The 144,179-nt window shown below is 38.1% G+C and overlaps 3 protein-coding genes across 7 annotated transcripts in view; all 3 read left to right on the top strand.

Moving 5' to 3' along the window:
• exoc4 (exocyst complex component 4) overlaps positions 1-22,013 on the top strand; it is a 129,091-nt gene extending 107,078 nt beyond the window's left edge. The window contains exons 17-20 of the mRNA XM_030150321.1: positions 3,845-3,989; positions 6,373-6,551; positions 6,697-6,856; positions 19,927-22,013. Coding sequence (XP_030006181.1) covers positions 3,845-3,989; positions 6,373-6,551; positions 6,697-6,856; positions 19,927-20,164 — 722 coding nt within the window. The 3' untranslated portion in view covers positions 20,165-22,013. The remainder of the gene's footprint in view (positions 1-3,844; positions 3,990-6,372; positions 6,552-6,696; positions 6,857-19,926) is intronic.
• A 4,994-nt stretch (positions 22,014-27,007) lies between these two features.
• Positions 27,008-41,538, top strand: lrguk (leucine-rich repeats and guanylate kinase domain containing). Its single transcript, XM_030150329.1, has 20 exons — positions 27,008-27,014; positions 27,480-27,578; positions 28,565-28,646; positions 28,834-28,934; positions 29,229-29,310; positions 29,408-29,532; positions 30,542-30,685; positions 30,905-30,985; positions 31,210-31,296; positions 31,522-31,628; positions 32,195-32,314; positions 32,827-32,923; positions 34,819-34,932; positions 35,143-35,344; positions 36,492-36,608; positions 37,857-38,017; positions 38,321-38,409; positions 38,833-38,901; positions 40,407-40,525; positions 41,245-41,538. Exons 1-20 carry the CDS (start codon positions 27,009-27,011, stop codon positions 41,466-41,468), a joined length of 2,226 nt encoding a protein of 741 aa, XP_030006189.1. The 5' UTR covers position 27,008; the 3' UTR covers positions 41,469-41,538.
• A 22,354-nt stretch (positions 41,539-63,892) lies between these two features.
• Positions 63,893-142,538, top strand: col7a1l (collagen type VII alpha 1-like). Of its 5 annotated transcripts, XM_030150310.1 has the most exons (108): positions 63,893-64,091; positions 68,777-68,967; positions 75,652-75,832; positions 76,531-76,690; positions 77,884-77,977; positions 79,122-79,295; positions 79,396-79,559; positions 80,403-80,532; positions 80,613-80,729; positions 81,084-81,239; positions 81,604-81,720; positions 81,851-81,997; positions 82,151-82,270; positions 83,466-83,624; positions 84,611-84,724; positions 86,630-86,779; positions 87,227-87,364; positions 87,882-88,028; positions 89,360-89,479; positions 89,998-90,144; positions 90,387-90,659; positions 90,837-90,976; positions 91,495-91,618; positions 92,282-92,425; positions 92,505-92,692; positions 93,465-93,545; positions 93,797-93,814; positions 93,905-93,931; positions 94,028-94,093; positions 94,888-94,968; positions 95,068-95,094; positions 96,467-96,511; positions 96,678-96,752; positions 96,845-96,940; positions 97,204-97,230; positions 97,496-97,549; positions 97,702-97,773; positions 97,887-97,946; positions 99,439-99,474; positions 99,568-99,612; positions 99,795-99,830; positions 100,228-100,272; positions 101,778-101,849; positions 101,937-101,969; positions 102,472-102,543; positions 102,660-102,719; positions 102,811-102,846; positions 102,944-103,024; positions 103,303-103,338; positions 103,450-103,494; positions 105,502-105,573; positions 105,729-105,764; positions 106,047-106,073; positions 106,309-106,347; positions 106,497-106,550; positions 107,368-107,406; positions 107,514-107,564; positions 107,662-107,694; positions 108,219-108,284; positions 108,477-108,521; positions 108,657-108,692; positions 108,781-108,807; positions 108,889-108,960; positions 109,065-109,127; positions 109,384-109,401; positions 109,501-109,536; positions 109,627-109,665; positions 109,742-109,777; positions 109,870-110,004; positions 110,143-110,241; positions 110,431-110,631; positions 110,923-111,024; positions 113,689-113,733; positions 114,177-114,254; positions 114,611-114,667; positions 115,011-115,103; positions 115,510-115,560; positions 116,984-117,037; positions 117,118-117,171; positions 117,290-117,328; positions 119,070-119,612; positions 119,728-119,763; positions 124,626-124,652; positions 124,753-124,812; positions 125,181-125,306; positions 125,466-125,537; positions 126,250-126,285; positions 126,485-126,544; positions 127,029-127,073; positions 127,163-127,198; positions 128,268-128,303; positions 128,518-128,574; positions 128,672-128,743; positions 128,961-129,032; positions 129,140-129,175; positions 129,261-129,341; positions 129,429-129,482; positions 129,617-129,670; positions 129,793-129,855; positions 129,933-129,995; positions 130,109-130,225; positions 131,491-131,568; positions 132,943-132,996; positions 133,104-133,152; positions 136,007-136,243; positions 139,163-139,231; positions 142,087-142,266; positions 142,385-142,538. In XM_030150310.1, the coding sequence occupies exons 2-108, from the start codon at positions 68,892-68,894 to the stop codon at positions 142,402-142,404; spliced, it is 9,036 nt and encodes a 3,011-aa protein (XP_030006170.1). In that variant the 5' UTR covers positions 63,893-64,091; positions 68,777-68,891; the 3' UTR covers positions 142,405-142,538. The 5 variants fall into 5 exon arrangements, with proteins under 5 accessions (XP_030006170.1, XP_030006171.1, XP_030006172.1 ...); XM_030150311.1 differs by lacking the exon at positions 109,384-109,401; XM_030150312.1 differs by lacking the exon at positions 113,689-113,733.
• The last annotated feature ends 1,641 nt before the right edge of the window (positions 142,539-144,179 follow it).

Below are 144,179 nucleotides of genomic sequence, written 5' to 3'. Positions count from 1 at the left end.
AATCTATGAAACCTTTCCAACCTCCTGTCACAGAGTACATTTTCTACAACCATAGAAGAAGGTGGATTCCTTGTTTCCTGTCAGACCACTTGATTTACAATATGCTGAAAGGAAATTAGGGAATTTTTGCCAAATGGCCTCAAAAAACTGATAAGCACGGCAACATTAAGGAAGGCTTACATTTTTACCATCACATATCTATCAGCATTTCGCCATTGGAGCCAAACACTTGTAGATGTTACTTTCGTTTGCCAGTAGACTTCGATAAATGTCACAGATTACCTACTGCCGCTTTCAAATTACTCAGCCGTATAGCAAATATCCAGGCTGTCCTGTGTTTTACTGTTGCCCTACCCTATCTATTAACGATGTGACCATGGGAAATAACAAGCATCAGCTAAATACAATCAAATAAAGTCAATTAATGTCATTATGCTCTGCTCCCTTGAGAAATCACAGTGGATTTTTTCTGTTAAGACCAATCTTCTTTGTTGTTCCCAGTGTTCATTTAGCTGCATTAATATTGATATTGTCCAGCAAAAGATTTAATCCATGACAAACTCTTTTCTACCAGTAAGAGAAACAATATCTTGTCCTTCCAAGCAGTCACTAGTGCAGATTTGGTTTTATTATTATTCAGTAGCACAGATATCGGTTGATATTCTCATAAAAACACAGTCAGCTCCAGGCCTGTGCAGTGTTAGGTTAGTCTGTTGATGTAAGTCAGACTTTATCTCAGTCTAGTCCAATGTGAAATAAAAATGTAGATAAAAATAAACTCTAATTAGAGGCTAAAAATGCTAGCCACTGCACAGCTTAATTGTCTGTGAAGTACCAGTAACGTCTTCTTGCATTAGTAACAGTGAACCTGATTAAAATGAGTAAAATACAGCCAGGTGGTTTACTAGCAGATTTTTGGAATAAGGAAAAACAAAGACAATGTTGTGTGACATTGCAGAAAACCTTGAATTTTTTGGTGTATTATTGATAATTGATGAGTGTTCTACTTAAAAGAACATGCAATAGAAGCAGCAGCACAGATTTTTACTTACCTGGAAAACCCAGCAACTTTATTCAGCTTCAAAAGTAATTCACTGATGTCCTTTCATACAAACTTCTATCATAAGTCTAACTATTGTCAAGTCACTTTGAGTTTTTCAATGAAGTCTTTGCTGTGATGTGCATTGTTGTAAAATAGCTTCAGCTGCTGAAAATGTTACATGACTCTACACCTGTTTCCATCCCACACATACACACACACACACACACACACACACACACACGAAATGTCAACAAGAGAATTACTCATAAAGACAGTTAATCCATAAGTAACTTCATAGGTGCAGTATATACATCTAACATTAATGCAAGTGCACAGACCACATACCACATGCATATCTTTAATAAGAATTGGTATGTGTCAGGTGCACAGATTAGCTGTCACTGATGTCAAATCACAACCCTTGTTATGTTTGCTTTGTTGATTGAAATGCCGTGACATATTCCTCAATGTTTGCCTGAGCTAATAGTCTCTCATGTTATCAGTGTTTAATACAAAGGAACTATAATGGGAAAAGTAGCACTTATTCACTGTCACATACAAAATGTGCTTTGACATTAGCAAACAAAGGGACTCACCCTGCTTTGCAGCTTAGAATTACTGTACATTAACATCATGAGTAGGAAAATAAATACTTATACATAGATATTCCATTTTAAAGTAAATGCCCTTACTCTACCAGGTGATAAGGGTGCTTTGCAAAGCTCTGAAAATTCTGAAGCCTCACAGATATAGTAGCTCCAAAACAAAACCAAATTTCCACACTAAAAACACTCAGAGTGCAACCCTCCGCCAAGATAACTCCCCACAGCAACATCTCATCTCCAGCATGATTATGCAAATTTATTCAAATGTCCTCAAGATTTTATTTTACATTCCAGAAGACAATGGTCCAAAGATACAGCGACTCAGTAAAAATTTAAATTAAATCTGTGAACAGATTTTTGATACATTGTGACTTTTAGAAAGTAATCTACTTTGACCTTTCAAGGTCAAACATTATCTGCCAGTTGATCTGGACACCATACATATATGTGATAAATTACAACCAAATCAGATGCTTTTTGAGATATGGTGACTGATGAAAATTTGGGAATTTTTCCTGCCCTTGACCTTTGACCTAGAAAGTCTATAGTTTAGTCATCTGTGGTGGCTGCCATGTGGAACTTAAACAAAAAAGAAAAAAAATACAATTTCATACAAAATGTTTTTTTTTTTTCTTGTTTATTGGTCTAAAACTGTGGATTCTAACAGACAAATGACAAAAAAAAAAAAAAACATAGTCCCCGGCTTCCTCCCAGCATCCAAAGACATGCACTGATTGGTTAATCGGTTAATCTAAATTGCCCATAGGTGTGAATGTGAGAGTGATTGTCTGTATATGTCAGCCCTGTGATGAACTGGCGGCATGTCCAGGGTGTACCCTGCCTTCGCCCCTAAGTAGCTGGGATAGGCTCTAGCCTGCGACCCCAGTGAGGATAAAGTGGATTCTGATAATGAATGAATGAATATATATCATAATACTGGAAGGTCTCAGAGCATCTGTGTGTGTATCTGCACAGTTCTGAGAAATTAGGATGTTTTTAACTGGCCATTTTGGCACATATAGTTGAGGAATAGTCCCATCTTCACTTTAAGTATCTCAGCAAGTTGATAGGACCAATAGTTTGGGAGATATTAGTCATTTTGGAAAGCATTAGCCTTATAATCACGTTGACTGGACATGCAAGACCACGCTGCATGACAGGAAATGACGTTAAAAACAGAAACGACGCATTTATTAACTTCAGTCCCTAGATACCAGTATTAATATAACCCGTTCCCCACGGGTCAACACGTTAGTTTATTATGTACTACAGATGTCCTTTTAGAGCAGAACATTCTGTCTGTTCATAGTTTACCTGCATATCAACAGGTTTGCATCAGACTGGTAGTTAGTGTCACACGTCCTGTTTTGGTAGATATCAGCCAGAAGTCTAAGTTGTAGTGGTGGAAGACAAATGAACAATTTATTTTAACCTTTAGACCTTCTGCAACTGACTGTTGTTGTGTACGTACATGCACGTGTGACCTTCGGAAGGGCAGGAAGTCTAACTGGGGAGCTGGGTTTGACTGCGGCACATCGATCGTGGACCCCTGCATTCTTCTGCCTCAACAGTCACTCTTTGCGTGTGCGCACACACACACATACATACACACACATACACACACTCGCCTCATTGACCAAATAGACTTACATATGAGTGACGGGGCCAATTTCTCTCCCTTTCCTCCCCTTGTTAATTTATGGCCATTGATCTACACCGGCCTGAATTTATATACACTCATCATGCTCTCCTGCTCTGTAGTTCTCACTCTTTCACACACACACACACACACACACACACACACACACACACACACACACACACACACACACACAGGGCTTTTGTGTGGTTTACAATGCAGTGCACTGACACATGCTCCTGCTGTGTCAGCACAAGTGGTGAGAAGATAGTACAAGAACATGTTGAAGGACTCAAGAATGATGTGAAACTGCACTAATGGGATTTTTTTTGGCTTGTAGAGTTTTCACTAATGTCCTGATTTTGTCAGTATGAAATTGCATACAAGACCTTGACAGTACATGTAGTGCCAGTACAGTACCATGCAATACGGTGCAATGTCATGTGCACAAACAGGTTATAGTAGATCCTCTAGGATGGTTTTCCTACTTATTAATACTACACCTATTTCAGTAATATTTATGGTAATAGAATTTTTGTGTGTATTCTGATCATTCAGGTGCATCGCCTTGCGCAGCAGACAGCCAGGTGGGTGGCGAGAGTGAGCGGAGCAGGGAACAGATTCTTCAGACCTTGAGTGACCTGTCAAAGGGTTTCCAAGACATCGCTGATCGCTGTCTCCTGGTTCTACACCTGGAAGTCAGGTAGACAGAACCAACCCATACACCACAAGGATTCTAGCTGTGATAACAGGACCTGTGATTGAAACCAAAGAAAAAATTGGCCTCACATTTGTTCTTACTTATTTATTGAATAAATAAGAAAGAAATTCAAGAATTTTTACCACCATTATAACACCCAAGGGTTTTTTCACACAACACCTAAGATGAAAAAAATGAGAGGTTTTTGCCACATTTTGCTGTCATTTATGGTCGGGGCAGCACAGTGGTGCTGTGGTTATCACTGTCACTTCATAATAAGAAGGTCCTGGGTTCAAACTGAAGAGCGCAGTGCATAATATTATATTATCTCATCCATGTGCATGTTTGTTTCACCTTTTCCTCACTAATGGGATTTTAGTGTAAATATGCCCAACCTGGCTTTAAAAATAACCTCATGTGGTGTTTTTTTGAAATAATGTCTAGCTGCACTTAGAGTGTCCAAGCCTCCCAGAAATCTTAGGAATATCCTTATTACATTATGCTTAATGTTCCAGGCCAGAATACACTTGCGTCGTCACCGTGTGGTTTATTTCATTTTATTTTTGGCTCCTAAAACGGGCCACAGCATGGTACAGTGAACCATGCCCGAACATGGTACACAACGATCACACTAGTCTAACGAAATGGAGTTTTAGGGGTCAAACATCCTCAGGCATGGTATGGATGGCAGAGTGTGTGCACACCCTCATGCTGCACGTCCAATATGTGTTTTGAATGTCAATATCCAAGTTAATTTACCACACCATGTACTTTTCCCCCACGATCACTAATAGTCTTCCATCATCCCTCTCCCCTTCTTTTCCTCCTTGTACCGCTATTTCCCTGCAGACTATTGTGTAGCTTATGCAATATTGTTTATGATTTCAGTAGAAAACCCTCCCTCAGGCTGATGTCTAGCTATATGCTACACTCCATTGACTCTCTCCATCTAGCGAATTTCCCCTGATAGTGGTACCAGCTAAATGAAGCCATGAGGAAAAGAGCAAGTGGGGAGGGAGAAGGAGATGGGAGAGAGATGAGAGTGGAAGTTCAAGTGGTGGGGGATGTTAAAGAAGAGAGATACAGTAGCTAAGTGGGAGAAATGATTGAAATGAAACAGATGAAAGTAAGATTGAGGCATTGATGATGTGGTGTAGTTGTTGGCATTGACTTGAGGAGAGAAGGCATTCACCCATATCCTTTTATACCTTTCTGCTCAGGGCACTGTGATTACAGAATTATGACAGTATTGAGTCCTTAAGTCTAGACAGAAATTAGGCTTTTATGGACCTGAAGAAAAGACAGATGTACAACATTATTAAAGGAAAGGTTAAAGTTCACCTCCTCTATACTGCTGAAGTAGTAGGTAAAATTCTATGTAACATAGGCGGTATGTACCCACAAAAAATGTTTAGACTACACTCAACTATCTGTGTTACCAGGAAGATCAGGAAAAATATAGAGATTTTTTGATATTGACTAAAGTGAGTTAAGCTACATCAAACTTGCTGATAGCTAAAGAATCTGACTCTCATTTTATCAGCAAATTTAAGATTTAACTAGGTCGAGGGACTAAAGATCAGTGTTTTGTACAGTTACTCCACGGTAGCTGTTTCCTGGCCCAAAGCTGCTGGTTTTGTTCCACATCCTCAACCTTGAAACCCAGATAAAAAGAGCTTAGACATTTAGATATTAAGACACCTGAAGGGTTCATTTTGCTTTGAATTTTAGTGTGTAATTAAATTGTAAAAGCACTCTTACCATTGGGTTGGACTTGAAGGACGTGAACTGTGAATGAGGCTCGCAGAAGTCCTTCAAACAATTCTCTCTTACAAGTTAAATGTTTTTTAGATGTCGAGGTTTTTCATGCTCGCAAGCTGTACAACATATTCAGCCTTTTGCGCTACAGGTGGCCTCAGCTAATCACATCTCTTGGCTCAATAATATCCAGTAGAGCTGTAATGGCAGCAATAGAACTACGTATACAGCATTACGAGTGCTATAAATGTAATGATTTCTGTGAAATTATAGCTGTTAGAGTAGATGTGCACATTATAGTATGAAGTAAGAGAAGTAGCTACTTGTGTGTGTTATTCTGTGTGAAAGGTGGATATAATACCTCATACTTAATCACCTTGTTATATGACTCTTTACACTGTCGTTGCACTGTACATCTTGTGTAATGCTCATATTGTATCTCCCATGTCCTAATTATTCTCACATTTCCCTGGAATATTTTGGTGCTCATCATTGGCTATGTGGGGCAAAATCAGCACATCAACCTCAAATCACTTTGTGTAAAATGACTGGAAAACAAAGCCAGTCATTGTGAAAATTTTTTAAGGTTCTAATTTACTCATTTCATTTTTCTTTTTTCCTTCTCCAGGGTACATTGTTTTCATTACCTTATTCCACTGACTAAGCAAGGAAATTATGCCATCGTGGCTAATGTGGAGAGCATGGACTATGACCCACTGGTAGTCAAACTGAACAAAGACATCTCAGCCATAGAGGAGGCCATGGGGGCAGCCCTACAGCAGCACAAGTTCCAGTACATATTTGAAGGTAGGCAAGGCACCAGGGGATGTGAGTGGGACTCACTGACTCACTTTTATGTCAATGAATTTATAATGCGCACCTCCCTTTCTACTTTATACCCTTTTATGCTTTGTTTTCTATGATCTCACCTAACAGCTGTTATCTTTTGTAGGCTTGGGTCATCTCATCTCCTGTATCCTTATCAATGGAGCCCAGTATTTTAAGAGGATCAGTGAGTCTGGAATCAAGAAGATGTGCAGGAACATATTTGTTCTCCAGCAGAACCTTACCAACATCACCATGTCAAGGGAGGCTGACCTCGACTTTGCCAGGTCAGAATCATGTCTCATTCAAGGGCTTAATACGGTGCAGCTCACTTTCCCCAAAGTTTTGTGAGTATTTTATTTTTCTCAGCTGGAGTAAACATGCCTATCTGCAGTGGATCAAATCAGAACCCTTTGAGTTATATATGCACTAGTTTTCCAGCAAAATGAGTTTGTAAAGGCAAATAGACTTGGAATGAAGTAGCTGTCAGCCAGCGTTTTATGCGGATAGTCATGTTTCCAAATGGTCATGCCACTTTCTCACCATTTGATAAGTACTTGATGTTTTACCTTGACTTTTTTTTTTATTGTTGTTGTCATGGTGATAAAACCTCCAGCACCATTGTGCTCTCCTTCACTGCCGTAGATAAAACTAAGAGACATATGTTAGAAACCTGCAGGGGATAATTGGTGTCATATTTCTTAGGATGCAGCATCCGCTTTATTGTCAGATAAAATCGTCAAATCAGAAATGGGCAGGCTAGTGTTCAGGTTTTTTTTTTTGTTTGTTTATTTTCACTAATAAATGGTGTAGTTCTAGTGCACACATGCACAGACACACAAAGACATGCACTGTGTCCTCAAGTTCAGACTGCAGTTATGTCAATGCACAAGGCAGACAGATGGTCAAACAGATTGTCAACCACACTGTGTGTCAGTGTGTGTATGCAGTGGCTGGTGTTTATTTCTTATTCATACATTTATATTTTGTGAGCTTACCTGCTGTTGCCCAGTGCTGTCCAGCCCTCACAGGCATGGAGGAATCAGTTCCTCAGATATCTTTGTGTACAAAATGGAAAGCGGGAGGGGGAGAGCAGGAGGGTGGAGAGAGAGAAGAGGGCAGAAAGAGAAGGGTGATTCACAGTACTCATGATTTTTCTCCTCTTTCAGAAGCTTTTGTCCTTGGCAAGACAGACTATACAAGAAGAGGGGTGACGGAAAAGATGGAGTAAAAAGGGAGGGAGGGCCTGGGGGAGGAAAACTGAAAAAACTAAGTGAAAGAAAGTTATAGAAAAAATGTCTTTAACAGAAAAGGACTTTAAAGAGAAGGCATGCTGTATATAGACAGTAGAGTGCAGCCCTTTAACATTAAAAATGTTGTCACATTAGATGAACAGTTGCATTGTTTTGCATTTGTATGATGAAGAAATTTGGCTATAAATGCCTGATGAACTTTCAGTTAAAGGATTTTAGTAAGGAGTAATAAGTTTGGAAATGTCATGGACTGGTTTCATTTTTATTCTTGCTTTATATGCAAAGATGTATGTGTACAAAACAGCATTTCCACAGTTTTTTCTGAATCAATTCAGTTCCAGTTCATTTTGATTTCAATCAATTGTAATTTCATCAGGGATATTTCAGTTACACTACTGTACAATACAGTATTGCAACTAGATATGAAAAATAATCTCAGTGAAATAATTATGTAAATTAAAGCCTTCAGTAAATTACTGAAAATACATCCAAGATCAAAACTCAAATTTACTTTACTAATCCACAGTAAAAGGCATATATTAAAAATCACTCTCTGAGTTAGTTTATTGATATTTGATTGTTCAGATGATGAACTTGAATCAGAAAATTATTTTGCGTATCTTAGTCAAATAGTACTTTTCTTAAAATCTCTCTCCAAAGCTGATGGTTGCGTAGATGAGGATACTTCTTGTGCATGTGTTTATCAGTGTTTTCTATGTTGTCATGGTAGTTTGTGGGGTTAATTTACTTCTTTCCAACAGTTCCCTGTATCTTCCTGCATATATCAGTCTGTGCAACATGAGTCAACAGATATGAGTTTGCTGTGGTGTTTTGACATTATTATTATTGGTAACATGCCATCATTCCAAACCAAGTTCCCCCAGAGGAACACAACCCAAACAAAAGAACTAAACTAAAATTACCTGAACTGTAGTGGATGTGGAGGACCATTGATTAGTATGTTATTTCTCCCCTCTGTCAACTTTGATTATGGAGAAATGCCAGTGATGGCTTTTCTGTCTTTTCTCTCTTTCTCCCTCTCTCTCTGATTACGAGGCGTGGGTGGTGTGGAGGTGTTGATTGGGAATTGCAGAGCACATTGTTTACACATTCATAGCTTTTTGGATTGGCCAGCATAAGTCTGCAAGACACACCAGCTTGCACACACACACACACACGCACGCACGCACGCACGCACACACACACACACACACACACACACACAAAAACACACACACACACAAAAACACACACAGCAGCACAAATCTGCACACAGAAACATGCACATGCACAGCCTCAGGTAAAGTATCTCCATTGCACAGACATTCACAGACACTCAGCCATCATTGTTTGAAATCATTATTAGGACCTGAATATTCATAACATATGTAAAATAGTTCACACCTGCTAATGAATCTGACACTCTGAAGCTCTATAAATGTTAGATTTGCGTTGAATAGAATAATGAAAAGATGTTTTTGAGAATGTCACAGAAAAGGATATTACAAAGGCAGATAATATCTTGAGGCTAGTCATTGTTCACTGTAATATGCAATAACTTTTAACCTTATGTGACTTACTTACCATGCACTCTTATACATACTGCTCTTACTTAGTTTGTTTCAGTTGTACAGTTTTAATATACCCAAGGAGTTTTCTTGTATTGTAATGGTTATGACAAATTAATCTGATGTTAATGTTTTACATTTTGTGCTGTGTGTACGTAGCATTTTGATACTGACAAAACTAACATTGGGCAGATTTAATAGCTAAAAAGCAGCTGGAGGAAGAGGGACCTAAAGCAGAATATTCATGAGTATTTTATCGCCACCTTTGGAGAAACAAGAACAAACTGAGGAAAGGAAGTATCACAGTAGGAGGCCTGCATTTGACAAAGACAGAAAATGCTTACTTGTGTACCCCCTTTTATGTGTGTATGTGTGTGAGGGTGCGTACGTGCATTCAGAATGTTTTTCTGCATCTGTGCGCTTGTACGGGAAGAGAGAAAACGAGAGAGAGACCTGGACAAGGGCACAGTAATAACCATTGATCTGAGTTAAAACTAAAGAGAGGCCAGGTAACCAGCACTGCAGAACCCAAGACACACACACGCACACACACTTACTCCATCTCTCACACAAACACAGATTATGAAGAAGGATAGGGAAACAGTGCCACCTGGTGGTCAAGTGCTGGTGTATCTACAGTACTGAATGTCTAACGTACATTCTCAAAGTGTTAAAACATGTGTGAGAGTGTTTTTTTTTCCAACCAGGTCCTACTGTGGCCACTTGTCACTCAGTCATACGTTTGGCATTGGGATCGGCATGGTAGTCAAGGTCAAACACACACACACACTCGTGCTCACAAATGAATGCACACAGACCATCTGCTCAGATACAGTTCAAGGGCTCTGTGCTGTTCAACAAACCTGTGTCACTGCAGTGTCAGCGTCACATCTGTGAGTTGTATGTGTATGTATGCATTCTCAATCTCATCAATCATTGATGTCCTCTCATCATCCGAGTCTGTCTCTGTGTTTATGCTGATTTCTGGTTTCTTCACAGAGGTAGAGATGAAATAAACAGGTGATGTCGATGAGTCTTTCATCCTTAAAAAAAGGCAGTTCTCAACAAAACTCTTAAAAACTCATTGCCTGCCAAAAGACCACTGTAGCGTGAGAGATTTTTTTTTTTCGTTATTTTGCACAATCAAAGCTTTAAATAGACACATAGTCATTAGTCATTTAGAAGTCTTAATATTGTTTAGCAAACCAATTACCTTTGTTGTTGAAGCTCCGAGTTTCATTAAATTTCTCTCCCTGTACTGCTACTATGTACTTTACTCCACACGTCATAACTAATTATTGCTAATTATGTTATTAATCAATCAGTTGCGTGACTCCTTTATTTCCTTAAGGATGAAATAAATGACTGAAGGAATACGTTTTTAGATGCAGAATGTGGGAATTGGTTGCCATAGCCAATAATCAAGTAGTAAGAAAAAGGGCATGTGGATGTGTTCAAATGGAGGTGAAGGTGGACAAAATGATGATTTTGTCAAAACAAACTACTTTACTTCACTACATCTGAAAAGGCCAGGCTTTTAAAATCACATTTGTGTTACATATGCTGTATACAGCAAAGGTAAATGTAATGAATTGTGTAGATTTGTTTGCAGATACTAATTTGGAAATGATATATGTACTTGCAGACATACACACACACACACACACACACACGCACACACACACACACACACACGCAGACATACATAACATGGTATACACTCATAATGTGCACAGTGGAGCTCTTTGCTGCCCGGTGACCTCTGTAGGCAGGTTGTCATAACATTCTAAACTAACTTGCTGGTATCTAGGCTAAACAGTCTGACAGGCTCACTGTGGAGTTCAGCACATAGCACCCACCTGTCTGCTACTGGAAATTACTGTCTGCATGTATGTATTGTACAAGAGCCCTGTGTGCTGTGTATTGTCCCACAGTGAGCTAACCCACTGCACATTTCAAGCACTGGATGTGCAAGCATGGGCAAATAAACCGTCTTTGGTTCTGTGTGTGTGTGTCTAAACCCTAGTGCGTGTTGAGGTGACAGGCTGGTGTGTCTACAGAGAATGTGGTAATAAGTACAGTTGACGGCTGTGTCAGGAGGTAGTGGGTGTCAACAGATAAAACTGTTTGTATTTAGGCCTGGCTTCGGTACACTGTCACTTCGTTCGGCTTCTGTCTCCCTTGCTGTCACCTTGTGTCTCTCTTTTTATCTCTCTCTTCCTCCTGTCTCAGTCCCTTTTTCTTCATTTTTCTCCCCCTGTCCAACCACCTGCAATGCCTCTGCTGAACTGTTACTGTCTTTTCCCTGCTTGTGCCTGCCCCTCCCTCTCTCTGCTCCTGTTTTCTATACATGCATGCGCAAGATGCAGCTTGATGAGACTGGTCTTTGCTGATGAATCCTGTCTATGTGTGTTTATGCACATGTACCTCACAGCATGATGCTGCTGGTCTTTGCTGATCAAGCCAGTACGAGTGTGTAGATGTGGGTTTGTGTGTGTCAGTCTTGTTGTGCATGGCACAGCATGATGGGACTGGTCTTTGCTGATGAAGCTTCAGTGTCTGTGTCTCTGCAGACCTTTCCTCATTACCAGTGGAGAGACAAATGCTCTGCTCTGGAAGGAAAGGGAGGCGTGAAGAGGTGGGGTTGGTTAGAAAGAGATTGAAAAGCTAGAAGAGATAGAAGGATGTAAGTGAGACTGGGAGCTTGAAAGTGCATTGAGGCAGCTACTTTGGGAACATTATATGTGACAATAAATACCCACACAGCAGTTTAGTAATGTTTTGATGCAGATATTCATCCAGGTTAACATACTTGGACAGTAGATAAAACCAATAAATCTCTCCTGCTTTGTCCTATTTCAGTCAGCAAAATGAGAAGTGTATATCACATCACAGCACAGCAACATCAGGACAAACACCACCTATTATTCTGCCAGTCTCTGTCTGCAGTGTTACTGTAGCTAGTAAATGAACAAATAATTTCTATAACGGGGAGAAAAATAAAAATGACAGATTTTAAAAAAAAAAAAGTGTCAAACTAAATGAAAAAACTTTTAAAAGATGCAACACAAACTAAAATGAAATGGTTACAAATAAAAGCTACTTCTTTGCACTGCAGTTTCTCTACTTCTAACCTAAAATAGTATAAACATTGGTTTTGTGAGTGATGCTTTCTTTGTTCACAGTGCAGAGCAAAAGTGGTGCAACTCTGATTACTCATGTGTAAGTGGGATCTGTTTTTCCATGACAGTGTGAACAGTACATAGATTTAGGTCTTTTCAAGACTGATCTGGGCATCTCAATGTGGTCCTGCACGAGACGAAGATTTAATCTTTGTGACATCAGTCTGAACAGTCATGCAACTTTTATTTCACTTTAAGCAAAGTTTCGTCAAAACTGTACACCGCTCCTTCCCTGTATCACATAATTTACCACCTGAGCCATGGCCGCCCATGGCTCAGATGGTAGAGTGGGTCATCCAATAACCGAAGGGTTGGCGGTTCAAATCCCGCTCTGTCCATGTGCTGTTATGTCCTTGTGGGCAAGACACTTCACCCCACTTGCCTCCAGTGCTGCTACTCACACTGGTGTATGAATGTGTGTGAATGTTTGGTGGTGGTCGGAGGGGCCGTAGGCGCAGATTGGCAGCCACGCTTCTGTCAGTCTGCCCCAGGGCAGCTGTGGATACAAATGTAGTTTACCACCACCAGAGGGAGAATGTGAGAGCGAATGAATAATGGATCCTCTGTACACGCTTTGAGTATGCATTCATAGAAAAGTGCTATATAAATCTAATCCATTATTATTATTATTATTATTATTATTATAGATGTTATTTACTTATTTTTGATTTCCGGTAGTCCTATAACTAAATGAATGTAAAACAGTGATTTGATTGTGATTCATAGATGCTACTAGACACCGCTGGCAGCACTGCTACTCTGAGGTGTGAAGTGAATCATAATTTCATCATCTATAGTGAGGACAGAGTTTGAGATTCATCCACTCTGGTGAAAAAACTACTGTTATTAGATGTTACAAAAGATGCACTCCTTTAATTTAAACCTTTCTGTGTGCAAATATATTTTAACAGGCAAAAAAAATGGAGAGGGTCAAATGCTCTATTGTTCGTTCAGTAGCCCTGGTATTTGTTACTGCAGCAACAAGCCTTGGTCCCAACTGATAGAGAGGATCATCCACAGAGCTCCTACCCCCCCCTTCCCCTCCTCCTCTCTCTTCCACTAACTAATGTGTTGTTCCAAAGGCGCTGACAGAGGCAGCCTGTAATGGCCTTAATATTGTGCATGCTGGAAATGAGGGGAAATGAATTGTGCTGATTCTTGTCTTTCTCTTGCTTTTCTTCTCTCCCTGTCTGTCTGTCTCTTTTCTTCCAGTCTCTCTCTCTTCCTCCATCTTTTTCCTCACTCTAGTGCCATTGACATACATATCTGTCCTATGCTGCATTCATGCATCATAAGTTTGCTTAATATTCTTTGTATACAAGAAAAGCGAGGGGGGCAGCTAATTAAAATTTAATTGGAAGCACACCACGGAGGCACGTTTAGAATCACACACATACACAAACATGCACACACAAAGCTACTAAAGCGCCGTTCTTGTCGACAGGACTTTGTGTGGATGCAGGTGGAAATTAGTAAAGTGTGTACATATGAGAGATAGGGAGGGAGACACAGAGGGAGCCTGGGAGCTACAAACAGAGAGATTTTTAGAAAGAGCAATCAAAACAACAATTCATTTTGTTACTGTGGAAGGAAATAATACTTGTTTCATTACTAGCCGTATCTCTAATGAAGAAATGGAGGTGTGTAGTCATGTTTGTGTGTCACTGGGGGTTCTTTCTTGATGGTGGGGTGCCAAGAGATTTTAATCTTATTAACAGCCCTTACCCTGTTTGGCAAATGGCTTTCCAACTGCTTGGGTAATGAACTGTTTGAAAGTGTTTTCACCACACACCTACATTCATCACTCAGACACATAGATAGATGGACACACACTCATACAGTTGCACACATGCACACCTCACACCTCCTTTTTACTGAATAGGAGCCAGATTGCCAGATGTCCTTACAACTTTTCACATCACATACACAAAAACACATGATTACAACCAAGCAGCACACATCGCCGGAAAGCAACTTTTCTGTTTTGATATGAGATTTTATGGAGGGACAACAAAGTCACTCCATTAAAAATGAGCATAGTATATCCATTTTTAACAAATCCTGTGTGGTTTTTTTTTTTCCCGAAAGCATCACTGCCAAGTGAATTATAGTTTCTATTAAACTGTAGTTAAGCTGTGTTTTATAGCATTGATGAGGTAATTTTTCAGCTGCTGTATCAACAGATTGAATGTATTCCAGCTACTTTTAGTGGTTCAGCAGCCAAGTCATCTTTTACGTCTACGAAGAGTCCAAGAGAGCACAAATTATTTGTGTAAGTGTCCAATGAGACATTTTCACTTTGCAGCAGGCAGGCTTGTTGGTGGTGTCTAAATATGTGCATTAGTTAATAGTTCACTACCTGGAGCTAAGCCAAACAACTCACTAGACGTTTAGACACAGATACAACAGCAGCTTATATTTTTGGTTACTAATACCATCCCTTTTTAATGGGCTCACAAATTTGCAAGGTTTTAATCTCAATGAGGCTTTTAAGTTGTTAAATAAAAGATGAAATGTAAGTCCATCAGAGCTGACACTTAAACAGGGTATTTACAGTTTCCAATTAAACACATTACCATATCTTGGTACTGTGGGAGGAAATTCACCCTGAGGAAACGCGCATATTTACGCACCAACTGGAGAGCTAAAATAAACAATTAGGCATCTACGGCACAGAGGTTCACAGTATTTAAAGCTTTTTAGAAAGTAAGACTGAAATAGTGTCTGGGTGTCAGGTGCAGTCTGCTCCAAATCATCGTTTTTGTTCCTCTGATAATCTACTGCCCGTTGAGACCTGAGGATGGAAATTTGAGAGCAGGAAAGCTGCTTCTCAAAGCTATCAGCAGATCTCACGCAACAAAAGAAATATAGTTTTGTTTTTGGCTTGTGTTTTTTCCTATTGGATCATGTATTAAGGTGATTTTCATCAATTGCGCAGTAAGTCACACAATGGAGTCAATGTGAATGCTTTTGAGCGGGTGGTTTCTATTTTTGAGGGAAATGCAGCAACACTTCAATGCTCACCTTGCGCATACTAATAGATTCAAAAGACACATTCATAAGCAGTAACATTTCAGGCATGAATGAAGTACAAAGACAAGCAGACAAATACAACAATCATTTCATGATGAGATAAAACCCCAAGTGGGACTCATCTATTTTTCCTGGTATTTTTCTTTCCTTTTTTTTTGCATTCTTTCTGTCATGCCCCCGGTTAAGAAGTGAACCCGCCTGACCTCTCATCAATATTGACAAGCTTTTTCATGAAATGAGCTCCAGGATGAAAAAAATGAACGAGACCTTGGAGAAAAATTGAGAGCAGGCTTAAGAGTGAGACAGAATGCAAATGCCTTGATGACCAAGGGCATGTCTTGTCAAGAGAAGGCCGAAAAACAGATATTATGCACCTCTGTTCCTCACTCATCTATTCAGTCATCACTCTTGGTCTCCTCCTTTTTTTCAGTCTCTCCATCTTTATCTCAGTCCCTCTGCTCCTCTTACTCTTTCCAGCTCTTTTCCACTGCTGAATCTCCAAAAATGACAGCATATAAAACACCTTAGAGCACAAGGTCCCAAGTGCTCATTAACAGCTCGTTAGCATTGAAAATGATCATCTCAAGAAGGGAATGGGTCTTGGATGGGCGATAGTGCTAAACAAATGAGATAAAGTATCTTTTCTTTTCAAAGTGTCTTTTTACTGCACTGTATCAGAAATCTGTAAAGCTGTGAATCCATATATTTTTACTTTATTTTCTCTCAAAATAGTGAGCTTTTCTAGGCTCAACCCTCTTTTAGAAATGATTTGGTGGTCGCGTTTCTTTTCTTTGCTACGGCACAAAGAAAGATGTGAAAACAGGTGGCGATTGTGGTTTTTTTTGTCAGCTACTTCGCCTCTTACTGTTTGCCAAAATGAACTCTAATATTCATAATTATGTCCTCATTAGCAAGAAGTGTAAAAGTTGTGGTCTCCTTAGGTTAGAAGTAGTTTTTGTATCTACAAAGGTATCAGGTCTGCCATGTTGCACTGCAATGTTTCTACAGTGGTCCAAAAATTCACAAAGCAAAGGATCACTCCAGCAGAGTTCTCCTACACATTTGGGAGTGGAAGGTGAGGTCATTAGTAATCATTTGGTTATATTCTGCAGCCTCACTCACAGATACCAGCAAATCGTTCAAAATGCACCTTTCTAAAAGATTTATTTTAAGGTATATTACCTTTATTTGATAGGATAAGTGGGGAGAGACAGGAAATGAGTGGAGAGAGTAAGAGAATAACATCCAGGTTGGAATCAGCCCCAGGCTACTGTGATAAGGCCTTGGTATATGTGGGGTGTATTCCACCAGGTGAGCCACCATGCCAACACATTGCACCTTTAAGCGTGACTGCAGTTGGAAAAGAAAAGGTCGCGAGAAATAAAATGTGAAGCGTGTTGTCACGAATTGGTTTGAAGCTAAATAATTAGGCTGTGTGGTGTCGTCAGAAGGTGGCGGTACAGGCTACTGTTAACCCCACAAACGTAACTCCCACAAATGTAATAAGCCGCAAACGTAATAAACATTTGCAGCTTTTAATGTAAAAATCCCACAAATGTTAGAACTTTCCCACAAATGTAATAATAGTCGCCTACCACAAACATAGTACCTCATTTTCCCACAGTTTGCTCCTACCCTCTCCATTGCTATCATAATAATTTCCAGACATTTTATTTACATGGTTCAAACATAGGCTTCTATTAAACTTAATGAGAATAAATAATATCCAGTTCATACTGAAGCCTTTATAATAAAACCTTTACAACATTTTTGTCCATTCTGTTTAGTTCCTCCACTTGTATTTGTAATTTAACACCTATTTATCTGGAATTAGTACCATGTGGTGTAACTGCAACATTTGAAAAAAGAAAGATGAATGAATATGCATGCATTACTTAAATGTATGTGATGCACTAATTTATTACATTTGTGGGAAGTTATTACAATTTTGGAAACTGAAGATTTTTACCATCCCACAAAAGTAATAATTATTACAGGGTGGGGAAGCAAAATTTACAATATTTTGAGGCAGGGATTGAAAGACAGTGTATGACCAATTAGTTTATTGAAAGTCATGAGAATTTAAATCTTTAAATCATATTTTACTGCATTTCTAATGGTCTTGTTGTCTACCTCAAGTTCAATTGCCATTTTTCTCATGGATTTGGTTGGATCCTTTAGGATTTTGGATTTGAGAGCTTTAATAAAAGCTTTGGTACGTTTTTTGTTGCTTCCTCCACTTCCAGACTTTCTCGTAATAGTTTTGCTTATAGTCATTCTCTTCTTTCCATTATAAACAGTCTTTATGGACACTCCAACTATTTTTGAAATCTCCTTTGGTGTGACGAGTGCATTCAGCAAATCACACACTCTTTGACGTTTGCTTTCTTGATTACTCATATGGGCAAAAGTTTCTGAAAAGGTATGGATAATAGTGTTAGGTATGACTATGACATCAATATATGTTTGGTTTCAAAACAATTGACGTCGTGCCTGCTGAGAAAAAACAACTAAATGTTCATTGTAAATTTTGCTTCCCTACTCTGTATGTTTGTGGCAGGCAACTATTATTACATTTGTGGGAAAGTTATTACATTTGTGGGATTATTACATTAAAAGTTGCACATTTTTATTGCGTTTGTGGTTTGTTACATTCGATGGGAGTTATTACATTTGTGGGGTTAACAGGCTACATCACATGCAACTACTGCAGTTCTAAAGAAACTGCAACTGCATATAACTGGTGTCAGCCACATTGGCCAGTCAAACTAAATAGTAGAAGTAACACAAGAGCTGAAAGTGGTACAGGTCAAACCAGTTACTCAGTGTCAGGTGGACCATCAAGATCATTAAAATACTACATGTTGTGTGACTTAAAGAGATAGTTTCAGTTCATGTTAAGTTTAACTCAGGAGTAAAAGAAAAAGAGAGTCTTTCTCAACTGATGCACATATTTAAACAATGACTCTTGTTACTGAAAATAATTATTTCTTTTTTACTGGACCAGCCCCTTTTTGTTTTTAGTGTGCAGTATATGTAGACAAAGAGGATCATAATTTTCAGGCCAAAAACCCACTTTGTGCCTAGCTTAGTAGGGATTGAAAGGAAATGCTTAAAAAATTGTGCTTCTTTAATAATAATGAGCTAAAATGCAAATCATACACAACTTAAAGTTAAGTAAGGACGAGGTGAAGGACTTTAGAATGATTTTTCTCGTGTTTGCCCAGTATCACAATTTTGTGTGGAAATTTACAATTTGTATGTGCCTCACCTGCTGCCCTCCTGCTCCGACTGTATCAACAGCTACTGTGTAGAAGCATAACAATTAGTGTATCTGTGTAAATGGGATTTCTCCAATAGCCAGCGGCCAGAAAGTGTGAAATCTGTTTTAGGGTGTGTGGTTGAGAGCATGGTAATTTGACCAACAACACCGCTCTCACACACACATACACACACGCACTTTTCTCCAAGATATTTGACCTATTTTGGCCCCAAGCAAAGACAAATAGTGTGTCCTGCATCCCAACACTCTCCCGTGCATTACCTTGCCTCCAGCTTCTCACCAAGAACAGTTTTCTGCACAAGAATTCATAAACTGTGTTCATGACAAGTTAACTTTTTCCCCCAAAATCAAGATGTAATGCCAAATCTAAGAATCCCCGCTACTTAAATACACAACCTACACTCACATACTCTGGATATGGAGACACCCACTAAAATTCAGCTGGAAGATGCAGACAGAATATATGAAAACAGATACAGTCTCTACTCTCTCCTCACTGTTGTCTGGCATAGCTGACCTTTATGTCAGATGTTTTAGTCAGCAGTTGGAAGTGTGTTTTAATCAACCGTATGCACTCCCTTTGGGCCTTGTCTTTATCAGCATGTACTTCAGCCTTTTTTGAGTGGCCCACTGTGGCATTAGGTGCCGGTTAAAGACCTATTAATTCTATACACAGCCCCTTTCCTCTTTTGGCTCCTGTCAACAGCGTTTCATTAAAATGGTCTCAGTAGTTTGTAGCTGGTGAATGTTTTCCTTCTACCTTCGTCTCCTTAAGGCAACAGGGTGGGTCCTTGAAGTCCCTTTTAAGGAAACTGGGCTTGTCAACCACTGCAGTTATTTTAGCTTTTGTGTTTTCCACTTTGGTGTTGTTGTTCCTTTTGATTCAGCATTGGAATAATGCAAAACAGGGACATATGAAGAGAAATTCACTTGTCCTTTTTGCTCTTTGCTTCTTCAGTCCTTTGTCTCTTCCTTTTTTGTTTTGCTCTTTTTCATGAACTCATTATTTCTTATCCTTTCTCTTGTTTCTCCATGTAGGCAGTACTATGAGATGCTGTACAACACTGCAGATGAGCTGCTGAACCTGGTGGTGGACCAAGGCGTTCGCTACACAGAGCTGGAGTACATCAACGCGCTGTCCTTACTCCATCGCAGTCAGACCGGCGTGGGAGACCTGAGCACCCAAAACATCCGGCTGCAGAGGCTGAAGGAGATCATCTGCGAGCAGGCTGCCATCAAACAGGCCACCAAGGACAAGAAGATCACTACAGTGTAATAACAATAAAACACCACAGGGTTTAGCTGGGTACAGTTTTATTGTTAGCGTTTTTTTTTCCCAGAGAGACGGCCAATTAAAAGTAAACATCTTCCCTCAGTATCAAACACCTTCTGTCCTACATGAGTTTAATTTTTGCAGCGGCTAATGTGAGTCATGTGAAAGTTAAAATGATTGAGCACAAACTTACAAGACAAGAGATGTTTGAGGCTTAGGTTAGAAAACACTGAAATAGAGACTTGCTTGAGACTGAATTTATATAATCCATCAATGGAAAATGTGTCTTCTCCATTTCATCTTCTTGCCTGTGTGATGAAACACATTGTAGTCAAGGGCTGACACAGATATCCTTTCATCTAGAGCTCAGCAAGTAGATTATATATATATATGTGCAGGATATCGGTCTACCTACTAAGTGCTGACTTTAATTGGGAAGTGAGATGACACCAAACACAACTGCAAACTTTTCCTGTCTGCCTGCATATGTATCTAAGAAATAAGGTTAATTATATTGTCAGTTTGTACTTCTTAAGACACCACAGATGCAGTATAAATGCAGCAGTTTCTAGCATTCCCTCACTCACCATGATTTCAGCTTCAGATACAAGACGATTGTCTTGGACACTCACCCAAACTTAGGCCCCTCTCATCTCATTTTCCTATTAGATCTAAACTGCTGCTCTCAATTACACCTCTATCTCTCCTCTTCTGGCGGCCCCGTGGGCCCACTGATTCTGTCTGCAATAACAGATGCCAGATTAGACTGTCTGAATGAGGCCACATCTTCCGCCTGTTGCCAATTTGGGTTGGTCCCCAAAGATTTACCGTGCTGAGAATTGTATCATATCTATAGCTGTTAAAAATCTGTTTGTCTTTTTTCTTATGCAGAAAACTTGTGTGAAAAGTTGTCAGCCAATTAATGGTTTTTGCACATCGAAAAAAGAAAGGGAAGGTTGTTTTTGTATTGATTTCTTTTTAAGTTAGCTGAATTTTTTTCCTACACTCTCCAAAACCAGGACTAGACCTCTTTCAGAAGTTGCATTTCATGTTCATCAAACTACAGTGAACATGTGTGAGTAAGTTCATCAGTCAAACTAGTTGTAATGCTTTGTAATCTCCACCCCCTGCATTAAAATCTTACATGTTACAAACTACACATATAAACTCAAGAGACAAGCAAATCATGCCCCCTCTGTTTTTAGTTCATTAACTTTGGAGAGAAGTACTTAACAAGACTAGGAGAGGGGAATAGGAGCCTTGTCAATACAGCAGGCCCAGTACTGGTCTCCCTAAAGCCCACAGAGCAATCCATCATAATGACACATCGGGTGGGATCGATGGGAAAACAACCATGGAGCTGCTGAAGGGTTCTCCTACCACTCTGAAATGTACACTGGGTGTAAAATCTGAAATCTGCTCATTCAGCTGTTCACTTCAGAGCTACTTTTGTAATGTTATACATCGTCAACTTTAATACAAAGTTAACTGGCTATGTCATGTGACACACACATACGCTTATACTGGTATCAAAGTGTACACACATAAAATCTTTTTAAGTCAGGAGGGCAGGTGTTTGACTACATATAAATAAATGGGAACCACTCTGCTGCCATGCCTGTTATTTTATTTAAAAAAAAAAAAAAGAGGTTTGTCAAGTCTAATAAAAGTCCATTTGTCCTTGGAGGAAAATTCTTTGTTTTTGCTGTGTGCATTTATTTTTCACCTTCGCATTGTTTTATTTGTTCACTGTCCTTTAAATTGCTCTGAGTATTCTGTCTACCAGAGGTTTGACAGATTTGCTATTGCATACACTAATACACGACGTAACAAATAAAAAATTCCAATTATGTTTTGTGTGTCCCGTGCAGTGTTTTCCCTTCATGTGGTTGCAAACTAGTTACAAAGTAGTCATATTTTCCATTGGGGGAAGTACAGCTGTTCATGGACACCGTAAAAACTCCTCCACACATGACAGCAAAATCCTTCACTGTTTTGAAGCATCAGAGATGTTATTGGCTCATATCCTCTGAACTAGACTGATCCAAAACCAACAGTAGGTGTTGTACTTTGCTTGACAGCTGTGACGGTTAGAATCATGTGGTGCTTAAGTGCATCATATTGGCTGAAGATAAACAGTCAACATATGTACCATTTGGAGGTTTGGGGCATGAATCTGTGTAATGCATGTTTTTTGGTTCAGTGGATTGTCAGAGGATGAAGTGACATGTCAGGTCTCACTTTTGTCAAAATGCCTCAACGTGTGTAGGTATATTAGCAGTAATGCTGTAGTTATAAGCTTTTGTGTTCGTTCCAAATCTATCAAGGTGTTAATGTTTTGATATGACTCCCAACTATGGCAAAGTAATACTTGCACTTCTCACCCCAGACAGTGGGAGAATGTAAGTAAATACTTTTACTCAATGAACTTGCGTACAAATTTGAGGTACATAAATTGACTTAAATACGTCCATTTCACTTACTTCCATTACTGGTTTATAGCTGTTCCACCACATCTCAGAGGCAAATATTAAACTTTTTCACTCTACTTGACTGTCTGACATGTCTAACATTTGTTTATGATAAATTGAAACATTAAATTACAGTATGAAGTGAGAACATTCTTTTAAGTTAAATAAACCCCAACTAGCTGAAAACTCGACTGTCACAAAGCTTACAACTTCGTAATAAGTGATTCACGTGAAACAAACCCTTCAAACCTATGATATTCTCATTGAATATTATACACTGCTGCAGATTAAAATAGTCAGTGGTATATAAAGTAGCTAAAATGAGTTTAACCTGAAATATCCACAGCAGTTAATGTAATAAGCACAGCACTAATACAAATCCAAAACATCACACATTATACACCGTAAAGTTGGAATAACTTTGTTTTCAGAAACAGTCCTCTTTTTCTTCCTATTTATACACATCAGTAATCTACGGAAGAGGATTCGGGCCACTGGAAAAAAAATAAATCATTAAGGTCCAAAATTTTTTTATTATTATTGTTCTGAGAAAAAGTCAGAATTCTGAGAAAAAAGTCAGAATTCCAAGATTAAAGTCTGAATTCTGTGGAACAAAAGTCTGAATTCTGAGGTCAAAGTCAGAATTCTGAGGAAAAAGTCAGAATTCTGAGTTTTTTTTCCTCAGAATTCTGACTTTAATCTCAGAACTCTGACTTTTTCTCAGAATGATAATAATAATAATAATTGGACTTTATTTATTTATTTTCCAGTGGCCCTAATCCTCCTCCTTCGTAATCACCTTTGATCAGGTGAAATAATTACATACACACTTTATATACACATTGTCACAATCATTTCATGAAAAGAGGTAAAAAAAAAAACAAACAAAAAAAAAAACTACTGATTCCGACTTTTGGTCAACAGTATAATAAAACATTGACCACTTACTTTATGCTTTAAATAGCTTACATTACAGTCCCTGCAGGATTTCGTGGGGATTTTTTTTGATTGTTGTGGCCTAAAATACCTGATTTTGCGGCAGCTTTTCCAAAAAATTGTGGTGAAAGTTGCGATGATTTGGGGCTTCTTTTATTAAAGTCACAGGAACATGGGCATTTGCAAATTACCTAGAACAGTCTTTTTTGAGGTTTTAGCCTTAAAAAGCACAAGAAGCCATGATTTTAAACAAAACAGGCTTTTTTTCTTTCATTCATTAATTTGTTTTGAGCAGCCAATGAGAGCGGAGCGTCACAGAACGTCAACCAATCAGAGCAAAGCGTCACAGAACGTCATCCAATCAGAGTGCAGCGTCACAGAACGTCAGCCAGTGAGAGTGCAGTGTAACTGACCACCAGCCAATGAGAGCGCAGCATCAAGGAACACCGGCCAATGAGAACGTAGCGTCACAGAACGTCAGCCAATGAGAGTGCAGCGTCACAGAATGTCAGCCAACCAGAGCGCAGCGTCATGGAACGCTAGCTAATTAGAGCGCAGCGCTACAGAAGACCAGCCAGTGAGAATGCAGCGTCACAGAACGTCAACCAATCACTGTGCAGCATCACAGAACATCAGCCAATGAGAACGTAGCATCACAGAACGTCAGCCAATGAGAGTGTAGCGTCACAGAATGCTAGCCAATCAGAGCAGAGCGTCACAGAACGCCAGCCAATGGTAGCACAGCATCACAGAACGCCAGCCAATCAGAGAGTAACGTCACAGAACGTCAGCCAATGAGAGCGCAGCATCACAGAACATCAACCAATCAGAGCACAGGGTCACAGAACGCCAGCCAATGAGAGCGCAGCGTCACAGAACGCCAGCCAATCAGAGTGCAGCGTCACAGAACATCAACCAATCAGAACGCAGCATCACAGAACGTCAGCCAATGAGAGCGCAACGTCAAAGAACGCCAGCCAATCAGAGTGCAGCGTCACAGAACATCAACCAATCAGAACACAGCATCACAGAACATCAGCCAATGAGAGCGCAACGTCACAGAACGCCAGCCAATCAGAGTGAATCGTCACAGAACGCCAGCCAATCAGAGCCCAGTTTCACAGAACGACAGCCAATGACAGCGCAGCATCACAGAACGTCATCCAATCAGAGTGCAGCGTTACAGAACATCAGCCAATGAGAATGTAGCATCCCAGAATGCCAGCCAATGAGAGCGCAGCATCACAGAACGTCAGCCAATGAGAACATAGCGTCACAGAACATCAGCCAATGAGAGCGCAGCGTCACAGAACGTCAGCCAATCAGAGCGCAACGTCACAGAACGCCAGCCAATCAGAGCCCAGTGTCACAGAACGACAGCCTATGACAGCGCAGCATCACAGAACGTCAACCAATCAGAGTGACGCGTCACAGAACGTCATCCAATCAGAGTGCAGCGTTACAGAACATCAGCCATTGAGAGTGCAGCATCACAGAACGTCAGCCAATGAAAGCGCAGCGTCACAGATAGCCAGCCAATCCCAGCGCAGTGTCACAGAACGCCAGCCAATCAGAGCAGAGCGTCACTGAACGCCAGCCAATGAGAGCGCAGCGTCACAGAACGCCAGCCAATCAGAGCGAAGCGTCACAGAACATCAACCAATCAGAACACAGCATCACAGAACATCAGCCAATGAGAGCGCAACGTCACAGAACGCCAGCCAATCAGAGTGAATCGTCACAGAACGCCAGCCAATCAGAGCCCAGTTTCACAGAACGACAGCCAATGACAGCGCAGCATCACAGAACGTCATCCAATCAGAGTGCAGCGTTACAGAACATCAGCCAATGAGAATGTAGCATCCCAGAATGCCAGCCAATGAGAGCGCAGCATCACAGAACGTCAGCCAATGAGAACATAGCGTCACAGAACATCAGCCAATGAGAGCGCAGCGTCACAGAACGTCAGCCAATCAGAGCGCAACGTCACAGAACGCCAGCCAATCAGAGCCCAGTGTCACAGAACGACAGCCTATGACAGCGCAGCATCACAGAACGTCAACCAATCAGAGTGACGCGTCACAGAACGTCATCCAATCAGAGTGCAGCGTTACAGAACATCAGCCATTGAGAGTGCAGCATCACAGAACGTCAGCCAATGAAAGCGCAGCGTCACAGATAGCCAGCCAATCCCAGCGCAGTGTCACAGAACGCCAGCCAATCAGAGCAGAGCGTCACTGAACGCCAGCCAATGAGAGCGCAGCGTCACAGAACGCCAGCCAATCAGAGCGAAGCGTCACAGAACATCAACCAATCAGAATGCAGCGTCACAGAACGTCAGCCAATGAGAGCGCAGCGTCACAGATAGCCAGCCAATCAGAGCGGAGCATCACAGAACGCCAGCCAATCAGAGCGGAGCGTCACAGAACGCCAGCCAATGAGAGCGCAGCATCACAGAACATCAAACAATCAGAGCGCAGTGTCACAGAACATCAACCAATCAGTGTGCAGCTTCATAGAATGACAGCCAATGACAGCGCAGTGTCACAGAATGTCAGCCAGTCAGAGCGAAGCGTCACAGAACGTCAACCAATCAGAGTGCAGCATTACAGAACGCCAGCCAATCAGAGCGTAGCATCACAAAACGCCAGCCAATGAGACTGCAGCGTCACAGAACACCAGCCAATGAGAGTGCAGTGTCACAGAACATCAACCAATCAGAGCGTAGCATCACAGAACGCCAGCCAATGAGACTGCAGCGTCACAGAACACCAGCCAATGAGAGTGCAGTGTCACAGAACACCAGCCAATCAGAGTGCAGCATCACAGAACGCCAGCCAATAAGAGCATAGGGTCACACAACCTGAGAGCCTGATCCTTAGTTTTTCTCTTTCCTGTTGTGCTGTTACACAGTTATAACAAACATTTTTTGTAATAAATAACCTATATATACAAATGCAATGTAGAACAACATCACTTTCATCCAAATACATGCTGTACGTTATTAACTTGAAAACCTTTGCAGACAGTGACTGCAGACATTTTACTTGTGTGTAATGTTGGTGTAGACCGATACAGCATATTATTTTTTCCACTGCTGACATCATGATTTTAGTTTTCTATTTTTTCACCGCCCCGTTGCAAACAAACTACACCACCCATAATTCCTTTCACGCAACTCTTCCTCGTGCGTTGCCATGCGACGACAGAAGCAATTACTCCACAACTAGTGGGCGAATAAAGCTAATTTTAACTCACTTTTTAGTCCTCATAGAATTTCCACGTCGCTGTTTTCAGTCAGTCATGTTCTCCGCTGCTGAATAATGAAAGAACAGAGTGAGGGGTTTTTGTGTTCGTCGCCTAGCTGCGGTCCCCCAGGGTCCACTGTGGGCAGTCCTTCACCAGGGGCCACCGGCTATGAGCTTCAAGGAAACCGAGAAATGGAGGTAAGGACTATAAGGAAATATTAGCAAATAAAAGCCCACTCACAGTTTGATACCATGTATTACAGTGCTGTGTTTTGTCTGCTATGCTAGTATAATATATTATTGCTCCAAAACGTTATATATTGTTGTCAATGCACTTTAATGGAAATGTCCGAATAAACCTACATGTTTGTTTATGCAACAGGTAAAGCAGGTAACTTTGCACAAGAGATCTGGGGAAGTGAAACAATACTCCAAGGTTACACCCTCTATCATTTTTGATATTTTCTAGGAGCATTACAAAGTGTTGTGCATCCTTCTTTGCATGCTTCTATGTGCAGTAGGTGCATGAATATGTGGATGTGGAAGTTTGCCTGTAGGAGCTGAAAGCTGCCTCATGTTTCTAGTGCCTTCCTTCTGCTTTAAGGACTCATATTGTATTAAATATGAATCTAACTGTGTCAAATATGTTTTCTGCGTTAACAGAAAGACGTTGTTTTAACTCCTGAGCTTGTCTCCAGCTGTATAATTCAACCTGGATGCTTTAGCAGTGGGATGAATCTGTACCCCCACCTGTCAATGCCAGTAAGACACACACAAATAAAGAATATTTGTGCGTGAAATAATACTGCTTCAAAGTATGTTTCTTCATTTATAAGACAAAGTCACCCTGTCAAATTCCTTTCCTTTCATTTTGGGTGATAAGCTCAGAAATGACATCACAGTAAAAAAAAAAAAAAAAAAAAAAGTCACCTCATGGACAAAGTATGTTATATCTGTAATTGATGTGAATTGAATACATTGGTCATGTGATAACATTTATTTGATGTACTATTTTGTTTAGATTAATGCAAACATACACACCTTATTGTGTTTTAATATGTTGATGAAAAAGTGGAGTAAGTCCTCTCCTCCTTCCCACTTTTAAATTTTTTTTTACAGTTTTATTTCTTCTATATTCTACTAAAAGTCTTGGATTAGCATCGTCATTCAATTCAATGTGTGGCTACTGAAATGTACCTGAAAGGGAAGTTTTGTATGACCTGCTTTTCCAAACAAAGAAAGAATGGAAAAAAAAATTCACCTCAGCAGATTTCAGTAGTTGTCATATAAATGTCAAATCATCAGTTCTTAAAGTTTAAAGGTGATTTTGGTAAAAGTTGCAGAGACTGCTGTTTTAGTTGGTGTTTAGTTAGTTTTAATGGCCAGAGCATTTCAGAAATCTAGATGTAGAGCAATTAAAATGATAAAATGTCTGTTAAACATCAAGAACATGCTTGAGTAAAATTAAGTAAAACAGCAAAACATCGAAGTATTTTCTCTTTTATCTGGCAATATAAGCATAATAAACCCTAAAGATAAATGAATTATGATACTTATAACATAAAAATAAATGGGAATAACTATGGTTGCTGATCTCTAAGAAAATGTACATAATTTATTTTAAAAATGGCAACACACTGTTCAGTATATATAATATTATAATTTTATTGCCCAGCATTAATCTATATTATCTTTTTTTTTTTTTTCTTTTTTTTTTTAAACAACATTTGCACTTTTCTTTGCCATAGAGTCACAATCTGATGGATGTCTCCCTGTTATCTAATTATATCCATCTCCAAAAGCTGGAACTACCCAACAACAAAATTAAAGGTAAACTGTTTCTAAAAGTATATTCAGATACTGAATGTGCAAGTGATTGTAAGCTATTGCAAGCTTCTTATCTTTGTAGTCTTTCATCAGGATGATTTGACAGAATAAGCCTGTATGTTGGTAGTGAAGATATTGCTGGTTTTATGTCACTGTTCTTTAAATCACTTTAACTTTTCCCAACTGTTAGACTTATCATGTGTGAGCCACATGCCCTACCTCGTCATCCTGGATGCGTCTCACAATGAAATCTCTGACTTCTTTGGATTTGAGCCACTTAAGAACCTAAAGGTAATGCAGGACCTTGAACTGACAGGATAAGACAACATTTGATTGGTGGCTTGGGCTTCCTCTCTCATGCTATTCCCTCATGATAGGCCAGGATTTCCATAGCCCATCTGTAGTCACTTTGAATATGCTTACAAGGCATTAACTGCCCTTGAATGACACTGAACTTTACTAATGTAAAAATTCTTTTCCATTCTCTATGGATTTAGTTGAATAATTCCTTCAGCGAGATATATGATAATGTAGCTTTCATGACTTTTGTTAAACATGTCCTGCTTTTTTGTTTGTTTGTTTCAGGAGGTCGACTTCTCCCACAACCACATGACGAAAATGAAGGATTTATCAGCCTTTTCATCTCTTGCTAAACTGAATTTGGACCGTATCCTCACTGAAGAATATGTACACAAATCTGCATCTAGCAACTGATGTTCAGGATAATAATTCTGCTGCATATTATTCTTAACAACTATGCTTAGACAATGGCTTCAGTGAGATAAGTGGTCTAGAGCAATGCTGTGGGCTTACCCATCTGAGCCTGGCCCACAACAAAATCTCAAGAATCAGCAGTCTGGACAGACTACATATCACATACCTCAGTCTTGTAGGTCCTCCTCTATTACAATGGGAAACATAATTGGCAGGGCACACATTCACACACAGGCAGACATACAATGACAAACAGGCATTTAAATATAGTGTGTTTCTTCCTCTATCCTCTCCCCTCTTTCTCCTCTTAAGTGTCTTTCTCTTTATGTCTCTGTTTTTGGCTTCATTTCTACATTCAGTAAAACCTTGGCTCCCTGTTCAAGAATCCCATATGGTCCAACAGCAGGCCCTTTCTCTCTCACTTTCGTTCTGCTGGTGCATGTGTGTGCATGCACTGTCCTTTATCAGTGTTTCCTCATTGTCAGCAGCCATTGGTCTGGCTGTGCCTGCCCCTCTTTCTGCTGTAGCTTTGCTTTGGGAGCAGCTGGTGGTGTTTGAGTGAGCTTGGACTAAGTTCAACACACACCCACACACACCTTGTCCATCCAACATCCATCCAATCCCATCTCTGACCCCTCTTCCTCACACGAGGCCTCCCTAAGCAGCATGGCCCTGTCAGCTAGCCTGCTTCCCAGCCCATCACAGCACCGACCCAGAGCTTCAAGGGACCAGTGCAGTCACCCACCCCCACTGACAGCAGCCCTCTGCCAGGCAACATGTTTGGCAAGAGCAGGGCATGGTGCGGCCAGACGCTAGATAACTTTAGTCAGTGGAATAGAGTGAGAAATAGACTGATGTCCCTGGCAGGGGAGGGGTACCCGGGTCTGGTTTTTTAGTTGGTTATCGTGCTGTGCTAGCACCTCGCCAGCTGTTTCCCTGTCAGTCGTCACCTGTCAGGATTTAGCAGTGAGCGGCAGGGCTGCCACTCAGCTCTGTACTGAGGGGATAGAGGGTTCAGCCACCCTGCAGAGCAACTAGGGCACGTCCTTAACATTGATTAGTGTGAATCACTGTCTGTATGTAAAGCAGAAGTGGTGTTTGGAAGCCAGTTAAGTGTGTGTGCATGTGCATTAATATAATGCACTTACCTCTTTTTAATTGTCCTCTCTCATGTCTGATTCCAGAGAGGGAACAAGCTGGAGAGAATTGAAGGGTTGGAAAATCTGAAGAGTCTACAGGTTCTTGACTTATCTCTAAATCAAATCAACAGTCTTTGTGGCCTGGAGAACCTCCATCTGCTGGGGTTGATCAACATGGAGAAAAACATGGTACTGACTAAGCAGGATAGATAGATAGATAGATAGATAGATAGATAGATAGATAGATAGATAGATAGATAGATAGATAGATAGATAGATAGATAGATAGATAGATAGATAGATAGATAGATAGATAGATAGATAGATAGATACATAGATAGATAGATAGATAGAGTTGCTCAAACACCTTCCTAATTTGGTACATCATGTATTTCTTTTCTTTGTCAGATTAATGAAATTGAGGAGTGCAAGCACATTCATGACCTTTTACTTTTAAGGGATCTCAATTTACTCGGCAACCCTGTGCAGGTAACTTCAACCCTTACTGATCAGGCCCTACAGTCATGTGAACATGGATTTGATAGTTTTACACTTGATAGCAGATTTCTATTTTTCTGTAGCTATACCTCATCTGCTCTGCACCTCACTGCCTATAACCTTCTGTGAAGTCTTCTACCTGTATAAAGTCTTCAGAAGATGAGCGTAGGACCTCTACTGATTTATTTTTTTGTATTTCTTGTGACTGGACCCAGGAGCAACCAGATTACAGGCTATCAATTGTCTTTCTCCTTCAACATCTAACTGTACTGGATCAAGAAAAGGTCACTGCTGAAGAGAAGGTACAAATACATTCAACATTTTCAGAATTTCACAATCAAAGGTCATATTGTAATACAACAGCAGGCACAATATCGCTGCAACACACCTGACCTATAGGTTTAAATTGGATCCTACAATAGTATGCTTTGTTATCCCTTTGCATTGTTATTTCTTCTTTGAGTATGAGATTGTTAAAAAGTGGTTTGCTGTTTTGTATCTGCTTGGTTACAAACATCATTTTCTAGGTGTCATCCATAAACAAGTATGACCCTCCTTTGGATGTCGTTGCAGCCAGAGATCACATGATGCACCTTGTGTACGAGATGATGCAGCCTCATGTCCTGTATGATAGGTTGGTGTTAATATGAGGTTTGTTATATTTAGTTCTCTCTGGTGTTGCTGTGTCTATTACTTGACTACAAGTTGATATAATGAGTTAGATTTGTAAACAATCCTATGTGATCATTACAATCCATATATCAAGTCATCTAGAAAAAAAAAAAATCATACATGAGCAGCATTTTGTCTGCAGTGTTTCTCTATTACTCAGAGTATCTACTACCTAAAAGAAAAAAAAAATCAGTTTGGTGTGGATCAGCACTTTTTTGGAAACATCCATCATCAGCAAATAAAATGCTGTAGCTACAGTCAATTTACCATTCTCCACTGTGCTTCCTAGAAAGAGCACATCCATATTGCCCACAAGGCTCCAGTTTATATTGAGTGTAGGCGAGGCTTTGAAGAAAGCAGCAGTTTGTTCCCGTCCTCATGCTTTATTTACTTAACTGTATAATAAACCATGAAGATGTAGTGGACTTAAATTAAACTACATACCTGTAAAATAAAAGGTTGTCAAAAACTGATGTATGTCTATATATGAATGTGTGTGTGTGGATATGTGTGTTTGTCTCCAAGTAGTACTTTGCCCAGTGCAGACTCTCCGTATCCTATGCTGGTGCTGACGGGTCCTCAGTGCTGTGGGAAGAGAGAGCTAGCACACAGACTGTGCCAGGAGTTCTGTGAATACTTCGCTTATGGGTCAGTCTCAAAATGTCTTTCCTTTCTGTTAGTCACATGTCGAGTCTTCAGAGGTGATTTGTATTGATACTTCATCACTGGCAGGACTCCTGAAATAAATTTAGAATGATGAAATTATAATGAAGAGAATTAAACATAATGTGATCTGAGGGTGGAGTAAATAGTGGTACTAATTGTATGACAGACATTGATACGAGTGTGTCCTAAGGACAATATTTCCTTGTTATATCATCTATAAATAAATTAGTGTGTAAACATTCAGAGCAGTATCCTCTATATGTATTTATTATAGCAATTTTAAGTAGTAATCATCTGGGTTTGATGTCAGTTAAGGTGAGATACTGTCTCTCAGCTAATGGTTGGTTTTAGAGCCTTTCTCTCCTCAGTATCAGGCCTTTTGATGGCTGCAGGTTTGGGATTCTTCACATGCTTAGACCTCATAAATTATATAGCTGGATATGAAACATGAAACGTCTTTTTTACATTCTTGGTGTTTCTGTTTACTGTCACAGAATCTGTCACACCACAAGAGGACCCTACTTTGGAGAGGAGAATGGAACCGATTACCATTTTGTCACTGAGGAAGACTTTCAAAACATGATTCACATGGTGCGTTGGCGTCACTTTTTTTTTTTTTTTTTTTTTTTAACAATGCACACCCTTGCAACACTGCCTGCCTGTCTCAAAGTTTTACCTTCATGCCTTAGATAATACAAATGCAATCTTTATACCCACAAGTTATACACTGCATTTTGGAACAGGCTTCTATGAGTCACATAAGTCCTTCTGTGAGTTTTCAAACAGAATTCAATTACTGGCCATAATGACTTAAGTATTTCAGATAATTAGTTTTAGCTGGGGTGGATTGATTTTTGTCGAAGTGGCTGATACAATTTTATAAAGATACATTAATGCATTTATGTAAAACTGAACTCTATTCAAAAAGCATAATCACTATGGTAATTGAATTTTACATGATGACTTAACACAACAATTCTCACAATGTTTTTCTATGAAGTTGCAATTATGAGTTTGAAACTGAAAAGACCACCAAGCAAGAGCTAATAGGTTTTGACACCATTGACTCTAAAACTCATCGGTCTGTGTAAATAGTATGTCACTGTTAATTAATGGAAACACATCTGAACTGAACTGCATGCTTATATATTTTGAAGACAAGAAAAGCATCAAGCCTCACAGCTTTCTTAGAGTATGTAAAGTAGAGTATGGGTCTCGGGGCCTCAGGTCTGGGACACATTAGTTTTCCTTCTTGTCTTTCCAGTCAAGCAGCCTGTTATGTAAGAGTGGTGTGGAATGATGGATAGAGGTCAAGGTCGCCTCATGATTTACACACTTTGCTTTGATGCTGTTATTGATGCTTTTTGTCTTCTCCCACAAAGGAAGCAGATCAGGTTAACATTACAGACTGTCCCTCCCTTTACCCATTTTGTTCAGTTTTCTTTCCCTCCTCTGCCAGATTCCTTCTTTATTGATGTCCTCTCATCTCTTTCCTACTCACAGTTTATGTTCTCACCTTTCATGTGTCAGCTATCCTTTTCCCCACCACTGCCTCCACCCTCAGATGTCCTTTTCAGTATCTATTCAATCATAACCTCTTCAACCCACTTCATGTGGCCGCTCTCATACAAATTAAATCAGTCAGCAGTCCTTAGTCCTCATTATTGTCTTTACTGTGCTCTAAACATAAGGAAAGGCTGCAGTGTAATTCTATTTAAAGAGCTACAAGGTCTAATAATATGGAAACACAAAAATGATTAAACGATTTTCATCTATTAAGAAAGCAGAGGCCCAAGCATATCTTGTACATTCTTTCCAATAAAAAAAATGTACTAAATGTAGGGACTCAGATTATAATCCTTGTATAATATGGTCTTTTAGATGCAGTTTATACTTAATACTTGTATTTATTTTTTCACTGAGGAAAAACAAACAAAAGAACTGATTTAAAGTGCAATAAATCATAATCAGTATACCTCATCGTAATGCAAAACAACATTCAAAAACAATATTTAGAAAATAATACACAAAAACATTAAATGCAGTAATGCAGTTTATACAAGGTAGCTTTTTTTTACTGAAACCCAGTGTGTGTCTGAATTCTTTTGTTACCACAGGCTAAAGGACAAGAACAGATTGTTTTAGAGATGTTGTCAGTCTACTGAATTGGGGTGTAATGTTGATGAGAGTTATAAATTACACTGTTCTAATAAAAGTGCCCTAAAGGAAGGCAGACTGAAGTCAGAGGTCATGTTTAAGAAGTAACAAAGAAAGAGATTTTTGCCCTGACCACCAGGTTAAAAGTTCAGTTCACAGGTGGGTTGTTAATCCTGACAGAACATGCTGGGGTTGTGTACGTACGTCAAGTATTATGTCCACTTTTAGTGATAAATGTAACCCATAACATGATAAACATTAGAGTAATAACATGGTTCACCAAAATGACCTTTCCTTCTGTCTTCTGATGACTGGAAATTTCCTTTTAGGGTAAGTTTATCCAGACAGTGCAGTATGGGGGTCACAGCTATGGTCTTACTAGGGATGCAATTGAGGATGTGGCCAAAGAAGGACTCGCCTGCTGTGTACATATGGAGCTGGAGGTATGTATGGAAAAATATGTGTGACAGTTGAGAAAATATACCTGTAGTGGATTTAAGCTGCTCATTTTCCATCTTATTACAGCACAGCATGGGTCTGAATTTTATGCGCCTCTGAAACACACACAGCAAATTTCCATAAATATTGGAGTTTCAATAAACAAAATATGCATGTCTGTTACTGAAACACCATCTGTTTGTCCATCCTCACAGGGCGTGTTAAGCCTGAAGAACAGCTACTTCGAGCCCAGATACATCCTGCTCATTCCCACCCAGGTGGAGCAGTACATTGGTCACCTGAGCAGTCGTGGCTTTTACACACCTGCACAGATCGACATAGCAGTGTCACGTATAGAGCTCTACGCTAACACCAACAGGGGTCGGCCGGGATTCTTCGATAATATCATCCCCTGTGGTACAAAATCTAAACCCTTTGTCAGTCAGTGTTTTACTATGGTGTGGAATTATTTATTTGATATTGCTTGATGTAATTGTTGTTCATTTAAAGGCATTACAAACCATAATAATGAATGTTTAATGTCTTCCAGTGGCTAATCAAATCAAACTGGCAATGACCTAGTTAGTGCATGATTTTATTGTATAGCAAAGCTTAGGAATAAATATTTATGCTTAATCAAAACAAACATTTTTTTTCACAATATTTTTATTCGTATTCAAGTTTTATAATGAAAGGTAAACGAAGTAAATAATAATATATGTAAAGAACATGAATCCAAACAACACAAACACACATATACACACCTATTCACATCGGGTAAACTTGCATCAAATGATATATATTCTTATGAACATGTATACATATACATAGTAAAAAAAATTAAAATACAGCATTCATAATAAAAAATAAAACATTAATAATTTGGTGGAAGTTCCCATAATTGTACAAATTCCTTCATTTTTCCTTTGGTAATATAAGTCAGTCTTTCCAGTCCGATTCACTCTGATAGTTTTTTTTATCCATTGCTATCATACTCTTCCAGTGCAAATCCATACAAACATTTAACCTGAAATCTGAAAACCCGTCATGTAATTTACAGGGTAGATATCGATGTTGTCTATTTTGATTTCAATTATAAAAAGGACGTTGTGTTTTGTGTTTTTGTGCTGCTTGTCATTCTAGTGTCGTATAAAGCCACCCTTCTCCTACCTCACCCTTTTGTAACAGTCCAAGTGACATTGCTAGCTGTAGCTTTAGATAAATTCACACACTTCAGTGAAACCTATACACTACACTTTCAATCCAATTACCACATGTACTGTATTAAAGGCACGTAGCAGCAGAATAGCTGTGTTTATCATTCCCTCATGAAAGCACTCAGACGTGTTAGCTGTTTTCTTAATGAGATGAACATACAGGGAGCGTAAGACACTCATCACTTTTATGCACTGCTAGCTAGCACCTCATTACACTAAGGTCATCATCCCCATATCTTTGATTCATTACTGTTTGATGGGAGATGTATTTGCTCTGTTCAAGACAAGATTTTTTTATGCTGTGATTTATGTGTGTTTTCTCTGTCTGCTCTTGGATATGTGTATAGATGACTGGGAAGAAGCTTACCGGACACTAAGGCAAGTGGTAAAGGAGTACCTGTTGTTAGATGAACAGGGGAAAGGCGAGAACAACAGCAGAGCATCCCCAGACACACAACACAGAGGTGTGCATTGTTTTTTTTTATAATTATTATTTGTTCAGAGCTCCATGAACAGACTCAAAGTCTGAAGGTAGTAATTTTTACATCAAGGCACTGGGTACAAAATGCAGTCAAACGTGCCTTAGGTCTTTTTTGAACATAAACACTCATTCATCCCACTGTTTGTTGGCTGCCCATTGTAACTTTACAGCAGCATTCAATTAAATGTAGTGGTGCTAAAGAGAACCATAAAATGTAACGTTTTATATTAAGGACTTTGCACTAAGTATTACTTAAGAGGTAACTGGAAAACACTCAGAGGACATATGTCCACCAGCTAAAATCCCTACAACAATATACTGTCCCCAGCAATGTCACTGGCATAATTAATCAGAAATCAATCATTAATCATCATAATTAATCCAAATTCACTCAAACTACAATGACCCAAGGACACCTGAGATAGAGGGTGAAAGAAGTTTTTTATCTTTGACCTTTCAAGGAAAGCTTCTTGTGGCTCTTGACCTTGACACTATGTATGTGTATATATGTATGTATATATGTATGTTATTAATTAGAATCAAATCAGATTGGTATTGACCTAGATATGATTTTTAAGTATTTTTGTAGCCACTGTCGTCACACAAGAAAATCAGTACAGCTTATCCAAAACATTTTCAAAGCATCTTCTTGAAGGAGGTGATAAAACCTGTATAAGTGCCTCTAAGATTAAGACGTTATGTTAAAAATAGCATCATAAACACATTTAGAATTAGGTTGTAAGAGATGTAAGTACATATTTTAGAAAAACAGGTCAACAGTGTATAGATTGCTTAAAAGATAAATCAAAACATGTAGATTTGTGTCATTTCTGTCATTGCTAAACCTGTACTATAGCTGTTTTGTTGCTTTATTACAGTATTTTAAACTGTTTTTTTATTAAAGTTTTTGCAGCACAATGCAAGACCAATACCTTGGCACAGTTAATAAATCTATAAGAATTATGCAATACATGATGTTAATAAGCATAAGGACTCATGAGGTTGTTCTTACCCATTAACCAGTACCTTGAGTTGAATATACACCATTCCCCAGTAAAATTAAGTGTGGTTTATAAAATGTAAGGAGTATTTTTGTGTTGACAACTACAATATATTCACTATAATACTATTTAGTGTTTATTTTGTTATTGTACATTCAGGGTTATGCTGAACTGTCTGCTGTGAACATTACAGTGTATTTCCCTTGTATTACTATACTTCTCTCTTTCAGCCTCGAGTCCCAAACCAGAAGAGAAGCCACCCACAGACCCACTCAGGGTGGGGTCAGGCCCCAGTTCCCACTCAGTCACAGCCTTGTACCCCTCAGATCTGTCCTACAGACACTACTGGACCCAGATTCAGGCACAGCTCAGCCCTGAGAAGACCCCTGCAGTGAGTTACAAGACCACTGATAAAACATTTAGAGCTAAAGAAACCTACCTAAATATTAAATAGATATTGAGACCGTATTTCATTTGGAAAAAAAAAAATTCTTCTAACAGAATTCTGCTTTCTTGCTCTGTTCTTTATCTCATTGGCAAAATTCGGTTCATCCTCCTTTGGCTCTTCTCGTCTCTGATTTAATCACCATCCGTATCATCTTTGTTCTCCTCCTCTTCACCTGCATTTCCTTTCCTCCTCTTCCTCTCACCTTTCCATTTCATCATTCCTTCCTCCTCCTCCTCCTCTCTGCAGGAGCTCACCTCCATCAGGAGACGTGAGCAGCTGGTGAGAGAGGCTCTAGTGGGGAAGAGTCCAGGGGTCTACAGCCAGCTCTTTAAAAGGTTCATTATAAGTAGCACGCACTTGACTGCACACCGGTGTTTAATTTCAAGTGGCCACTCTCAGTTGGGCCAAATTGCTTTAATTGAACCACTTGTTTTAAATGCGTTTTGATGGGGTTTTTTTGGGGCTATTGTTTGACCTTGGTTGAAGTGGCAGGTGTCCAAGTCATTTTAATCCAACTGTTTGCAAATATGATGGGCTCCTGTAGTGGTGCTCTTCTGTCATTTGTTCCTAAAGCACCACTCACAACCTAATTACATGTGCACCAAATCACAATTTCTAAAAAAAAATTAATGAACGACCTCACATTTAATCTTTCTATAGTGCTCTGTGTTTTATTTGTGTGTGAAATTGCTTTTCCTTATGATTTACACTCGTCAAGGAGAATGATTGAACTTGGCTCCATTTTTTGTTTACCTCAGCTTTGCCCAGACAGCACCATCATCACTGCAGAATCACAATCCTCGTATGCAGTTTAGTGAGGATAGCAGGTACTCACACACACACACACACACACACACCTACACACCCTCACACACACACACACACACACACACACACACACACACACACACACACACACAAACGCAACGCTAACCCATGTTTATGCATTATCAAGGCAGTATGAAGGTATGAAAAAATGTTATTATGTGAAAATTACCTCACCAATATCAAATTTCATCCTGGGTATAGTTTGTAAATTCATAATAATAGTTTCTGATTTAAGATTAGGTGAGATACAGAGGGTTTTCCTTTTACACTCACTGTTGTTTCACAAAGCATCAGTCTGAAGATTTAAGAGCAGCAAACTTTTGTAGAGCTGTTCTTTATTCCCTAGCCCTGTTTTTTACAACAGATGCTCACTTTTATTGCTAATTTTACTGCTACAAGCCATGCGGAGACACATCCAAACTCACATCTCACACAAATACACTGATTCATAAATTCCTCTTTTCCTTTCCAGGCTCTCCAGTGTGTATTGTTGCATTGGATTTGCATACACAGATTGCCTGCAAATATGAATTTAATCAGTCGTTTACTGTTAAAGTAAATGTGATTAAGTGTGTGTCTTGTGTCATACATCTTCTGCTTTGCTTACCTTTTTCTGACCAAATTTGCATTGATTCCTTTCATTAACTTTTCTCAGGTGGTGACTTTTAAAATGCATTTGTGCTCAGTTCAAATTAATTTGTTCCCTTTGGGTTCGTGTTCTGAGAGGCCAAACTTGTTGCAAATCCACAAGTTCTGTCAAAGTCTGAGACATACAATACATGCCCTCAGTATTTAGTGTTAGCATTACTCAGCCCTCCAGTATTTCTATAAAGGATTCCAGACATCTGTCTACCTGTCTGCCGCTTCTCTCTGGGATGTGCCTTATCTTGTGTGTGTCGCCCTCTCATGTAACAGGATCCTATTGTATTTTACTGATAGGATATTTTGAATTCTTTTGTTTTTTTTTTTGTAGGATGGTGTTTATGTGTATCCAGGCTCATATACATGAGTAAACAGGAGCGATGATGGCCATAAGGCAGAGAAGCACACTTAGGACCACAAGGTTCAGATCATTTAATCCCTTCACCCTCTGTGCTCTAGTGGAGCTGCTCGGTGAACAGCAGATCATTCTGTGGTTGTAGAGGGCAGGTGTGAAAATATGTCTTTAAACAACTACCATTAGAAAGAGTCCTTTAAAAAGAGCACTCCTCTCAGTAAACTCTTTCTCGTTTAAAAAAAGGCTTAATTATCACTTTACTTATATAATGGTATATCAGTATGAACACATAATCCCCTGCTCAGTGTTTGTGCTATCATGCTAACAGCAGTCTCCTTTTAATGTTCCTATCATGCCACTTTCCACTGTTCCATTCTAACTCATTCTTATTCTGCAGCCCACATTACACCCACTGCACAACTGTTTTCTTCACATTGTCTGTCTTTTCTATCTTCCCCCACACCTTTTACCACATCGTTTATGCCGTCATGCTCCTATTTAAAGCAGCTCGGTTGAGTCTTGTGCCAGTTCAGCACTCTCTGTGGCCAGTTCAGCCGGGGCCTTGTCTGGCTTTGTGGAACCACTTGATATCTCGGCCCTGGGACAAACCTTGGAAGCAGAGAAAGGTTCAAGTACATCCTTCTTGTTTTTTTTTATTTGATATAGATCATGTCTGTTATCTGTAGGATGTAGTATGGAACATACAAGAGAGACAGATTATACACATACCGTAATTTAAACAGTCTAGGAAAACAAATACCATCAGACTACATTCAAAGGGTATTAGATCAAACTGGGAAAAATGAGGAAAAAAATTAACAAAAAAGAAAAATGTAAAGAAAAAGTGACTTTTTCAACAGAATATTTCATTAACTGAACATAAAAACAAGTGTCTACAACCACTGTGATTTGTGAAAGTACATGGGTTTTACTGGTGAATCCATGTTGTAGAAGACGACAGTGTTTCTATGTTCACTGCAGAGCATCTGAACATCTAAATAGATCATATCTGATGACCATAAAAAGCTGAGAAATTGCATTTCACCTGGATTATTCACGTGTTGATAGAATTAGTGGATCAACAGTTATTAAACATTGTAGATCAGTAGATGCTTTTGGTGGATGTCTTTATGGGTTTAGTAAATTTACTCCAACTGTACACACGTTGTTTATTTTATACATAAATATTACATATATAAATGTTTTTTTTTACTATAAAATCATGTCTTTTACTGTTAGTAAAGTCACTATCTTTGATTATTGGTGAGCCAAATCCTCTGTTTTATGGTGTGACTGCCATGTAAGTGTGAATGTGTACTCACAAGGTAACATGTTCATATTCTAGACAACATGGCATCAGGCCAATCACCTGACCCACCATGTCCAGGCTCAGATCAGCTACCTGCTGTTAGGACGCCTTCATCTGAAAGACGCCCAGGATCCAACATCAAGCCCATCCTTCCACCAATCCCCACCGGGCGCAAGACCCCTGCAGCACAAAGCCCTGTTCCTTCTAAAGAAAGCCTAAATCCAGAAGTCAGAGAGGGAGGAGACAACACGGAAGCATAGCTTTTAACAACATGCTTATACAACATTTGACAAAGTATATCTATTACATGCAATAAAGATCTGTTAACAATAGTAAATCTGGTAGTGTGTCAGTCAGTGAATCTCAACTTAATGTGATGTGGTTGTTTGATCTAATAAATTACATAGATGTATATCAAAAAACTAACTTTAAATGTTTACAAGCAATCACAAAACCACAAGTTTCTTTTATCTTATCACAAACCTAAACACACACACAGAGACGGCGGTACGATACACACATGCCAAACACTCGAGGTTAGATTTCACTGTCAGCACTTGCCACTGCAGTGATGTGCTGCTCATGCCACAACCTGTCAGGATCTTTTGCACTTACTATATTGTGTATACATGATAAGTGATGACATTAAATACCATACTGTGTGATGACTACAGTATAATTATAGGCAAAAGTTTCCTCTTTAGTAACTGTTTCTGGCCTAAAGGTGTTCAGTGCTGAAGTGGCCATCTGTGTTCATGTAGACATTAGACATACTGACAAATATGTCCTCAAGTCATGCTATAGTGGAGACTATAGTAGTGATAATAGTGAAAAGAACTTCTTGTTAAATACAACTGATATGTAAAGAATGTGCGTTAAAGGCTCATCTGTACATAGTGAAACAAGTTTTTGTCTGCAAAGTTCATGAGGCGTCATGTTTTATAAATGTAGCCTCCATTGTCCTGACAGTGAAGTGGTATTATATTTCCTACTCCTCACTAATCTCATCATTTTGGATTTGCCATTGACATTTACATGTTAGTCTTTAATGTGTACCATAGAGCTCTTGTCATTGGATGATAAATACATCATTAATCTTAATCACTTCTGAAAGGACAATTTATTCAACTGAAAACGTATTCATATGAATGTTAACAGCTATTAAACAACTCACAAGTTCAAGCTACTGTCTTTTTCTCTGTGTGTTGTCCATTGTGTCTACATGTTTATGGATTTTGTACAATGTTCATAGGTGGCTCAGAGTAAATTGTAGTTGTCATCTGTCACAGATGTATGCATTGCTTATTTAAGCAGTCTGCTTAATGTGCACATACAGTTTGCATGTTTTGTTTCCTGGACTGGATGTGTGTATGCAGAGCTTCTGCACACACCAAACACACCTGGCCATTCATCACTGTCTGTCTTCCTCTCAGGCAGCAGATGTTGCAACCCTGTCATAATTCTTTGGCAGCTCCAAACCAGACAGTGACTTTAGGGCCCCTGGGGTCTAACCTACTTACGCTGCTGTGTAAATCTCTTACTATTGCTTAGTGTGAACTAACATGGTAACTTTCTGTGCATTAAAATGATGCTCGATGCAATTATCCATCATGAAGATGTGAAAAAAGCTATGCAACCCATTAAGAAAATACAGATTTACTAAAGATTTCTATAAAGGCTTATGGGCAGAGAATGAGTTGGCAGACCACAATTTTCTCTCAGTTTATCTATTCATTATGCATCTGTTGCTGTCTGTCTTTATCTTATTGTATGGGATGGGATTGAGATGAATGTAGTATTATAGAGAACACTGTTTGTTTGAAAATATAACTGAATTTTGAAAAATACTATATGTTGTAAATTTCATGTTCCAGCTACAGCTTTCTATGAATAATATAGTGTTATATCTGTGATCTCAGAAGCTGTATTTCTCTCTCTCTGACGGCTCCTGTGCTGTTCAACCCTTTGAACAGTTGTCTGTGCCAGGGGAGGTTTATTTAAACAATGTACAGTATGTGTTTTCTCTGCACCAACCATTCTCATGAACCTCTCATCCCTCATTTTACCAGCTGCTGAAAAATAAACATGTCACACACTTTCATCTAGACATAACTCCTAAAGACAGCAACACTTCTCAGCAAAGGAAGGAGAACACTTTTTTTCAGGGAGAAACAACGACTAGTTTGCACTTGAGATTTATATCTGCAGGAAAGAGATGTTAGGTGAGAGATATGCAGAGGCATGTTATCAATTTTCATGAATCTGGCATACTCAACATCATGTATAAAATTTTTATGATATTTATAAGACTGTGAAAGAAGCCTTAATATATATATATTTTCCCCATCGTGGCTTGTTGGAAGAAATAACAGAAAATGTGAGAAATATTGGAGAATGGAAAGTACATTACAACCATTTGACTGACGGGGAGGACATCACCTTTGCCTTTAATATTACATTATGGCCTTTGAGTCTGTGTGAATCAATAAAAGACTGAAATAAGGAGAGTGATAACATGGCGAGGTTTGATAAAATGATATGTCTAACAATGTCTGTGCCTCTTTGAAAGTAATGTGCGGTTGTGATACTACAGGATATTCTAACTTTATTTTTTTGAGGAAGAATGTTTTTGGGAGTCTGTGAGCAACTCAATTTTTCTTCTTCTTTTCAGCTGCAAGTTTATAATAAGATCACAATGAAGCAGTGCCTTATCAGAGAGCCACTGAGTAGTGGCTGATCCAAACACCGGTTAAAGCAAAATTACAGCTTACAAGTAAATATACTAGTTCTCACGTTTTTAAGCAGACGGTGAAAGATCTGGATGTTTGTTTTCTGTTGTCTTTCAAGTTTCACGATTATCCACCTGAAGTGTTTTATATTTGCACCATCTTCACACAGCTTAGACATTCATCTGTGTTCACGAGTCATTTTCAGTTTAGCGTAATGACACTCTTGCGTTGCCAGAGATATTTCCACACTCCATTTCACTGAGCCAACACAATATGAAACTCTGGCTGAACCTGCTGTCATTCTGAGACTGTTGAAAAAATGTCAGGGTTGTTAGATTTTTAAAAAAACGATTGCGATTGTCAGTGTTGGATATAAACTGTGCCAAACCCACAGGTATTTTTGTTTAAATATAGTGCTGCATGTGGAAGTCAGCCTGACATCTTCTATTTCCTCATGACTTTTGATAGGCTTCTTCAAGGTATCTTGCTTTCTGACCAGGTGGACACGGCAGTAACTGAACCTTATGAACTGCCACAGTATTTTAACAGAGCTTTCAATTATATCTGAGCTTTTACAGTGACAGGGGTGTGTTGCTAGATACAGCAGCAGTAGTTACCACTAGTATCCTCAGTGCAAGTTATCCTTTTAAATGCCTTGTTAAAAGACAGGAAGCGAAAGGGAGGGTTATGAGGCTGTGAATAGAGTTGGAAAATAGTCTGTGAAACAACAATAACATGTTACAAGAGCAGCTGTAAACCTTGTAACTAACCCTGACACATATGATGTGTGCAGAGTGAGGGAGGAGCAGGGACACACCTACTCATTTCTGGCCTAAACATACACATCCTACCTGATGAAACGGCATTCTCAGACTCAGTGCTGCATCTAAAGTCTGTTTCATTCTGTGAGGAGAGTACAGACCGCTGAGCAGAACTTGATTCAGTGACTTGTGTTTGTCTCATGTGCTGGACTCTCCATCATATGCTTTAGTCTACACACACATCATACACAAAACAGTTTCTCCTGTAGATTACACTACTGTATAAAGAACCAAAAAACGTAATTTAGATGCTGTTGATGCTGCCTGTAGTTGCATTTTCACAACATAAGTATAAAATATGCTCCCATTCACTGGTATGTAAATGTAAATGTCGGAAGTTGTTACCAATTGCGAGGATTCAGGTATTTCAATGAGTGCACTCTGGATTTATCTCTGCAACATTTCCCTCCGTGCGCTTGTGTAGAGGATGTTGGAATAGGTCAGGGTGGTGATATAATGAAGCACACACACCTCTGCATTAACTCTGCAGCATGATGTGGCGCCACGCTCTGTAACTATGGCAACAGCACTCTGTACTGCACCTCCCCATTTGTGTGTATATGTGTGTGTAGATCCGTGTATATGTGTGTAGAACTCCTCACTGTGTTCCCTGCGGACAGATTAATTCCCTGCCAGATTCATTCCCTGTCAACTTGCTGAAACAAAAAGTTTCTGTTTTAATTAGTTCGGTGCGGTGTCTCGCTTCATCTATCTATCTGTATAGTGCCTCTCTCTCTCCTCCTTCACTCTTCTTCTTGCTCTCTAGTGTAATTAAAGACAGTCAGTGCGGATAATAGAACCTTAATACTGTGTAATTGCAATAATCAATATGCAGTGCATACTAAACTGCTCACCATTCATCAATAAACACATACACAGAGACGAGTCAGAAAGTGTCACAGAGTAGATGTATACTTGACCCTGGTTTTTTCACTCATAGTTGGTGCTATAATGAATTCATATTGTGTTTTGTTATGGAGTGAATTAAATAACAGACCAACCGAGCATTACTATCCCCAAATACATGATACGTAGAGGTGATGAGTCTAGTAATTAAAGCAGTGCAGTATTCTTCTTTATTGCTATTTCTAACGTGTTGCTCATCTCTTTGGGCTTTCAGTCTGTTTGACTTTAATGGCAAGTCAAATAATGATTTTTATATATGTGGGTGTATGTTTGTTCAGGCATACACACATCCTTAAGTCAATCAGTTCACTCTGGTTTGGATTGGGCTGCTGCCATTGTTGCTGCCCAGTAGAGAATAATTCGTTTTTTTCATTAGTTAATCAATAAATATAGAGCTTCCTGTCATTTGCAAATTTTAATAGAAGGACTAATTACCATTGCTTCCAGGGTACAGTTTTGAACCCTCATTTGTCAATTTATCTTACATGGGAATACTTTAAAATGTGGTTATCCATGTGTGATATGTTTACTTTTAGATCCATTCTCTCTCTGGGTCATTGATTGAGCTATTTCTGTCACTTCAAGTGACTTCTAATAACCCACTATCACAAGATATGTCTCAAAGAGCTGTACATGGAATAAAACAATTAGTACAAACATGTACAAAATGTCAATATGTCACACATGAAATAGACCAGATTGACCCAGATACAGCAAAATAAAATCTGCATGTACAAGCCTATCCTGGCTACCAAAGGGCAAAACCCATGTGGTTTGACAGATGACAATGGTCATAGATGCTCGTTTTTCTGTACAGTTAATGATATGCATTTTTCTTCAGTTTTCTTTGAGATAATAAACTTTGAATTTACTTTGATTATGAACACTTACATCAGGGGTGGCCAACCCTGGTCCTGGAAAGCCACTATCCTGCAGGTTTTAGATGTTTCCCTCTTCCAGCACACCTGATGGTCATTATCAGGCTTCTGCAGAGCTTGATGATAGGCTTATCATTTGAATCAGGTGTGTTGGAAGAGGGATACATCTAAAATAGTGGCTCTCCAGGACCAGGGTTGGCCACCCTTGACTTACATAGTCAGAAAATTAAATATAGGAAAATTGCAAAGTGCTGAGGATGATATTATTATTATTATTATTATTATTATTATTATTATTATTATTATTATTATTATTCACTTAAATGTAGAGCAATATTGATATTAAAGTCACCACAAAAATAATTCTAGGTTTCTAAGGGTTAAATCAACTGACATGTAAGTTGGCTTCTCAGATATCAGTGGGAGGATGATTGTATAGCACAGGGGCTTTATGGGAGAGTGATGATTATAATGATTTATTCTGGATAGTTTGGAGACTACCATATGTACAGAGCCTGGCAAGAAAAAGTCACCACCTGGATTTAATGATGCAAATAGTTCAGATCCTGCCATTGGATAATTAATGCAGTGATTAATATGCTTCAGCTGCAACAAGTTCTTTATTAGTTTGGTATAGAGCATGCAGATTGGACTGTTTCAGTGGAAAAAGGACATGTGGTCTAATGAGTGATAGTTTAGTTTATTCAACACGGACCATGTACAAAAAAAAAAATTATCTCGGAGAGAAACGATGTGTTGCACTAGATTGAGCCACAAGCCAAATTCCATCGGTGGTCCAAGGGAAGATGAGGGCAAATACAAAACATAAACATATCCAAGTTAGTAGCTACAATTTAGTAGGTTAAACATGTATGGATGTCTGACCACTGTGTGCCCCCCCAACCCCCATGTGCAATCACATAAACCCACTCAGACAATTTAAATGTGTTCTACTAACACTCCTATCCCTTCAGAATAACTTATGTTGCGGGGTGATATGGTAATAACATAGTTCGTCCATCTAATATTGGCAACACTGGTGACCTAAAATGAATTTATAACCTCGTGAGAAAACACAAAAGTTTATACATGTTTTCAGAATATCTCGGAGTTGATTCCATTCAAGGCAGAGCGTCATTTAGGAACTCTAGAGTCCGATCGAGCTGTTAACCTCAACACCCTGGTCATTTGGTCTGAGCACAGTTATCTATATCCTTTCAGTGGAGGAGGTTCAGTATTGTGAATTATTTTAAACATCAGCTGGACGTTGGAGTATAAAATTGGAACATTTTGTATTTACGAAGTTTGTGATGATGATACAATTGTATGTGTGCCTGGTTATAAAGCACAACTGGTTTTAGGGTTGTCTCACCTGCTTGGGACAAGATAGTTCCACTGCATTCATGTACACCCTGAATGCTTCATCATTGAGTATGTTTGTAAGGCTATGTTTATATGTAGCTGAGTATTTTTGAAAACAGACATTTTCCCCTCTCTCCGTTTAAAAAAAAACCTTTGTGCAGACGGGATAGTTTTTGGAAAACTCTGTGTTTGTGTATGTGTGTGTGTGTGTGTGTGTGTGTGTGTGTGTATATATATATATATATATATATATGTGTGTGTGTGTGTGTGTGTATATATCTTTATATATATATATATATATATATATATATATATATATATATATATATATATATATATATATATATATATATATGTATATGTGTGTGTGTGTGTATATATCTTTATATATATGTATATATATATATATGTATATATATACCAGGCCTGTAGATGGCAGTGTAGTGGGACGATCAAGTCCTATTAACCAATCAGAATCCTGAAAAGAAATCACAACGAAACGTCATTTCCACTATGAGCCTATGGAGATGTAGTTTAAAAATGTAGCATAAAAGCCTTATTTTATATCAAGTAAATACACCAACATTCTATTACGCAGATGTAACGCTAATTAGCTAAGATGCTAACATTCGCTACCAAACTTCCTTATTTTCTCATTTAATACTTGTAACTTAACTTATGAGCTCCATCCTCTTCCTCTAAACTGTATGATCAGATGTGAACTTGGTAGAATATTTCCTTTTAAAACTGTAACGTCCGTCCGAGAATCTCCGTTTTCGCATTTCCCTCTGTTTATATGCAAATGCAAAAATGGAGATTTGCAGAAATCTTCACTTTGGCCGGAGTATTTTAAAACCTTTGTTTTTGATGCACATGCCCATTGTTGTCGTGTAGATGATAGGCACAAACACAGAGAAAAATCTCTGTTTTCAAAAATCCCCAGCTATGTGTAAAGGGCCTCTAATATGTGTGAAGATATCGAGAGGCGAATGAAGTGATTACCCATCATGCCTAGTTCCTACAGTACAAGCCTGTGGGGGCAGTGTTATGATCTGGGGTTGATTCAGCTGGTCAGGCCTAGACCATCAGGTCATTTCCCCCAAAAATGAGGTTAGCTGACTACCTGAATATACCCAGTGACCAGGTTTGAACATCAGTGGATTTTTTTTTTTTTTTTAGTTGACAGCATGAACCTATTCCAAGATAACAATGCCAGGATTCATCAGACTTGTGAAAGAGTGGATCAGGGAGCATGAGACTTCATTTTCACACATGGATTGGCCACCACAGTGTCTAGACCTGAACCCCACTGAGAATCTTTGGGATGTGTTGAGAAGGCTTTATACAGCAGCCAGGCTTTCCTATCATCAATACAAGTTTTTGGTGAGAAATTAAGGCAACTCAGGATAGAGGTAAATGTGTCATAAACAATGTCACAGCAAATGCCTTGATCAAAGCTAGAGGCGGTCCAACAAAATATTCTGTGTGTGATGCTTTGGCCAGGTAGGTTTATGTAGTGTGAGTAGAGATGATAGTAGTGTCAAATGCAAATCCATTCTAGTTATTTAATGCTATTTATCTGAAAGTACTGATATTCATGCACCTGTGGCACCACATTGTTTTTTGGGACCTAGACCAAATCATAGGTGTTTCTTATGTCTTAGTGTTACAAAATAAACTGTCATATGTTGTTCTGTCAAATTACATAATACAAGTTGTGTTTACACCAATAACATTCAGTTGGTGTTACATTATCAGGAAAAGCCCAGCATAGAGAAATGATTTAGTTTTTACTTGTCATGTCTACTGATAAGTGGAAGTTCTGGCCTTTCTGCTGTGACCCATGGGACCTTACTGTGGAAAATATGAGCATGATCAGTGGTGTCACAAGTAATTTTTTTATCTCATTTGAACTGATGTTTGACAATTTAGAAGATAATTTCACAACTCACAAAATTTACACGTTCAAGGTGAAAAAGGTATTAAAAAAGATTAAAATCACTGTAGTCCTGTCATGTTGAAGCTGCAGAAGCATCTGATCAGAGTGACTGAACAGATCATGAAGAGAGACAGTTACAATAACACCACCTATTTGACTTTCTGGTATCTAATCTGCACTATATTGCCAAAAGTATTCGCTCACCCATCCAAATCATCAGAATCAGGTGTTCCAACCACTTCCATGGTCACAGGTGTATAAAATCAAGCACCTAGGCATGCAGACTGCTTTTACAAACATTTGAGAAAGAATGGGTCGCTCTCAGGAGCTCAGTGAATTCCAGCGTGGAACTGTGATAGGATGCCACCTGTGCAACAAATCCAGTCGTGAAATTTCCTCGCTCCTAAATATTCCACAGTCAATTGTCAGCTGTATTATAAGAAAGTGGAAGTGTTTGGGAACGACAGTAACTCAGCCACGAAGTGGTAGGCCTCGTAAACTGACAGAGCGGGGTCAGCGGATGCTGAGGCGCATAGTGCGAAGAGGTCGCCAACTTTCTGCAGAGTCGATCGCTACAGACCTCCAAACTTCATGTGGCCTTCAGATTAGCTCCAGAACAGTGTGCAGAGAGCTTCATGGAATGGGTTTCCATGGCCGAGCAGCTGCATCCAAGCCATACATCACCAAGTGCAATGCAAAGCGCCGGATGCAGTGGTGTAAAGCACAACGCCATTGGACTCTAGAGCAGTGGAGGCATGTTCTCTGGAGTGACCAATCGTGCTTCTCCATCTGGCAATCTGATGGACGGGTCTGGGTTTGGCGGTTGCCAGGAGAACGATACTTGTCGGACCGCATCGTGCCAAGTGTAAAGTTTGGTGGAGAGGGGATGATGGCGTGGGGTTGTTTTTCAGGAGCTGGGCTTGGCCCCTTAGTTCCAGTGAAAGGAACTGTGAATGCTTCAGCATACCAAGACATTTTGGACAATTCCATGCTCCCAACTTTGTGGGAACAGTTTGGAGCTGGCCCCTTCCTCTTCCAACATGACTGTGCACCAGTGCACAAAGCAAGGTCCATAAAGACATGGATGACAGAGTCTGGTGTGGATGAACTGGACTGGCCTGCACAGAGTCCTGACCTCAACCCCATAGAACACCTTTGGGATGAATTAGAGCGGAGACTGAGAGCCAGGCCTTCTGTCCAACATCAGTGTGTGACCTCACAAATGCGCCTCTGGAAGAATGGTCAAAAATTCCCATGAACACACTCCTAAACCTTGTGGACAGCCTTCCCAGAAGAGTTGAAGCTGTTATAGCTGCAAAGGGTGGACCCACGTCATATTGAACCCCATAGACTAGGAATGGGATGGCACTGAAATTCATATGTGAGTCAAGGCAGGTGAGCAAATACTTTTGGCAATATAGTGTACTTACATGGACGGCCATGGCTCAGGAGATAGAGCGGGTCATCCAATAACCGAAGGGTTGGCCGTTTGAATCCTGTTCTGGACTAGTCATGTTCCTTTGTGTCCTTGGGCAAGACACTTCACCCACCTGGCCTCCAGTGTCACTCACACTGGTGTATGAATGCGTATGAATGTTTGGTGGTGGTGGTGGGAGGGGCTGTTTGGCATACTTTTGCCACACTTCTGTCGGCCTGCCCCGAGGCAGCTGTGGCTACAGGTGTAGTTTGCCACCACCAGAGTATGAATGCAAGTGAATAATGGATTAATAATGTAAAGCGCTTCAGGTGCTTTCAAAAGCGCTATAGAAATCTAATTCATTATTAAATTTCCACAAACTGTGCCTTTCTTGACTTCCAATCCAATCCATTCCAACTTTATTTATAAAGCACTTTAAAACAACTGCAGTGGACCAAAGTGCTGTTCAAAAGAAATAATTAAAACCAAAATAGAAGGATAAAATACAGAATAGATTTAAAGACATAGAAACTGTACAAAAAGGAAAAAGTGCTATACAGAAGAGTAAATTAAACCCAAATAAAAGAATAAAATACAAGATAGATTCAAAAGCCATACAATTAAAAACAACAAAATAAATAAATAAAATAAATAAATAAGAACAATAAACCACTACCAAAATAAAAACAATAGAATAAAGATAGTACCTTCAAACATCTCACATGGTTTCAAAAGCCAAGGAGAAAAAATTGTAAAATTACTTGTAAACTTGTAAAATTATCTCTGAAATTAACAAACATATGTGTCTGTGATCTTTCCACAGCTGTTCATTTTTTTCTGAAGTTACACTCCATGGGGCACAACAAGAAGGCGCAGATTTTCAGTTTTCTGTTTGAGGTGACAAGTTAAACTCAGATTGTATTGTCCAACAATTCCACAGATTGCACACTAAACCCAACACAGACCCACACATATTCACATCCATCTTTTCCCCACTCACACCTCATGTGGATGGCCCCTTCAGGCTGTGGGTCATGTGCAGGGAGATCTCAGCGGGTGGAGGTGGACTTGCCCGGACAGATCCCCTTACTGGAACAATACTGCCCCCTCCAGGGTGGGCTGACTCACCTGGGAGTCAGGGAATGGCTGCCTCAGGGGAGTGGACTGCAGCTGGGCTTGGAAAAGGAGATAGTGTGTCTGTGTTTATGGGTTTTTACGATCATTCAGTTGGATTTCACAGCAGATAGATGTGTTTGTGTGAGACTGTGTTTACCGAAGAATGAATGTGGATGCTTATCTGAGCTGTCCGGTGGTTTTTTTAGGGGTCTGACCATTGATCATTCTTTGGACGTTTCAGCTTTGATGTGGGCCATGTGTTTCCCTCTCTCTGCAGATGTTTTTCTTTTCAGTCTGCTTCTCCACCTCCTCTACAGGTTTTGCTCTATAACTTAATTTTTCTGTCTCCTACTCTTTCCTCACTCTTGGGAAGTGCTTGACCATACTGTAATATCTAAAAAGATGAGACAGACATGAGTTAGCAATGGGATTTATTTATTTATTTTTTTGGCCATGGTTTCTTTCTTTCTCTTTTACTCTGTGTTTCAGTTGCTCATTGTCATTCAGAAATCATCCACTTTTGGCTATTTTTCTCAAGCCTTTTCCATTTCACTGTCAATCCAGCCTCTCTGTGGTATCCTCATTATTCTCTCTTCCTCTTCTTTCACTCTTTCTCCTATTTTACTGCCTTCTCAGCCTCTTATTTCCCAAAAGATATTACCTCGTACACCCACAGTCTAGTTCCCATGAAGTCCACTTTACACTTAATCTGCATAGCATCACAAAGTAAAAGAGCGCCAGACTATTTGGCAACTTTATTTTTTGTTATGTATTTTGTTGTATAGGGACATTTCAAAGCCAACATAATGGTTAAGAGACATCCAAGAAGGCAATTACAACAGAGGTAGGGAATACAGAGGTGGTGATGTGAAAAGCCCCAGGTGTCACCGGTACATTTTTCACCTCACTATGTGCTGAAGCTCTAATCGATGTGTTATCTTTTTACTCTTGAGGAGCAAAGGTCTGGAGGATGTAGTGAACAAAATAGGACAAACTCCATTCCCAAACCAATTGTTTTTTCCTCCTGATTTTCCAGCTTTTTGAAATTGACAAATTTTCCAAGTGTTATCAATTATTGTGAGAAACAATGAATATTTGCATGAACAGCACTAGCATTCTTGGCATTTTTAGCATTTTTTTTTTTTACCCCTCAGCGGACCATTCCCCACAGGGGTATTGTTGTAACCTGTAGCATTAGTCTGTCTGTCCATCTGTCTGTCTGTCCATCAGTGTCATTGCGATTACTCCTCATCTTCATCTCCTTCATGTTTGGGATTTAGGTACAAATTGGGAAGCGCTTGGTGTCAACCTTAACCTTAATTTTCAGCGTCAAATTGGGATTAACGAATCAAATCTAGATGGCAATGTTGACCTATATTTTTCAGGTTTTTTGAGGTCAGTACATGGTCATGGGGACAGATAGGAGAAGCTAACACAGATGAAGTGAGGGCATAGTGATACTGGTAGGGGATCAAGGAGCCACAGGGGTATAGGTGTCAATGTTTAATGTAGATATTTGTTTATATTATTTTGAAGGTAAAACTGATATTTTAGATGTACATTTGCAATCGTTGCAAAAACACAAATGCTAGATGTTTTATAAAGAAGATCACATAAATGTATTTAGGCAGGGTTATCCGGCTCTCTGGTGAGTACAATTATCAGAACAATGTGAACATTCAGTCCTATCAAAAACATGCCTCATGTTCAAAGTGTTTTAGAACTGCCTGAAATGCTAATTTATTTGGCGACCCACATACAATCTCCTGCATGCCAGTCTTTGGGAATGGATGTCAGAGAATGTGTGTGTGTGTGTGTGTGTTTGTTTACCTTCAGTTTGTTTTTAAGTCAGTAAATGGGAACCCTACCTGCATTTAATGAAAACACAACCCGGCAGGTCACAGATAATACAAGGGATCACATTACTATCTTTTTTCTGGACATTGTTGAACTACATTTACCTCTTCATATCCCTATTGGCTGTTTATATATGCAAAAAAACGACTTTCCTGAATTTTTATGTGAACACTTGTGTTTTAATGCACATGAAGTAGCAGCTTTCATAGCAGCCCCCTCTGGCCACTTTCCATTCCATTGAGTTTTTCTGCAGAGCTCCGGTGACCTGCTCTCTGCAGACGTACACCAGACTTGTCTCTGCTTGTGTGTATGTGTGTGTGTGTGTGTCATCGCTCAGCCGTGGCCAACATGCGATATTGTACAACACAAGAAGACACATTCCACTGAGTTCACTGCCTGGCTGATGAACGACTTTTTGTACTAGTGTTTATACAGTAAGCTTTGTACACACAGTCCATATGTGAGCCAATGCCCTGATTCAAATTAGAATCAGAATTAATGTGTGGTAAAGTAGCACATGAAACAAACAGAATATCCTGCATATTGACTTTTTATTACAATGTAATTTGTCTTAATTATATTATCTATTGTAATACTGTGTGGTCTGCTACTTGTCCTACTTAACTAGAGAAGATTTTCCTACTCCAGAATTAATTTTTGAGAATGATGAGGTCTTATGTGAAATGCGATTCATCTGCTCCTCTTTTCAGAAAACACAGACTTCTATCAGCTTTTAATTTGAATTTTTTCCCGACTTGTGTTTCTCTGTATAAGTGTGTTCATTCAACTCATGACCTTCCCAGTGCTTTTCAGAGCTTTTTCAAGTTTTCTTCAGACATTGAAAGTTATTCCACAAGACACCCTAAGAACATTCACCTTTCATACTGATGGATCTCTACCGATGATCAATATTCACTGAAATATTCAATGACTGTCTCTTTGGAACAACGTACACACCCCACTTCAATCAACATCTACATTGTTCTTATTTATTTATTTATTTTTACAAATGTGTTTATTGGGTTTTTTCTTTTTTAAACACACACATAAAACAAAATAACACAAACAGAACACAGGCTGAGAGTGGTCAGAATATAAATAAATAAAATTATGATTATGCAAATGCACACGAGTGTGCACACACATATACATATGCACATACACATACCCTCTAGGCAACACAAATGAAAGGTACAGTACAGTATACAATACACAATACAATACAATGGAAGCTGGATGGAAAGAAAATCATTTTTATACAAATGCTCTTGACGTTTATATATATATATATATATATATATATATATATATATATATATATGACTATATAAGGTGATATATATGAGTATATAAGGTGAATATATATATATATATATATATATATATATATATATATATATATATATATACATATACATATACATATATATATATATATATATAATATCATATAATTTTTATACAAATGCTCTTGACGTTTATATATATATATATATATATATATGACTATATAAGGTGAATATATATATATATATATATATATATATATATATATATACATATACATATATATATATATATATATATATATATATATATATATATATATATATATATATATATATATATATATATATATATACACCTTATATAGTCAAGGAATGGTTTCCATATTCTTTCAAAGGCATTGGTCTTGTGGTGCAGAGACAACATTATTCTTATTTTAAAACAGGATCTGAAAAGGATTCTAAATAGTGAATATTTATAGTGTCTGATGTATTTTCCCTGTATTTTATCTCAACTTTTAGTATAAAATCCTATCTAAGAAACTTGCATTGTTTCTTTCCTTTATGTTATATTGATGCCTGTATTTGGAATCTTTTCTGTGATTTTTATATGATTGTCTATTTCTTTGAGGTATGGTACATGCCTAAGCCCTTTTTGGCATTCTCTTGGGTTGTATCTGCATGTCATGTGCAAATAATGTAAATAAAATTTAAAAACACAGTGACTATCAGACTGTCATAGCAGTAGATTGTCATACATTACTACATAAAGAAAAGTCTTTTTCCCAATTCTAAGACCAAACAACAAATGTGTCCCAATGAGGATTTGTCATGCAGTCACTAAGTATGATGCAATCTGGGGCAAACATGTTTTTTATTTTGCATCTTAATTTGATTTGTTGACAGTCACAACAGTATAAAATGTTGGCAGCTTTGCTCTTTAATGTTGTTCACAAAACAGAAAAAGAATCTTTTGCTTTTCTTTGTAACCAAAGTATATCTCCTCTAAAGGTCCTCTAAAGGTCAGGCTGATCATGATTTCCATTGTAGTATTTCCTAATTACCATACATGCATACAGTAGTAAAAATTGTTCTGTCCTTTTACGGTCGTGCTTTTGGAGCTGAGGAAAATCCACTTCTACTCTGTTCACTAAAGCTGGATTATGTCTGGTGATGTGGAAAAAGTATCAAACTATAATTCTTGTAGTAAACATCTTTTACGTAACAGCCTTTATAAATGCACACAACTATATTTATTATGATGAATCAAAGTGTAATAGTCTGATTATTGAGCAAGTTGCCCGTTTAAAGCATCTGTCTGGGTTTTTTTTATTTGTTTTTGACAAATTTCACATCCACTCTGTGATATAGTTCAGGGCTTAATTGGCAGAGTTCAGTCAAAATGCTTCTGCTTTTACCATCCGGTGTGATTTACAGAAACACCTGCGTTTACAAGTCAGGAGCTTAACCTTCTCTGTTGTTTGTGCTTTGCAGCCAAGTGTTTGGACTGCCAAGAGAGAGAAGTCTGTGCGAGTCTGTGGGCTGGGGTGTGCAGGCCGGTCAATCATCCACAGTAACAATATGCTTTGATACATGGATGAAGGTGCACATACACATAGACAGTCAACCCAACAGCATTGTGAGAGCATTGATTGGCATGCATATACCTCGTTGTAATCTTATTCTAATCCTCGCTTTAATCATTTAAAACAGGTTCTCACAATGATTGCCATCTTTTTCAGAGCTCATCTTTTTCTTTCTGCCTCAAGCAAAGCATCCTCATATATGCACAGTTAAAATTCTCTGTCATTTCTGTTTCAACAAGTTCAGTCAAATCCAGTGTGAGTACCTAGCATCCAGACATACTGAGGTGTTTGAAGGCGAGCATTAATACATGGAACTTGATTCTGGAGGATTCCTCTTCTTTACTGAGCTGTAATACTAAAGGAGATTACAACATTTCTCAGTTGTAATTTTTTCTATCTGAGTGACAGAAAAACACTTCACCGTGCTTCATCCTTGCCCCCCCCCCCCCCCCCCCCACCACACACACACACACACACCACACACCACACACACACACACACACACACTCTCACCCCATCTCTGTGGTCCTTGAAAGGTCTAAAAGTCAAATGTGGACAGCTGCTGCCCTTTGACCTACAAATCTATGTAATCCATGTCTCCAGGTCGGACACACACTCATGACCTCAGAGACAAAGGGTTGTATATAGTGTAGCTACAACTTAGTATTTTAAAGGACTTTCTTTAAAAGACTACACCATTAAGAGAAACACTACTTTATATATCAGTGCAGTCTGTAGAATCACATTATGTACTGTGCCTGTACAATCTAATCCTCATAATGGTACACTGATTTTAGCTTTAATACAGAGCTTTTGTTTTCATCTGGGGCAGAGGTCTCTGAGTTGTCTCACTAACAGAAAAAAAAATGTCTCTGTGGGCTTAATGACTCACATTTGTACGCATGTATTTTTGACTTTTGCCTTTGTGTTGAATATTGTGTTTGCTGTGACACTGTGTCTTCTTAAGCTCCGGGAAGAATGCTGGTTTTGTTCATTATTTTAATGTCCTTTGTCAGTTTCCGAGTGGTAATTGGACACACGCTCATGACTAATTCTTTGAGTCCAGACGGCTGCATCTCGATTCTCTGCTCCGGTGTGGTTTGTCCCAAAAAACCAGCCCTCGTGCTGCAACTGCTGTTTTCTTCTGTTGCCATGACAGCTCGCATCTCAGTCGGAGAGGGGAGATCGCATGGTTTATGAAATGAATTTATCATGACAAAAGTTGTCTGCAAGGGGTGAGCACTAAATGTGTACATCAAGGGCATGAATGTGTGTGTGCAGTTGAGTGTAGTGGGGTTCTGTTTCCGCTGCTGTGTGCATGCTTTGGCTTATCCTGTGCATGTGCATCTCTGCTCTGTGTGCTTGTGTGCTTGTGTGTTTGTGTGTTTGTACTGCTAAAAGGCTTGGCACAGAGCAGACCTTTTGTAGTTGGCAGCAGTGGGCACTCTGCCCAGCTTGTATGGTTTATGGATGTGAATCAGAACTGCATTAGCCTCCAGCCAGAGAAAGACTGCCCATCTTCCTGGTGTGAAACTATAACAAATGTGCCAACACTGACAGCATTAAACAGAAACTGATACAAGCGTCAAATCTGTCTGACACACGTCTCATGCTGTTAGTCTATCAATAGTTATATTTATGCCACACACAAAAGGAAGCTGTAAAGCAAATGAAATACCAGCATGGGAAAACAAGCCTTCAAGGCTTGTTTTGTACTGGAGCAGTAGGTGATATGTCCCTATTCTCAAAGTTTAATTGTTAAATGTTTCAAAGTGTAGGTGGTCAAAGTTCAGCTCAGAGTTGCTAATGCATAAAAAAAACATACTCCATCTGCACTTTGACTTTATAATATTACTATAATATAACCACCAATTATACAGAACACTGTTTAAAGAAATAATCAATTCTGACTTTCAACTGAAAGTCCCAACTTTATATAATTAAACTTCCATGTGAGAAATCGCACAATTAACAGTGTGCCTTACAACCAGCGGCTAAAGTAGTGTTTGATTCTCATAACCTCTATGATGGAACCGCTGGAGCACAAAATTTAGGTGGAGAAATGAAGATTTCAGAACTGCATTAAATCTGTATTTAATCAAATTAGATATAGTAGCTCCTTCAAAAGCTGCCATGAGGCATGAATTGTAAATGACCATGGCTCTTCCAAACAGAATATTAATAGGTAATTATATTCACTTGTACCTCTATTTCATACATCATCAGTGCCCTTTGCGTTAGACAGTGGTTATGTAAATGGTATGGCTGTTAAGAAAAGGAAGTGTCCAAAAAGGGGGTCTCTGTAGTTTTAGATTCATCAGTACTTGATGAATTGAGAGTTTAACTGAAACACCTAAGAAGCTGTTGTATAACTAAGGCTATAATTACCTGTGCCTAGGATTTGTATTGGTCTATTACTCTCACACATTCATACCTGTGTGCACACATTTGCTTTATTCTTTCACCAGCCTTATTTACTCCCAGTTCACTCACACACACATAATATCCCAATAGCCTTGGTAATTTACTGCACTCTTGCTCCCTCTCTCTTTTTCTTTCCTTTTCATTCTTTTATTCCTTCTCTTTGCTCCCAATGGACGATTGTTTTCCAGTTAGCCTACAGCATGAATTTAATCAAAGCTCACTTTCGTGCCGGTAACTCTTGTGACTAAGGGGGATTTAGGCCCAGTTGGAGAGGGAGCGCAATTAGCTGAGACAAGGCTGGTAAATATTCCCCATCTGAATACCCCCAACACATCCAAAAACCCTTTATTTCTAATCACACCTGCTTCTAAAAGACGGTTAGGCTTATTCAGCCACGATTTAACAGAGTCTGAGAATCTGTCCAGACAGTACCATGGTGACTATTGTAGCTTATTTACAAAGGATTTTTTTTTTCACTGAAGAATGAACATCTAGCCCCTATTCCTTCTCAGACTTTTAACTGAAGTCAGCATGCACTTTGAGGACGTTGAGAGACGTACAGACAGACATACTCACCTTTTACCATGTAGAGAGAGTAGTCCAGATTAACGTGCTCTTCTGAACTTCCCTTGTGTGTCGAGGGTCATCAACAGGTCGGCATGTACAGCACAGACAGCCCTCAGGTCGAACCAAAATATACCACAATGTTTCAAAGTGCAGCAGAACCACTACACAAATGGACTGTGTGTCAAAGTCCTTCATTTTGTGATGGTCACTCACACAGACAAAGAAAAGTAAATTGTTGTTGTGACAAGCTCGTTACATTTCATCTACTTTATTTTCCTACTTTGAACGAGATACATGAGCAAAAAAAGACTGGAATGCATTGTAAAAACTCCATAGACTCTGAGGCAAGAAGTAATTAGTCTAAGTATTAGAACATAAATCCCTAAAAACAGACCTTAAGCCTTTAAGTATTTTTATGTGGCATTAAAAACATATGGTGTCAGTGTAAGTCAATGAGACATTTTCTGCCACCAGGGTCCTACACTGCACAAAACCTACTAAAAACATGAAATCAGTTTTATTGCTCATCTTTGACATGTCCGAGACTCAGATACAAAACAATGCCACATCCCACCTCCATGTATTATATGGGAAAAATATAGAAAAATATCCCATATGTTGCGTGTGTGTGCTTTTTTTTAATAAATCAAGTGTCATTATGTATTCAGACAGGCATTTAAAGGGTTAAAATCGGTGCTGCATTTACAGTGTAATCAGACCGTACATTACATTTCATGTCACCATGAATTATTTAGACATTAATTGAAGACTTTAAATGAATTTGATAAGGCTTTTAACTCGCTTTAAGGATGGATTTTGAAATTTATTACCCTGTCCCCCAAAGTGGAGGTAAGGGGTATTGTTTTTGGTTCGGTTTGTTTGTTTCTTTGTTCGTTGTTTGTTTGTTTATTAACACTCTAGCAGCAAAACTATTAGTTGAAGTCATACCACATTGGGTTTAAAGATTGCCAGAATAGATGTCATTACAGTTTGGGAACAGTAGGTCAAAGTTAACATTTTTTATAAATTTTTAAAATCTTTTTTTCACCTTTTTACTTATAATGGGTAAAATTTCAAATGTCTGCAGCAGCAAAACTATTGGTTGAATTCATACCAAATTTGGTTTATAGATTGCCACTGACCCAGAATAGATAAAGTTACATTTTGGGAAAAGTAGGTCAATGTTAAATTTTTTTATGAATTTTTTACATCTTTTTTTTTTCTCCCATTTATTTATAATGGGTGAAATTTCTAATGTCTATAAAAAAACATCAATTTTGTTTCAATGTACTTCAAACTTGACACATATATAGAGTAGGGGTGTTAGAAAATTTCGGTTCTGCAATATATCGCAATATTTCATTTCACAATACTGTATCGATATTAAAAAGTACTGTATTGATATTTTAGGTATTTATTCAAATGCAGGTATGGTGGACATTCATTTTTGTTTTTCTTTATTGTTTATATCTTATTTATTATTATTTAACAGTGTTTTATTAAATAATGGTTATATGAAGCATCCTAAAAGCACTTTTTACTGTCTGAGAGGCAGATGTTAGTTCCTTTGTTGGGATTGAATTAAAATAATGTTCTGATGTTCGTTCTGAACTAATAGAATATGAACATTTGAACAGGATCTTAAACTATAATGTCTGTAAAACATCATTTCAGCTTGAACACTGGAACATTTTGTGATAAAACATTAGATCCTGTTCTGATCAAATAAAAAAGTGTTTAGTATTTGGGCATATTTCAGGTGTAAATCAATTCTTCCAGGAAAAAATAATTTAAAAAAAAGAAACAAACAAAAAATGGCCTTTTTAACAGTATCATGATATATCGTGACATATCGTGATATATCGTATTGTGATCCTAGTATTCTGATTTGTATTGTATCGCCAGATTCTTGCCAATACACACCCCTAATATAGAGGCAGTTGATATACTGACATCAGCACACGCATAGACATGATGACATCAGCTGGGTCGATGCCAAAATAAACTACAATATGTGTGAGGGGTGGGGTTTGTTGTGCCTGGCACCACTGGTGTAGGATTTTTTTTGTTTTATTTTTTGTTATAGATATTTCAGTTGCAGACCATGCAGGCTTTATTTGGTCTTAAATGTGCTTTACTTCGATGAATAAAGGTAAGACAAAAGTATTCGCATCTGAGTCAGAAAATGAATAGTTTTGTACATATATAACAATAGCACACAAAAGCCCTTCCATTCGCCATCACACGGGTTTCCATCCCAGCCTGTTATTGTGACTGAAGTGTGTGTATGTGTTGAGTTATAGCATGTCAAGAGTGACAGCTGGCTAAACCCTGTTAAACTGGTCACCGCATTCCTGGGGTCCACCATTAAAGACGACCCAGTGCCCCAACATACACAAAACGCACAAACACACAGCCGCCAACCTGGGCTTGTAAAAGGTGACAGGTTTATTCTCCCTCCTCTCCTTTTTGTTTTGAGAAGGTATTTACTCTACACGTTATTTGGTTGGCTTTATGTGTGAGTTTGTGAACTTTAAGTACAGTGGAATGTGTGGAATCGAGAGCTCATGGCTCAGCAGATTCACCTTTATTTGATCAATTTGTGTGTAATTAACAAACAAGAAAAACAAAACACTGTCATTTTTACATGAAACAGTCACAGAAAAGTTACACAAGTATTATTATTGTTATTTATGATTTATTTTAAAGAGACAGATTCATGTACATAGTTGAACACTAACCCCATGTAAGTATTATAGTGTTTGTAGTGAATGTTTATTTGTGACACTTATAAGGGCTAGAAAGGCATTTACAGAGTCAACAAAGTAAAACATGAAGTACTACTTGAGAACAGTTTGAAAAGAGTGCAGCAAAATATTGTAAAGCTCTTAAAACACATTACAACAAGATGCAATAAGTACACAAAATTAGATACAACCACAGGTTTGTTGCTGAACAAATCAGGATTTATGGGCTCTCTTGGAGGCGGTGAAGTTTGTTTTTATTTCAGATGATAAGGCAGTGAGTTTTGCACTTTCACAGAGTGATGTCTGAGCGAAAGATGTTTTGTAGAATGGAACTTTGCAGTTTCCACACGAAGCTGATCTAGCAGATCTGTTGCTGCTTTACAGTTTATTTATGTATTTACAAAGTGGCTGTGGAACAAGTCCATTTAACACCAGCTTTATGTAGTTAAATTAATAGAATTAGCAAAACATAGAGTCTTATAATTGTTTAAAATGTGGTAGTGATGATATCTTACTTGCTTTTTGTCCAGCATTTTTTAGACCCAGTCATACAGACACTCTATGAAACCATATGACATAGCTTGGATGTATGATGTCATTGTAAATACTTTCACTTGTAGATTTGCAGAAGCTCATAGCCAGACTGACTGTGTATGTGTCTTTTAAAGTATTTAAGTCAAATTTTCCATAATTAAGAAAATCGGATTGACTGTGACTTCAAACTTCCTGATTCACATTAACCACCTATTTCTACTGCCCTGCGGTCTGTCTACAACTACATGCACTAAACATATGTACATACACATGTGCAGTGTACCAATACATTCCTAGCAGGGTCAAAGCTCATCAGAAACCCCCTCCCCTCTCTGTCTCTCTGCTGCTCTCTCTCTCTCTCTCTCTCTCTCTCTTTCTCTGTCTCTCTGTCTCTCTTTCTCTCTCTCTGAGCCAACAGGTTGCAGCAGCGTCACCCCCACCCCTCTGCCCAAACTTTTCTGCACTTCTGCAGAGCCAACAAGGTCTGTGTCATTCATCCAACCTTACACATTCAAACACACCTTCCTCTCACACAGATACACATTGATTTGCATGTACCATTCAGTCGATTATCTTTGCTAATCACTTCTGCAGGAGTATTAATTCCAGATCTTTTGCTGCCTTGGATGAAACTTTTTAATTTATTATAATTTAGAGGATAACCCTGAAGACATCACCTGGATTGGAAAGATAATGATGATTCACTTGATAGTGGTGAGTGAGAGTGTTTGGATCCATTTTTAGGGCCTTAGTCAAAACCCATTACTTTAACTGCACTTTAATATGGTACTTTACAGAGTATTTTGGCTTCTTAATGGCCTAGATACCCTTGTTACAGTCTAAATGTTTGGAGAAAAGCCAAACCTTTTTATACCGTGCCCTTACTGCTGCTCTAACTGCAATTTCCTCTCTCTTACCCTTGTAATTGTGCTTACTTGTTACCTTTCCTATTGCTGTTGTTTTCATTGCTTTTAGGCTATGAGCTACTGTATTTGCTATACTGTTCATTTTAAAATACATCTACGCGGCACACATGTCCTGCATCCATCTGTATCTTTGGAAAAACAGCTGGGTTTTCTACAGACTTAATGTAGGAATTTGGAATTCAAAAACCCAATAGGAGCATAAAACCAAGATGTCATGCATTTTGCATGCATCATGTCTGTTGTAGTGTATTCATGAATAACAACAGCATGACAGGTTGTGTTGTCTGTTTGTTAGAGCATTGTCAGGAGATGAAATCATGTAAAAAGAATTGTGGACTTTTTAGCCCCATGCATAGACTTGTCTGGTTTGGTTGGCTGCAAATACAAAGTGCTATTAACACAGTATGCTGCAGCTTGTCAGATGTGTGTTAGCATGTGTGCTTTTATTCATTAGTGTGTGAATTAGCTGTAGATGTGATTTTTGTTGTACTAAAGACATCTGCTCTCATACATTGTAGTTCTAAGCAGGGTGTGTATACGTGTGTGTGTGTGTGTGTGTGTGTGCTTCTTCACTGTTACCAGTTTACCACCTACAGGGATAATCCATCCTGTGAGGTGGTGAGGTGGAAAATGCCATTATGTAGAAATAGCTGACGTGCAGTTAGACTTGCAGGGCATATGATGTGTGAATGTGTGTGTGCATGTGTGAGAAAAGAAGATAGTAGAGAAAAAGTGTAAGGGCCAGGAACAGTAAACTTCATTTTGTAACATTTAATCCTCCTGGGGAAGTGATAAACTAAGCCCTCGGACACAATGTGCACTCTTCCCTCAGCCAGGCTGGACGAAGGGCTTGTGATCTCAGCACAGTTTGGATGCAACCCTGTGCAACTGTTTTTGATGTGTGATCATTGTGAGCTTGCTGTTGGGTCTATCTGACTCAGGCTTATATGCTTTGCAGGAATGTCTAGATGTGAGATGTATATGGTTGTGGTTTGACTTCAGTTATGTCAAACTGAGCTCAGCTCCAATGAAAAATCAACTGAAAAAGCTGCTATATATAGTACAGACACAAGAGAATGTTTGTCATCTTCTGTGTACTTCAGCTGTCATTCATTAAAACACATGCATTTGAGTATGCCCTCTCCACTCTACAGTAATCAGAGGAAACATGCAGAGACAGATCTTAGATCTGCACTGGTATGTGAGGACGAGAGTGTAGGTTTTTTGGCTGTGTTACATCAGAGTTCAAACCCTGTCAGCACTCACTTCCATCTCCAGCGGCTGTAAACTAGTCAACTTTCAGCCATCATGACTCACTAAGACCAGGCAGTTTGCTGTCAGAATGGAATTTTCTGGAAATCAGATTGTCTCACATTTATTTGAATGGTATTATATGTTGCTATGGTATTCATTTACTGTTGGAAAGTGAAAATATGAATGTGATGCCTCAGTAGCTTGATTTATGAAAGTAAACCTTAAAAGCCAAATGAAACCATGCTGTGTTTTCATCCCATGTATGGCCCTTGATTGAAGGCAGATTTCTCTTTGATGTTATGCTTATGAATTTGCAAAAGCACATGCCTGTGCAGTATACACACACGCATACATCTACACACACTCATGTAGAAGTGTATGTGGGATAGGAAGCTAATGTAAAACATAACGGCATGAACCATTTGCCTAGATCACACTTAATGTGTTGAACGTGTTGCTCACTGATGGCGGCTTATTTGTTTTAAATGCGATAATCTGTTACTGCTCCATGGTTCCTTTGGCAGTGCATTGATTTGAGTGATGGATTTACTGTATGTAGGTGCAGATTATTCTCACTTAAACTGGACTCTTTTTGTTAGGTAGGTAGTGGTGCTTTGGTAATGTCATGTCATGTAATCTACAACTTGAAGCTACAAGATGAATGTGCAGAATAATTTGCTGCACATAAAAGGAGAGGTTTTATCATTCAATACACTTTGGCCACTGGACTTCTCAGTGTAACTCCAATGTAATTCAATAGTACAAACACGATATAATATCATGATATCAGCTCTGTATGTTAAGTCCTGAAGCTTACCTTTTTCATGTTAACCTAATGTTTCCACCATCTGTCAAGAAGACAAGAGATCTTATTGTATAGAACAGTGTTACTGGACTTCCATTTTCTCACATGGACAGCTCTCTGTCCTTCTTTCTGTATTTAAGTGACAAATGGTTATGTTTTACCAGTGTGGCTCTTCTGTCTGTATGTTCCTATATTGTTGTCATTTCTAAGAAAACTGTCAAAATACCATCTTCCCACACATTTGCTTTGACTTTCAAAGTTTAAAGTATAAAAACTAGAGTGTATATTTAGTTCACAAGTAGAAAATTAAAGTAGTTCTTCAGAAACTTCATAACAGTGAAGCTAATGTTGAATAAAATGAGACATTTAGGATTAAACAGAAGACATGATATTTGTCAAACTCATACATACAACATTAGAGACAGTTATTTTAGATTTGCCATGGTGCTGCATGTTTGTTTTGTTTTTTTTCATGCTACGTAGTATGTGCACACATCCAGAGTGATTAGCCATGCTGTCTTGATCTTAGTGATCACCTCTGCTATGCGGGCATTGCACAAATCTCAGGAGATTTAGATAAGTTTTTGTCTAGGACAGGGGCACTGGTCCAGATGTTTGGTTGACCAGTCCAGATCTCTTTTACACCTGTTGATTCATACCAGTGTTTCCTTAAACCTGCCAAACAGACTTGTGGTTCTCTTACCTTCAAACCATTTTAACTCAGAGGATTCCAACAACTACTGTTCTGATTTGCAGACGGTCATTTTATTAGACACCGCTTTTGTCCAAAAAGTAAAATATTAGAACAATCTAGTATGAATTGAAGTGTGTCCTGTCATAGTACATTCAAAAAGAATGAACCGATTTCATGACGTATTGCTTCAGTTCACAAGCATCGTTGTGGAATGAGTCAATGACCATTTGAAAGAGGCGTTTTCTAAGTTTGAGCTTTTTAAATGAAAAAGTGCCCCAGTGATGGATCAGTCAGAAGGGGGCCCAAGACCTTGCTCTTTGTGCTTGGCCTGCAAGATCCCCAGACCTCACTGTGTGTGATTTTTTCTTGTGGGGGATACTTAAAAGATTGCATTTATGTTCCGCCGCTACCCACTAACCTCGATGACCTAAAACATCGAATAACAACAGCGATCAACTCAGTGGATTGTGATATGCTGATATGCGTCTGGGAGGAATTCTCTTATTGCATTGATGTTGTCTGTGCTGCAGGTGGTGGCCACATTGAACACTTGTAAGACAGGAAATAACAGTTGATTGTGAGTAGAATACTTGTGACTTGGCTGGAGTTTTCTATTACTTTTCCTAATTAAAATAGTGTGTAATGTAATTGGTTCACTCATTTTGAATAACCCTGTATTGTATGTATTTGAGTCTTGTGGCTTCAGTATACATGAATGTATATTGTGTTGAAGCTCTTCATCTGGTATTGTGTGTAATGTTGGCTAAAGCTGCCCTTTTTAGTGTTGTTGATACAGTTAATAATTAGGATTATCCACTATATAATAAACTAATAAACTAAACTAATAAATACTGTATATTATATGTGTATTGTTAGGAGGTCAAGCTGGAATATCACTTGATTTTTTCTGATTATGACATATATTTATTTATTTTTTGTAAGTAACCAGGTGAATCCTCAAGCAGTTGCATTTCATAGTTTGATTTATTTTTCATATGTTTGGTACATGAGCTTTATCTAAAATAAGATGGGAGTTGAGAGATATTGTACTGCAGTGAATAGAAGACTGCCAAGTGTCTTGAATAATTATCAACACAACTGAGGGAAAGATCTGAGGCACCCTGAAATTATTCCAAATACCAAACAAGACGCCGGGTTAACCTGCAGGTTAAAGTAGCACAATCAGTTCTGTTATGCAAGACCATAAAAAATATATTATCAAAGTAATAACTTTAAATATTAACCTTATTTCGACTTTCCAATAACTGTGATAGCTGTGCTCATATACGACAGTTTAAAAGCTCTTTAGATGTTTTTATTTCCTTGGCATTATTTGATACAGTTGTAAAATTGTTTTATGGGGAATGTGCCTGTCTGGTGTTTAGAAGTTAGCACTGCATCATACAACAGCAGGCTAAATTAGATCATGAAGTCTAGGGTTGTAAGAAAAAAATGAAATTTACATTTAGTCATTAAATAATAATTGGATACTAAACAGTGCAGGGAAGTTAATGAAAAGTTAATGAAAGCAAAGACATTACGGATGAAAATTTCAGTGTTATGGTATTTTCCTGCCAGATGATAACTGTGACAACATGCGAGAACTTTACCTCTATATAAGAATCACAAGTTGTTTACAAATTAAAAATGGCTTATTTGTGTAATCTCCTACTGTCTTTGATTACTTTTACTCATGCTCTGTTTATCTGTGTACTTTCAGATAAGCGAAAAGAAGATTTGGAATTGGTGAATGTGGAGTGGAGTCAAGAGAGGATTTTTGAAGAGCTGGGAGGAAAAGGAGGTGACTGAGTGACAAAGAGGTGCAGAGGAGGAATATGGGCTGCTCCTCTGTGTGGATCTTTCTATTGTCCCTTTCTCTATACCATCAGTGTGTCACAGCAGAACGTGAAGGTAAGTGGTAATGTTCAGACAGTTATGGCCGTTTTCCTCACCGCTAAACTGTCCAAACTCTGAGAAGATGTCAATATACCACTGCTGCTTTTTGATCTTCACATGTGGCACCTGTAGCTTATATCAGTCGCTCCCAAGACCCAGAAATCAATTCTTCGTCTCATCACATCCCAAAATTACAAAAATTCATCATCATTTGTCATAATGTCTAAATTTTCACAGATTTCCCACCATCCACACTGAACACTGTTCAATTAAATGTTGGAATGTCAGAACATAAATCAAGAAAATGTCTTCCAACTTTGACAAGTAATATTATCTAGACAAATGAAGCAGTTCAGTAAAGGTACACAAACACGAACAAGTGGATTCTCTACTGCCCAAACACTGCATTTGAAAGTCTAGTATTTGTTTTCATCATATATCTTGAATGTAATTTTGATCTTTTTACATGTGCTATGTCATTTAGTCTTGTTTTATGACTGTCACTTCTCTACATTTCCCATGGCTTTGTTGAGAACATTTAACCTCTACCAGAAGAACACTACTGTTTAATCCCATAAAGACTCAGTGCTACTTTTATGACAGTTTCCAAATGAATTTTTCTCTCTATTTAACCTTTCTTAAGGGATTTATCACCATTTATTGTAATATTTACCTCCGCCAAGGAGGTTATGTTTTTGCCAGGGTTTGTTTGTCTGTCTGTTTGTTTGTCTGTCCGTTAGTGTGCAACATAACTCAAAAAGTTATGAACAGATTTTGATGAAATTTTCAGGGTTTGTTGGAAATGGGATAAGGAAGAAATGATTAAATTTTGGTGGTGATCGGGGGTGGGGGGGCCCACGGGGGGGGCCACTGATCAGCCTTGGCGGAGGTCTGCGCTCTCCGAGTGCTTCTAGTACCCTCTGTATTTTGCATTTTTTCATGCATTTTCCTATATTTAATTCACTTATACAGATGTTCTTTAAAGCTCAGAGTAAAATTGAGGGTTATTATATCAAAAACAGAGAAATCTGAAGAAAAAGTGACTTTTTTGTCAACATATATCATTAACTGAATATGAAACAACTGTCTCCATTCACTGTCATTGATCCAACTCCATGGTTTTTCCTGGTGAATCAGTGTTGTAGAAGATAACGGTGTGTCCACGTTCACTATTGAGCTTCTGAACGTCCAAATGGGTCATATCTGATGACCATGAAAAGATGACAAACTGTATTTTACACCAATTATTTACATGTATTGATAGGATTAATGGATCAACAGGTATTAAACATTTTACAACAGTAAACATTTATGTTTGATAGTGGATGTTTGGGTTTTTATGGGTTAAAAAGAGAAAATTATTCACATATCACATTATTTTAACTCTGATAGTTGCTGACCCAATTAAAACAGCTCTCTAGCCCACTTTGGGTTTCAGTCCATAACTTTGGAAAATCTAAGTTAATACATAGTTTGTGTAGCTCAGTTTTTAGCCACACCACAGTAGCACACAGCCATAGCAAAACTGCATCAGTGCTAGATTACAGTGCTATTTGGCACAATTTGTGTTGCCATTAGCTACACCAAACATCTGCTCTGAATTGTTCACATCTAGTTTGTTTGCCACATAAAGCTTTCTCAGTTAGCAATGCAACGGGCTTGAACACATAGCAACAAACAAAAAACTTCACACAGTGATCATATATTTTCTTTCAGTTGCCATTATACAGCCAACTTGCCAGCCTAGAATAAAAATGCAGCATCAAACCTCATCCTTTTACCCATGTTAACTCTCATTTGCTTCTATTTAGTATACGCTATCAAAAATATGTATGCTATGTGAAATCTGATGTTATAGATCCTCCTTGTGTGTACTAAGACCAGTGGTTCCCAACCTTTTTTGGCTTGTGATCCCATTTTAACATCACAAATTTCTGGCAACCCTAGACATTCAAAACGGAGACATTTTTCTCTTGGAGATGTCTTAACGGGGCCAGGCAGTGAAGAAATCTTTCCATTCTGTGATCGATCCGGTTTTCTGACTGCAACTGTGTCTGGGCGGGTTGAAGTGTAGCAACACATGCGGTCTCATGATCAGGTCATATGCCCTCTCAGATATTATATCCTGCAGTTCATTTAAACTTGACTTTTATTAGCAAAAGTGTGTGGTGTTTTAATTCTAATTAAATATGTATGAAATCATTTAAAAAAAAAAAAAAAAAAAAAAAAAAAAAAAAAAATATATATATATATATATATATATATATATATATATATATATATATATATATATATATATATATGTTAGTAATTTTTTTTTTATTTGTTTTTTTATCAATTACGAGAAATTTCAGACGACCCCACGTGGGGTTGCAACCCCAAGGCTGAAAAACACTGGGTTAAATCCAGAGGTTGAATCTTCCTATGGGGACAATAAAAGTAAACTTCAGTTTTCTTTGTTTTTATCCACTATTTTCTTTGCTCAAAGGGGGTGTTGGTGACATTGGTTTCTTAGCAAGAATTTCAGTCACTGTTGTATCTACTACTCCTTTTAGAGACTCCCTGACCTTCCACATGATTGACAAGAGGTTAGAATACACCCTCAGGGCAGTGCTATTTGTTGTGCTCATGTTAGACTGAGAGCAGACTAGACCCTACAGAGACTCACTGTATTCCCGGAAGGTACAAAGTAGTATTAATAGACAGGATGGAGCTATCTGATTAGCATGCTAACTTCAGTGCATATCTCTGCAACACAATTCACTGACATACTTTAATATCAAAACTTTATCTCCTAAATCTCTGTTGGTAGTTTTAGTAAATTTGTGAGTGTTTCAAACAAAGAATATTACAAATTGCAGCTTTAAGTTTAGATCCAAACCATATGTGTGGCTGTTGGCAGTGTGCACAGATCTATATATTAGTGGACTTGGATGCTCAGGCCAAAGAAAGGCCAGTTGCTCAGTGAACACAGTCTGTGCAAATGCTTCATCATTAAATCTCCACACCTGGATTAGTACATGTGCAGACTTTTACCCAGACCTACTTTCTCTCCAGACTGTGTCTAGTCAGGGAGTTTAAACATCTGCTGGCCTCATGTACAGTACAGCACTCTGTCTGCCAGCCTGTCAAACTCATCCCCCAGATACAGAACCTTAGCCTCAGGTGCTATTGGATGTCATCAAAAGGTCAATCAGCCAATCACAAGTTGGAATTCTTCCACCTGGAATGTGGTTGGCAGAAAGTGATCAGTAAAGTTGTTGGGCAGAATTATGGGAGGACAAAAATAACTCACAGCCTTATCTGAAGCCACCTTTGCAGCTATTATCCTTGTTAATTCTTGATGGTGTTAGCTTACCTGTGCACATCTGAGCATAGTAATCATGAATGTGCTATTTTCATATTACACAGAAAACACAGTTAGTATTAAATGGTTCATTCAATAGGCCAACTGACGGCTAAATACTTCTAATAACAATGTGTCAAAGGATTTCTGTATTTTTGTTGCTCACAGTGAGAAATCCTTAGAAAACTGTCACTTGATTGTATATGTGGTTTTGTTTTGCTTTACTTTATTTGCACCTTCTAGAAACTAATTGGTGAAGAAAGTCAGACAAACACGTATCTGGGTGCTTCTAAAACTAGTCCCTAAAAGCAGGACAGAGGGGCTAAAAATTCAAACCAGATGTAGACTAATATTATGAAGCAAGTTTGGAAGCACTTTGGGTCTATTTTAAAACTAAATATTTACTGAGGTAAAAGAGAAACTGTTTTTCAGATATTACACATTTTTATTTGATGCGTGCGTACAAAAATCTGCGTGTAACATAGTAAAAAGGACACGAAAATTTCGCCCCACTATTTTATCAAATATTTTTTTATTCTCTCACAGGTACATTTTGGGAATTGAAGAAAATAAGCAAGGCAGAGTATTTCACAAAAATGACCGCTGTTGCAAAATCACTTGCAATTTATTTGTGTTTAACTGGGCAGGTTGTGCATGTAATGCGAGTGTACACGGTGGGTTACACGTGAAAACTAGAATGAGACTGTCAATTCATGAAAAACCTGCATGTCTGGATCAGAAAAACCACTAGGATTGTCAAATTTAACACAATGTCTTTATTTATAATGGTATATAAGACCATTTCAAGCAATGTTTTCAAGATAAAATGCACCTAGGTACCTTTTCCTGTCCCAATTTTTTTTTTGGCCCCAATATTTTATTAAAAATGTATTAATTTTGGGATGGCTCAGGGCAAGAGTGTAATTTGTTTTGCATTTATTTGAGGTCATCATTAGGTACATCCAGGGGGAAATATGTCTACATTTCTCTTTTATTATTGGGTCTAAAAAAAGTTGGCAAAGTGCCAGGTACCAAAATAAATCCAGTTTTATGGAAAGACCCATCTATAGTAATGTGAGCAGTGAGATTCTTGAAACTTTCATTGAAGGTCCACTTGTCTCAGTTATTACAGAGGCTTCAAACAGTTTCATGTGCTATGGTTACTCTTTGAATACCCATGCTATTCTAAATGTAATTGCAAATGTTCAGTAAACAAAACAAAACAAAATTTTTCCATTTTAATTTTGTTGTACTTCTGAATCCTATTTAATCACTCACGGGTAACATATGTTTGTACTTTTTTTTTTTTTTTTAATTGTTTTTTGGCAATATAATCAGTAGCACTCCTACATGTTCAGTACTATCAAGCCTCCAAATGTAAGACAAGGGCAAAGAAGTTTATCTTTATTCATGTAAATACCTGATTGAAAGTGTAGGGTAGGCCCATACATTATCCCAGTCAGAATAAATTATGTCACTTAGCTGTTGGGTCATTGTGTATTTTTATTGATTTATTTCAACATTGAGGACTACATGAAGTAAACATTTAAACCAGATCATTGTTTGTAGTGTGATAAACTCCAGTTCATTTGAACAGCCCTGGAAAAAGGTCCTGTGTAAAATGATTATGTATGTCACAGTGAGAAATGTTGTCAGTATCAGTGAAGGTCATTGAATCTTTTCACCTATAGTCTGGGATTGTCTTTTCATTTCTGCATTTTAAACAACTTTAGATCTAATTTTCCTTGATTCTGTGTGATGCAGATGAGTATTATTGTACCTTAGCTTGACCTGTTCTTTGGCTAAAGTGTCTTCTCTTGATCCTCCTTGTACTCAGTGCAGCGGTTCATTATTATTTCTAAGACTTTTCTCACTGTAGAATTTTCTGCAGGGTATGTGGTAGTTGTCGAGCTACTTCTCTAAAGCGTAAATCAATCGTGGTCTAACACAGAGGTACACACTACCTTTGAGATATCAGCATAGATAACCTTCAAAAAACCATTCTTTAACCCTCAGCATGCATTGCTTCCTTATCCTAGGCATGTGGTTCTCACCTGCCGGCCCAGACAGACAAACTTCTGGATAATTGATCTTGTTTTCCATCTTGGTTTGTGTCTGCCTGACAGACCTGCCTCCAACTGCTTCCTTGTTCAAAGTCTCCTTTCTGTTTTATGTGCCTTTACGGAAATCTGTGGAGTAGAAAATGTATCCCAATAGCCATATGTGTTTGCTGTGCTGAACAACTGCATATATAAAAGTCAGCTCAGAGGTGGAAAGTACCAATTGCACGTTGTTATATCCTTAATATTTGCACCAGTGGTTTTTACTGTGTTTTTTTTTTTTTTTTTTTTTTTTTTTTTGCATCAGTGATGGATTCAATAAGGCTTCTGTACTGGCAAATAACACAGCTCCCCATGAAAAGAAGGATCCAAAATGGTATTCGTTTTGATATTTTGTTTCCTTGGTGCATGGCCAGAGACGTATAGGTGTGTGAGGGAGAACAAAATGTTAGGTCGGCATGGGCTGGAGACATATGTCACCCCCAGTGGATCCTGGGATTGCAGCCAAAGGAAGAATGGTGAGATAATAGAGGGTTGAAAGCGTGGTAATGAAAGAGAGGACAGTGGAGAAGCTGAGTTATCACTTACAGAACAATCAGTGGTGCCTATCTCTTATTCACTAGCCTAATCAATGCTGTTGTCACTGTGGTTTATTGCATACATACGGTCAGAATATTGACTCGGGAGGGGTTGCAGACGCAGCTTATTTCTATGTGGGTGTGTTTGCTGGTACTGTAGTATATTTATGTGACTGTGTACAGACATCTACTTTTGAGAGATGTTGTGATTTGTGTAGTTAATGCTGCAGTGGACATTTGTGTGTGTCTGGCTTTTTTTTTTAGTCCACATAAAAAGCTTCTGATTCTTCTCAAACACACTACATCCTTGTGTTAAATGCATTTGTTTGCCTGAGCAAGGGGCTGACCCTGATTTTGGGTGTGTTTACCTTATTATTCCAAGCGTTCCTCATCGCTGTACTAAAGTTTTATTGCTGGAGTGCTCAGAATATTGATAGTCTCTTTGGCTCACTAGTGTCTCATTAAATATTCATGGGGATTTTGGCGTTCTGGCTGCATGACAGAGGGAAGTGGAAGGGAAAACCTCAGCACCATGGAACAATACTGCTATCTGGTGGTCAGTGTATGAATAAACCATCTCATCACTTAAAAATCAGCTTTCACTTTTAATCTTTGACATATTTACTATGAAGTTTTCAATGATATTGAAAACAGACTGGACCTTTTCCCTGCTTTTCACTCCTTGTTCGTAATCATCTCTTTCTTCTTTCCTCAGTGTGCAGGACAGTGGTGCAGGCAGACATAGTGTTTCTGGTGGATGAATCCTGGAGTGTGGGTCAGACCAGCTTCTCAAATGTAAAAGACTTCATCTCAGCCATCGTCTCCTCCTTCCAGGACAGTCTTGTGGGAGCTGAGGGAGTCCGCTTTGGAGTCACTGTCTTTGGAGATGTCCCGAGGTAAAACTCAAGCACAACCTCACAAAACTGTAACTAATTGTCATCAATCCAGAGTTCTGAACAGAAATTAATACAGTGTTTTTCAACCTTGGGGTCGGGACCCCATGTGGGGTCGCCTGGAATTCAATTAGGGTCACCTGAAATTTCTAGTAATTGATAAAAATAAAAAAAACCTTACTAATAAAAATATATGCTGAGTTCAGAGAGACAATCCCAATACATAAAAGACATGACAAACTGTGAAGCTGAAACTGAAGCACTGTGGTACTGTTTATCTTTCAAATGTTCATTGTGGTCGGTTTCAGATGCTGCAGCTCGTTCATAATTCATAGTTTTAGTTATTGTTTGTTCAGTATTAATTGGCAGCCTTGTAAATACAAGCTGGATTGACCGTACATATCCTGACCAAGGAAAATAAAATTCTCATTTTGTGCAGTAATCTACACCTGGCTTTTCTGCCTCCGTCCAGAATAATATACATTATATAGACTGAATGTCATCAGAAATGTACGTTTCTTTGCAACATAGTATAGCAAACTATTACATGATCAAAAACAAATCAATTTTTGCAACAAAAAAAATGTCTCCATTTTGAATGTCTGGGGTCACCAAAAATTTGTAACGTTAAAATGGGGTCATGAACCAAAAAAGGTTGGGAACCACTGCATTAATATTTTCTCACTTTTCTTTAATTACAGGATGCATATTGCGTTGACAGACTACAGCACATTGGAGGAAATACTCAAAGCAATCAGAGACCTCACTTACAAAGGTGGTGCCAGGAAGACAGGTGATGCCCTTCAGTTTCTGGTTGAGACTGCGTTCAGCCCTGTCATCACTCGTGATCATGCTCCAAAGGTAAAATTCTTCAAACAGGAAGAGGTAACAAACATTCCTCTTTCTACTATAATGCCTGTCTGGTGTACAGCGGATAGAGAAAAAGCTGTCTTTTGTCAAAAAGAAGCAATCTCAGAAAGTCAGCCTGTGCAAAAGCAATGTAAAAATGTCCTTTTATGTCTATCCAGAAATGTTTTTGCCTCTAAAGTGCCTTGTTATGTGTCCCATTGCACTTTCCCTTCAATTACACTCCTTTAGTTACATTTCTCTGTCTAATGCTTTTATGTAGTCCCAGTATACCGCAGCTGGTTGGCATTCCAATCAGCTCTCTATCTCTGAGTGTGCGAATCATCCTGCAGCAGTGCACTTGATGTGGGAAGGCAGAGAATCGAGGATTAGTCTGATATATTGAATTGTACAGCGAGTGCACATGCAAAAAGAAAGCTATGTTCTCATATTGATGCTTTCCAACCCTCGTTTTATCGACTTGAGTGATGAACTTTCAATGAACTGAGTAAATTTTCCTTAATGGGCAAATGATCAGTCTGAGTTGCAACACAGCTTCCTTCAATTCCACTGGTTTTGTTTTGACTTATTTAATTATACAATTAATTATGAGATAAACCATGTGCAAAGTCCAAGGAGTATTCATAACATAACATAACATAACATAACATAACATAACATAACATAACATAACATAACATTGTTTGCAATAATGCTCTGACTGAGGAAGCAAAGTGTTGCAAGGCGGATTGATTTATAACTCCAGTGACGCAAACCACAGAATGTAAGCAACCCTTAGTCATTTTACAAGCTGGATAAAACATCCAATAAAACGGCCCCTACCCACATTTATTACCATGTGATTTATTAGGTTTACATTCTACCTGAATTATTGCTGAATGGTGTTGCTGTTACTACAAATCACCAATTAACTATAAGAGTCCTGTGATCTTTAATTCTGACTGAATGAACTTTGTCTGTTATAGGTGAATTTACATTAAATGTTGCCAGTTTTAATAATATTCCACAATTATGGTCCTGTGAATGGACTTCCAGTTTGTGGTTAGTTGCAGATTTTGTTGATAGATATCTTTTACTTTGGTACATTTGCATAAAAAACTTGCTTGTGCCATAATAATGACCTCTGACATTAGAATGTTGCACATTTCATCCATTAATACGACCTAAGGTATCTCATTACATTACAGATCACTGTTTTGATCACAAACGGACGTTCAGAGGACCAGATTAATGCTGCAGCCAGAGGAGTAGCTGACAATGGGATTTCTCTCTTTGCAGTGGGTAAGTCTGGAACTTGGTATTGTGAATTCCTACAACATCCCCACTGCAGCGGCCCCTCAGATTTTATCCGAGCTCTACCGGCTTATCTGCAGTGTTTGCAGTTAGAAATTCATGTCCTGTGCATTTGAATTCATTGGATCCAGTGTGGGGATTTGTAAGTGCGTGAGAGTGTCTTGTTTGTAGATTACACTTTGGCTGGTTCATGTGAATCTACACACAAAAACATGCACTAAAAATGCATGTAAGAACAAGTGAGTCATTAATTCAGCTCTGTATCAAACCATGCTCTTCCAGATAGTGTGTGCTGTGTCTGCAGAGCTATTTTAGCCAACGTGTGCCCTCCATGAATGCCCACTGTTGTATACCCCTAAGTTTACTTACACATAATTCACCCTCCCTTCTCTGACTTATTCACCTACACACTTGCATAAGCACACATGCCCACAATTTACTCCTCTCAGCTGGGAACGATGCAATAATTACTGCTCATTAGCTGATGGTTTGCTAATCACAGCCATTTTTCATTAGGCGATTCAGTGTCCCCCATCTGCACCTCTGACACTGAGGCCCGCTCCCTTCATTCATCACTCCTCTAGAGAAGCTGCACTTACAACTTGTCAGAAAAGCCTCCAATATGCCTTTGAAGGATTTGTAGCTTGTGTTACACATCTGTCAAGATATATGTACCTGCATATCTTGTAAAATTATAGCTTTGAATTTTAATCTTTTAACAACTTGCAAAATTGTAATTCTCAAGCTATGGTACTTAAAACATGGTATGGTGTTTTGAATAATAAAAAAAAAAAAAATCAAACACATTAAATGCGGGACTTGAAAAAGGTGACAGTAAGCCTTTAAATATTCTCATGCCTGTCGCAACTACATATGCAGTGGAGGATGTATCTTTGCATGGTTTAAAATAACTTTTTCAAAATGCCACAGCTCCTCCTAGTGGTGCTGGAGGGAAGGTTTTTAGATACACCCCTCGCTTAGGATGCCTATGCACAGATATGAACTGTAATAACTATAATATGTAAGTATAAAAGTAATAAGTGCTAAAAAAGTGTGTGTTTGTGAGATATTTTACACGTATCAAGCTAAGAATCATATGTGGAGCATCATATCGGTTTGTCTTTGGTGTTAGGTGTGAGGGGAGCTGATGCTTCAGAGCTGAAGAGAATTGTGTCAGAGCCACCTGAGGAGCACCTGCTGCTGGACGCTGAATTCTCTCACCTGGAAACTATCCTTCCCAAACTGTCCCGTAGACTGTGTTTTACTGCGTCTGAACCACCGCGTCCTGTAAAAGCTTCTCAGCCTGGTAGGTGAATACACAAACAGAATGAAAGCAAAATGCTTCATTAGACATTAAGGTATCTTCATCTTCGCATCTGTTTTCCTATACACTTTCTGTTTTCTAGTTGAAGAGCGTGTAGTGGGTCCCAGAGACCTGCAGATCAGTGAACTGGCTCACAGTTCACTCAGACTTACATGGACCCAGGCCACAGGTGACGTCACAGGGTATCGGCTCCTGGTCACTCCTCGCAGCTCAAAAGGACTCGTCCTCCACCTTCAGCAGAAACAGGTGAACAACTCTGAAACAGTCAAAATAATGGCCTAAGTCACAACTTTCAAGTTTTTCAAAAAACTGAAAAAAACAAACCAATTACATTAATATATGAATTTTTTTGTTTTTAGAAAAACCTGAAAATGAGGACTTAGGCCGTTATTTTAAGAAGGTTATGATATGTGATAAGTGAAATGTTATACATGAGATACAATGCCAGTTTTGCTGAAATTGAGCAGGACTTCTTCTAACAGTACCAGTACCAGTACCAGTTGGCCATGAAATTACTGCACATGGTAGTAAGGTCCAACAGGTCATCACATCTATATTATAAAAGCCAAGGGGCCTCTGTGTATGTGTGTGCATATGTGTCTTGGGATTCACACAAAATCCAGACGGAGCTGCCTGCTGCAGTTTGTCATACGTATGTATTTTTGGTCAAGGAACAGACTAGCGAAAACTGCAAGTTGATAGGACCAATATTTTGGGAGATATTAGTAATTTTGGAATACAATAGCCTTACAATCATGTTGCTATACCTAAAATGCTTTGGTGGTGACTGCTGGACAAATGCAGTACACCATGCATGAATACACAACAGCATAACAACTACCACATCTAGAACCCATGGATCACCATGGGTCAACGCACTAGTTTAGATGTAATGCAATACATATTGTGGTTCAGTGGACATATATAAAGTTTAAGACACGTATAAGTTAGTAGGAGTAAGGTAAATTCATGCCCACATCCTCTTACTTCTCCAGTGTTGCCATTATTTTCCTTGTTGCTCCCACTGTTTATCGTAAACACACTCATTCGTGTGCTCAGTCATGTGTTCATTGTGCCTCTTTTTCACAGGTCGATCTAAAGGCAGATGTGAACACAGCGGTGGTGACAGGGCTGACTCCTCAGACAGACTACTCCCTCACCGTCTATGCCGTCTACCCCAGCCTCATAGGAGAGTCTGCGACCATCCCCGTCCAGACGAGTGAGTCCTATATGACAGGTCATTGTAGGAGATACTCAAACAAAACCTACATGTCTATGCACATCTCTGTTTCCTTTTAGCCCCTTTACCTCAGGTGTCAAACTTCCGTGTTATTGAGGAGGGTCTGTTCTCGCTGCGCCTCGGGTGGACGCCACCTTTAGGGAAGATAAATGGATTCAAGATTTTCATCCCGAGATGTATGTTAACATAACCCAATGCAGTTTTTGCAACACTACAGCCAAGGACATGTTTTTTTTTTTAATTATAGCGGCGTAGCAGAGTAATACTCATAAAAAGTATATGTTCTTGCACTATTAATTATGATAATATACCTAAAGGACATACACACAATTTAAGAATTGTTGCTTAATTTGTGTAATGAGTCATTTTGTTTCTTTTTTTTAATGTTTTGAACCATGTTGACATCATGTATTTGCTCAGTGAAAGCCATAATCAGATTTGCATGCTTTGCTATACCATATTTAGTACAAGCTTCTTGAAAGGAACATTTCTTTGTTATTAATTGCTTTACATTTATGACTGATGTGCAGCCAACAGACCAGGATTTACTTACGAGCAGCTCCTTCCTGGAGACACTTCTTCTCATGTGATTGACAGCCTGGAGGAGGATAAGAAGTACACTATCAGTATTTACGCTGTGTTCCCTGAGGGACCAAGCGAACCAGTTTCAATAGTCGGCAAGACATGTAAGTTTAAGCTCAGATCAAAGCAGCATAATTTCTTTCTTTCTTTTTTTTTTGGTTATGTTAAAAAAATTAAAATGCAACCAGTGTGTAATACCACTAAATATCCACCATAGGGTGACATTGTCTTGTAAAAAACAAACACAGCTGTATATATGCAGTATTATATGGAAATATTTACGGAAAGCTGAAGCCTGATTTTTTTATTTTTTCTTCTTATACACTGTATTTAAGATACGTTCACATCCCCTCTCATGTTTTATTCTTTATTTTGTGAATTGATCAGTATTCACAACATTATACTCATTGCTCAACACTGACACTAAATTGAAATGTAGAATTTGTGTGCTTTTGGTGTTTTCAACAGTGAAATTGGTGACAGTTCAGCAGTTTTTGGTCCAGAATGCCACCACAGACACTGTCCAGGCCAGGTGGACATCAGTGAGAGGTGCTACTGGATACCGTCTCACATGGGAATCCCCAGGTACCAAGGCTGAAACAAAGAGGACATCCTCTGTGTTTTTATATACAGTCAAATGTGTAATGTTAAACAGTGAATTTGTATTATTTTATGACATTCAATTATTCTGAGCCTTTCTTTTTGTGTTTTTCAGATGGCCACATAGAGAACATAAACCTTGGGGACAACTTTAACTTTTACATGATCCAAGGACTTCGCCCAGGATCTGAGTACACGATCACCATTAACCCCATCTTTGGAGACATTGAGGGACCTGTCACCACCAACAAAATCACCACATGTAACTAGACAGCATAAAAATAAAGAAAAAAAAAAGACAGACAGTATTGATCTAAGCTGATATACATTATATCTTTCTAAAGTAGGTTATTAGAGATAGAGTTAAGGCTTGATTTAAAGGTGTCTCATTGCTGTCTTTATTTCTTTCTGTCAGTGGAAAGCAGCGCAGTACAGACTCTGAAAGTGTCTGCTGTGACCACCAGTACTGCTGTTGTCTCATGGAATAGTGTCCCAGGGGCCACAGGATACAGACTGGCCTGGGGACCCACTCCAGGTCATTTACAATCTCTGTTTTTTTCTTTTTCAGGATTCTACTGTATATTTACACATCGCCATACTTTCATAGTGCGGGCATTTGCTATTGTATTCAGGCATGAACTTCTTTATGATTAGATCTTAGTCACTCATTGACGCAAGAACATTTGGAGTCCTATTGCTTTTACAGCAGACACATTCATTTTGCAAAGGAGTTGTGAGGACTCATTTTGAAGAAATATAAAATAAATGACCTGGCCAAAACATAAATCACACACAGTATTTTGTTTTTCTAAAGCTTTTACTATGGAAGGCATTCAGCATTGCGTCATTTATGCAACATCACAATTACATGTCAGAACATTATTTCCATTCAGAGTTACATTAATTTATCACCAAGATCTTGTGTTGATGATGGGAGAGACTGTGACACTGTGTAAATTCTTCTCCAGCACATGTCAAACATCAGGTCTGGATTCTGTGGAGGCTAATCCATGTGAGAAAATTATTTCTCATGCTCCCTGAACCACTTTCACAATTTGAGCCCAATGAATCCTAGTATTGTCATCTTGGAATGTCCCTGTGCCATCGGAGAACAAAAAAATCCATTAATAGAAAAAATAGATAGCTCACCTCATTTTTTTGTTTGTCAATGCAGCGTTGCTGAATCTAGACCTGACCAACTGAATCAACCCCAGACCATAACACTGCCCCCACAGGCTTGTGTTACAGGCACTAGGCATGATGGGAAATCACTTCATCCACCTCTCTTGTCACTCTGATGCACCATCACTCTGGAACAGGGTCAATCTGGACTCATTAGACCACATGACGTTTTTCCATTGAAACACAGTCCAGTCTTTATCCTCTTTATCCAACTGAAGGTTGTTTAAGAAATATGCAAACATATCTTTTTACTTTCTGGTCCTCCCGTGCTCAGTCAGTCTTTGTGTGTGTGTGTGTGTGTGTGTGTGTGGGGGGGTACTGATTTTAAAATTCAAATGTAAAGCACTTTGTGCTACGTCCTCACTGTATGAAAAGTGCTATACAAATAAAGATTAATTGATTGATTGATTGATTGATAGGTGCAGTAAATATCCAAGGATCTCATTTTCTTTGTTAAAGCCCAGTGGAGAATTTATCTCTGTTTAATGACAGGAAGCCTGATGCACCATAGAGGTCTTACAGGATTGTTCTTTCAATATTATTTTCAGAGTTTATAGGTAGAGACCGTCCGAGGCAGTTGGCCCTGAATGGCAGCACCACAGAGTACCTGCTGAAGAACGTAGCGCATGACACTGAGTATGTCCTGACCCTCTATGTGCTGTTTGGGCCTGTGGTTGGTCCTGGTATCTCTGCTACCTTCAGAACCTGTGAGTACAACTCTTCAGTATGTCTCCTAATCTACCTTTAGCATCATCGAGGACGGTTGCAATAGAACTGGTACTGGAGTCCAAAAATGGCCAAAAATTTGTTTCAGTTTTTTTCTTCCTCTGGGTGGAGTCATCTAATTTAACTGGAAACTATGATGATACGTTGAAATATAATGAGCTACTGGTGCCGTGGTGATACTGTGTAGTGTCAATGTATCAGTGACAAGGTGATGGGCCTTCTTTAACCAACATCTCTCTCACTGTCACTTCTACAGTAGTATGTGTCAGCAGGGCTGACTGGAGCTCAAAGTGTTCACCACACAAGGCCACAGGGATTTTATTTAGACCTTACCAACTCAGTAATTTGGCACAAAAGATATGCATCCTCTGACAAAAAATATATAATTATCACACATTTTACTTCACAATGTGATCTTTACAACCATGAGAGAAAATACTGCATTTTTCACTTTTCTTGAGCTGCTCAATCAGAGCCATAATACATACAGCATGTTACTTGAGGTCATATTTCAGTTCAGTGAATTTACCAGAATAACATGTAGTCATTGTACTTTTCTGCTATTGATATGTAGAATGAGAACATTTGTAGGACAAAAAATTGGTTTAATATCACGATTCCTAGAAATGCAGAAATTATTATAAGTGTTATTATTTTAATTGTTTGTGATGCTGTTAATTTTTTTAAGGAATAGAATGAGGCTAAAATAACAGACTGTCTTAGAAATCTTTTTTTAAGACTTAGGCAGAGGATTTTGTACGTCTGCCATCTGTCACCTCCATTTCCATGGTTTGCAAAAATGTGCAGTGGCAATATTTTATTCTGGCAACTCAATGGCTCATACGATCCTCTGAGCAATCACATTTATGTAATTTCAAGTCAATGGTTTTCTTGCATATTTTATGCCATCAAATACATGTGCAAGGCTAAATACTGGTTATTAATATTCCATCTTCCTGTGTGTCAGCTCCTCTGGGCTATGTGTCCAACTTCAAGGTCACATCCTACACCAGTACATCCATAGATGTGGAGTGGAGTCCAATTGTCGGGGCTACTGAGTACAAACTGTCTTGGAGCACAGGTGATGTACTGAATAGTGATAATAAAGAATAGTGAAATGATTTGTATGTTTATCATGTCTATTCAACAAAGTCTCTGTTAGTGACAGAGAATTCATTAGCCCCTTTCAAACTCTTGTTATTACTTTGTGATGTAAACACTGACAGGAATTCAATAATGAGAGACTAAAAGTGGAACAAAAAGAAAATGAGGTAGATTTTAGTGCATGTTGAATTATCATTAACAGAATAAATAGACTTTGCCACTTAGACCCAAGGAGCATGAATTTATGACTCAGGTTTTTCAGTAGCGGAAAAACTGCCCTGAGCCTAGACAATGGTGGTGATGAGGATGTGATGTTCTTATGAAAGACAGACAGAGCTGAGGTGGTGAAGGGGTGGAGGAAGCTCACAAAGCTACCTCAAAACATATAAAGGTTTGACAGCGCAAAAGTACGTTAGGTTGTGATCAGATGACAACAGACACCAGCTGATTGAGTTTACAGAGGATGGGAAATTGTGTTTGTGATTTAGAAAGCTTGTACAGGAGGGTAGTTTTACTGACTAAACTTCCAAACGTACCTAGTTTGTTCTGGACTGTCGGACCATCCAGTTTCCAAATTTGTAGGTGTGAACATGATCTAGACCAGTGTTTTTCAACCTTGAGGTCAGAACCCCACATGGGGTCGCCTGGAATTTAAATGGGGCCGCCTGAAATTTCTAGTAATTGATAAAAATAAAAAAAATGTACTAATAAAAAATGTATGGTGAGTTGAGAGAGACAATCACAATACATAAAAGACATGACAAACTGTGAAGCTGAAACTGAAGCACTGTGGTACTGTTTATCTTTCAAATGTTCATTGTGGTCAGTTTCAGATGCTGCAGCTCTTTCATAATTCATAGTTCGAGTTATTGTTTGTTCAGCATTAATTGTCAGCCTTGTAAATACAACCTGACCAAGGAAAATAGAATTCTCACTTTGTGCAGTAATCTGCACCTGGCTTTTCTACCTCCGTCCATAATAATATACATTATATAGACTAAATGTTGTCTAAAATTAACATTTATTTGCAACATAGTAAAGCAAACTATTACATGATCACAACAAAATAATTTTACCAAAAAAATGTCTCCGTTTTGAATGTCTGGGGTTGCTAGAAATTTGTGATGTTAAAATGGTGTCACGAGCCAAAAAAGGTTGGGAACCACTGATCTAGACCAAACAGGTGGTCTTTGGGTCCAACCAGAAGAGTCTGGTTGAGTCAAGTCTAGTCTCAGTCTAGGTCAATCTGTGCTATGGTTTGGTGAAAATACTTAAAAGTTTGAAGTTTCAGACCAATCACAGATTATACAAGGCTATCATTGTGAAAAACTAAAGAAGAAGTCAAAGAGAGAAGGAGGTAACATTAGTGTTATGTAGCATTAGCAAAATGTAGCACACATGACATGATGATGACAAATTGTATACAGTGTGGCAGAATGATGATACTTGGTTGGACCACGGTTCAGACTTTCAGGCATGGAAAGAGTGATACCTAAACTCTGGGGCACCGTAAGGGGGGGTAAACATAACAAGTTCATGGGGTCCAGCATTCCCAGGGGGCCAAAGAGCAGTGGAGGGGGCTCAGTGGATATAGGTTAGAAGTTCTGAAAATTTCATGTAATTTCTGGCGTACAACAGAGGCATAGAAGCCAGGAGCCAGACGTCCACAGCATGGTAAGTTTCACTTTTGGTTTACGCCAGTTACGGTCGTTACGGCAGTTACAGAATGCACCCCTACGTATATCCTCACCCCTGGCTCCACCTCACTCTAACAGATACTTTTTTGTATCAAGGGCCCACAACCCACAATTGCTAGCAGTGCCCCAGCCTAAACTTTATATAACACTGTTTTTTCTTTGTGAATCTATCTTCATCCTTATAGAAGACAGCAGCCTTCAGTCCCAGTACCTGGACCACACTGTGCTCTTCCATCATATCAAGGACCTGAATCCACAGTCCACTTACATAATCACCATCCATGCCCTGTATGGTAATGCAGAGGGACCAGAAATCTCCTTATCTCAGCTCACAGGTAGAGAATGAAAGTGAGATTTTCCAGTGTATTTAACTGATCATGACTCATCTTGAGCTCTAAATAGCTCTACCCAGCTGTTCCCTCATTGTAATTACATGAAAAGAGACAGCAGCGCTCCTAATCCTGTGCCCTGGCACCCGCGTGGCATCTTTAATTGGCTGACATATCATGTACTTTGGTCCTCCCGTTTTAACCGCAGTTCCTGATGTTGTCACTTGAAGTATGTGTATGTGTCACTGAGACCAAGTCAGCAGGGCTACTATCATTTTATCACTGTCACTGTTACACCAAGCTCCAAGTTATTACACTGACAAATTGCAGGGTATGTGAATAATGCCACACTGCTCACTTTAAAAACTGTTTTTGGTTTTAAACTAAGTGAGCGGAATTTAACCAAGATGAAAATGATATAATCTAAGATGGTTATATGTTGTTATTTCCCAGCTGCAGTGTCAGAGTCAGAACACATCCAGGCAGTGAAGGACGTGAAGGTTGTGGACATCGGAGTAAACTCCTTCACCCTGTCTTGGAGGAAAACGCCAGGAACATCTGGCTACAAAATCTCCTGGATCCCTTTCCTGGGTAGCGGATCATATACACAATCAGTAATATGGGCTTACAATATCATGCACAAATACAGTATATGTTTGCATTTATGGGTAGACACATACAATATACCTGTGTGAGTGTGTGAGTGTGCAGTGACTTAAACCTGCAGTAGGTACATAGCAGGAAAAAAAAAAGAAATTCCAATACAAACCGTCTCTCTACAGCTTTCTTTCTCTAATGCATACCCTGAATATGGATGAAATGAATGAAATGATTTAAACGAGAGAAAAATTCAACAGGAAAACGTTGCTTACTGAAACTTTATTGTCCTTTAATGAATTTAGTTTATTAATAAACACATATATTCATTTAAGTTTTAATTGAAATAGACACACCTAAATAAATCTACTTATAAATTATCTCTGTCTTCTAAAGATTACTGTGTTCTGCAGCTCTTTAAAGTTTTAACTGTAATTGAGTACTCAGCGCTATGTTTTTTTTTTCACTTCCATTATCTCTTCACGCTGGATTTAATTACTTCCTTCATTAGGAGGTGATGAGAAGTCCCACGTGGTGCCTGCTGCCTCCACCTCATTTACCATTAAAAACCTGCGTGAGAGCTCTGCTTATAAGATCCAGCTGTCATCGATGGTGGGAAACAGGGAGGGAAGCCCAGTCCTGGTCACTGCACGCACCTGTGAGTCCTACCTGCTGTGAACCGTGAGGAGCCGTATAAGACACATGTTTTATACCAGCAGTTCTAAAGGAGTTAAATGTAGGAGAAGCTAGGGGAAGTCACATACCAGAATGCACCTGTGGCTATGAAAACCACCAACAAACTGTTACATCACAGACCTAGGCCGTATCAATCACTGAAATATCTATATTATAGTATTCCTCAAGTTATCGCCAGCAAACAAAAAAGTAGATGGTCAAAATTAATAAAAATAACTAATAATTAGTGCTGTCAAACAATAAAAACTTTTAATCAGATTTATCACAAGGTTGGTATGGATTAATTTCGATTAATCACGATTAAATATCATAAATGCTTTTTTTAATCTATATTAATCGCGTTTCATTTTGCATGAGCAAACAGACTCAAGAAAGAAGGGAATATATATGCACTTCACGTATTTGTCACAAGCTTGATGACGCATTAGCCGAAGTGCTAGCAGAACTTCTGACCATAAGCTTCATGTTAATGTGGTATTTTAAGCTGGAAGTGCTTCAGTGTAAAGAAAACTCCTTCCTGCAGAGTGTGTATAATACTTTGTGTCGGTCTACTATTCCGTCTTGTTTTGTTGTCCTCATATTTCCCATCCAGAGGGCCAACATGCTGTTTAGTGTCTTCCATCTTTATGGGTTGGTTCTGCTGCCTGTCACTACTGGATCAACTGCCCATTTGTGCATGTATAACAATAGCTCTACTTGGACAAACTGCCCAAAATGCATTGCCAGAGACATTCAGAGTCATTCTGTGCTGTATGGGTTAATTGTGTTAAAATGTTTTATCAGATTAATCATGATGATGGATTAATCTACATTAATGCCTTAATTTTGACAGCCCTACTAATAATTATAAGACTTCTGTCTTTATAGTCCTCACATTCCGCACCAGCTGACAGTTTACATCATAGCTGTGCTAGCTTAGCTCTGTTTTTAGACAAAAAACAGCCATAGTAAGACCTCGGTTTTCTGTATAGTTTGTGTTGTCCATAGCTGTACTAATGATCACTTTTATTTGATCCAGCAAGGACAGAACTGTCACACTTTAGTCTGAAACTGAAGATCAACAAAAAACAGGAACATAATAATAACTTTATACCTTCACAAGTTTCATATTTCAACTCAATAAAAGAGACACTGCTGTTTCTTATAAATAAAGTCTGTGGTAAACATGGAGATCACTGTTGGAGGCCATACTTTCTACACACCATATCAAAGTATGTTTTTGTAAATTAAAACTTTGATTAAAAAAAATTGTGTTTATTATAGAGCTAGACTGACTTCCGTGTTTATTTTCAGTGGATCTTCCAAAAGTAAATGGCTTTGCTGCCCTGAATACAACAGACAGCAGCACTATTCTCAACTGGACACGTGTGGCAGGCGTTTCTGGGTATCGTCTCTCCTGGAGACACATCTCAGGTCAGTCCTAAACCACCACTAAGTATTCCTCATCACTTAATGTAATTTTAACATTATACACATGCAATCATCTTGTAATTATTTAGCCTTGAGACTTTAAATCACATTTTGTGCAATCTTTATTGCATTGTGGATTGAGCCTGATCATAAGCACAGCTGTGCGTAGTAGTGACACAAAAAATAACAAAAAAGAAATCATATTTATTTGAACAAAGTCCAAGTACAGTATGACTCTAATAACACTGCCATTTGTTTCATGGTTCAGTAAATATGTGGCAAACATGTTATTGCAGTGAGTATTGAGCCTCACCTTAAGCACCCTTTTGTTAAAAGGGAAAGATTACACAAAACCCAAAGCCAATATCCATGTTTTACAGACTCTCATTTACTTTGGCAGGAAATTACACTAGCTGTTGTACAAATCTCATATGATAAGTTGCACTGTTAATTGTTTTGCTAATCATTTTGAAAAGAACAAACATGGCATTGTTACTTGACTCTTCTGTTTCTCTTTTCAGTTTTAGAGACTAAAACTGAGACACTTGGCCCTGGTTTCTCTTCTTATAAGATTGGTGATCTTTTGTATGGGAGAACCTATATTTTCACCATCAGACCTTTGTATGGAGAAGTAGAAGGCCCTATCAGCACCATCTATCAACGAATATGTAAGACTTTATTACAGTGTATGTAAATGTATTGTACCATATGTAACACATGTATTTTTTTCAATGAAATATATCAATGCATTGTGTTAAATGTTAAAAACTCAGTGTCAATTCACATGTTAGTATCCTTTTCAATGCCATGTCCCATATGTTGCAGTGTAACCATACTGTTTCCCTCCAGTAACCGTTAGAATTTGATTGAGGTGTTTTAATCAGCTCCGCTATGGCTCTGTGGGTCTCAGTGGGACAGGATCCTCCGGTGGTAAAAGCCCAGCCTGTGTCGGCCACAGCAGCCCCTAACTCCCCTCATGTCACAAGAGCCTCACAGACGGCTTCCATCCCCAAAACCTCCATCGCTCACACAACCACCAGGACCACCAAGCACCCCATTGCGGTGCCGCCAACTAAAACCATGACCACAAAAAAACCTCCAGGGCAGGCACGTGTCACTGAAGCCATCACGTCCCACCAACAGACCCCAGTGAATACAGGGACAACAGCTCCACCAAAACCAGGTATGCAAAGATTACCTCTATGCAGATATTAATACAATTTTGGTATATACAATATTTATATCTTGTTGCTCAGACACTTGTGTGAATAGTTTTTACAGAATCCTGTGATAACTTACCGTCATGTGGTGAATTTATGCATTAAACGTTTGCTTTTACATTTTGTGTGTTTCTTCCCAGTGTGTAGTAAGGCCAAAGCAGATGTCGTTTTCTTAGTGGATGAGTCATCCAGTATTGGTGTGAACAACTTTCACAGACTGAAAGATTTCATATTCCGAGTTGTGACTTACTTCCCTGTCATTGGTCCTCAGGGGACACAGGTTAGTCTCTAAAAACTGTCCTTATAATCCTCTGTTTCACCTCCAAATCTTAAACTAATATAGCTTGAGGTGTACAATTTGGTCTCTTTGGCCATTCATTAGTTTAGTGTGGCAGGACAATTACAAACCTGAAGAGACTGGATTGATTTTAAATGATAATAGCTGCCTACAAGGTAACAAACTGCAGTAGTAAATCTCCTGTACAGTCCAAAACCATTAGTGAAGACCTAATGTGCAATTCTTTCGCCAAGTGGGTAAAATCTAATTCAAACACTGGCAGAAAAGGAAAAACACACCATGATGCCACATGGCTTATGTTTTGCTAATTACACAGTGTCAGCCAAAAAAGACGGGCCGGCCCATAAATAAGCAAAAATTCAAATATGTTTTTTATATGATAAGAAAAATGGATTTGTGTAAAATGCTGAATCATAGGTTACAGTGTTATTACTTTCAATGCAAAGCCATGTAAATAGCCAAGATGATGATCTTAACACTCTTCATCAATCTTCTCTCAGATAGCTGTGGTTCATTACAGTGATGAGCCCCGAATTGAATTTCGTTTGAGCGACTACAAGGACAGAAACTCAATGCTTAGGGCGCTCAGAGGACTGCGATATCAAGGAGGCAACACCAAAACAGGTTGGTGAAGCTCAATTTTTTTTTTTTTTTTTTTACAAATCTGTACTGTGTCCCTCTTTGTCACATAGATGATATATAAAATTCCAGCCAATGGTATCACAGTCCAAAATGTGTAACTAAACTTAATTAAGTAGAGGATGAAATAAGAAGATGTTAATAAAATGTTATGACTTAAAATATTAACTTAATCCAGAGTCAGACCTGTACCAGTTTAGTGTAAACCACAGATCAACAAATAGCAGGAACATGGTAGCATAACGTAGTAACTTTATACTCACATAAGCTTCATGCTTAAACTCAAACTCAGTGGTGAATAACAGGAATGCTTCTATTTTTTTAATCTCTCTGTCCTTTTCTTTGAGCTTTTTCCCACCCTTTCTCATTCTCATCTCGTCACATTCTGCTGCTTTAAACCTTTGGGTTTAATTTTCAGTGCACTGGAAAACTGGCACAGTGACTCAACACTCCCTCTAGTGGTCACATTAACTCACAGTGGTGCCCCAGCCTGGTGCTTTGAATAAATTCAATGCTAATTCACAGCAATATAATACATGTGTTAATATGGCCACTAGATGGAGTATTGAGTCCCTGTGTTGATCTGCCAGTGTTTCCCAGAGTAAAACATGCACAAGTTAAATTTTTGAGTCTTTGGTTGTCCTCCAGGAAAAGGCATCAGCTACGTTCTGCAGGAACTGTTCCGAGAGTCTCTGGGGATGCGACAACATGTGCCCCATGTGCTCGTCCTGATCACAGACGGGAGGGCCCAGGACAATGTACTGCCACCTTCTAGAATCGCACGTGCTCTAGGTCAGGCAGGAAAAAGCAAAGATTATTTCCACATTTACTATCACCACTTTACCTGAATGTTTTATATTTGTCTCTGCAGGTGTCAGTGTCGTGGCAGTTGGAGTCGCTAACGCAGACATTGAAGAGCTGAATAAAATCGCAGCTCCAACCACTTACAAGAATATCTTTTACTCTCCAACATTTGATGACTTTCCTTCCATAGAGAGAGAATTTATCAGTAGCATCTGCAGTGATGAAATCCTCTCTGAGTTCAAACAGGAGGATGAGGTGAGATAAAAACTAAATTATATACTGTATGTTCGCTGTTTAGTTATATTTGAAAGAAGAGTTTGCACGTAAAAAATTGTATTCATGTATAGAATTGAACCTTCCTCTTGTGTTAGCTTTCTGTTACCATCTCTTATGTTAACAGGCTTGTTCTGACCCATGTCTTAAATCAGCTGTAAAATACACTAAAAACAATTATCTGTCATCCAATTTGTTTCTCATCTCTAGGTTACCTTGTTAGACTTCCTTTTTCATGAAAATATTGGTTTTAATATTTTTGATGTGAGCTTCTTGGCCTCTTTTTTGTCAGTATACCCCTCGAAATACACTCTGTAAATCACCAACTCTATACTGAATTGACCTCACATGTCTGGACCTGCCCGTCTTTGCTTGTTTTGTTTTTGTGCAGGTAAACTGGATAACAAGGCAAAATGAGAATCCCCAAGAGCTCACATGATTGTTAGAGGAGCTGGGTGTCAGTGTGTTGGCTGGCAGTGCACATATGATTTCAGTTTTGGCTCTAATTATTGTTTTATAATCTTATTTTTATAACTGGGTCAAAACTGGCTCTAACACACAAAGGTGATAATTCAATCAGAGCATTTCATAATTTAGTGGAAAAAAAAAAAAAAAAAAAAAAAAAAAAATATATATATATATATATATATATATATATATATATATATATATATATATATATATATATATATATATATATTACTTTGTTGAAATAGAGGTTCGAAATACATTCCTTTTCTGTTTCAACTTTCAGTCTGCTCAGTTGGACACCCCGACTGAAGACCCAGAGGAGCTGCCTAAGCCTGAAGGACCCTGCTCCTCCCAGTGTGTGAAGGTTGGAATTTCACATGAATAATCCTGCTGTCGTCACCATGTCGTCATCCTCTGCTGTTATCCCCTGATTTCACCGTCAAACCCAAAGTTTCATAGGGTTCAAATTTCAGATATTGTCACTCCTCAATACCGTATAAGCACATACTAAATTATTAAATTAGTGCTTTACTGGCGCTTGTACCTACCTGTGGTGACTGTTCATTGACGGATGAGTTCATTCCTAATTAATCATGTCTGTGTTTGTTTTTTCAGGGTCAGAAAGGGGAAAAGGTGAGTGAACAGACTGAAGCGAGTTAAAAATTCATGCGTCATTTATTTATTAATCATTTATGAATAAAAGTCTTTAATTCATTCTATCAGGGAGATGGTTTTGGTCTCGGAGGTCTGGTATGTTTTTATTTTTTCTTTAGCTAAACATTTCCGTATACTCAGTGAAGTTAAGACTAATATTTTAACCTTAAAAATGGTTCTCTATTTGTGTAGAGATTTAGGCAAAGCCCTGGACAATATGATCCTTTTGCCTCTTCAAAAGGAGAAAAGGGAGAGATGGTAAGAACCAGAATCACCAATTTTTTTCACAAAAGACTCCTTCATGTGTTCTAGATGTGATAACTTTGTCTTCATATGACTGAATATAGTTTCACCATTGCCTAAAACATGTGTTTGGTTTCACATCATGTCTAAAGTGAAACACTCTATTTAACCTTTTTGATACACTACTGATGTACTACCACACAAATATCTGAGGTTTTTGGAAATAAATTATCATTAATACATTATAATACGGTATCTGCACTTAAAATTAGACTAGTTTTAGGACAGACATGTTATGCATGACAATATTTGAATATGGTTTCCAAAATGTATGAAAACAAAGATGCAAGATTTGCATAATGTTTCATGCAAAACAGAAGCAACTGTGAACTTGCTAAGGTGTCTTCATTGTGTGGAAACATAAATCTGTGTTATATGTTACGATGAAAGGTAAAAAGGTGACATCAACAAGTGGTAGATGTGAAAATGTGAGATGTCAGCGTCATTATATGAGATTTAGGCAACACACACACATTGTTGGCTGTTTTCTGATACACATGGACAATTTAATGACAGTAAAAGCTGTGAAAGCTAAAAGCTGTTCTTTCCACAAATAAGTTAAATGTTTAATGTTAAATCTTCTGACCTCATAGTTCCTTTTTCATCCAATCCATTTATCTATTATGTATTTCATTATGGTTTTGTTGCTACCATATCCAATCCCATAACCCAGCAGTGATTGACTCTGGCTTCATGTGAATGCCTCTTATTTTATTTTGTGGGCTGAAGCTAATCTTTTAATTTGACAGGGACCTTCTGGAACAGATGGTGTTCCAGGGTTGCCTGGTCGACCAGGGAGAACTGGACCCCCAGGTTCTGCAGGCCAACGGGTAACTAAATTCAGAAAAAATAAAACCTGATTTTGACCTGGTTAAAATATAATTAATTTGGAGCTAACTCTGAAAATAATCTTGTTTCTATTTTTCCAGGGCCTCCAAGGTATTCCAGGTGACACGGTAAGATCAAAATGACAGATACAGTGCCTGGTTAAAAAAAGCCACACACTAGTATTTTGTTGATGGCCTTTAGCTTTGAGTATGGAATACATTCTCAATGGCACCATTTCAATGTCATGATATTTATTTCTGTCCATAATTTGCATAAACTTTTCATCAAGATCTTATACTGATAATTGGAGACTGTTTAAAGATCTGGACTCTGGACTGTGAAAATGACGTCTCCTGCTCCCTGAACCACTCTTTCACAATGTGAGCCTTATGGACCCTGGTGTTGTCATCTTAGAAAATGTCTGCGTCATCAAGGATGTAAAAATCATCCCCTGATGTTCACACCATTCAGTAAATTCATATTCAGCTAATTTTAATCCATAAATAGCATTTTTGAACCCAGACCTGACCAACTGAACCAACCCCAGGTCATACCACTGCCCCCACAGCCATGTACTGTAGGCACTACTCATAATGAGTAACCACTTCATCTGCCTCTCTTCTCACCCTGATGTGCCCACCACTCTGGAACAGGGTCCACTCATCAGACCACATGACATTTTTCCACTGAAACACAGTCCAATCTTTATGCTCTGTGGCAAATTTAACCCTTTTTCTGGTTAGTCTCACTAAAAAGTGGTTTTCTTTAAGCCACAAGGCTATTCAGTCCCAGTCCCTGTGGTTCTCTTCACATTGGGTGTGTGGAAATGCTCTTATCACTATGAAACATAACTGTGACTTTGACTGCTGACTGTTTCTGATCTGATTTCACTAACCACTTACATGATCACCGTTGATGATCATTCAAGATTTTTTTCAGACCATATTTCTCCCTTGAAGATGATGCTTTAATACTATCTTTTGAAGGTTTAAATATGTGTCAGTCAGCATCTCATTAACTTTTTTGTTTGTTTGATGCAGACCAATACTTTGACCCCTCTGAAATGGAGTTAATTTATAATAATATGTCATCTGAATGGTTGTTTAAGAAATTAAAAGCGGCTCAATACATCAGTTAGGGTTATATGACTTGTTGCCAGATGAAACATACTAATCACTGCAGTTATTATCCAGTGGAAGGATCTGAACTATTTGCATAGATAAATTATGATGGTAAAGTCTTTTTGGGCCAGACAGGGTATTTTAATGCACAAATACCTCATAAAGAGCAATATGTCTACACAGTTGTATATATTTCTTTTTTAACAATTATTATTCATCAACACAGATGATAAAGAGAGAGAAGAGAGGGAAAGCAAATTGATGAGAGTTTTGCATTCCTCGGAGGCAGATCTGTTTTTTTTTTTTTTTTTTTTTAATCTCATCCCTCAGCCTAGTGGTTAAACCACCAGCATACTAACTTTATCACTTTTCATGGCAGGGACTTCCTGGGCCCCCTGGTCAGAAGGGCCAGAGAGGAGAGAGAGTAAGTTTAGTATGCATTTAATTTGCAAAAAAATATATTTGTTAGCACATACAAGCATGTGGGACAGTTTGCTGCCCTTTTCTCACTGGACACTGGTACTTTGAGGATAAAAGTGCAACAAAACTACAAAAGATAGAACACTGACTTTTGTTGCGTTTGTTCATAGGGAGAGCCTGGATATGTTATTGCTGGCACAGATGCTAATTATGTCCCTGGACGCAAAGGAGAGCCAGGATCTTCTGTAAGTTCTCAAACACACCATATGAGAAGGTAAAAAAACATAAAATGTATATAGTGTTCAGCAGATTAAGTCACATACACCTTATGTCACAGGGTCCCCAGGGTTCACCCGGTGTACCAGGAGTTAATGGAGCCCCAGGGCTGCCTGGCCCTCCTGGACCACCAGGACCAGCAGGGATATCTGTCAAGGTAATAGATGCCCCCCCAAAAAACATAGTAGACTGTACAAACTGTGGAAAATCTGACAGCATAATATTGTCAGCATATTAATTTGTCATGTGTAACTAGGCTACATAAAATCAGATTGTTCGTCATTCTTTTTTTTTTTTTTTTGTATCATTGTATGATGCGTCATGGTGCTGATGACCAACCCTTGGTATTCAGAAAATACATTAAAGTAAGTTTATCAGCTGCTAATGGAGACAAATATGGCCTTTTGTTTGTGTTTGTAGGGAGAACCTGGAGAGCCAGGAGCAAAAGTGAGTAAGATGGTTGTTGTATGCCTGGTAGTCTTTTCAAAGTGATCAATAGGATCAAACATCACATATAAATGTGTTTGTATTAACTGTCATGTTGGAGCTGTTGTTGAACCAGCTTCTTCAAAGCATAAATATCAAGCTTCACAATCACAGTTTCCTTGCATAATGAACCCATTTTTAAGCTTTAGAGTCTGTTGTTATTTTTCATTTGTGAAATGTGCTTTGTTTCATTTTCATCTGATAATGCTTTCATTATTTTTGAAAGGGTTTACGTGGGAAGCAGGGCGTGCAAGGAGACAAAGGAGAGCCGGGAAAAGATGTAAGTACATCGCTGAAAAATTATCACAATGACAAAAGACATTGCTTAACACAAACAAGAGTTGCCTTCAGAAAAGAATAATTAGCATAATGTTTTTCCCTCTTCTGCTTTCTTTCTTTCTTTCTTTCTTTCTTTCACTATATGGAAACTAGGGTATTGCAGGTTTGCCTGGTCCTATTGGCATCGATGGGGTACCAGGATTATCAGGACAGAAAGGAGAGAAGGTAAAAACAGTGTCCATCACTAACCAAGTATTCACATTATTGTACTATTCCCTAAAAACAACAGTATGTGAGTATTGGACAGTTATGGACCTAATAGGTGTTCGTTTGCACAGGGCAAGGAAGGAATTGGCATTCAAGGTATTCAAGGTCCACGAGGAGAACCAGGAGAGAAGGTACGCCTCAACGACAAATTAACCACTTAGAGAGACTTTAAAATGTTATTTTATTTAGACTAGAATGCAATGTCTTTTCAGAAATGAAAGTAAAACCTTATTAAAAGAAAGGTCTACAGCAGTGTTTTTATTGAAAAGAAAAATTTTGCACATAGTAGTATGTGCTGGGCAACAATTGAAATTCTTAATCGCAATTAATTTCTGTGATTAATCATAATTAATCGCATAGTTATATGTGGGGGGGGGGGGGGGATTGCCGGCATCAACAGCGTGTATTGCCTTTAAGTGATATTTCAGACTCAAAGTACTCCAGTGATAAAAAATAATTTCACATTGTCAACCCCACCATCTGAAGACATTTGAAATGAAAATGTCCATGTAAAAGACCGGTACTTTTCTCCATGTTTATGTCCCCACCAGTTTATTTCCGGTTGTGAGTGACTGACAGCGGTCTTAAGCCCACCCCAAATGCTGTCATTGGTTGAAACGCATGATGACGCTGATTGGCAAACCAACCCTGATCAACATCCCCCTCTTCCTGTGACCCATGGTTTACCTACGTGTATTCACAGAGCGAGAGCAACGGACTTTCAAAATAATATGTGATGTTCAGTTGTTAAAAGCAAGCAAAGGGGGCCCTCTAGTTGTCAGAATAAATTGCACTAACGTATGTTTTGTCCTTTGGGTGTTCCCGTAGTCAGTTTGGACATAAGAAGGAACTAACAGACATGTTTCTTTCACTCTGTTTGTATGGCCCCAAAATGTTTGCCTGTGAGTATTTAATGTTCAGTTGTTGTAAGAATGAATAGTATAAAATATCTCTGATGTGAACCTGTGTTGCTGGATAAAAAGACGTTGTAAATCTTAAATTAATCTGTAAATGCTAATCGTTAGCGTGTCTATAGATTTTCCCATTCAAGTTAGCATCGAGCTAGCGATCTTTTTCCCATTCATTTAAATATATAATACCATGTAAATGTACTAAGACAATGAACATAACTGAGACATATTTTGTATGTATGTTGCAGTTTTACTGTGAGCCTCAAGTAAAAGATTTGGAGAGAAGTTTTCGGCATCTGGCTTTTCTTGGGAAACCTGTTGTCTATCTGCTGAGCTAATCGCTACACGCACACAAGCAGGGGCAGAATAATATGAGTTAGAATAAAACGGCATTAACGTGAGATTAAAAAAAAAAGTCTTTATTATTTAATGAATGCGTTAACGCAGTAGTAATGCATTAACTTGCCCAGCCCTAAGTAGTATCAATTTCTTGACTAATTCAATTAATGTAGTTAGAATTGAAACTGACTATTGCAGCACAGTCTGCGCAGTGATACCAGTTTTTTCACAATGCTGCCCAAGATAGTACACAGAAACATTGTAAAATTAAGCTCATTGTACTGCTGGGTAGACTTTCCAGTGGAATTGTATTATGCATTATTGGAAAGTCCTATTTGTGGTTTAATTAACATTTTTCCCTTATTTCTTTCAGGGAAACATTGGCTTTTCAGGACCAGTTGGCCTAAAGGTACCCCAAATTGCATAAAAGCTGTTTACTGGATCTGTTTTCATTTGGGACCATTAACACTTTTGTACGATAATACTTTTATTTTTTTTTAAGGGTGAACGAGGAGAACAGGGCATCCAAGGAGTGATTGGACCACGGGTGTGTAATTTATAATCATTATCTCCAGTTCAGAAGATAACACTAAGTTTTTATGTATTTTACCATTAACTATACATGAAGGAATTCTAGTTAAATCCACCAAGATAAAACTTGACTAACTAATAATGTATAAAAAAAGGAGATGAAAAGAAGCAGAGTCAGTGATGTATTTTTGCCTGCAGGGAAAGAAGGGACTCAAAGGGGAACAAGGGGACAAGGTGAGTTCATCCAACACACACACCCAGCCAAACATCATTAGACCAAAAATATTCATATTACAACTAAGATGATAACAGGAAAAATATTTAATTAAACAGAGTGATTTGATTGGTCATGAAATAGGTTTGTGTCGCATCTCAGCAAAAATGTGTTCATCTGTGTGCCCACAGGAAGGTGGATGCCATTTATTCATTGTGTGATGTACTGTGTAAAAGCACAAAACAAATAGTAATCTTTGCACACCTGTAAACTGATAAGTGTGTAGGGAGAAAAAGCAATAAGTGCTGTGACAAAAAAATCAGTCAAGCTTCATCAAGACTTTTACAGATGAAGTGCTCTATTGTTTTTCCCAACATGATTATAATCCTAGCATTAATATTGTTTTTTGTTTTAAAGGGAGATCAAGGAGAAATGGGACCTGTTGGACCACGAGGACCCACAGTAAGTGGTGATCACATTAACTGAATGGGGCTTGAGTTGAGAATTTACAAGATGAGCTATATTCTATTTCACTCTGGAGTTTCTCTGGGTGACCGGAGGTGACCAGGGTTGGCTTTACCCATAGGTCCCTGGTTCAGTCTCAGTATGTTGGTGTTCTCTCTGGTGAATGAGAGGGTAGTTTCCCTGTGGGAGGTCTGACCATTAACTCTGACTGTCTGTGGTTATGTGCCTAACAGTCCAGTTCACCACAGCTCCTGTTTAGCTTGGTTACCTTGCAGGACTCCAGATGTAGCTGACAGGTTCTGATGGAGAATATTTGACGAATGTGACCAGTCTTCATAACACACTTTTAACCCATAGAGGCACTGAAGGGAAATGCTTACAGTTTTACACCATAGCTACATTATACTGCAGTATACCTTGACCTGGGTATCCTTTACATCCCTACTGTGTGTAGGGTATAGTCTCACGTGTCTTTCTGTTTCTTCTCAACTGGTCAAGGCAGACGACCATCCTCTAAGAACCTGGGTCTGCTTGAGGTTTCTGCCTATTAAAAGGAAGTTTTTCCTCACCACTGTCACCAAGTGTTTGCTCCTGGAGGATTCTGTTGGGTGTCTGTAAATTGGCTCAAGAGTATGGTTTAGACCAGTTCCAAATGCAAAGTGTCATGAGATAGCTTTCGTTGTGATGTGGAGCTATATAAATAAATTTGAATTAATTTGAATGGGGTGACATGGTGGTGCAGTGGATAGCATTCATGCCTCACAGCAAGAGGGTCCTGGGTTGGATTCCAACACCGGTCCACGGGGCTGGGACCCTTCTGTGTGGAGTTTGCATGGTCTCTCCGGATACTCCGGCTTCCTCCCACCATCCAAAGACATGCACTGATAGGTTCATCAGTTAATCTAAATTGCTCATAGGTGTGAATATGAGAGTGATTGTTCATCTCTACATGTCAGCCCTGTGATGAACTGGTGACATGTCCAGGGTGTATCCCGCCTTCGCCCATAAGTAGCTGGGATAGGCTCCAGCGACCCCCGTGACCCTAGTGAGGATAAAGTGGGTTCAGAAAATGAATGAATGAATGAACTTGATGGATTGATAAAAACCAAGACCAACTGTGGAAGTTAAGAGAAGGCTCTATCACAGATAACTAATTGTGAACATGAGCCAAATTGCCAAACTTCACTGAGTATCTTTTGTAAATGAGGCGTTGTATTCTGCCTCACCAGTTTTTAATTTGAAGCAACACAGCCCCACAATAACAGGTTTAACACAGTGAATGCTGTCATAAGGAAATTCTCCAGTCTTTTGTCAAATCAAATATGTGGCTTAGCTTTTTAATGCTAATAAGGTAGTGGGTAACAGAAGAAAGCAAAAGATTATAGATAATACCGCTAGAATAGTTTGGTTTGTGGATCATCAGTACACAATATACTGTATGTTACATAGGCTCATAAGTCATAATAATATAAGACTCTAATAATATGCTCTCATTTTATTAGGGACTAACAGGGCCAGTGGGATTAAAAGGAGACGAGGGTCAAAGAGGAGTGCCTGGAGATCCTGCCAAGGGTGTAAGGAAACTATTTCTCTATTTTAGACTTAAGTAAATAAAACTTGTTGATATTCAGCACTAAGTCATCTTCTTCTCATCATAATAGATAATTGGCCCAACAGGAAAAAAAGGGGCCAGGGTGAGTATCCAAAGTCACCAACAGGTTATGTTTTCACCCATGTCTGTCTAGCTGTCTGTCAGCAGGGCTAAACTATTAGAAGTGTTTTTTCATTGAGTTCAAACATTTACATATTCCATCGTCGCTTTTTCTCACAAACTCATGTTTATGTCTAACTTGTTTAAGTGAATTCATCTTCACTGGCTTAAAACAAGACAGACAGCTAGAGGGAAGTGATTCTTCTAGTGATTTATTCTGTGGAAACGTTGTTAATTAATTGTTCAGGGTATTCTCAGACACAGTCCTCTGGGTCTGCTTATCAAACACAATTAATATTTCTCTCATTAGCTTTTGCAGTGGGACTGAATGCCCCATTGAATAGGACATGTTTAATCTTAGTCCACAGGGTACCATTTAGACTTAAGGGAATCTCATTTTGAAAGTGTTGCAATAGTGTGGCCTGATGACCACTGCTACGTTCATTGTGTTTTATGCATTTATTTGCATATTGCCTTTCAATCAGGGTGACATTGGTCCAGTTGGCCCCACCGGACCCCAAGGAATAAAGGGTCAACAAGGAGACAAGGGAGAAAAGGTTACTAGTGGCTGTTTTTCCATTTCTGATTATTTAACAAAACTGTAACAAGAGGATTGTTTTTGGAGGATATATATTTATAAAACTTTAGCATGTGTTTATTTTGATGATTTTAGGGAAGTCCTGGTTTTGGGATTCCTGGCCAACGAGGACCAAAGGGAGAAAACGGTGAGAGGGTGAGTCACTTGTTTTACACTTAAGAACAATTGTTTTCCACTGTACTCCTAGAAAAACATAAAATCCTAAAATCCTTTTTGTTGTTTCCAGGGAAATGTTGGTTTGTCTGGAAAACCTGGCCCAAAGGTATATGAAGTAAAAGATTGGAATTCTTTATATTTTAAGGAAAACCTACAATTGATGTCACGACTGGAATTTAATCTGAGATCTTGTATTTTCTCAGGGGCATGATGGTTCAAAAGGTGACAAAGGGAATATTGGGTTACCTGGCAATCCTGGAGTACCAGGATTAAGAGGTAAAGATGTAAGTAAATCCTGAGCGGTTGTTGCGTACAGCACAATTCAGATATGCCTAGGAATTGATAGCACTCGCTTAAAGGTTTCATTAGGTCATAGGAGTTCTCCAAATAAGTCACTGTGTAGCATGTGCGTATAAAATTCTACCCGAAAAAGGCAAAGGAGCACAGTCCAGTCCATTTTTTCAGCTATGTACAGCATATTATTGCACAGAGGGTGTACTTTTTGATCAGTATTAAACAATATTACAGTATCAATAACCCTTACTATTGGCCTTGTGTGTAGGGTGCCCCTGGAGTGAAAGGAGAACTAGGCCTGAAGGTACCGTATGTCTACCTTTGGTGCTAAATTGTTAAAATTTGATCAACATGATTTATAGCTGATGTAGTCATTTTAGTCACCTTTACATCTTTTTAAAATTGTCATTCACAGGGTGAACAAGGGCCAGCTGGAGAGCCTGGTGACAGAGGAATTAGGGTACTTCTTTAACATTTTCTAAGACAACAAATGGAAATACTATGAATTCATGCATGTATAATCTATAAGTAGAATGATTTCTAAGTACTTCTGTGTTGTTTTAGCAGCAGTATCAAGATATCTGGAACAAGTTAGAGAAAGTGTTAAGGCTCTGGTGCAAGTGTCTGAGCAAATGGGCCCTCTAGCTTCCATTCACATACAAGAAAAAATCAGCATGGCCACATTTACAGATTTGGGATAACATTAGTCAATAGTTTGAGCTGTGCTGTGCATAAACCACAGGTCAGTTTGGCTGTACAGCGCATTCACACAGGACTAATATAACCCGTGGACCTCTAGTAATTTGGAAATGAACTTACCTCGTGTGTGTTTAATGCAGTGCGTTTGTACAAGATGAGCAAAGTCTGTTTTTTTTACTCAAATTTATAATAATGGATTGGATTTCTATAGCACTTTTCATAATTGATCCATTATTTATTCACTCCACACTCTGGTGGTGGTAAACTACATTTGTATCCACAGCTGCCCTGGGGCAGGCTGATGGAAATGTGGCTGCCAATATGCACCAAACGGCCCGTCTGACCACCACCAAACATTCAGCTCATACACCAGTGTGAGTGGCACTAGAGCCAAGGTGGATGAAATGTCTTTCCCAAGAAAACAGCGCATGACTAGGACAGAGTGGGATTCAAACCGCCAACCCTTCAGTTATTGGATGACTCACTCTATCTCCTGAGCCATGGCTGCCTGTGAATTTACTCATGTTATTGCTGGTTTTGTTGTAAAGGGTAGGTTTATCACTTACAAAGAACTGTTGAACAGCAGAAAAACGTTCCTTAATGTAGCTGTCAAACCTGTCATCCATTCATCTTTTCATGCGTCACTGTTTTGAAAAATTTAAGTTTACTCTTTCAGTGAATATTTTTGCTGTACTGCATATAAATCTCATAGATTTCTACAAATAACACTTGATTTATAACCCCAACGCAGCCTTCTAAGTCTTTGAACAGGAAATAGGCTGAATTAAAGCACAAAGGGAAAAAGAAGTTGCATATCTGACCAAATCATGGGGATGCTGATTCACACGAGACTAATATTATCACAGGACACTGAAAGGGTAGGTCATTTGCAATGGGAATTTTACTTAAAAAATTACAGGCAGCGTCACACAAGATTAAAATCACAGACAATCTCCACAGGTAGTGTAAATTACCAAAGGTTAACATTTAATACTTGTACTGTGTGAGTATGGCTTCAGATATTAGCTTTAGCCCTATTTGCATGAGATTAGTATTACCAGTGGACCTCTAGTAATTTCTAATAGTTGTAGAGGCCGTCTGATTATAATCCCATATGAATCAGCCATGACTGTGATTTATAAAATAAATATTCCACCTCAAACTGCCAACCATGAAAACACAAAGGTCCTGTGATAAAATTAAGTCCATGTGAATTGAAATCTGTGTGATTTATTGGGATTTCCGTCTTATTTGCACATTTATTCTGCCTCTTTCTTGGTCAACGACTGTGGAGGCTGCACTGCTGATGAAACCTGTAAGTGTTTTGGGGGAAATTCAGGAGGCCCATGACACCTTATATCACATATGTCACCATATATCACATATGAAAACTAGAGTAAGGAATATTTTTTCTTGTCTTTCATCAGTTATCTGTAAGTGGTGATCTTGCTCTTCACATCTGAACTAATGAATAATGCTAAGTAAAACCCAGACTGCTTATTCTGTGTAAATGCACTGCATGAAACACAGGCACCAGGGATTGATCTAGTTCACAGGTCCTCAGGTTATACTATATACTATACATACTAGTACTGTTTAAATAAGGCCTCTGACTCCTGCAGTATGAACAGGCATGTCACTATAAAACAGAGGTTCCAGTATGACTTTATAAGTTACATTTAAGAGATTTCCTGTATGTTTCTGTGTTATTATGTTTGTTCATGCAGCCTTTATCCAAGGTAAGTTTTATTTCTGTCTTCCTGATCAGGGTCCACTGGGGTTACCAGGGCGACCAGGTGACCTAGGTGAGAAAGGAGATGGTGGGAAACCTGGTCCGCCTGTAAGTTCTTACAATTTATTAAGATTAAATATCTCAACAATCTGTATCTTGTTTTTTGTCTATTTTTCAATCTATGTGTGTAAGAAATCACATTATTGTGATAGTTCATTTCTTTGATAATCAGTGTAATACAACTGTGATTTATTTTTTTGCAGGGACCTGATGGAAAGAAAGGGGAAAAAGGAGAGGCAGTATGTTTGTATTACTCTCTCATTGATGAACATGTTTATTGTTTCTGCTAGTTGACTGTCTTCCTATCATTTTTCCATGTCACTCTCCTCTTGTGACTCTATGATTTCTGTTTCACTGCGATCAGTAGTTAATTAAGTTTGACTCTTTGTATGTGCCACCCTTCAGTGGACCTGCTATTTTTCCTTTATATTGCAGATATGGAATGTGTTCAGCGGTGCCACACGTTAGATGTTAACTGTGCTTTGTGCTTTTGTTTTGTTCTTGCTGCTGTTGTCACAAAGGGAAAACCTGGACCTCCGGGAGCACAAGTAAAAAAAAAAAACCTTTATAATTATTTTTGACAGCTTTTCATCAGCTCAGTCATGTTTAACAAAAGCTTTCATTGTAACACAGCTTTTAAAAAGAACAAAAAAACACTTAATTCCCATAAGACCTTTAAATGAATATCTGTTTTAGACAAATACATCAATACACCATTGAACAAGGTTTTCTTCTTTTTTTTTTTTTTTTTTTTTTTTTAACATTTTTGTATTTTACCCTCAGATCATTGCAGACAACAACATATTGACCAGGGTTATCAAGGTAACCTTAAAATAACAGCATCTATTTTATTCAGTGTGTGTTATGAGTGAAATTTACAGAAAGAATATTTTCCCTCTGCTCTGCTCTACTCTACTCTACTCTACTCTACTCTACTCTACTCTACTCTACTCTACTCTACTCTACTCTAGGGTGAACCTGGTGAGCCTGGTTTAAGAGGAGAAACAGGTTTACCTGGGCCACAGGTGAGTACCATTTGTATTTGTACAGGCAGGTACATGTGCTATATATTCTATATTTTAATAACATACAGTATATATTATTTGTTGAGAATCAAACTGATTAACTGCATCAGAAATGCAATGCTGGCAACGCCTCTGAGCTCTGCATCTCCTTTTAATTTTCAATTCTGGAATTTCTTCTCTCTTCTTTCAATATTATTTCATGTTACTACATCTCTAGTGTGCGTTTCATTTGTTGTCACATTCTTGTGTCCTCTCTGCTTCTGCAATTTCATTGCATTGCCTTTAGGTGCAATGTAATCTACATGGTTACGAGACATAACATGACAACTGACGCCCGACACAAAGAGTTTCTGGCTATTTTGGCTAATTTGCAAACCCTTAAACTGAGTCTTTACAGTACAGTTACATGTATATAGACACAATCAAAATTTGTTGCACTTATCAAGACACAATATATTACAGATTTTAAAGTATAATGAAATGAATGCACAGCATTATTTGCTATTATAGATCTGGCTCTGTTCTGATTTCATCCAGGCCTTTTGCTGTTTTTTTACTTCATATAAAAAATGATGGTTTCAAAGCTGTTTTGTGTGCTGTGTTTGTGTTTGAAACATACTTACTGCTGTAGTACTTTTATTTCTTTTTTCTGCCTTTTCTGCTACTGTGTTTGCATCTGTCACCAAGACAAATCCCTTGAACTGTAGAAGTGTTCTTTATTGTACCTTGAAATAAAAAAAATGGTTCTGTTTCTGAAAACAGTTTGCTTTGTTGAATCTTGATTTGTCTCAGTATGAATCTTCAAACCTCTCCACAGGGTCCTGAAGGGAAACCTGGATTACCAGGGCCATCACTGGTACAGTTATACATCACTCTGACTGCATGTATTGTGTACAGTTGCTTAAACCGATATTAATTCAAAGTCATATCTGTGGAAATACAATACATTTGGTTTCTTTGAAGGGTGGTTCTGGCACAGATGGACTTGGTCTACCAGGGAAACCAGGACAGAAGGTTTTACAGATTTCTGAACACAGTTTAACAGTATTATTAAATTCTTCCAATGTTAACTGTCATGATTAAATCACATAATATTTGATAATGCCTGCAGGGTGAACAGGGACCAAAGGGAGAGCTGGGTCTGGTGAGTGGAAAAATAGACATTAACAAATCATTAAAGTACTTATGGAAATTTGAGAAAAAAAAACAAAAAAAAAACAAAAAAAAACAGTTCAGTTATTTAACATTGTGTGGGACTTAATGAATTGTCATTCACATGAAAACAACTGAGGAGGAATAATTAGATTCAATAATTTGAGTATTAGATTCATAGCAACAAAGTAATTTAAAACCCAAATTGTGGACATCTATCATAATCTCATTACGAGTTTGTGAGAATTTGCCAGTACATATTATCTGATATATACAGTATCTAATATTATTTCACCTTTGTTTTGTCATTTTAAGGTTCAAAAATACATAAAAAAATGTAAATATTTGGGCCAATATGTTATCAAATTATATATGACTTATTCTTTGAATTGGGAATGAGTACAATGACAAGTGTTGTGTATACAAAATATATATATTTTTGTCTAAAATTATTTTGGTACATTCTTAAATGAACAAAATGTTTTTTGGTTTTTATGTGTGTGTGCATGTGAACAGAGGGGAGAAAAAGGAGATCAAGGAAAGATTGGGATTGCAGGCATGCCTGGAGTACCAGGAACTCCAGTGAGTATTACTCAGTCATATTGCCCTTGGCTAAAGCATTGCATCTTGGTACTTTGTGTGAAATAATGCATCATGGTACTTTGTATATATCTAAGAATGACTCATGAATAACAGAAAGAGTCTGTTTTTCTACCATAATTATCAATCTGAAAATGTCTCCAGGGATTGAGATTTATTTCCTGTTCTGTGCAGGGGAGGCCTGGCATTGATGGAAAGAGGGGTTTGCCAGGAACGGATGTGAGTAGCATTTTTGTTTATCAGTTACACATTACTCCTCTGTGATGCATAACACCAGCAGGATTTTAAAATTAGATTTCCAAAGTGCCTTGCTCTTTTTGGGGTAAATTACTAAAACTCCATCTTTTTTCACAGGGAGAAAGAGGAGCAAAAGGAAATGATGGCAGAAAGGTCATTTATATTTATTGTAACCCACTAAAAAATGTATGAAGCTTTTTTTTTTTTTTTAAATAACAAGTTAACTTTTCTTTCATTCCAGGGAGAAAAGGGAGATCCAGGTGCTAATGTAAGTGTTTTTAAGATAAAGACAATATACTCAATATCCTCTCAAACATTCCAACTCCAGAGTGTTTTTGCTCTGTTTTAGGGTAAAGACGGTAGTAAGGGAGAACCAGGACCTCCAGGTTTGCCTGGAAGACAAGTGCTCGTAACTGCGGAGGTAAAAATAACAACCAAAAAACTCCCACAGGATTATACGTATAATCATTATTACTTTGGTTCAGTCCAAGTTCATTATGTTTTTCAATGTGAATCATTTCACAGGGTGCCAGCATTGACGAAATCCGTGAGGCATTTCCAATACCAATGGGTCCTCCAGGGGCAACGGTGAGTTTGATGTAACATAAATAATGTTTTCAACAAATTTATGGGACATGAATACAAGCATGTCATTTGAATTGTTGCATGTTGCATTTAATGTCATATTTCGCCTGCATGGTGTCTGAGTCATCATTCAGTGATGGATGATTGTTGGATGCATTGAATTTCCATATCTATGAATAGATATGGTTCTCTCTAAGCTCGTTGTCATGCATGGTAGATGCATGTTCAAATTCTTGCTCCTCTGTGTCTGTGTGTTTAGGGTGTTCCGGGAAAGAAGGTAAGATGGTAATGGGTTTTACACAAAGCCTGTGTTACACAAAACAGCAATAGTTGCAGTGAACCTCATTTGTTTTGGTGCTTTTTGTGTTTTTTGCAGGGTGACAAAGGAGACAGAGGCGTCAAAGGAGAAAAGGTACAAGTTGTTCATTGTTAATCATCAAAAACATTTACTGAATTGACATTATTATTGCAAATAACTACATTTACTCTGATGGTTACGTAGGGCGAAGCTGGGTCTCTTGGGAAATCAATTGAAATGAAGGTAAATACATGACATGAGCACAAGATGTAGCCATTCATCTCACTGTGTTGAGCACATTGTTTTCTTTCTATTTCAGGATATTGAGATGATGTTTGAAGCCTATGGTATAAGGGTAAGCTCAAGCCGAAGCTCATAAAAGTGAATTCTGAGGTTGGCTGAAATTGGCTGAATTATTCTGCTTTGATTTTCCCTTAAAACTTTCAGCTACCTTTGCTGAAGGCTTTGATTGACAGGCTGCTTCAGGAAGGAATAGAAGAGCTGCTTCATGTACTCGGCACTGCCAAGAAAACAAAGGAAAACACAGACACTCATACTTCTAACATCATTACAGAGTACACAGTATGCAACTTTTTGTTGTACTGGCACTAGAGTTGAATACACCATGTCAGAATGATTTTATTATATAAAAGGGTAGACAAGTATAGCTTAGTCCTCACACTTCAGGAACATAAATCTTCTCTTATATGTTCTGAACAGAGTTCAGTCAAGTTTGACCTTTCCAACCAACCGCTGACAGAGTTGGACACCATTGCAGATCCTGAGTTTGACAGGCAGCTTCCAGAACCTTTCTCATTTGTAAGTATCCTTAATTAAATCACATCCACCTCATTATCTTCTCTTTGACTCATCACCAGTTCTTTCTTGTGTGTTTTGCTCTGTATTTTCAAGCATTTTGTTCACATAATGATTATAATTTTCACACCATGTCTGGCTTTCACAATAGTACATTTAGACTATTTTCTAAATCTGTTTCTTGACTTGAAGGGCCCTTTGAATGAGACTGGAGAGACTCCCACATTATGGACCGTCACTACCCTGAATGGAGAGCAGAAGCTCAGCGTGATTGAAGCCAAATTAAAGGGATCTGTAATGGACAGGGTGGATGGAAACAGAGATGAAATATCATCTCTCAGAATGAATCTCTCTGCTGTCAATGCAACTTTTAATAACACTATGATACAAGAGGTATGGATATTTTACTGCAATATAGAATATGTGAAAAAGGTTTCAGGTAGCAATTAAAAATACTGGTTTTGAGCAAAAGATAGGATTTATAACACTTTGCTAATAGATACTGCATAAATCTGTTATGACCTTAAAAAATGTAAGAAAGTAAGTTTCATGCGTTAGTGATATTGTGAGGCTGTACTGAGGAAGTGAAATATTGATAAAACACTGAACTATTAGAAATAGCATGTGTGAGGTCTCTTGGTGTTGATTGTTGGTTACATTGTTGTGTCACAATGTGTATATCAGACAGTTTTAGGGTCACCAGACATGGTGGTGGAAACTGTTCCCCTGACTCAAGAAAACACAAAGAATTCAGGACAAAAAAAGAAGAACAGGGAACGTGGGAAGGTAGAGCCACACAATGGTCACCTCATCAATGACAAAGAATTTACCCTGAAAAATATAAACACTGCCTCATATGTGGTATATGACAAACTGCTAATATCATTTTACATTGGTTCTAAATGTAAAAAATGGTTTGTTGACTCAAAATAAGGCCTATTTGCACAGAACTACCATAACCTGTAGCCCTCTGGTACTTGGAAATTAACCCCCACGCACACACGTGCTTCACCTGGCGTGTTTGTATGATGTAAGTTAAATATGTGTTATATTGGAATTTACTGGTGCCATCCCACAATTCTGAAGCTGTCAGGCTCCCCACTCACAGATAACAGCTGAAACACAGAAAAAGGATCCTTCCTATATACTGACATAAATATCATCATCACTTCATCTTTTGAGATGTTGCATTTCTAAATGATTTAACTTTGCTCTTTCAGTCTCCTAAATTTTCACCCAAAACACTTGCATTTATCATCATCAGTACAACCCACATTGTCTTCAACCAGTAAACAGGAAGAATAAATCCAGAGCTGAAACAAAAATGTAAATTGCAACTCCCATCATGTGAAAGAGATGTCAAGTCACACTGTGTTTGCTAAAATAAGGCAGGTCACTTTTGGACGATTTTTTACTTTAACAATTACAGATGTGACTGATTTGCAATGAATTAACATTAGATGGAACCTCTGCAATTATTATAAATTACCAGAGTTCCACAGGTAATAATAGTTCCGTGCACCTACGGCCTTTGACACCAGTAACATAAACTATTAAATAACCCTAACCTTAACTTGACAGCTTACATTAATATAATTTCATTGAATGAGTCAAATTGGGCCAACAAATCATTTTTACTGCATAGAGTGGTCTATGTTGGTTACCTTTGATGGCCTCCTTTCATGCTACTGACAGTCCAAACCAATATGCATGTTTTTATTCTATTAATTACTACTTCATATATTGTTAATTTTCATTGCTCATTTTTGTTTTAAGTCACAAGCCCCTTTTACACAGAGATCCAGGAAAAAAGGTGAGATGGTGATCCCACCTTTTTTCCACCATTGGCCGATTTCCACAGCCAAGTCAAAGGAGTAACAGAGGTGAGACAGGCTGGACTTTTACACAGCGGACCTGTTTTCCAGAATCAAAGGGGCGGTGATGCAGTGCAGCGTATAGTGTGACATATAACTTCCATGTTGGAAATACCCCAAGCACAGCGGTGTTGCCAGCCTCTCCAGAGTCGGCCTGTCTTTAACCGTTCCACAAATATTAGCATGGATAGAGTCCTCTGCTTGAAGTGACAGCAGCTCGTGGATCTCGGCGTCTCCCCAGTTCGACATCTTTCTGGTTGTGTTGATATGTTTGTTTACTGTACGGCCCACACTCACTTTTAAATCCCCCCAGCGCCGGGGTTGCACATACAATACGTCATCAAAACAACACCTTGCTTGCAAAACGAGAGGTGTTCCTTTTACATAGCGTTCCAGAATCATGATTCCACCTTTATCACGGTTCTGTTACTACCTCCAGAGGTGTTACAAAGCCGTGATAAAGGTAAGATTAAATGATTCCACCATTTTGTTTACACAGATGTCGTTCTGGAATAGAGGCGAAATATTTCCATAACAGAAGTGCTGTGTAAAAGGGGCTAAAGACTCTCTTGGTTATTAATAATTTCCAGTTTTCCAGGTATTTACTCTTTAAAGTTCATGGCATATCAGTATGATAAACAACTGATCTGACAAAGATTTAATAAGATTTAATAAAAGGGATCCTTCGTCTGAATATCTTTGTCAGACATTCCATTCTAAATTCATTCTATTCCATTCTGTTGTTCAGGTATTAATAATAATTGCAATCATAATACCAAAAAGTCAGAATGTTGCCATAACTTAATAGCTACAGCTCCCTGGAAGTCAGGAAATCATTCTAATCAAATTGTGAACATAAAGCAATTTGTAATACAAGCAAAAATAGAAATGTCAAACCTAAACTATTTCATAACCTTAACACTGAGTCCATTTACATGACCATAAAAATCTGATAACTGGGAGTAATCAGATAATTGTAATAATAGGATCTGACACATTTACATGCACTTCAGAAATGACACAACTGGAAAAACCCTTGTTTACATGTTTCAGTCCATTATTGGATATGTTTCATTGCACATACGTATGTAGTGACGGTCTTCCGCTCACGTCTGACTACGTTACTTCTGATTTCTTTTTTTTTTTTTTTTTTACATGTGCAGATATGAAAGAATAAAATAAATCAGATTAACGGGTGAACATGGATGAAGACAGCAGAGTATTGGGGAGAAATCTAGTTGTGTTAATCCAATTTCTCATAATCAGATTACTGCCGTTTACTGTTATCTGATAAAGACTATCAGATTATGCCGTTTACACGATCACTTGAATAATCTGATAACTCCAGAAATAGGATAATGATCTGAGTTTTAGTGTGCATGTAAATGGGCTCATTGAGGGCTCTCAAACATCTCAGTGTCATGGTGCTGAATTTATTTTTTTGGTACTCATTAACTACTTTATTAAAATCCCCCTTAACTTATAACTTAACTCTTACAGGAGTTTTGTACTTGACAAATTCTGACGCATGAGAAACTTTACCCTTTTTCTCTCTGACTGTGAACTTCTTAACCAGGGCAAAGGAAATAAAGGACGACATAAGAGGCAGAGACAACGCCTGGTAAATGTCCTTAAAGGGGTCAAACAAAACACAGAAACTAAACCTCGCCCAAGTATTATGTAAATTACAATAATAAAAAATGCAACTAACACAGCCACCTCAGCCTGCATAATTTAATGACTCTAACAATGGCATTCGCTAACATAACACTGTGGAAGTAACTGCATTAGTACAAAACTTAATTAACAATATCGGAAATTAACACATTTTAAAGCAAACACAATTAACCAGCTACTCTAAACATGGTGTGGCATGGAAGACTTAAAGCATGTATTTGTCTTAACATCCATACGCTTCTTCCTATGTTGATAACAGCTCTGATAATTTTGATTAATGGGTTGCTTTGTAATCGCTTGGCATTGTTATTGTCCAGTCTGACACAAATAATAAATGATGACGTTTAACAGTATCTCTCTCTAATAATTATCATCTCTCTTCAAAAGAGTGAGGCAGATAGGCGTGAAGAAGGAGAAGACGAAGACGAGTTCTATGATGGTGAAGAATCTAGTGATGAATATGAGGTAGGCAGCTGCAGTGAATGACTAATCCAAACACTGTGAGAACCTTCACTTTTAACGTGATGATTGATGACCTGGGGTTATTACAGATTTAGAGAGTTCTCGTTGTTGGTGCCATCTTGTTAACAACCCTGTCAAACTCATAATCAAAATGTCTGTTTTTAATAGCAGTGTCTCTGGAGGCTTTACTATATCTGTGCCCACACTAGAAAGAGTTGATTAATGACACACCCACTACCTGAATTAATTATTAAGAAAAGATTAGTTTGTCATTGCAACCCACTGCATCTGCTCTCCACAGTACCCACTGAGTGTCTGAGCATTTAAAAGTTTTAATGAAATTCTTGTTTTTTTCACAGGAGGAAGAGTTCCCAGACATCCCCTCGGTCATTCGAGATGGGAATGACAACAGTCAGGTGAATGTACTTCAAATAGCGCTTATCTGTATCTACTGGATTGTGCTGAATGTGTTAGGAATCATTTCTAATGCAAAAATATAATCAGTGTGTTTTTATCATATGCACTTTGAACTCAAATCGAATTTTGCCTTCCGCTGCATGAAAAGATGAATATTAAGAATTCTGTATCCCAGATGATCTCGATTATTACACAAACTCATTTCCTGTTTCAAAACTGATCTCTGATAGAAGAGGAGCAAAGACAGCTGAGCTCCGTTATGTAATGTTTCACTTTACCTGCATCATGCTTTAAACTCTCCAGAAGAATAACTGAATATTTATTCTGTTTTCATCCGTGTAGGGAGATGTACCACCTACACACAGTCCTGTCAAAGCTGAAACAGTGGGGGACACCTCCAGACATCCTCAGATAGAAAGACAAGCAGATGCACAGGTGAAATGTGGTTTATGACGTGTTAGACATATTAAAATTAATATATTCAAAATAAAATTCTCACTTTGTGCAGTAATCTCAACCTGGCTTCTATAATAATATACATTATATAGCCTAAATGTCATCCATCTAAAATTAATATTTATTTGCAACATAGTATAGCAAACTATTACATGATCAAAAACAAGTTAATTTTAGCAAAAAATGTCTCTGTTTTGAATGTCTGGGGTCCCCAGAAATTTGTGATGTTAAAATGGGGTCACAAGCCAAAAAAAGGTTGGGAACCACTGTTTTAGGGTGTACTATGTAAGAATATTTGCTCAACATACTGTGAACCAGATCTATTAGAGTCTTGTCTTCAAAGTGCTGTTTCACTGTGATATTTATTATTTATGTTATAAAACAGGATGAACTGTCTCTTCCCACACCGCCTGTCTCAGCAGAGGAACCAAACAAGGTAAAGACCTGATTATAAATTTCACAGGCTTCAATGTTAACTGAATGTTACTAAATATTTTGCATGCTTTTGAATGCAAAGCTCCTTCATTTACACTTAACACAAAAGGGCTGAAATGATGAAGAGTGTGAATACAAATCTAGACTTTACCTCTTCACAGACTCTTTGCTTTAAGTAACATAAAGTATGCTCTTTGCATCAGTTTGAAGACCTTTTTTTCTTTTTCACCTTCTGAAAATTTCACCAGTGCATAAAGTGCACGTTTGTCTGATGTGAATGATATAAGAATGGAAACATACGGTGCTATCACATGTTTTACAGTGAACGAATGTCAATGGCAAAGCATGAGACAGGACAGCAGTATTGAGCAGCATGCTTTGAGCACGATTGTCTAAATGGGAATGAGTAGATTACTAGTGTAGTCCGTAGGAATGATTTACGAGTTTTTTTTAATACTTTGTTTTTCTCATGTTTTTTTTTTTTAAACAGGACGTCTCTTAAATCCTGAGAAACTGTGACTATAGAGTTGTAAGCTTTCATAAGAAAACACACTACATGGAGAGTGTGATTAAACTGTGAAGTTATTGCTGGTGAGAAGCAGCTTATCCTGAACCTGACCAACGTTTCATGAGGGAGGACTTCTTTTTACACAGCGAAGATGTCACACAAAGCCACGGCCATAACAAACTTAACGCCTTGTATTGGGACATTTCTGGATAGAGATATTTTTTACAAAATCAGTCACCACTGTTAATATGTCCACTTATTGTCATTCGTCAGTTTGTTCAGTGTAAACACAAATGTGGTCTTATCTTGTTGATGACTCCTAATTTATTTATTAAGTTAAAAGCTTTTCTCATATTTTCCAAATAAAGATCATAATAATGAGACATCGAATTTTCTCATATATTTGCCCACATTCTTGTGTCAAGTTGCTGCATATTTTATTTATTGAAACATGGAAGAATATTTTGTTTTGCTTTTAATCTTTTAGATAACCCTTTAGATGCCTTTTTTTCCCCCAATATATTCAATTCAAGATTTCAAAAACCTGTCTGTTTCATTCAGTTATGTTGCTTGTCACAATATTGCGACTTTGGCGCTTAAAGGGTTAATATCCTTACATACCAATAATATTAATAAGAATATAAAGATACTAGAATTGTCCAGTAATGTAACCACATCAAACACTTTTCACTGGTGAAATTTTTCCCTGTTGTTACATCATTTTGTCTGTGTGTAACCTCTCTATGCATGTATCCTTCAGTAAAAATGTTGAAAATAACTGTCTGTCTGTGTCTTTCTTTCCTGTGTTTTTACTGTCATTCAAGTCAATTTACATACATGATCTAGCTGGTTAATAGATGTGAAAGGATAACTGCTGCAATAAATTAGCTCATGAAAGTTTTGTGGTACTTAACAGGTACCTCAGCCTCTCATCAGGGTGAGGAAAAGTGTCCACTGGCCTGATTCAGTGGTAAGTTTCACCCAGGTTTATCTAAGACAAAAATCAAAAGTAGTAATAGCGATACAAAATAATTTCATGTTATGTTTTAGGTATTCATGCCAGGTGCTCCAGGTGGGAGAAACCGATTTGAAGAAGCACAAAAAGTACTTTTTCTTACACAATGATATTTCAAGTGACTCATTGCATTTCAGAAAATATAAAAATGCAGTTTGTTGGTTACACTTCATCACATGTATAATTTGACTCTTAATTTAATTCCAGTATCTGTCCTCTGGAGCTCGAGGTTATGACAACTGGAATGTAAGTCTGTAGTCACTGAAGGGGTCATATGTAGTACTGATACTCATGTTCCAGAACACACTTAGTACTTCCCCCATTATCACTGAAACAGCACTGTATATCCATAGACTGTATCCCTCACTGAATAAAGTATAATGCTCATTATTTACACACATCTATATTATAGTATCATCATGTTTTCCTCAGCTGATAGTTTACATTATAACTATGTTAGCTTAGCAGACATAATAACATCACATAATAAATGTACATCATCTTAAGCCTCATAATAAAACTCACCCATGCAGAAGAAACACTGATTTCAGCATCAAACTGTAATATTTTCATTTGGAGCTGTGTCCAGTGGTGAAAACACCAACAGTGCTTCTAGTTTGTATCACTTTCTTTAACTCTAAATCACAGGTGCCAAACATGTGGCCCGGGGGCCAAAACCAGCCCACCAGAGAGTCCAATCTGGCCCCTGGGATGAATTTGTGAAATGCAGAAATTACACTGAGGATATCAACAATCAAGGATGTTCGAATCATTTTAGGTCAATTCAATCTCAAGTGGGTCAGATCAGTAAAATACTATCAGAATAACCTATAAATGATGAAAACTACAAATTTTTCTCTTTGTTGTAGTGTAAAATAAAGTAAAATTACACAAAAATGTTTACATTTACAGACTAGCCTTTTATAAAAAATGTGAATAACCTGAAATTTCTTAAGAGAAGTAAGTGGAATTTTAATAATATTCTGCCTCTTACTAAATGTTTTGTATATTTGTAGATCCATTGGGATCTGTAAGTTGTGATGCATATGTATAAATGATAAACTAAGGCGTAATATTGATAAAATTGCACTTATTTTTCTAAAGAATTTTCAGGTTCATATTTGTTCATGTTATGTTCAAGTACGGTTCGTAGATGTAAACATTTTCATTACGGAATTTGACTTTTTCCACTCAAAAACAGAGAAAAAAACTTTGGAGTTGACGTTATTTATAAGTTCTTTTATCCTATTATTTATATTATTTTACTGGTCCGGCCCACTTTAGATCATATTAGGCTGGATGTGGCCCCTGAACTAAAATGAGTTTGACACCCCTGTTCTAAAAGTTTTATTTTTTTGACACTTAGTTTTTATTTGTTATTTATCATTTTGTCATACAGAATATAACAAACAACATTCAGCAGCAGATAATAGTCACAATCTAATATTAATGATAATTTAGGTTACAGTTATGAAATATCAATCAAGTTACCTAATTTATAACATTTTTAGAGCAGCAGTTCATATATATAGCATTTGACAGGACTATGAGACAAACCACACATTAATTGTTTTTAAAGAAATTAATCCATTTGCACCATCCTATTATGTAAAGTTCAGCTGGTAGCTTCAGCATAAATTCTAAAAGTTGTTTTTTAGTGATTCTCATTCCATCTCATCACTTTCTGATGAGTTGGTCAATCCCCTATGGAGTTAGTTTTCCTCAGAAAAAGAGAACAAAGTGAGTCACTACTCCCCCTAGTGGTCACATTGATCTGACAATCCATTATATATTCAGTTCATATGTCTATAATCCAATACATCGGCAAATTTGGCACAACTTCAGAGCTCTTTATTTTGCACACTGTTTAAAGATTATGAAGTAGAAATATTACATATTGTCCCTTTAATAAAGAAAAGAGTCATAAGTGTTTATCCAGATTAAGATGATGCCACTGATGATATATCGTTTTCATGTCTTTTTCCAGAAGAGGAAGCAAGAAAACCCTAACCTTGAAACATATAACAGAAGTGGGAGACAAAACAGGAAGGAGGGCCACAGATACAGTGACACGAAAAGAGAAATTTATGTCGAAACCCGAGATGAAGTAGGCAAAGCAGATGAAGTCGAGGAATGGGGAGTAGAAAACAAGAAAGCAGTAGAACCAGATCAATATCCAGACACAGGCTATGATCCGGTGTTTGAGGAGGAGGAGAGGAGTGGAGACTACAACTGGGAAACAGAGGAGGAAATAGACCAGGAAAAGGAAGGAGACGAGGAGGTGGATGGCCTGGAGAAGGAGAGAGAACAAGATAGACTGGAGATGGAGAGAGAAAGAGAGGAGCTGGAGAAGGAGAGAGAGGCAGAGAGGATCGAGAAGGAAAACATAGAGAGGGAGAGGACCGAGCAGGAGAGAGAGAGAGAAGAGTGGGAGAGGAGGAGGGAGGAGATGGAGAGGGAGAGAGGGGAGGGTTATGATGACGAAACTGGACAACCTTACCCCTACCCTCCAGAGTATTTTTACCTAAAGGCAAGGACACAACCATAATATTAGCACATCCATCATCATAAATTACTCTGGCATTATGCTTGTTAGGAGTTCAAAAGACTTGACTGTGACTTGTTTTATATTTCCTGTTCACTAGGGACAACCAGGAGAAAATGGAAAAGCAGGACCAAAGGTAACTGCACTGAAACCTTAAACTAAACATGGTTATCATCAAACCTACTCATTAAAACTCAATTAGTTTCGTGTTAACATTCTCTAGAGGTTCTCAGACGTTTTGCGGCAGGAACCCTTTATAAGAGACAGACTTTCTAAGCCCCTCCCATAGCTGTAACATGACTGTATTTGTCTGATTAAATCTACACAGAAAGTCTTTTCAGCGTAAATATGTGAGACTTATTTCATTCTGACAAAATCATGTTAACACCACTTATGTACTTTTTTAAAATACATATTTGTGCTCAGTTTGACAGCCTCTATGGAGTCAAGATGAGGCCAGATAACACTGTAGACGTATGTGGCGTATTGTAAACATAAGTGATGTTTTGCAAACCAAAAATATATATTTATTTTTAAAAATGCACCTATAAGACTTATTTTGCTCCTACAAACCTGTTTTTTGCTTTTACAAAACACTTTCTGCATTTACAAAACTTTGTCTGCATTTACAAAACTTTTCTGCGGTTACAAAACATTCTGGCCTCCTTTTGACGTGGTTAGATGAGAAGTGTGTCCAGACCTGGTCCAGACAGGAAGCAATATTAGTGGTGATGGACACACATTACCTCATTCACTACAATGGAGCAATTGCGAAGTGCCACTGTATGTCTATTTCACCTTAAATTAACACCACTTATCATTAATTATTATTAATTAATTATTAGAATTATTATTCATTATTAATAACACCACTCTCATCTAGCCACGCTCCCACGTCAAAAAGAGGCCAGAATGTTTTGTAACCACAGAAAAGTTTAGTGAATGCAGACAAAGTTTTGTAAAACCAAAAAACAGGAAATCCTCTTCTCCACCAACCCTCTCAAAATGGATCAAGGAAGTACTTTATTTTCTCAAACTGGGAAAAATTTGTTTGCCGTTAGCTGGAGCCTCGAACACTTTTGAAAAGACATGTACTCCTTTTCTGATCTATGTTAATGGTGCAATCTGTCATGTTTCTCTTGACTGAGTATTTTGATATACAGTTTTTGTTTTTGTTTTTTTCTGTTTGTAACATTTAAAGTGGAAATTTTGTACTTCTATTTTGTATTTATTTACTGTTTATTTATTTGTTTATTTTTATCCTTCCTGTGATTTGGAGGGAATGTGTGCCAGGGGAGGGGGGATTTGTTCCGTTTGTTGTTTGTCTGTGTGTTGGACTTTTGTATCATACGTCGGAACTATGTACTTTTTTTATATATGTTAAAAAATAACAGAAACCAATAAACAGAGGGTTAAAAAAAAAAAAAAAAAACGGGTTTGTAGGAGCATTTTTAAAAAGAAATACATATTTTTGGTTTACAACACGTCACTTGCGCCTACAATACTACATGTACATTTACAATGTTATCTGGCCTCATTTTGACGCCATATCATTCATACTTTAAGTAGATGAATGGAAGTGTTTCGAAAACACACAGTAACAAAACAGACTTAAACCTGATAGGACTAGATATTAAAAATGACCAGTCTTTCAACTCATGTAATTAACTTATTGCTTTTTTTTTATATTACATTGAAGAAATCATAGTAGAAGTAAGGATAACAGTGTTACAACACATCTCATGGTAATTAATCCTGTTATTTCAGAAAATACTTCTTCATGCATGCGTTTGATAGCTGGCCTATAAGCCTCCTAAGCAGCAACAACAATAGTTTGTGCCCTGAGTGAAATGAATGATTTCTAACAGATTGATGTGACAGATCTCAATCATTTCAGAGTTCCTATTGGCTCAAAGCTAATATGAATGAGACTAACATACACTGGTAATCATATAGAACAATTTATAGTCATTATTTTGCAAACTCTCGTGGTTACACCTGAAGCCTTGAGACCAGTGCTCTAAACACAGAGAATGTAACAAATAATTAAGTAAATTAAAGTTAATAAATAACTTAACTATTAAATAAATAGTAAATAAAACTGGAACGAAAGATGCAAACTATCTCCACCTGGACGTAGCTGTGCAAATAGAGGCCATCCATTGGATGATTAGCAAAGTGATAGATTTGTTTGAGCTGCAAAAACTACAGTGAGTAGATTCTCATTTGCGCAGGAGTATAAAGATTGGACATGCTAGGAGTCATGGGGCTCATCGGACTTGTAAAATAGTGGCTCAGGGAGCAGTAAACGTCATTTTCACACATGGATTGGAGACTGCAGACTCCAGACCTGAACCCCACTGAGAATCTTTGGGATGTGTTGGATACGATGTAGTACAGTGGTCTGACTCTACCATCATCAGCACAAGACCTTTGGGAAAAAAATGAACCCATTAACCCTTTCATGCATGAATTATGAGAACCTTAGTCAATATTTTTTTCCTGAGTGTTTTTATTCCTCTTTAGGCATGAAAAAGCAATATGATTGAATTTTTTTAATGAACCTTTTTTTTTTTTATAGAGTTTCAAAAATGTCCACTCAGCTGGATACCATGTGTTTAATTTTTGAAGCAAAGAAACATGTATTTAAAACACAATATCAGAAAGTGTTATACTGTGTGAAAACTATGAAATAAAAACATTTTTAGTGCAGCTAATCTGATGTTTTTATTATATTCGCAATTTTTAGTAACAATTGATTTACACTCAAACATGTTACTGCAGATCAGGCTTATCAAGAACAGCAAAGTTACTTGGGTTGGCATGGGGTCACCATTGGTTCTGGGGGTGGGGGGGCTTTGTGTGTCACAAAATCTTGTATCATAAAATTTGAATTTCTTTCTTTTTTGTATATTGTAGTTTTGGAGATTCACAATGAAAATAAATTTTAAAAAAATTGATCCAAAAAAAAAAAAAACCCAGCAAAATTACAATAATGGTATGAACTGCAGTGTATGGGATGGTGCGTAAACATCCTCTGTATTGGCTGATCTGCAACTAAAACAACAAAACTCATGAATATATAAGAGAACAGCTGTAGAATAGCTGTCCACTGTAGTGACCACTATGCATGAAAGGGTTAAAGACCCAAACAACCACTGGCTACCAAACTCATCTACCATTTTAAAATGTTTAATAACTTCTGATCCACTAATCCTATCAATCCATGTTATAATTGACATAAAATATAGTTTGTCATCTTTTCATGGTCATCAGATATGACCCATTTGGACGTTCAGAGGCTCTGTAGTTACTGCGGAAGCACCGTCATCTTCAATAACATTGATTCACCAGTAAAACCCATGGAGTAGGATCAGTGACAGTGGATGGAGACACTTGGTTTATGTTAATTTAATTATAAATTTAGTTGAAAAGTCACAGTTTCTTCATTTTTCTCTGTTTCTGATATGATGACAATTAACTGTAATCTGAACTTTTATGAACAAAAAATAAAGTCAATTAAATATGGGAAAATACCAGATTTTTATTGAAAAAATGCAAAATACAGAGGATAATATTATAGTAAGTAGTGATAAATTACTTAATAAAGGTTATATAGAGAGAAAAATTTATTTTGTAACTACCACAAAAGTAACACTGGGTCTTTAGGGGTTAATGCAGCTATTGATGTAAAAAATGTTAATAAATAAGCAGGATGCTGCAGCAAAAGTGTCCTGTAAAGCTAAAGGGGATCCAACGAAATATGTGCATGTGGGACTTTTTTGTGAAGCAGTGAAGTATATAATCATACAGTATTTGCCAAAAAATATATAGTTTGTAACATTGTAACATTGAAAAATTACAGTTGACAAACTTTAATAATTGAATACTGATGTAATATGTGGGTTCAGTAGGTGGTGATGAGTTGTTGTTGATGAAAAGAATCAGCATAAGGGAGATGGATTAACTTTTCAGATCAAACATTATTACCCAACTTCACATGTTACACTATAAACACACTTCCCAAGTCCTGATGCCCAACTGACCTATCAGAATACCTACATAACCAATCAGAATCCAGAAATACATGCTTAGAAAGATACACATGAAAGCCAGAAGCCGATTCAGCAGTTATTATTAGTGTTAAAGTTCTGTAAAGATTCTGTCAGCAAGTATTTAAATACTATGTGAAGTATTTTGTAAATTATCTACATTATATAAGTAAAATACAGGAATTAACTAGACCTTTAAACCTTCCACCTACTTTAATACATGTTTACAATACACATGTTTACAAAAATCTACCACACACAGAGACTAAGACGGCCCCTGTGGATGCTGTCATAAGTGTCATTTTTCATTACTATATGGTTCACAGACTATTTTAAGATCCTTGTATTGTGCAAGAGGAAGGCATATGTAACCTAGCCACGTAAACTGGATGACTGGATGAAATCGTGGTTGAATATGTAGCTCTAGCTCTAGAAGGGACTGTGTGGTTCTGTCTTTCGTGTGAATCGGCCCTTTGAAACATATCTGCCCATTGTCAAGATTCATTGAGTCACAAGTAACAACCCACTGATTATACTAATTAAAATCATCATCATCATTCTCAGATCACAAACGAAAAATGACAGTCACCACATGAAATGTGCCACCGGTTCATAAAAATATCATCGCTGCTCTCCCCGCCTACCCACATTGCATCAGTAAATGACATCAGAGCTCAGGGAGGACTCGTCTCTCCCGTCTCGGCTGTCAGAAGAGCCTGTTGAGTCCAGAGCTTTGATGTCCCCTCTGCTCTATTTCTGTTTGGCTGTGAGACAGTAGATTAAAGCAGTCATTAATAATTCCCCTTGTTAAACATGCCGACAAGCCTGCTTATTCTTTTGTGCTTTTAATATTAAATTCCTCTATGTTGGTTTCTTTTGGCGCCTTAAAAAATGTGTCAAGCTCCAGCTTTCTAACTGAAATATATTGTTTTTGTCCACAATTCAGGGTGAAATTGGTGAAAAAGGACAAAAGGTGAATGAAGTCTTCTTTGAAAGCTAAGCTGTGATGTGCTCTATTCTTTTATATTCTTATCGTGAGCCCTGTAAGTTTCATCTCCTCTGTCTGCTTTCAGGGAGAGCCAGGCATCGGACATAGAGGGCCGGAGGGGCAGGCTGGACCTCCTGGGCAGAAGGTACAATTTTGCTCCCTTCTTCCTTTTCAAGTTTAAAGCGATGTCTTATTTATAATATCCCTACTAAACCAATTAACCCCCACAGCCTTTCCATCGCTCTCTCTTTGATTGACTTTGTTCATCACAATTTTAATTTAAGGAATTTAATTGGCTCAGTGACTCACTCACTCTTTTAGAATTGTGTACGAGTGTATTAGGTGATAAAGGCAAGGACTTCATTTGAAAGCAATTTACTCAAAAGTAATAGAAAATGCAAATAATAACATGACGTAAAACAAGTGGCCTTTAATTGTATGATTGTCTGCCAAGCATTTGATCTCTCTCCATATTTCATTTCCATTGTCCTCTTTGTTGTTGCGTTGCCTCAGGGGGAACCAGGTGAGCCCGGACCCCCAGGTGCTCAGGGAATACAAGGCATCCCAGGCAACACAGGCATCCAGGGCTCCCCAGGCCTGAGGGGTCCCCCAGGAGACCCAGGACAGCCAGGACGAGAGGTACATCATCATGTTATGCATGTCAAGTTATTATTTAACTTACCCTGGGGTGAAAATGTATGAGTGTTCTGTACCATAATTGAATTAATGTTTGATATTAATGTATAATATACATGGGTTTATTCCATGCTAAGAGGATATTTTTATGTGTTGATGCAGGGAGACAGAGGGAAACGAGGGAAGAATGGTTCACCTGGATCATCTGGACCTCAAGGAGAACCAGGACCTCCAGTAAAGAAATACAAAGATGGATTGACTGAATTCTTTTTTTTGTTTTGTTTTGTTTTCTGTCCTGAAGCATAAATTAACACTATCTTAGAAATAGTGATGTCAAACGATTAAAATTTTAAATTAGATTAATTACAGGGTTGCTGTGGATTAATTTCAATTAATCATGATTACATATTCATTTTTAATCTATATTCATTGTGTTTCATTTTGCATGAGCAAACAGACTCAAGGAAGAAGGAAATATATATGTGCACTTAACATGTTTTCTAAACACCTTCAACAATTTCAACAAAACAACTTGAAACAAAACAAACTTGAAACAACTGTTCCATCTTGGTTTGTTTTGTTCTCATATTTCCATCCCGAGGGCCAACATGCCGTTTAGTATCTTCCATCTTTATGGGTTGGTTCTGCTGCCTGTCACTGCCGGATCAACTGCTCATTTGTTCATGTGCAACACTAACTCTACTTGGACAAACTGGCCCAGATGTGTTGGCAGAGACGTTCAGAGTCATTCTGTGCTGTAGATGGGTTAATTGTGTTAAAATTATTAATCAGATTAATCATGATGATGGATTAATCCACGTTAACGTGTTCATTTTGATAGCCCTACTTAGACACTAATGTTTTGACTGGAATTCCACTTCTTTTATTGCTTTTTTTTTTTTTTTTTTGAGAAATCCTGGTTAACCATATTTTCTTTCTGTTGAAGGGTTCTCCTGGAGTACTTGGAGTAAAAGGAGAAAAGGTACAAGTAAAATATATTATTTCAGTAGCATTTCGATGTCATGAATATGCAGTTGTTTTCATGTTTTAAGCAAAAAAGAAATTACTGTTTTTCTCCCTCTTCAGTGTGTGTTTACAAATGTCATGGCTTTTTGTTATTTCTGTTACTTCTGAGTATTAAAGGGGGTCTTATTTTATCAAGTCTCTTCTGTTGTCTTCAGGGTGACAGTATTCCTGGGGAACCTGGTATCAGAGGTTTAGCTGGTTTCCCAGGTCGAAAGGTGAGCTGGACAACCTCTATTACTACATATGATAACATGGACTGTGTGTTGTTTTTTTGCTTGTAATGTACAGTCATGGAAAAAGTTATCATACCATTGTTCATTTTAACACCTGGTACAACTAAAGGTACATTTGTTTGGATAAATATAATGATAACAACAAAAATAGCTCAAAAAAAGAGTATAATTTCAGAGGTGATATCTATCCATTTTTCATGTTTTCTTGATAATAACCAAAATCACTTCAGTTCTTTCATCAATAGCTATGGCATTGTACTGACAAAAACAGTGCTTTTAGGCATTACACGTTTTCTTTTCTGTCTGTTTTAGTCACATGATACACACAGGAGTTAGTACTTGATTGCATAACCATTGTTTTCAGTGGCTTTTGATGGTCTAATAATTTTTTCTGCGACTGTATATAAGTATCTTGGGTTATATTGTTTTGTAATGAATAATAACATGACTGTATATTTTATTTTAGGGTGAAAAAGGGCCACCAGGTGATAAAGGAATCCCCGGACACATTGTAAGGAAAACACTAGAGAATTTTATTTGAGACCAGCTTAAAGTGTATATATATATATTGAGACAAAATCCTTTTAAATTCACTCTCAGGGTTCTAAGGGCTTGCGTGGTTATAAAGGTGAAAAGGTAAGCTCTTTTGTCACATAACTTTGTCCTATTCCACCTCATTCCATAGGTACATTGAAAGGTTCACTGTAAAACTGAACAGTCTTGAAACAATGAAGCATTAACCAATATTTAATGTGATTAAGCAAGAACGTTCATCTAACCTTCAGCATTATGGATGCATCTCAAACATACAAAATATACTTCCTCTCAATGTTTTCTAACCCTTATGCCCTCCTCAAATTTACTATACACTAGTGACCTTCGTGGACAAAAACAGATACACTCACAAAAACTACTATAAAATCATCATATGTCAACATTTTCTTGTTTTTTTTTTTTAATTTTATAAATCTCTTAAACAACTTCCCCCCTGCTCAAAACTACCAAACATTCAACAGTTACCAGGATTTTAACCCTTAAAACACTAGTTTAATCATTTGAATTCAATGCTGTGGAAGATGATGGTGTTTCCAAGTTCACTACGGAGCCTCTGAACGTCCAAATGGGTCATATCTGATGACCATGAAAAGATGACAAACTGCATTTTACACCAATTATTTCCATGTGTTGATAGAATTAGTGGATCAACAGGTATTAAACAGTTTAGATCAGTAGATGGTCTTGGTTGCCGGTGGGTGTTTTGGGTCTTTATGGGTTAAATCTCAGTGAACTTTGTGCACATACTTGATATTCATAAAATCATGCCTGACTGTTTGTGTGAGCAGTGTGATGTGATGTTTGAGGGATCTGTTTCCCATTCATTTTGATGTGTCAGCTGGTCCAGGTCATATTGAGAGGAGTGATGCCAGTTATCCAGCAGAGTAGATTCATGTTTGTTTGTTTCTACTCAACTGTCACAACTGAAGCATCCACATATGAGTTATTTATCACACACATCGAAGCACCACTAAACCTCAGACAGGTGTGTAGATCGAAGGCATTTTATGAAAGCTCCAGTATATTTAACTGTACTGTATGTTAATGTGAGTTCAGCACATTTTCCAACAGAAGAACTATCAATGCAATTTTCCTGAAATATTCATGTTTGTAAAGTAATTTTTGTAAAGATTGTCATTGTCATTTTTAGGGTGACCGTGGATTGCCTGGAGTACGAGGAGAAAGGGTATGGGGGTTTTGATTTGCTTATTACAACCGAGTCAATGCACAATTTTACCAATGTTTCTGAAAAGATGGATTGTTTTTCATATGAAGCCAAAGACAGTACAAACAATATGATGCATGGCTTCATATATATCCATGGAAATTTACATTTATTATTTTGTAATTGAGTTTGTTGTTATTTGATTTGACACTAAAATGTAAATTTTTTCCCACAGGGGAGTGTGCTTCAGATCCAAGGACCACGTGGTTTTAAAGGCTCCAAAGGGGACGCGGTGAGATCTTCTTTTTCTTGTTATTATATTAATGGCTTTATGAATTTTACTGCATGTCACCTGAGTAAAAATGCCCTTATCATTTGGTTTGATGCAGGGTGAGCGAGGCCCACCTGGTTTTGATGGCGATAAAGGAGAAAAGGGAGAGGATGGTCCCCCTGGAGTCAAGGTATATTGATGCAAATATGTTGAAATAGTATACAATCATTGCTTTTCATAAGCTGAGTTCAGCACAGTACCTTGAAAAACTCAACAGCATATATGATGTCTTCAATAGTAGTGTCAAATATGCTATGATTAAGTCTCCACACAGGTTGACTGGTGTTCAGATTGTTGTTAACCACAATGCATTTGTTCTTAAATAGTATTTAAAACTGTTTTTAAAGGGTCTAAAAGGTGATGCAGGCACTAAAGGTGCATTGGGGCGATTTGGAGCACGAGGTCCAGTGGGCCAGAAGGTTGGTAAAGGGCCAATCTGGATTTGTTAATTTGCATAAACACAACTTCTTCTTTTTTTTTTCTTCTTTTTTTTTTGAAGTTCAGTGTTTCTTTCTCTTTTCCACAGGGAGAAGCAGGGGAGCCCGGACTCAATGGAGTGATGGTAAAACCTCAAACATTGAGAATATGCAATATTTGGGGGACAAAAGTCAATATTACATTGAGGTACTTGGATTTTGTGATTAAAGGGTCGCAATGGGGATGATGGGGTAGATGGAGCCAAAGGAGACAAAGGAGACCTCGGACTTCATGGAGAGAAGGGCAGTCAGGTAACAAATCATGATCCTTTTCATTTTATCAGTACAAAGAACAACCTGAATGGTTTTCAACTTGCTGAGTTTGCTTTGCTTTAACAGGGTGATTCAGGAGAACCAGGGTTACCAGGAGATAAAGGGGAGAAAGGGGAAAAGGTAAAGGCCTGGCTAATGCAGTTATTATTCACACTTTTTTTCATTATTATAGTTGTTTTTTATAGTCCCACAGATTGAATTTCTTGTTCATTGTTTCTCTGGGTTTTTGTATTGAGAGTTACATGTATTCACAGGGATATCGAGGCTTCCCAGGACGCACTGGAAGTCCAGGCCTGGATGGAGAAAAGGTAATCATAAGACAGTTCATCTTTATGCACTAAAATCCTATATTATCTAACAGAGACATCTGAAAAAATCATGTCTTCAACCTGTATTAATTACAACTAAATGCTGTTTCTTTCCAAAATAGGGAGACATGGGTTTCCATGGAACCCCTGGTGTCCCTGGATTAAATGGACATACAGGGCGCAAGGTAATACACATCCACATGTCTACGCATTTCTCTGTTTTTATTCAACAAACATATTTTACTTTGACTTGATGCTTCAGGGTGATAAGGGAGAAGCAGGAAAAAATGGAGCTGATGGAGATCCAGGTGAAAAAGGGGAAAAGGTTGGTTACATGAAATGCTCATCATATATATTTATGTTGTCTTTACATTTTGAGAAATAAATTAAATATATAAATAAATCATTCTTACATATACTGGCTTTATATCCGTACAGGGTTCAGGAGGTTTCTCAGGTTTCCCAGGGTTTAAGGGCTCAGCAGGAAGTCCAGGAAGTATTGGAAATGAGGGACCACCAGGACTTCCAGGACCTCGTGGGAATCCAGGGCCTAAAGTACACAAACCTCTTTAACATATAGGAGATAGTGCTTTGAAAGCTGCAATGAAGATATACTTTTATGCTGATGAATGTAACAGAAAATTGAACAAAAATGTGTACTGTTCACCCTGTTTATAGTATCAAACTGTTCCACTAAGTCATTATTTCACATTAACACATTAATAATTTGCCATCTAACGCCTAAGTTGTGATATGGTGTTCTCCCTAACTAACTGCTTTGAATAATATTTTAATGACATCTCACACACCAGCAGACATTGTCAACTCTATGTGTTTCACACGCACATTACAGTAAAATCTGTGATTCCTCCTGACGTTGTCAGATCTGGCTGGGCTGGGCTGAGATGGATAGACTCATAAACAACATTAACAGAGTAGCACTTGGCAAAATTATGTCTTTTGTGTCCAGATAGTGACATATTTAGGCCATTATTTGGTTATGAAAGCAATGTTAAGAGTAATATCTGTAAACAATAAATATGTACACACAAAAAATGAGATAATTAACACTCGATACTTCTGTCTTAATAATAATAATGTAAAGTAGTTGAAGATACAGAAGTGTTGAATGTGAATCACTGCTTCTGTGATTTATACAATTTAACCACCCACCAACATGCCTAATTACAAGCGTTTAATTGAATGGTGCAGCCAGAGGATAACCATGTGTTTATCTAACACTGAGGTACAACTGAACTCTCCATCTGATGATTACGACAGAGTTGCAAAACTTTTCTTGGCACTAGTGCAATAAATGTGGTCGGTTTTCTCTCATACTTTGATCATGTTCACATTTTAGCTTCATGGTAGCCATTAAACACTCAGGTCAATATGATACACCAACAATAAACACCAACCATCTGGATGTGTGAGCAGCAAATCCAACTCAGAGGAGGAGAAAACTGAAATGTGACAGAAAACAAATGACAGAGGGATGAGATGAACTTGATTACAGTTATCACCATGTCTGCTTCTGTCCTACAGATACACACAAATGCATAGAAGGCTATTTCTGTCAGCAGCTTTCAAGTAATATCTTACTCAATTAGTTCCCTTCAGCTACAATTACCAGTCTCTCAGTGCTGACGGAAACTGGCTGGAAATCTCTAATGAGGATGTTCCAAGGATGTACCCTAATTGGGAGGAATCTGTGATTCATAGTGGTAAAACAGTAAAGATGGAGGGGCAGGGGCCAGTGGTTTTTATGGAATGTTTGGCGGGTATGTTTTCTTTATGTGACTTTTTTAATTTTTTCACAGGGAGACAAGGGAAGGAGAGGCAGGTCAAAGCCATGTCAGAAGGGGGAACCAGGGACTCCAGGACTAAGAGGGGAGAGTGTGAGAGTTATGCACAAACCCACACACAAACACAAACACTTTCCTGTCTATCTATGTTTCTCTTTGCATGTCTCAGTGATGGTTTATTTCTAAATGACTGCATTGTTTGCCAAGGCACATCGATGCCCATGTTTCATGTAACTGTAATCTGCATTTCACATGTTTGTCTTTGCTGAGTTCCTGTAGTTCCTACATTATCATCTATCAGTGAAGTAATAATGTGCTAAAAAGACATTTATAAATATAGAGCACCTTCTAGAAATGTTAGAAATGTTGCAGATGCAGGTGGAATTTCCATAAGTGTGTACTTTTCACTGAGAAATTTCTGTATGCCTTGTTCATGCTGACTGGGGTTTGGATTTATTTTTTAAAAACACTTGTCAAATTAAGCTAGTTTTATCTTTATAACACAACATCACAAATGAAACATTTGCCATAATAGGCTTTGCAGTCTGATACAATACAACACCCTCTGTCCTTAGGCCCTTAGTTTGAGTAAGGAAAAAAAAAACATTCAAAGGGAAAACATATTTACGGCAAATAAATGAAAAATGATAGATAAATGGACAATGAATCAATCAATCAATAATCTCATTCCAAGGTCAAGCACCACTGAACACCAGAATGGAATTTTCTGTCTATATTAAGAGGAAGATCTATGTACAATATATACAATATGGACCAAAGATTAGGACACATTTAGTAAAGGGGTTTCATTTTTAACCAGGGCCTACAAAACAATAATGACAAATGCCATAATAAACTATATTTTATTTTGCAATAAATCTTCTTGCAATAAATATTTTGCAATTGTGTTTAGACTTAATTCTGCTTACATTGTCATCTACACTTACAAAATGCTTCAGAATTTGCATTTACTTAATTTTTCTCAATATTGATTTTTTTTGGTAGCAATATAATTGTTTTAAATGTTCTATCTTCAAATTTCTAAAATATTTGTCATGTTCTGACCAGCAATATTAGTCATAATCCACAAATAACCATTTGATTTATCCAACTGTCATTCAGGAGGAAAAAATAGAATAAAGAAATATGAATTTGATGTTTGTTGTGATAATTATTGACATCAGGAGAAAGCCTATGAGCTGTAGGTGTGATGTGTCCCAATATTTTTGTCCATATAGTATACTCAGAGTACAGTAGAGTACTTACGAACAACTACAGCATAAGCATGAATAACATGTTGCATATCTTCACATCCACTGGTAATTTTGGTGTCAGAAGAACAACATCCAAAATGTATTTTTAATTTATTTGGATGTCAGTTAGCGTCACAGTTGTCTTCCTGGGTCCAGATTGTTGTCCAACAGATATGCATATATAATATAATGTGCCAATGTGTTTTTCCTTTAGGGTGAACTGGGGATTGGTGGAGCAAAAGGGGAGAAGGGAGAGCCTGGGCTTTCGGTACATATTGATCACACACTTCAACATAATCACAAACACAGTGTATGTATACAATGTTCATACAACCTGAGGAAGAGAATTAACAACTTAGACTTTTCTGTCTTGAGGCTAATGAAGTGAAGGAGCTCGTCACGCAGGAGGTGGTTGAAAAGTGTGGTAAGTACATGTTCCTCTGTGGTCTACTGTGTGTGTGTTCATCTGAGAGTAAATATAGGCCGGCATGTTGTGTGTGTGTGTGTGTGTGAGAGTGTGTGTGTGTGTGTGTGTGTGTGTGTGTGTGGTTGTTTATTGTGGAGCTCCTGTGGCAGTGGCATGGCACCCGTGTGTGTCGTGCCATCTGTTATGTTCTCTCAGAGGAACACACACCAGGGTGCTATCATGAGTAGAGCCATTCACGAGACAGCCATTAAGTGGGACGCCTCACCAAGAATCTTCTCCACTCACAGGACACTTAAGGGATAATTCTTCTTGCTGTCAACCTTTTTGCCACAGTCCTTGAGTCTCGAGGTATTTTTCCAGTTTTGTTGCCAATAACTGAAATCTGGATATCCAATTCCTTTTCTGTCCTCTATTTATTGAGATTTACCTTGTATTAGTGTTAGTGTAAAAATACACTAATAACATTTATGTAAATACAATGAAACTCCACCGGAATTACCAAGAAAAAACACATTATCTTAATAAGATACCAGTAACAATCTAAGTATAATTACATAATATCTGGAAATTAATGTAGAAATTTGGAACAGAATTCTTTTTCTTATATAGTTACGAGTCATGACTTCATAAAGAGCTGTAGAAGATTCCATCAATACTTAGCTGATCATGGTACATGTTAGAGATTTTCTTGTGATTAAACATATAGAATTGAGGAAAGATATTTTTTTTACCTGCTGAAGGCTGTAACTTCAGCCTTCATCCGAGCTGTCAAATGCTTCCTGGTGTGACGTGGCTAAAAAGGAAGCATTTGACAAATCTGATGAAGGCTGAAGCTACAGCCGAAACCATCAGCAGGTAAAAATAAATAAATAAATAAATAAATAAGAATAAAAATGAAAAACATCTCTCAACATGTCTGATCAAAAGAAAAACTCTTAACATTTGGAATGGAAGACTTGACGAACGTAATCAATCAATTAAACTAAAACTCATAGCTGCTTGTTTTGACTTTTTAGCAAAATAACACTGTCTTAAAATCTTCATATGCTGCAGAAATGGATCATTACCTCCGCCAAGGAGGTTATGTTTTTGCCAGGGTTTGTTTGTTTGTTTGTCTGTTTGTTTGTTTGTTTGTTTGTTTGTCTGTCCGTTAGTGTGCAACATAACTCAAAAAGTTATGGACAGATTTGGATGAAATTTTCAGGGTTTGTTGGAAATGGGATAAGGAAGAAATGATTAAATTTTGGTGGTGATCGGGGGTGGGGGGGCCCACGGGGGGGGCCACTGATCAGCCTTGGCGGAGGTCTGCGCTCTCCGAGTGCTTCTAGTTTACATTATGGCTCTGTTAACTTAGCTCTGTTTTTAGATGAAAACAGCCAGCCAGTAACAACACATATCACCACTGTTTTCTGTACAGTTTGAGTTGTCGATAGATGCAGGAAACATCTGTTTGGAATTGTCCAAACGAGGTCAGAACTGTCACAGTTTAGTCTGAACCGTGAATCGAAAAATGGTGAATTTAGCAAAGATAATAATGTCACATAATAATTTTATACTTTCATAAGCCTCATAAACTCACCCATGTGGAACCACTGCAATTTCACCATCAGATTCCATTTCATTTAGAGCTAAATCTAGTGGTGAAAACAACAACAGTGCTTCTAGCTTTTATCACTTTCTTTGACTGTAAAAGTTGTTTCTTAGTGGTTCTCATCCAACCATTGGAGACCGGCAGAGTGTCCCTGAGCAAGACACTGAGCCCCAGGTTGCACCCAGTGACTGTTTCACTGGTGTGTGAATGTGAGTCTTTGGTGAATGTTTGATGAATGAGACACATTGTAAAACAGTGGTTTCCAACCTTTTTTGGCTTGTGACCACATTTTAACATCACAAATTTCTGGCGACCTCAAACATTCAAAACAGAGACTTTTTTTTGCTAAAATTAACTTGTTTTTGATCATGTAAAAGTTCACTGTACTATGTTGCAAATAAACATTAATTTTAGATGACATTTAGTCTATATAATGTATATTATTATGGACAGAGGCAGAAAAGCCAGGTGTAGATTACTGCACAAAGTGAGAATTTTATTTTCCTTGGTCAGGATATGTACAGTCAGTCCAGCTTGGATTTACAAGACTGACAATTAATACTGAACAAACAATAACTCAAACTGTGAATTATGAAAGAGCTGCAGCATCTGAAACCGACCACGATGAACGTTTGAAAGATAAACAGTACCACAGTGCTTCAGTTTCAGCTTCAGAGTTTGTCATGTCTTTTATGGATTGGGATTGTCTCTATTAACTCACCATATATTTTTTATTAGTAAGTTTTTATTCAGATTTTTTGTCAATTACTAGAAATTGCAGGCGACCCCATTTGAATTCCAGGTGACCTCATGTGGGGTCCCAACCCCAAGGTTGAAAAACACTGTTGCACAGTGAGTACCATAAGAGTAGAAGGGTGCTTATATAGATGGAAGTACATTTACTGCAGTTTATTTGATGATAAAAGTAAGGCATTCTGTACATGATGTTTTTCCCTTTGGTGTCAGATTATTATAAGTCTGAGAAACACACTTTGCTTCTCAAACATCCAGCTGACATGACGCCTTATGTTGTAGGCTATTTGTAAAAAAAAAAAAAAAAAAAAAAAAGGATTACAGCAAAACAGCGTGTGCTTGAATACTACTACGACAAGTTTGGTGAATGATACTGACCAAATCATCACAGCAACCCTTTTCCTGTGGCAATGTATTGTGTTGTTGTTTTGAAAATGTGTTTTAATTATTGTCTTTTAAACTTCAGAAAGAAACAACATGTGTTTTTGCTTCTGCCTATGATTCCAGGGTTGGAGTACAAGTTCATGGTGAAGTCTGTGGATCCTGATGGAACAATGGCAGTGGGTGACAGTAAAAAAAAGCCACATAATGCAGAAATATCCCTTGCCCCTAGTTTTGATGAAAATGAGACAGAAGGAAAAGCTCAGGACATGAAAGAGGAAAGACATGGAGATGAGGAGGAGACACAAATGACCACTCCTCCCTCTGTGACTGAAGAGACGGAGCCATCACCAAACCACACTGGTAATTATAAGAATCACAGTATAACACAGAGACATGAAAACAGCTCATATTAAACCCTCAGATGATCAGGATATCTTGATTTTATTACAACAAGTATTTAACATCTGACCAAATCTGTGTCATTGTTCAATGGTTATATTTGTCCAAATAAAACTGCAAAGTAAACAACACAGTGGGCTGTCTGATACTGAAATGGAGATTCTTTTGGCTCATACCATTAGATAAACAACAATGCTCTCCATAATTTCATTTCATTTATTACTTTATTTGACAGGGACAATGCTCATTAATCAAAAAGAACAAATATATCAAGTCAATAGAATCACCTACACTTATAAACTCTGTAAAGGACACCTCACTTTGTTATAGTTACTAAATCTTGATGAAATCTATCTCTTAAGGATCCAGTTTGTGAAACAGAAAGGGCCTTGCAAGGATGTAGTGGTAGAACTGGGATAGATTTATTTCATTTCTATCCACATAGAGAGTGGATGACTGTTCACACAGTCCACCATGTTTCTATAATATCTCAAAATAAACTTGTGGACTATAAATATGAACCAATTTTTCTATATTCAATTTTATAGTCGAGCAATAAGATACATTGGCATCACCCACAATATTTGAGTATGGACCCTTGTTAATATCCCCCTAATAAGAATGGCTGTAACAAGGAATTTGTGTGTTTTTTGCGGCCATTGTAGGTGAGGGTTTGGGTTGGGGGTATGAGGTTGGATGGAATCTTCAACTTCATCTCTAGTTTCCACTTTGGACCGCAGCTCTAAAGTGAAGCCACTGCAGAAATAATACAGCTGTTGGCCTCTGGGATTAGCTCCAAAAAGGCTTGGCTCCCATAGACTTACTATTTTCTCTCTAAAAATGCCAAGGCAATTTTTTTTTCCCACAAAGTAATACCAGTCTCAACTGTTTTATATGGAACCTAATAATAAGGTACCTGGTGGTCTTTAATCTTTCTTCTGTTAAATAGATCCAATACAAGCAGGTCAGGTCAAATACAGCCTTTGAGTATATTAATAAAATGCATTTTCTCTGACAGAGAGTTTAAAGGGTACCTATGGTGAATTTTGATTGCTAGCGATTTCAAAAGATCACGTATAATACTAGCGGTTCCGTAAGGTAACTTTAGTCATGGCCTTTTGACAAGTATGTGCGAGTACTAAGTCACTCGTCCGTCAGTCAGGCATGGTCAGCGACATGTTGCCTCCTTCATTGGCTGTTCTAGCACCGGTAGTGAAGAAACCTTGTAGTATTATCCGATTAGCTGGGCTGCGATAGACTGGTCTCTGACCGGTGTGCAGCAGACACCAGTCTAAGATGACACATTATGGGGTGGGTCACATCCCTAGGACAACGGCGTGATGCGAAGCTTACGGCTCCTGAAACAACAAGCACAAACTCGTGCTTTCTACTCAGTCTCACTGACTGACTGATGCTTGTTCATTTGCACTCGATCACCAGGAATCAACGCTGGTACGTCACCCCTGGTCAGCAATGGCTGCTCTCCATAAGTACTGCCCACGCCTGTAATTCAAGTAATAAACATAATGGGTGCGCACTTGAAAACCCTCAGCCTTCAGCCCATACCAAAGTTTTTGCACATACAGACAGATGGACAGACGGATGATGTGCTGGACACCCACCCCACTCACGGGCCTCAATCTGTGCCTCAGTACATAATTCTACAAGTTACGTGATGGACCTGTATGTGGAGGATGTGTCGATAAAGCTGTGACAAAGTGAAAGTGAGCTCCCCTCACCTTATCATTGTTGTTGACTGTCTGCTGCACCCCCGCAGTTGGGAACCACTGGTGCATGCCAAAGTTTTTGCACACACGGACAGACAGACAGATAGACAGATAGATGGACGGCCAACTGATGACAATACCCTGTGGCTAGTGTGGTCAAGGATAAAAAGGTCCAGTGTGGTGCATTTATGGTGATTATTTTACTGAATTTGCAACAGTTAATGCAGTAAGCATGACCAGTACAGGTACACTTGAACTGTAGTTATGGTTAGTAGGTTCAAGAAACAAAACTGTAAAATGACTTTATACCATGCTTGATGACGTTTGCCTTTTTCCAGTGGCAGTTAGAAAGTTGACCTCTGACCCCTGTAATTGTGCCACGTTTTATCTATATGTTTTCACTTCTAGGTAAAAAAAAAAAAAATTAGTACAACAGAGCACACTATACATGTTTGTGCAGTTACTATAAAACTCTCTTTGCACAACAACTTTAAATATTAATACAGTAGCTGTTGTATGTGTCGCTTTCACTTACACCTGGTACCTGATGATGTGTCTGACATGCTGTGCTTGTCTGTGCACATGTCTGTGAACTGTACTATTCTTTCTCAAAGCACTAAAACAAAAAGTATGTAGTATTCTGCTACATTAAACAAAGAGTTGACACCGAGCAAGAAATTACACAATTATTCATATGACTCATTAGTGATTATACCTAGAGGTAAAAATTGCTTGCTGTGTGCTAATTAAATGTATTTCTTGCTTCAGGTAAATACAATGAAAAAGTAATCAAAGAGCGAGCCTGTCATTGCCCACTGTCAAAGTCAGTCTATTCATCAATTAGAGTCTTTGCATATAGAACAGCAGCATTAGGATTGTTTTAATGCACACAATTATAAAAACACTGAAGCAAAGTATTTCCACTACATTTTTAATTGATTAATAAAAACAGTATTTCTCTTCATTGTCTGCTTTGTATTTGACTTCATGTTTTCCAAAGCAAACAAAGATCAAACTCAGAATGGGATTTTTAAGCCATAACACCATGGGCACTCATTACGTTTTGGTCCAGGAAAATAGGTCCCATCGTAGTCACTAATGATTGTACCCACCGACATGCAAACATTTAACTAATGTTGTTTCTGGCTTCCAGACTCTCTTCAGCAAGAGACCGTGGACAGGGGGCAGAGGAAGAAAAGACAAGTGTTTGGATCCAACACTGGTGGGTTAGTGGCCAAAACTACAGGTTTTCATCTCATCATTTTTCTTACCTAGTCTTCTCTTTTTGTTTGTCATCACTCTGTCTCACTTTCAGTCGTCTGTCTGTTTTCTGCCAAAATATTGTATCATCTATAAGTTAGAATTTGCTAGAATTGGTTTGGATCACAAAGTTGGAGGGACTAATAAGAATACATCTCTGTCTAGTATGTGTATTAGTGTCTAAGGGGAAATGTTTTGTATAAAAACACAAAAAGAAAAGACTCCCATGTGCTAAATAAGATCTCAAGTGTGATAATTATTAAAATGAACAAACATTGCATCACTGTCATAAAAGTTAATGAGTTAAATGAACATTAAGTTTACAGACATGTTTATTAAAGGTTTATTTGTTTTGAGACATTTTGGAAAGTACCTTTGGGAGCTGTAAGATCATAGGTGTGTAGTGTTTTTACCTAGATATTTACAAAAACTGAGGAGGGTTGGGTAACTGTCTTTCTCAATTTTTCAGGTTGGTTCAGTTCAATCATACCTATATTGCTCAGTATCACAAATTAGAAATTTGCCTCAAAAGGCTTTACAATATCCTCTTTCCTCCAGGATGGACAGACAGAGTAATAAATGTTGTGTGTGGAGACATTTGCGAAGACAATAAATGCAGCTGAAGCGAATAGCAGTTTTAGGACAGCAGCTAACACAAGATTCTGACTTCATAACTCCAGCCATGGTACCAGGACAGAAGGACAGGACAGTCAAACACTCATACAGCAGTCAGCCATAACACTGACCACTGACAGGCAAAGTGATTTTAATGCTGATTATCTCATTCCAATGGGATCTGTCAGTGGGTGGATATATTAGGCAGCAAGTGGACATTCAGCCCTTGAAGTTTGTTGGAAACTGAAAAATGGGCTAGTGTATGGATTTGTGCAACTTTTACAATGGAGAAGTAGTGATGGACAAATCACTTGGTCAGAGCATGTCCAGATCTTGTTGTTCATTTTCAGTGTAAGGTGGTTCGTACCAACCAAAGGTATCTAAAGAACAACAAGCAGATCTCAACCAATCCAGCATCTATGGAGCAGAGCATTATTACCTCCTGTCTAATATTGTGCAGGTCCATCCATGGATCAGATGTATTAGTCCAACACCTCCCACAGATGATCAGTGGTTCTCAGATTGGGATGTCCTTCCTTAGTCCATGTTTGGTCGGTACTAACCACTGCAGACCAGGAACAGCCAACGAGACCTGCTGTTGTGGAGATGCTCCGACCCAGTCATCACCGTTACAATATGGACCTGGTCAAAGTCACTCAGTTCTTTACTCATTTTGCTGCTTTCAACACATCAACTTCGAGGATTAAATGTTCATTTGCCGCCTAATACGAGGGGGGGCTGAAAAGTTCATAGCCTGACTAAGAAGGAGTTATTCCGCAGCAATGAAACTTGGCATACATTAAATTCAACCTCTCCTGATGCTAACTGCATGGTCTCCTTCCAGATAAACCCAGATAAGATAAATAATTTAGGACTTTGAAAAGTAGTACTACAGACATTTCATTAAAATGCTTGCTTTTCACCCCTCCCTCATTCTCCCTACCCCTCTTGAATTCAGCTTCCCAATTTTGCACAGTTGATAAAGCTGGAGCATCATCCCCTATAGCAACCATGTCAGCATGAGTGTCCTTGGGGGCTAACCCCTTTTTCTGCAGACATTTGATAAGACCACAGTGCCACGGATGGTTCACCAAATGTCTCTGGTACTACTTTTCAAAGTCCTAAATTATTAATCCAATGTGGGTTTATCTGGAAGGAAACCATGCAATTAGTATCAGGAGAGGTTGAATTTAATGTATGCACAGTTTCATTGCTGTGGAATAACTCCTTCTTAGTCAGGCTATGAACTTTTCAGCCCCCCCTTGTATATCCAACCCAGTGTAATAAAATAATCTAAATTATCAACACTTCTCCAGTCAGTGCTCATGATATTATGGCTGATTGGTGTGTGTACACTGCCTGGCCAAAAAAAAAGTCACACACGTTTTGTTTCTGGACACATAACACTGCTGACCATAGATCTGACCAGCTGAAGGCTTGTACTGTCGGCACTGGGTATGATGGATAAATTACCACATGACCACAGACCACATGACCTTTTTCTTTTGTCTACAGTCCAATCATGAGGCTCTCCACCAAACTGATGGTGTTTAAGAAATGAGAATCTACTCACTGCATCGGTTTGGGTTAAAGACCCTGTTTCTAGATGAAACATATCAATCACTGCAGTAATTATCCAATGGAAGGATCCTAGCAATCTACTTAGTTAAATCCAGGTCCCACCTTTTTTTTTTTTTTAACTGTGCAGTGTATGTGCTGAACTTATTATTAGCTGAAGAAAAAGGTGAAATGGTGCTATTTGTCCTTCAAAACATGTTAAATAAAAACATACATTAAATGAAACTGTACGCTACTTTAGACTTGTTGAGAGTTATCTTTGATTGAATTACACTAACAGAGTAAACAAGGTCTCAAAGGTACAGCAGCTGTTTACTTTTTCAGTTGACTCTGTTTAGCTCTTCCCTTCAATTCTTGAAGATAAAGTACTTTTAATAATCTTAAATAACGCCTGGCAAATCTTAAACCAGTGGCCTCAAGTGATATCAACAAATAACTTGTTTTCCAGAGCGCGGTGTTTGTCATCACCCATAAATCACGGAGGCTGATTGCAGTGATCTTCTCAAACCAGCTTCTTTTTTCTTCATTTTTTCAGTGTATCCTACATTTTAGGCTTGTGAAATGTGAAGTATTTAGTTTTGTAGGCACACTTTGACCTTTTTTTCCCCTTGTATGCGGTTTCAGGAACTGAGCGGTGCCTGGAGCCCATGTCTGAAGGGCCCTGTTCAGAGTATATTTTGCTGTGGTACTTCCACCAGCACTCAGGCAAATGCAGACCGTTTGTGTACGGGGGATGTGGTGGAAACCGAAATCGATTCTCCTCAAGACAAGAGTGCCAGATCTGGTGTGGGATGGAGAGTAGAGGTAAGCAGATACAGGAAATATACGGAGAAAATTAATTATACTGGTTGAGTAGATACGATAAGGACAATACAATAATCAGCTCTTTACCATTATGTATTATTTATTTTCACTTCCACAGGCACTGACCCCTGGAGATGAAGCCACCAACCACAAAACAGATGACAATTTTGTACATAACTTTGTAAAATGTTTGTATTTTATTTATACATTTTAGCAGCTGTTTCTTGGTTGTTTATACTGACAAAGTACCAAAAATAAAAATGTGAGTGTCAAAAATATTCATTTGACTCAGTTATGACTTTTTATGTGAATCTGTCAGCTGAAAAATGAAATCCTTTCATGTCTCTCTCCTGTTCGTCTCTCCAGTCTCTCTCTCTTTGAGCCACCTTTCCTATGTTTTGTCAATTGCCCTGCATCCTGTGTGGGAAAGAAAAATACCAAGCTGGTAGCAGATTTCCTGCTGTCACCTCCACCAGTGCATATGTTCATTTGGCAGGGGGTGTTATGGGTCAGGCTGAGAGCCAGATGAGGGGCCATCAGGGGCCCAGTGAGCAAGATCACGCAGGGACTGTTTTAGAGGACTCTCCATCAGACCGACACAGCGGTAGCAGGGGATTCCTGCGTGGGCGTCGGTGTGGGTGCAGCACACATTGATGTCTTTTTTTTTTTTTTTGGCAGGGTGAAAATACACGACACAGCTTACATTCACACTTACTTGTTGAATTTTTGTAGTGCAGTGGATAGCGTTTTTTAAATTACAAAACATGTCTTTACAAATTATAATTTAGCATCTATCACAATGTCAACAGTAGTTTTTACACCAGGCAGCAACTGAAGTCATGCATCAAAAGATTCTGTGCTTTAAACAGAAAATGGCAGATTAGTCCTTTACAAATAATTTTCTGGAAGCTTCATCAAATTAGTCACGATTTTGGGATGTTATGTAGTCCCACATGCTAGGATGCTTAATAGATCTAGAAGTTACACAGCCACAGTTTCAGGCTGATTTCACCAACCACATCCACTGTCAGAAATTCATAGAAATATTCTTCCTTTTAAAGACTTTCATACCACATCAAATAATAGCATCTGATTAAAAATAAAACACAAAATGGGTGTCCATCCCTTCAAGCCAGGAAGCATGCATTAGTGTCTGAAAGAACTCAACATGCTTGTAGGGAGCCTTTACACATATATAAACAGAACAAAGGGTCTTAATGCCAAGACACATCCTGATTCAAGTGGCGAACAACATAATCCAACAAATTCAGCTTAAAGTGTCATTTCTTCATTAAAATTGAAGAGGAACAAATGATTCAATATCAGAGATCAGCAGTGGAGTGGGTGGATATCTTGTTCTGCAGTGTGTCATAGACTGTGATTGTTCCCGCTGTGAAGACAGAAAAAAACAGTCACATCAATCCGACAATGAAGTTGCTCATTAGAGCTTGACCCAACACCCTTTGATCCTCACACATGCTCTGTCTTGGTTTTGACACAATAATGTGTTGCATGCTAACTCTAACTTTTAATTAAATCACTGTGCAACACATACTGCATTCAGCATTCAAATCATACTCACTGGGTACTTTTCCAAGCACAGCCTGTGTGCTATTGTCTATTTGTCAAGTCCATTTTTTAAGCTTAAAAAAGAAACCTGTTGATGTCATTATATATCAAAATAATGTCAGGGTCTGACATACACTAGATCAAGTGATGGTCCAGTTTATCTCATATATTTTCAGTACCGTATGTCCAATGTATGAGTGCATAATTGATTCTTTGTCACATATTTTATTACAAATTCTAAACAGTAAGTGGATCAAGACAGGAGTCTTATGCACTGCAGTTGTTTTTATATTAAATATTATTACTGCATCAGCTTAGCTCCTTGGAAGATGCATGAGGACTTG

Source organism: Sphaeramia orbicularis, chromosome 12 (assembly GCF_902148855.1).
Source record: "Sphaeramia orbicularis chromosome 12, fSphaOr1.1, whole genome shotgun sequence".
Classification (NCBI taxonomy): Eukaryota; Metazoa; Chordata; class Actinopteri; order Kurtiformes; family Apogonidae; genus Sphaeramia; species Sphaeramia orbicularis.
This window is presented reverse-complemented; position numbering and strand designations above follow the sequence as displayed.

Coding starts and splice junctions, on each gene's coding strand:
- lrguk (XM_030150329.1), top strand. Junction 28,647..28,833: donor ACCCAACAACAAAATTAAAG/GTAAACTGTTTC, acceptor CCCAACTGTTAG/ACTTATCATGTGTGAGCCAC. Junction 34,933..35,142: donor GTGTACATATGGAGCTGGAG/GTATGTATGGAA, acceptor CCATCCTCACAG/GGCGTGTTAAGCCTGAAGAA.
- col7a1l (XM_030150310.1), top strand. CDS start 68,892: ATGGGCTGCTCCTCTGTGTGGATCTTTCTATTGTCCCTTTCTCTATAC. Junction 79,560..80,402: donor TCCACCTTCAGCAGAAACAG/GTGAACAACTCT, acceptor TCTTTTTCACAG/GTCGATCTAAAGGCAGATGT. Junction 109,666..109,741: donor GGAAATCAATTGAAATGAAG/GTAAATACATGA, acceptor TTTCTATTTCAG/GATATTGAGATGATGTTTGA.